At 46.9% G+C, this 144,179-nt stretch overlaps 1 protein-coding gene across 5 annotated transcripts; it reads right to left on the bottom strand.

The window, feature by feature from the left end:
• Positions 1–34,575: 34,575 nt before the first annotated feature.
• On the bottom strand, positions 34,576–70,897 carry LOC138664115 (oocyte zinc finger protein XlCOF22-like). Of its 5 annotated transcripts, none has more exons than XM_069750547.1 (7): positions 70,789–70,897; positions 48,057–48,206; positions 44,323–44,502; positions 44,117–44,240; positions 43,940–44,037; positions 43,444–43,534; positions 34,576–38,407 (listed from the first exon to the last, which is right to left on the bottom strand). In XM_069750547.1, exons 2-7 carry the CDS (start codon positions 48,132–48,134, stop codon positions 37,134–37,136), a joined length of 1,845 nt encoding a protein of 614 aa, XP_069606648.1. In that variant the 5' UTR covers positions 48,135–48,206; positions 70,789–70,897; the 3' UTR covers positions 34,576–37,133. The 5 variants fall into 5 exon arrangements, with proteins under 5 accessions (XP_069606648.1, XP_069606646.1, XP_069606645.1 ...); XM_069750545.1 differs by having other exon boundaries at positions 34,576–38,410; XM_069750544.1 differs by lacking the exon at positions 70,789–70,897 and adding an exon at positions 59,206–59,251.
• Between the last annotated feature and the right edge of the window lie 73,282 nt (positions 70,898–144,179).

Here is a 144,179-nt window from a genome sequence, read left to right on the forward strand (position 1 = left end):
CAGGAGCTCCAGTGAACACCTGGAAGCCCGCTACACCCCTCCTATGTAAGCCTGGCACAGTGGGCCCACAAATCACGTGTGCCACCTTCGTGCGTAACACAGATACCAAGTATCTTTCAAGTTTCAGTTGGAATTACAAAAAAAGTTAAAAATGAATATAGATTAAGGGGTTATTGAATAGTACAATTCAATACACTGCCTATTGGTTTCCAATGGAAATCCAAAAAGAAAGAGGGACAAACTATGTATAGCTGCCACGGCAAAATTCTTGACATGCCCTTAACTGCACCCATAGCCAGACCCATGTACTATTTTTCCTACCCTCACTAGAGCAGATAATAATAATCTTTATTTATATAGCGCCAACATATTCCGCAGCGCTTTACAGTTTAAAGGGGGCATGATGGCAGTCAGGGACATTCAGCAGACTGCCTGGGATGACAGGATATAGACCCAAATCTGAGACTGTTCTGCTGTATTCGGGATGGTTGAAACCAGTAGCGTAGCTAGCAGGGGGGCAGAGGGTGCGGTCGCCCCGGGCCCACCGCTCACAGGGGCCCACCCGGAGCAATGCTACACTTAATTATATCAGCGTGCACAGCCCGCGGTAGAGAAGAGGGAGACATGATCTCTCCCTGCACTACTGAGGGCAGTGGCTGAAGAGAGAGGAGCATTTAGCATATTCCCCAAAGCCCCCTCCCCCCCCCTCATGCTGATACACGCCGAGTACCAGCACTGTACCTGACAGCTGCCTGCCTCAGTATACTGAAGACACGCTGAGGGGGCATGCAATGTCTGCTGCAGAGCAGACAGGATGAAGCATCTTTTCCCAGTGAGACTGGAGAGGAGCAGGACACAGTGGTGTGAGTACAGCTCACACTTCTACTCTATCTGCTGCTCTCCTGACAACACCCAGCAGGATTCCTGTGCTGTATCTGCAGTTACTAAAGCACTGAAGATTTATGGCGGCTGGTCAGTAATGTGCACTCAGAGTGAGTGACCCTGGCTGCAGGACCCCACAGATGAGGATATACAATATGTCTCTTTCCTATATATACCATATATGAGAAAGAGTCAACTATCCTCATGTGTGGGGTCCTGCAGCCAGGGTCACGTCTTTCAATGCACATTACTGACCAGTCTTGTCAGTGTATATATGTATATGTATATATAGAGATATATATATATATATATATCTATATATAGATATATATATAGATATATATATATATAGATATATAGATATATATATAGATATATATAGATATATATATAGAAAAAAACAGGAACAGCATCTAGTACTACCTCAATGGTGTGCAAAGCTCTCCCAACCAGCAGTCCAAACGGCCTCCAGTAATAATATCAAAAAAAGAAAAGCAGCACAAAAAATAATACAAAAAGTGGACTTTATTGCCTGAGCAGGCGTGGCAACGTTTCGGATATAAGAATCCTTTTTCAAGCAGTGAACATGTGAGTGAGACCTCTCTTTATACAGATACTAAACATATCCAATTAAAGCATTCATTATATTCAATATCATAAATGCTGAATCTAAGATTGGGGTGTTACTGGATAGAATCCTTAATCCAATTGCGAGTTGTGCGGAGTCTTTTATTCGGGACACTACAGACTTCCTTGAGAAAATTAATGATATTGAAGTGACAGGTGAGGTGATGTTGGCGTCTTTTGACGTTACATCACTTTACACGTCCATAGATCATGATCGAGGGTTGAAGGCAATCAATAAAAAACTTTTGACTACACAATACTCTGTGGAAGCGAGACGGTTCATAATTCAGCTATTAGAATTGGTTTTGACCAAGAATTATTTTTTATTTGGTGACACTTTTTATTTGCAATTACGCGGGACCGCCATGGGCGCAAACATGGCGCCCGCGTATGCAAATATAGTTATGAGTGTCCTTGAGGAGGACCTCGTCTATGTGTCCCACCACTTTTGCTATGTGGCTGCGTGGTGGAGATACATAGACGATGTCTTCCTCATTTGGACTGGGACCGAAGACATGTTACGAGAATTTCATGATTATTTGAATGGGATTGATGAAACGATTAAATTTACCCTTGTATACTCGGATACAAATATACAGTTTTTGGACGTCAATGTCCGAATTGAGAATGACAGATTAGTCACTCAGTTATATACAAAGACAACTGATAAGAATGACTTATTGATGTACAATAGTCAACATCCTCGGAAAACAAAGGAATCTATTCCGTATAGTCAATTATTGCGAATAAAAAGGATTGAAAGCGATACAGGCTCTTTGGAAAAATCTACTGAAGCAATTTTAAAAAAATTCTCTGATAGAGGGTATCCAAAAAAGCTTCTACAGAAGCAGAAGGAAAAAGTTGATATACTACCTAGAAAGGATCTATTTACGAAAAAGACCAAAGTAAAGGAGCTTGATCGCATTCCTTTTGTGACCTCCTTTTGTGAGGAAAGCAATAAAATTGCTGATATTGTATGTAAACACTGGAGGATGCTACATAGCTGTTTACCTCAAGTGAATGAATTCTCAAAACCTCCAATGTTTTCATATAAGAGAAATCGTACTGTTGCCTCCACATTGATCAAATCAGATATAGGTTCCTTCAAGAAACAAGGCCAAAAACACACTCACTGGTCGGAGTAGAAGGGGGTGTTATCCGTGTTTATCGTGTGTCAATTGTAGTTTGATTCTTAAAGGTTCAAATTTTTTTCATCCCATTACCAATGAGGAGTTTAAAATTCAACATTTTTTAACATGCGATTCTGTTTTTGTTATCTATCTATTACAATGTCCATGTTCCCTATGGTATGTCGGTGAGACTACGTGTGATTTTAAAACTAGAATTAATCAACACCGACATACCATAAGGAAAAAACGGATGGACTTACCTGTGTCAAAACATTTTGTAGAAAAATCTCACACTGAAAGAGAATTGCGCTTTCGAATTATAGATACAATACCTATGCAGAGGAGAGGGGGAGATCGGGTGCAGTTACTTAAGAGGAGAGAACTTGAGTGGATTAAGAGGTTAAATACCTTAAAGCCACATGGTCTTAATGTAGACTACAAACTTAGTCAGGTCATGTAGAATATATGTTGGTGTCTGTCCTTTATCAATATATGGTTGTATGTAATTTATGGGGAATTTAATCTATTCCTTTGTTCTTGTTTATTTTTCAGATGTTCCATTCCTTGAATCATATGGTATCAAGAATAAATGTTTTTCTATAAAAAGAATTTTTTCTTTTGTGCCTATGGGGTGACTGATTCTCTATGTTTATTTGTATGTTTTTTGTATAACTTTATTTTAGGTCATTTAATACTTATGTCCTTTACATCCCCTGGTTCTCGCTTTATTATTTGTTGTTTTCTTTTGAAAATTAAATGATAAGAAAAAATAATATGATAGCATAATAAACTTTGAATATCATTTATGAGGTCTGGTGTGTTTTTGTCATGAGTCTGATATGTTGTGACCATGGATATGGGTCGTATTGAGTCATTAGTGGGTTGGAGCTATGCGGGGGGGCACCACCCCCAAATGTCTCTATTCCCACATGGAGGTACGGGGTGCCCCACTTGATTGGGGAGGGTATCCCGGCCCTTATGACTTTTAGGGGCTTGTGCCCTGACCCTTTAAATCCTGCTGAAGGCACAACTTGATTCATTTCTAGCACAATATGGAGTTTCCTATCAATGCTCTTAGGTGTTAAAAAATTTTTATTTATTATTTTTTTTTTTTTTTTTTTTTAGTTAATTAGAATAACGAGAGCGGGGTGATGTAAATCGGACATAGTTTGACCTCTTTGCTATTATTATTTATTGTAGTGATTCAGCACTCCATACAGCGGTCTTTCCCTTGTATAAGATGGCGCCGCAGTCCTTTTGGTAGTACTGCGCAGCTGCGTGCCTGTGTATTATGGGTTCGTTGGCTGTGTAGTCACAGACATGCGCAGTAGGTGTGTTAGGACGATTTCTCCCTTAAACAAGATGGCGCTGCAGTCTTCTTGGCGGTACTGCGCAGCTGCGTGCCTGTGTACTATGGGTACGCTGGCAGTGATGTCATAGACATGCGCAGTGAGTGCGCTAGGACGCCGAAGACATGGGGGCATGTATGAAAACAACGCTGTAAGTTTGATAGAACCATGATTCTGGGGAATGGAGCACCTGGATTTTATGAGTATTAATTGCTCATTGAGCAGAATTTTAAGATTAATCACAGGATGTGTAATGCATTGTATTTATGAATAATGAATGTTTTAGGTGAAGCACTGATTACACTACTGCACTGATTTTTGTAATATTGGTTTTTACACTGATTCAGCATTTATGATATTGAATATAATGAATGCTTTAATTGGATATGTTTAGTATCTGTATAAAGAGAGGTCTCACTCACATGTTCACTGCTTGAAAAAGGATTCTTATATCCGAAACGTTGCCACGCCTGCTCAGGCAATAAAGTCCACTTTTTGTATTATTTTTTGTGCTGCTTTTCTTTTTTTGATATTATAGATATATATATATATATATATATATATATATATAGATATAGATATATAGATATAGATATAGATATATCTATATACATAATTGTCTAAGGGTCACTTCCGTCTGTCTCCTGCCACGGTTATTCGTTCGCTGATTGGTGTCGGCAGCTGCCTGTCATGGCTGCCGCGACCAATCAGCGACGGCCACAGTCCGATTAGTCCCTCCCCTACTCACCTGCACTCACTGCCCGGCGCCCGCTCCATAATCCCCCTCCGCTCACTGCTCACACAGGGTTAATGGCAGCGGTAACGGCCCGCGGTGTAACACGCTCCGTTACCGCTGCTATTAACCCTGTGTGTCCCCAACTATTTACTATTGATGCTGCCTATGCAGCATCAATAGTAAAAATAGGTCATGTTAAAAATAATTAAAAAAAACCTGCTATACTCACCCTCCGCCGCCTTTCCCGCTACTCTGGACGCTCCCGGGACCGCTCCATTGCAAGCGGCAGCTTCCGCTCCCAGGGCTGGTGTACGACAAGGACCTGCCGTGACGTCACGGTCATGTGACCGCGACGTCATCATAGGTCCTGCTCACACCAGCCCTGGGAGCGGAAGCATTCGCTTGCAATGGCGCGGTACCGGGAGAGTCCAGAGAAGCGGGAAAGGCGGCGGAGGGTGAGTATAGCAGGACTTCAACGGGCTATAGGTGAGTATATGTTTATTTGTTTTTTAAGTCCCTATACTACGTGGCTCTGTGCTGGGCAATATACTACATGGCTGGGCAATATACTACGTGGCTGGGCAATATACTACGTGGCTCTGCTATATACTACGTGGCTCTGCTATATACTACGTGGCTGGGCAATATACTACGTGGCTGGGCAATATACTACGTGGCTGGGCAATATACTACGTGGCTGGGCAATATACTACGTGGCTGGGCAATATACTACGTGGCTCTGCTATATACTACGTGGCTCTGCTGTATACTACGTGGCTCTGCTGTATACTACGTGGCTCTGCTATATACTACGTGGCTCTGCTATATACTACGTGGCTGGGCAATATACTACGTGGCTGGGCAATATACTACGTGGCTGGGCAATATACTACGTGGCTGGGCAATATACTACGTGGCTGGGCAATATACTACGTGGCTGGGCAATATACTACGTGGCTGGGCAATATACTACGTGGCTGGGCAATATACTACGTGGCTGGACAATATACTATGTGGCTCTGCTATATACTACGTGGCTCTGCTATATACTACGTGGCTCTGTTGTATACTACATGGCTCTGCTATATACTACGTGGCTCTGCTATATACTACGTGGCTGGGCAATATACTACGTGGCTGGGCAATATATTACGTGGCTGGGCAATATATTACGTGGCTGGGCAATATACTACGTGGCTGGGCAAAATGCTACGTGGCTGGGCAATATGCTACGTGGCTGGACAATATACTACGTGGCTGGGCAATATGCTACGTGGCTGGGCAATATGCTACGTGGCTGGGCAATATGCTACGTGGCTGGACAATTGTTATGTTTGCTAATGACAGGTGTTATGAAGGCAATCCAGAAACACAGTGTGCTTAGCGATCAGAGCGCACACAGTGATCTGACAAATACCCAAAAATACAAGAACGAGCTCTGAGACGTGGAAACTCTGTAGACTGCACACCTGATCCTATCTTAAACACAACTAAAAGCGGCTGTGGATTGCGCCTAACAACTACCTAGGCAACTCGGCACAGCCTAAGAAACTAGCTAGCCTGAAGATAGAAAAATAGGCCTGACTTGCCCCAGAGAAATTCCCCAAAGGAAAAGGCAGCCCCCCACATATAATGACTGTGAGTAAGATGAAAAGACAAAACGTAGGGATGAAATAGATTCAGCAAAGTGGGGCCCGATATTCTAGGACAGAGCGAGGACAGTAAAGCGAACTTTGCAGTCTACAAAAAACCCCAAAGCAAAACCACGCAAAGGGGGCAAAAAAAAACCCACCGTGCCGAACTAACGGCACGGCGGTACACCCTTTGCGTCTCAGAGCTTCCAGCAAAACAAAAGACAAGCTGGACAGAAAAAAAGAAACAAAAAAGCAAAAGCACTTAGCTATACAGAGCAGCAGGTCACAGGAACAATCAGGAGAAGCTCAGATCCAACACTGAAACATTGACAAGGAGCAAGGATAGCAGCATCAGGCGGAGTTAAGTAATGAAGCAGTTAACGAGCTCACCAGAACACCTGAGGTAGGAAGCTCAGAAGCTGCAGTACCACTTGTGACCACAGGAGTGAATTCAGCCACAGAATTCACAACAGTACCCCCCCCCTTGAGGAGGGGTCACCGAACCCTCACCAGAGCCCCCAGGCCGACCAGGATGAGCCGCATGAAAGGCACGAACAAGATCGGAAGCATGAACATCAGAGGCAAAAACCCAGGAATTATCTTCCTGAGCATAACCCTTCCATTTAACCAGATACTGGAGTTTCCGTCTAGAAACACGAGAATCCAAAATCTTCTCCACAATATACTCCAATTCCCCCTCCACCAAAACCGGGGCAGGAGGCTCAACAGATGGAACCATAGGTGCCACGTATCTCCGCAACAACGACCTATGGAATACATTATGTATGGAAAAGGAGTCTGGGAGGGTCAAACGAAAAGACACAGGATTGAGAACCTCAGAAATCCTATACGGACCAATAAAACGAGGTTTAAATTTAGGAGAGGAAACCTTCATAGGAATATGACAAGAAGATAACCAAACCAGATCCCCAACACGAAGTCGGGGACCCACACGGCGTCTGCGATTAGCGAAAAGTTGAGCTTTCTCCTGGGACAAGATCAAATTGTCCACTACCTGAGTCCAGATCTGCTGCAACCTATCCACCACAGAATCCACACCAGGACAGTCCGAAGACTCAACCTGTCCTGAAGAGAAACGAGGATGGAACCCAGAATTGCAAAAAAATGGAGAAACCAAGGTAGCCGAGCTGGCCCGATTATTAAGGGCGAACTCAGCCAACGGCAAAAAGGACACCCAATCATCCTGGTCTGCAGAAACAAAACATCTCAGATATGTTTCCAAGGTCTGATTGGTTCGTTCGGTCTGGCCATTAGTCTGAGGATGGAAAGCCGAGGAAAAGGATAGGTCAATGCCCATCCTACCACAAAAGGCTCGCCAAAACCTTGAAACAAACTGGGAACCTCTGTCAGAAACAATATTCTCAGGAATGCCATGCAACCGAACCACATGCTGAAAGAACAAAGGTACCAAATCAGAGGAGGAAGGCAATTTAGCCAAGGGCACCAGATGGACCATTTTAGAAAAGCGATCACAGACCACCCAAATGACTGACATCTTTTGAGAAACGGGAAGGTCAGAAATGAAATCCATCGAAATATGTGTCCAAGGCCTCTTTGGGACCGGCAAGGGCAAAAGCAACCCACTGGCACGAGAACAGCAGGGCTTAGCCCTAGCACAAATCCCACAGGACTGCACAAAAGTACGTACATCCCGTGACAGAGATGGCCACCAGAAGGATCTAGCCACTAACTCTCTGGTACCAAAGATTCCAGGATGACCAGCCAACACCGAACAATGAAGTTCAGAGATAAGTTTATTAGTCGACCTATCAGGGACGAACAGTTTCTCTGCTGGACAACGATCAGGTTTATTCGCCTGAAATTTTTGCAGCACCCGCCGCAAATCAGGGGAGATGGCAGACACAATGACTCCTTCCTTGAGGATACCCGCTGGCTCAGATAAACCCGGAGAGTCGGCCACAAAACTCCTAGATAGAGCATCCGCCTTCACATTTTTAGAGCCCGGAAGGTACGAAATCACAAAGTCGAAGCGGGCAAAAAATAACGACCAACGGGCCTGTCTAGGATTCAAGCGCTTGGCAGACTCGAGATAAGTCAAATTCTTATGATCAGTCAATACCACCACGCGATGCTTAGCTCCTTCAAGCCAATGATGCCACTCCTCGAATGCCCACTTCATGGCCAGCAACTCTCGATTGCCCACATCATAATTACGCTCAGCGGGCGAAAACTTCCTGGAAAAGAAAGCACATGGTTTCATCACTGAGCAATCAGAACCTCTCTGTGACAAAACCGCCCCTGCTCCAATCTCAGAAGCATCAACCTCGACCTGGAACGGAAGAGAAACATCTGGCTGACACAACACAGGGGCAGAACAAAAACGACGCTTCAACTCCTGAAAAGCTTCCACAGCAGCAGAAGACCAATTAACCAAATCAGCACCCTTCTTGGTCAAATCGGTCAATGGTTTGGCAATGCTAGAAAAATTACAGATGAAGCGACGATAAAAATTAGCAAAGCCCAGGAACTTTTGCAGACTTTTCAGAGATGTCGGCTGAATCCAATCCTGGATGGCTTGGACCTTAACTGGATCCATCTCGATAGTAGAAGGGGTAAAGATGAACCCCAAAAATGAAACTTTCTGCACACCGAAGAGACACTTTGATCCCTTCACAAACAAAGAGTTAGCACGCAGGACCTGAAAAACCATTCTGACCTGCTTCACATGAGACTCCCAATCATCCGAGAAGATCAAAATGTCATCCAAGTAAACAATCAGGAATTTATCCAGATACTCACGGAAGATGTCATGCATAAAAGACTGAAACACAGATGGAGCATTGGCAAGTCCGAACGGCATCACTAGATACTCAAAATGACCCTCGGGCGTATTGAATGCAGTTTTCCATTCATCTCCTTGCCTGATTCTCACCAGATTATACGCACCACGAAGATCTATTTTAGTGAACCAACTAGCCCCCTTAATCCGAGCAAACAAGTCAGATAACAATGGCAAGGGATACTGAAATTTAACAGTGATCTTATTAAGAAGGCGGTAATCAATACACGGTCTCAGCGAACCATCCTTCTTGGCTACAAAGAAGAACCCTGCTCCCAGTGGTGATGACGATGGGCGAATATGTCCCTTCTCCAGGGATTCCTTCACATAACTGCGCATAGCGGCGTGTTCGGGCACGGATAAATTAAATAATCGACCTTTAGGGAATTTACTACCAGGAATCAAATTGATAGCACAATCACAATCCCTATGCGGAGGTAGAGCATCGGACTTGGGCTCTTCAAATACATCCTGATAATCAGACAAGAACTCTGGGACCTCAGAAGGGGTGGATGACGAAATCGACAAAAATGGAACATCACCATGTACCCCCTGACAACCCCAGCTGGATACCGACATGGAATTCCAATCCAATACTGGATTATGGGTTTGTAGCCATGGCAACCCCAACACGACCACATCATGCAGATTATGCAACACCAGAAAGCGAATAACTTCCTGATGTGCAGGAGCCATGCACATGGTCAGCTGGGCCCAGTATTGAGGTTTATTCTTGGCCAAAGGTGTAGCATCAATTCCTCTCAATGGAATAGGACACCGCAAAGGCTCCAAGAAAAACCCACAACGTTTAGCATAATCCAAATCCATCAGATTCAGGGCAGCGCCCGAATCCACAAACGCCATGACAGAAAACGACGACAAAGAGCATATCAAGGTAATGGACAGAAGGAATTTGGACTGTACAGTACCAATGACGGCAGACCTAGCGGACCGCTTAGTGCGCTTAGGACAATCAGAAATAGCATGAGTGGAATCACCACAGTAGAAACACAGACCATTCAGACGTCTGTATTCCTGCCGTTCAACTCTAGTCATAGTCCTATCGCACTGCATAGGCTCAGGTTTAACCTCAGGCAGTACCGCCAAATGGTGCACAGATTTACGCTCGCGCAAGCGTCGACCGATCTGAATGGCCAAAGACAAAGACTCATTCAAACCAGTAGGCATAGGAAATCCCACCATGACATCTTTAAGAGCCTCAGAGAGACCCTTTCTGAACAAAGCTGCCAGCGCAGATTCATTCCACTGAGTGAGTACTGACCATTTCCTAAATTTCTGACAATATACTTCCATATCATCCTGACCCTGGCACAAAGCCAGCAAATTTTTCTCAGCCTGATCCACTGAATTAGGCTCATCGTACAGCAATCCGAGCGCCAGGAAAAACGCATCGACACTACTCAATGCAGGGTCTCCTGGCGCAAGAGAAAATGCCCAGTCTTGAGGGTCGCCGCGCAAAAAAGAAATAATAATCAAAACCTGTTGAATAGGATTACCAGAAGAATGAGGTTTCAAGGCCAGAAATAGCTTACAATTATTTTTGAAACTTAGAAACTTAGTTCTATCTCCAAAAAACAAATCAGGAATAGGAATTCTTGGTTCTAACATAGATTTCTGATCAATAGTATCTTGAATTTTTTGTACATTTATAACGAGATTATCCATTGAAGAGCACAGACCCTGAATATCCATGTCCACACCTGTGTCCAGAATCACCCAAATGTCTAGGGGAAAAAAAAAAAATGAACACAGAGCAGAAAAAAAAAATGATGTCAGAACTTTTTCTTTCCCTCTATTGAGAATCATTAGTTTTGGCTCCTTGTACTGTTATGTTTGCTAATGACAGGTGTTATGAAGGCAATCCAGAAACACAGTGTGCTTAGCGATCAGAGTGCACACAGTGATCTGACAAATACCCAAAAATACAAGAACGAGCTCTGAGACGTGGAAACTCTGTAGACTGCACACCTGATCCTATCCTAAACACAACTAAAAGCGGCTGTGGATTGCGCCTAACAACTACCTAGGCAACTCGGCACAGCCTAAGAAACTAGCTAGCCTGAAGATAGAAAAATAGGCCTGACTTGCCCCAGAGAAATTCCCCAAAGGAAAAGGCAGCCCCCCACATATAATGACTGTGAGTAAGATGAAAAGACAAAACGTAGGGATGAAATAGATTCAGCAAAGTGGGGCCCGATATTCTAGGACAGAGCGAGGACAGTAAAGCGAACTTTGCAGTCTACAAAAAACCCTAAAGCAAAACCACGCAAAGGGGGCAAAAAAAACCCACCGTGCCGAACTAACGGCACGGCGGTACACCCTTTGCGTCTCAGAGCTTCCAGCAAAACAAAAGACAAGCTGGACAGAAAAAAAGAAACAAAAAAGCAAAAGCACTTAGCTATACAGAGCAGCAGGTCACAGGAACAATCAGGAGAAGCTCAGATCCAACACTGAAACATTGACAAGGAGCAAGGATAGCAGCATCAGGCGGAGTTAAGTAATGAAGCAGTTAACGAGCTCACCAGAACACCTGAGGGAGGAAGCTCAGAAGCTGCAGTATCACTTGTGACCACAGGAGTGAATTCAGCCACAGAATTCACAACAGACAATATACTATGTGGCTGGACAATATACTATGTGGCTGGACAATATACTATGTGGCTGGACAATATACTACGTGGCTGGACAATATACTACGTGGCTGGGCAATATACTACGTGGCTGGGCAATATACTACGTGGCTGGGCAATATACTACGTGGCTGGGCAATATACTACGTGGCTGGGCAATATACTACGTGGCTGGACAATATACTACGTGGCTCTGCTATATACTACGTGGCTCTGCTATATACTACGTGGCTGGGCAATATACTACGTGGCTGGGCAATATACTACGTGGCTGGGCAATATACTACGTGGCTGGGCAATATACTACGTGGACATGCATATTCTAGAATACCCGATGCGTTAGAATCGGACCACCATCTAGTATATATATATATATATATATATATATATAAACACTGGTCTGATAAGACCCCAACCCATATATATGTTCTATCCTGTAGCCTGGGTCAGGATCCTATCAGACCAGTGTCTGCATGATTTCATATCAGTAAATCTAAGGTGGTAAACATGAAAAATAAAAAAACACGAAATATGAAAAATAAAAGGTAAAACCTTTTATTAAAAAAGTTGAGGATGAATATATATTTACTATATGGAGACCCGATGCTATCGCATTGGGAGGGCGGTAATGTCACGATGGGGTCAGGCTTTGTAGCATTGAGAATCTCTCCCCCCCCCCATGTGCTCACCCACCTATCCACTCTCTCTTTCCCCCGTCTGTGCTCTCTTCTTTGACCTGTCTACCCCATGTGCTCTGCGCTCCTTTTGTACAAAGATGGCGGCGGTCAGTGAGTCATTCGGCTGATCCCGGCAGTGGCATGATTGCAACGGTGTTCTGCTGGTGGTACCGCTCAAGAGGATGAGTATAAAGTGTGTGTGTGTACTGCCTACGGCGTTTACAGTGGGTGTGTGGTGCGTACGGCATATACAGTGTGTGTGGTGGACGGTGTTCAGCTGGTGGTACCGCGCAAGAGGCTGGTATCGTAAACAGTTTCCAAATTGAGACACCCATCACTTGGGTGTCCCAATATGGTGGTCGGTGAACTTCCGCCTCTTAGAATTCTGGGATCTGGACACATCTGGACGGAACAGGATGTGAAGACATTACAAGGTAAGTATATATTAAGATGAAAAATAGCCAGACAGAAGAAAATAGAAACAGCAAGTAGGTGCATATAGAAAATCACATATGGGTGCGGGTCCATTTACATATACTCAGTCTAGACCACAAGATCCCCAAGGGGGAGAAGAGGAAAAAGGAACAGAAGAGCCAGGGGGTGTACTTTTTTCTTTAGATGGGTAATATTCTACCTCCCCCTCTTTTTTCTGATTCCCTCATTTCCATTTCCCTCTTTGGGGTCTTGTCCAGACAAGAGTATTCCTTTAGGGTTACCTGGACACATTCAGGGAGCTATACCCATATGATGGCCTCTATACACACCCACTGGCAGTTTCTTCTATTTATGTCTTTGTCATATATTTCAGGGCTGTGCAAGTATCAGCCCCCAGAGAGGGACAGACAGTGACCAGAATCCAAGAAGTGGGAGCTACAGCGGGTTCCATTATACAGCGTGCAAGCTAATGCGGGGGTCATTATACAGCGTGGACACTAATGGAGGAGTCATTATACAGTGTGGACACTAATGGAGGGGTCATTATACAGCATGGACACTAATGCAGGGGTCATAATACAGTGTGGAAGCTGATGGAGGGGTCATTATAAAGTGTGGTAGATAATGTGGGAGCCGTTACACAGTGTGGGACCTAAGGCAGGAGTCATTATTATACAGTGTGGGAGCTAACGCAGGGGTCACTATACAGTTTGAAGGTTGCTGTCGGGCCATCATACATTGTAGGGGCCTATATACAGTGTGGGGACTACTGTGGGGGCCTGTAAAGAGTTTGGGGCTACTGTGAGAGCACAAAGGAGACATTGTACTATGTAAGGGCACAGTGGTGGCATTACTATGTGATGCAGTATGAGGAGCATTGCATTTGTACCACACAGCAGGAGCAGTAATAGTGACACATACGGCAGCCGGGGCTCAGTATTGGGGTATCAGGTGCAGTAATAGGGACACATACGGCAGCAGCAGCTCAGTATTGGGGTATCAGGTGCAGTAATAGGGACGCATGGCAGCAGCGGCTCAGTATTGGGGTATCAGCAGGATGAGGGGTTTGTGCAGGTTGGGAATAGATGGTGACGGCTGGAATATGAGAAGTGAAATGTGTCTTTGTTGTAATTTCTGCAGACGAGTCCTGGGTGGACAAGTCGCCATGTCGGTCTGGACCAGATGGAAAAGGCGGGAAAAGTGAACGATTCCATCAGAAAGAACGTCAGTGGTAAGTCATCATCTGTAACTGTGGTGTTATCACTTGTATGCTTTGTAGGACTGGTATCTACCCCTATATGGTCACAATATGGCGGTAATATCAGTATTGGTCTTGTGGAGATGTTTTTTGCTTTTTTTTAGTTGCAGCAGGATCATCTGCTGACGTTCTCCTATGTCCACTATTAGGGTGCATCACCATAGTTGTAATCAGAGGTTAGGGGCCCACTTAGATGTCTCGCCCCCCCTAGGCTGAACCCCTAGCTACGCCTCTGGTTGGGACCTATGGATTTATTGTTTGTTCATTCCTTCATAGTTGTAGCTTTCAGAACTTTTTCATTTTTATATAAGGTTCACTATATGAGGTCTTGCTTTTTGAGTGAGACGAGCTGTAAGTTTTTTTTTTTTTTTTTAAGGTCATTATGCAAAACACGTCTGTTTGGCTGTGTTCACACATAACCTGCAACGTTTAGGCTTTCACGCACTTTTATATGGACGTGGGAAGAATACCCAAGGTAATTTTTTTTTTACTATTTTGTATTGTATGACTACCTCAATTAAAAGGTATAAATATTCAAAGTTTGAAAATTGTAAAAAAAAAATAATGTTATAAATAAAAGCAAAACATATAAATCTAAATTTACCACTAACAAAATACAATGTTTCATGAGACAAACAATCCTAAAATCACTGAAATATGTGGAAACATTTCAGTGTTTTTACCACATACTGTAAATTTACATGTTAGCTTTGAAAATCTTCGCTTGGTCACAAAGTGGAAAAAAAACTGCAATAAATCATTATTCTAATTGTTCTGTGTTATTTTATAGGAAGAACAAAAATCTCTGACTTTTATTTCAGCTCTAGAATGCAGGTACATAGAAATACACTGGTATATAGAAACTAGCTATTGAACCCGTTCTACGCCCGGGTGGCGAGCATTTATATTGGTATATGGTCTCCATCCTGGTATGTGCTGCTCCATCCTGCGTCCCCATCCTGTCATGTGCTGCTCCATCCTGCGCCCCCATCCTGTCATGTGCTGCTCCCATCCTGCGCCTCCATTCTGACATGTGCTGCACCCATCCTGCGCCCCCATCCTGTCATGTGCTGCTCCCATCCTGTGCCCCCATCCTGTCATGTGCTGCTCCCATCCTGCGCCCCCATTCTGACATGTGCTGCTCCCATCCTGCGCCTCCATTCTGACATGTGCTGCACCCATCCTGCGTCCCCATCCTGTCATGTGCTGCTCCCATCCTGCGCCCCCGTTCTGTCATGTGCTGCTCCCATCCTGCGCCCCCGTTCTGTCATGTGCTGCCCTATTCTGTCATGTGCTGCTCCCATCCTACGCCCCCGTTCTGTCATGTGCTGCTCCCATCCTGCGCCACCATTCTTTAATTTGCTACTCCCATCCATATGCCCCATACGCTGCTCCATAAAGGTTTATGGCCCCCATAAAATGTTCCATAGTATATGCCCCGTACACTGCTCCATAAAGGTTGATGGCCCCCATAAGATGCTTCATAGTATATGCCCCCGTACACTGTTCCATAAAGGTTTATGGCCCCCATAAGATGCTCCATAGTGTATGCCCCGTACGCTGTTCCATAAATGTTTATGGCCCCCATAAGATGCTCCATGGTATATGCCCCGGTACACTGCTCCATTATGGTTTATGACCCCATAAGATGCTCCATTGTATATGCCCCCGTACACTGCTCCATTATGGTTTATGGGCCCCGTACGCTGTTCCATAAAGGTTTATGGCCCCCATAAGATGCTCCATACTATATGCCCCCTTACACTGCTCCATTATGGTTTATGGCCCCATAAGATGCTCCATTATGGTTTATGGCCCGTATGCTGCTGCAATATATAAAAAAAAAAATACCATACTCACCTATCGTCGCTGGGCGCCGAGTGCTGGGGGGCCTGAGCAGACGGGGACACCGGCGCACTGAGGGGGTCAGGTGCCGGTATCGCTGCCAGCTCAGTCCCCCCAGCACTTACTATATTCACCTGGCCCCGTTCCACCGCTGTGCGCCGCCATCTTCCGGCTCCTCTGGCTGCGACTGGTCAGTCAGAGGGCGGCGCCGGCGCGCATTAAGCGTCATCGCGCCCTCTGAACTGAACATCACAGGCCGAGGACCGGGAAGATGGCGGCGCGCAGCGGTGGAACGGGGGACAGGTGAATATAGATCATACTTACCCTCCTGGCGGTCCCTGCTTCTCTGTTGGAGTGCGTTCAGTGTTTACGCATACCGCCATCTCCTGGGAGCGTCACTCTGTGAGGCCCAGACTGCGCCGGCACTTGCGCAGTCTATAAAGGCTTCGGACAGAGTGACGCTCCCAGCGTTATATTATAGATTATCCTCTATTATTTTACCTCCTTCACACAGATGTAGCAGTGCTGAGCCTGCGCTTCTGCGTATTGCTGTGCGAGTTCTGAGAGCTTAGTGGCCTTGGCTGGAGTCCCATGTAAAACTGCACACGAACAGTACGGCAGAAAATCTTGACATCGATTCAGCTCTGCTACTTCTGACATATCATTTCTCCTGCTATACTTGTACCGTAACTCCATTCACATGTCTGGAAATTATTTTCAGTAGCAGAGTAATCTGCTGCATGTGAATGTAACCGGAATTGTATCTGCTGCATCAAAAATTGATGCTCTGCTACACCTGCCACACTCTGCTCTGCTACATCTGCCACATTTAGCTCTGCTACGTCTGCCACACTCTGCTCTGCTGCGTTTGCCACACTCAGCTCTGCTACATCTGCCACACTCTGCTCTGCTACATCTGCCACACTCAGCTCTGCTACATCTGCCACACTCAGCTCTGCTACATCTGCCACACTCTGCTCTGACCCGCTCTGCCCCGCTGCCTCTGACCCGCTCGGCCCCGCTGCCTCTGACCCGCTCAGCGCCGAATGCTGGGGGGCTAGAGCAGGCGGGGACACCGGCGCGCTGTGGGGGTCAGGTGCCGGTATCGCCGCCAGCTCAGGCCCCCCAGTACTTTCTATATTCACCTGTCCCCCGTTCCACCGCTGCGCGCTGCCATCTTCCCGGTCCTGGCTGTGACTGGTCAGTCAGAGGGCAGCGCAGGACAGGTGAATATAGCTGATACGTACCCTCCTGGCGGTCCCTGCATCTCTGTTGGAGATCGCGGTGTGCATTCAGTGTTTACGCATACCGCGATCTCCTGGGAGCGTCACTCTGTGAGGCCCAGACTGCGCCGGCGCTTGCGCAGTCTATAAAGAGTGACGCTCCTAGCGTTATATTATAGATGTATCTCCATGTACCAGTACAAGAAGTGTGTTTGAATTACCAGGGCCCAGACTAGTAGAAAAGTGAAGAATGAGTACTTGTGTGCGCCTTGTTTTACTCATGTTTATTGTACTTGTCTATATTTGCTCCGTTCACATGTAAAGTGCCATGGAATAAATGGCGCTATAAAAATGTATAATAATAATAAGAGCACAGAGATGCCGGCCTTCCCCAGAGTCAGAGAAGGAACTAGTGAGCACTAAACACAGTGAGCGGGCAGGAGAGGAGGCGACTTACAGGCGCAGCGTGAAAGTCGGGTCGTTGCCCCGAACGCCATGGACTGCTCCATCAAATTGGGACTGTCCTGCTAGACGGTTGGAAGCAATGAATAATGGGGAATCTCCAGCACCTACCTCCACCCACAGAGCCGCACTCCACATATATGGCTGTTCTGTGCGCACAGGACCTGTGATGAGGTCACAGGAGGGGAGGAGTCAGGGGTCACATGATCAGGGGCCTCAGTGTATGCAGGACTCTGCTGTGCTGGTTGTCATGGTGCTGGATGAGGGGAAGTTTCTGTGTGGGGTCAGGAGGGGTTTACAGGGTGAATGTAGCAGAACTGTGTGTGCACGAGGTGTACGGAGCGGAGCCGTGTGTGTACGAGGTGTACAGAGCTGATACGTGTGTGTACGAGGTGTACGGAGCGGAGCAGTGTGTGTACGAGGTGTACAGAGCAGATATGTGTGTGTACGAGGTGCACTGAGCATAGCTGCCTGTGTACGAGGTGTACGGAGCGGATTCCTGTGTGTACGAGGTGCACTGAGCATAGCTGCCTGTGTACGAGGCGTACGGAGTCGCCGGTGTATGAGGTGTATGGAGCGGAGCCGTGTGTGTTCAGATATGTTGCCCACATAAATTATATACAATAGAGGAATATACCCGTTGAAGGGTATGTTTCCACGTGCAGGAAACGCTGCGTGTTTGACGCTGCATAGAGCCGCAGCGTCCAGATGTTACAGCATAGTGGAGGGGACTGAATGAAATCCCGTCTCCACTATGCGTGGTAACACGCACGCGGCGGCCCTCCGACTCCGGACATGCAGCGCATCTTTTAAGATCGCAGCATGTCCGTATACCTTGGGCCCGTATAGCACAGGGCCCTATGGTGGGGAGCGATGATCCTGGATGTGTGCTATGAACACATCTGGCATCATCGCGTCCCAGAAAGGGGGTGGAGCTTACCGCAGAGCGGGTTTGCTGCTCCGACGAAACCGCCGGCCATCCTGATTGTGGAAACATACCCTAACTCCACAGTGCAGGAGGACGATAGATAATAAATAATAATCTTTATATAGCGCCAACATATTCCGCAGCGCTTTACAGTTTAACAGTTTCAAACACAAGTCATAAGTAACAACGTTAACAATAGATGGAGATAGTGAATTGGGCTACACACATGCCCTTACACATAAAAATGATTTTTATTAGGGAATGTGATAGGCCGCTCTGAAGAAATATGTTTTGAGGGAGCATCTAAAACTATGCAAATTGTGAATGGTCCTAATTTCTTGGGGTAGAACATTCCAGAGGATTGGTGCAGCGCGGGAGAAGTCTTGGAGACGGGAGTGGGAGGTACGGATTAGTGCAGAGGTTAGTCGGAAGTCATTTGCAGAGCGCAGCGGTCGGCTAGGCCAGGGGTGGGATTCGGCTGGTTCTCCCCGGTTTGATGGAACCGCTTGTTAAAAAAGCAGCCGATTCCCCAAACCTGGGAGATTCAGAGCCGCGATCCGGTACTTTCATAATCCGGCACAGAGCACTGAGAGTAGAGCATCGCGCCGCAGCCTAGCTTGCAGCAGAGTGATGAGGTGATCATGCTGCGACCTTGTCACACTGCTGCTGCTAGGAACGCAGAGCGGGGCAGAAGAGGCGGGGACGCGGCGGGCGGCATGAAGAATGGTGAGCAGCGCTCGGAGCAGTAGCTGAGTTGCTGAAGATTAATGATCTGACTTTTGCTGTGTATAGGGAATGGGCCATGGTGTTAGTCCACGAGGGCACAGCAGTGTGTGTGTGTGTGTGTGTGTGTGTGTGTGTGTGTGTGTGTGTGTGTGTGTGTGTGTGTGTGTGTGTGTGTGTGTGTGTGTGTGTGTGTGTGTGTGCAGGGCCATATTTAGAGTTTCTGCTGCCCTAGGCACTTTTAGTGCTGCCTCCCCCATTGGCGAGTATGACACTATCGGTATAGACTTTGGCAAGAATCGCTGATGTGAAAGTAGCCTTTTGCAGCAGATCGGGCAGTTTTTCTGCATCTGCCGTGTAACGGATCACTTATGGCAACACTGCGTTTGGCCTCATTCATTCCCCATGGGATTTGTGGCACTTGCCGTGATCTGGCAAATGTGGTACCATACCTCCCAACTTTTGAAGAAGGGAAAGAGGTATAAAGTTTGCGGCACACTTAATGGCAAATTTTAGGCCACACCTCTGACCACACCCATTTCACAACTAGTCACACCTATATCCACATCCCAACCACACCCATTTAGCACTGCTGATCACACTGTTTCATATACAATAATTATAAACAAAAATAAATATGGCCACACGGTGCTCCATACTGTATAATGGCCACACATGATGCTCCATACTGTATAATGGCCACACATCATGCTCTATACTGTATAATGGCCACACATGATGCTCCATACTGTATAATGGCCCCACATGATGCTCAATACTGTATAATGGCCACACATGATGCTCCATACTGTATAATGGCCCCACATGATGCTCAATACTGTATAATGGCCCCACATGATGCTCAATACTGTATAATGGCCCCACATGATGCTCCATACTGTATAATGGCCACACATGATGCTCCATACTGTATAATGGCCACACATGATGCTCCATACTGTATAATGGCCACACATGATGCTCCATACTGTATAATGGCCACTCATGATGCTCCATATGCTACCGCTGATGCTACCGCTCAGATTGCCCACCGCCATCAGGGCATTACTGCCCTGACTGGCGTATTGGCACGGTGGGCAGAGGGGGCCCCTACTGGCGCTGCGGCAGTTTTACCTATTGACGAATAGTTAACAACAGCTGCCAGCCAATTGGTGGCTGGCAGCTGAAGTCGGCCGCAGGCGTAGCGCACACGTCACACGAATCGCGATCCGCCCGCGCCCATTAACTAATCAAATGCCGCCGTCAAGCGCTGACAGCGGCATTTAACTAGCGCTCCCGGCCGCGCAGCTGGAGGTGCTCGCACTGTTGACCCCCGTCACATGATCGGGGGTCAGCAGTGCATTGCCATAACAACCAGAGGTCTCCTTGAGACCTCTATGGTTGTTGATGGCCGATTGCTTTGAGCGCCACCCTGTGGTCTGCGTTCAAAGCAACCCTGCATTTCTGCTACATAGAGGTGATCTGTACTGCACCTATATGTAGCAGAGGCGATCGAGTTGTGCATGCTTCTAGCCTCCTATGGAGGCTATTGAAGCATGTCAAAATAAAAAAAAAAGTGACTAAAAATATAAAAAAAATAAAAAATATATAAAAGTTCAAATCACCCCCCTTTCGCCCCAATCAAAATAAAACAATTAAAAAAAAAATCAAACATACACATATTTGGTATTGCCGCGTTCAGAATCGCCTGATCTATCAATAAAAACAAAGGATTAACCTGATCGCTAAATGGCGTAGCGAGAAAAAAAATCAAAACGCCAAAATTACGTTTTTTTGGTCGCCGCAACATTGCATTAAAATGCAATAATTGGCGATCAAAAGAACATATCTACACCAAAATGGTATTAAAAACACCAGCTCGGCATGCAAAAATAAGCCCTCACTTGACCCCAGATCACGAAAATTGGAGACGCTACGGGTATCGGAAAATCACGCAATTTATTTTTTTTTTTTAGCAAACTTTGGAATTTTTTTCACCACTTAGATAAAAAATAACCTAGACATGTTAGGTGTCTATGAACTCGTAATGACCTGGAGAATCATAATGGTAGGTTAGTTTTAGCATTTGGTGAACCTAGCAAAAAAGCCAAACAAAAAACAAGTGTGAGATTGCACTTTTTTTTGCAATTTCATCACACTTGGAATTTTTTTCCCGTTTTCTGTTACATGGCATGGTAAAACCAATGGTATCGTTCAAAAGTACATCTCGTCCCGCAAAAAATAAGCCCTCACATGGCCATATTGACAGAAAAATAAAAAAGTTATGGCTCTGGGAAGGAGGGGAGCAAAAAATGAAAATGAAAAAGCGGAAAAAGCTCCGGGGGTGAAGGGGTTAATACTGTATAATGGCCACACATAATGCTCAATACTGTATAATGACCGCACATGATGCTCAATACTGTATAATGCCCCCCTACCATCTTGTATGCGTGGCTCATCTCCCTCCCATCCCATATGCATGGCTCATAATCCCCCTCCTGTATGCATGTCTCATAATTCCCCCCCACCTCTTGTATGCATGGCTCATAATCCCTCCGTATGCATGGCTCATCTCTCCACCCCCCAGCTCCTTCTCCCATGGCTCTGCTCCCCATCCTCTTTCTTCCCCCCATCCCTCATACTCACCTGTCCCACACCGCGCGGCCGTGCCGACATCCCACTGGCTCTGTCCCGGCGCAGCACCTTCTTCCTGAGTGAGCGGTCATGTGGTACCGCTCAGTAAGGTCATTAAGGCAGGCAGGTAGGGGGTGACCCAGGACTTTAAAAAAAAAAAAAAAGAACCTTGCTCAGGTGCCGCCCCCCCACATTGTCCCCGCCCTAGGCATGTGCCCTCAAGTGCCTAGTGGCAAATATGGCCGTGTGTGTGTGTGTGTGTGTGTGTGTGTGTGTGTGTGTGTGAGTGTGTAAAGGCTCATGCTCACATACGAGAAACTCGGACGTGTCTCGCACATCAATACCCGGCACTGCCCCCGGCACTCGGATCGGAGCGTTCATCTGCATAGAAATAGATGCAGCAAAATGCTCTGATCAGAGTGTCGGCAGTGCCGGGTATTGACGCGCGAGACACGTCCGAGTTTCTCGCATGTGAGTATGAGCCCTAAGACTGTGTGTGTATCAGTGTGTGAATGAGAGTGTGTGGGTATGTTCCCACGGTTAGTAAATGCTGCGTACACCGACAGGATCCAGATGTTACAGCATAGTGGATGGGCAGGGCCGGTGTTTCGCACAGGCAGATGCCTTGGGTCCCCACCTACAAGGGGGCCCCCTGCATCTGCAACCCTGTATGAAGTGCCTAGAGGGTTTTCAGCAGTGAATAATTCTGTGCATTGTTTTGTAGTCCCAGAGCGTGTCTCCAAAACCCCCCTTGAGACCCCCTCAGTGCAGTGATTAAAGGCCCCTTCACATTTAGCGACGCTGCAGCGATACCGACAACGATCCGGATCGCTGCAGCGTCGCTGTTTGGTCGCTGGAGAGCTGTCACACAGACCGCTCTCCAGCGACCAACGATGCCAGTAACCAGGGTAAACATCGGGTAACTAAGCGCAGGGCCGCGCTTAGTAACCCGATGTTTACCCTGGTTACCATGCTAAAAGTAAAAAAAAACAAACACTACATACTTACCTACCGCTGTCTGTCCTCCAGCGCTGCGCTCTGCTTCTCTGCTCTCCTCCTGTACTGGCTGTGAGCCGGAAAGCAGAGCGGTGACGTCACCGCTCTGCTTTCCGGCTCACAGACAGTACAGGAGGAGTGCAGAGCACAGCGCTGGAGGACAGACAGCGGTAGGTAAGTATGTAGTGTTTGTTTTTTTACTTTTAGCATGGTAACCAGGGTAAACATCGGGTTACTAAGCGTGGCCCTGCGCTTAGTTACCCGATGTTTACCCTGGTTACCAGTGAAGACATCGCTGGATCAGTGTCACACACGCCGATCCAGCGATGTCTCCAGGGAGTCCAGCGACGAAATAAAGTTCTGGACTTTATTCAGCGACCAACGATCTCCCAGCAGGGGCCTGATTGTTGGTCGCTGTCACACATAACGATTTCATTAACGATATCGTTGCTACGTCACAAATAGCAACGATATCGTTAACAATATCGTTATGTGTGAAGGTACCTTTACTCATGTGGTCCTGGAGCTCTGTGCGGATTGCTGTAGGATCAGGTTTCACAGTCACATACAGCAGGGAATAGCATAGGCTCTGACCAGTCACTAAATCATTGCTTGTAATCTGAAAGGGAGACCTCCTGTGTCACTACTGCCTGGATGACACAAGGCAGGAATATTGTCTGCTGAATCAGGGTATTTATTATATAGAAATAAATTCCCATGTGAAATTATAAGGATAAACCATACACATATATAGTACAGGTGTGCATAGGAATCAGCGTTTTTGGTGCATTTTTTTGCAGCCAAAACCTGCTCTCTTGACAGTAAATAACACTGCTTTCAAACCACCCTTTATTTAAGGCCCCTTCACATTAAGCGACGCTGCAGCGATACCGACAACGATCCGGATCGCTGCAGCGTCGCTGTTTGGTCGCTGGAGAGCTGTCACACAGACAGCTCTCCAGCGACCAACTATCCCGAGGTCCCCGGTAACCAGGGTAAACATCGGGTAACTAAGCGCAGGGCCGCGCTTAGTAACCCGATGTTTACCCTGGTTACCATGCTAAAAGTAAAAAAAAACAAACACTAGATACTTACCTACCGCTGTCTGTCCTCCAGCGCTGCGCTCTGCTTCTCTGCTCTCCTCCTGTACTGGCTGTGAGCCAGAAAGCAGAGCGGTGACGTCACCGCTCTGCTTTCCGGCTCACAGTCAGTACAGGAGGAGAGCAGAGCACAGCGCTGGAGGACAGACGGCTGTAGGTAAGTATCTAGTGTTTGTTTTTTTTTACTTTTAGGATGGTATCCAGGGTAAACATCGGGTTACTAAGCGTGGCCCTGCGCTTAGTTACCCGATGTTTACCCTGGTTACCAGTGAAGACATCGCTGGATCGGTGTCACACACGCCGATCCAGCGATGTCAGCAGGAGTCCAGCGACGAAATAAAGTTCTGGACTTTATTCAGCGACCAACGATCTCCCAGCAGGGGCCTGATCGTTGGTCGCTGTCACGCATAACGATTTCATTAACGATATCGTTGCTACGTCACAAATAGCAACGATATCGTTAACAATATCGTTATGTGTGAAGGTACCTTTAGGGTATGTGCAGAGTATCCGAAAATGGCAACCTCTGTACACAGTGGACATCATGCTGCGTCCAAAGTGCTGCCATGTATTGAACACAGGTGATTCCGCGTGTGTTCATTGAACCGTACAGAATCACCGCGTCCTATATATTGCAGGGGTGAGATTTCTCTGGTGGAGACTCGCGTCTACGCCATATAAATTGGCATGCTGCAGTCTGCAGAGACACGCCACATGTCCGTATCCGCAGGTGAGGTGCGGGTGTCAGTGCACGCATAGTAGAGATGGAATTTCTTGAAATCCCCTCCACTATACTGTAACATCTGGCCGCTGCGGGTTGGACGCTGCACAAGTACACAGCAGCCGACCCACAGCGTTTACTGATTGCGGGAACACACCCTTAGAGCTTTTGCGGTTTGTTTTTTACAGTATGCATTTTGTCTACAGTACATGTTCAATAAAGTTAGTGTTATTCACAAAAAACGCAGCAAAAAACAACATTGCAACGTTTGCAGCATTTTTTAAACTTTTTATTGCTTTCTACGGGTGAAACAAATTGCTGAAAGCGACATGCTGCAGATTTAAAAAAACGCTGCAGTTGTGAAATTCAGTCAGGGGAAAATAAAAGGGTGTGCAGGAGATTTCTGAAAATCTCAGTTTTTGCTTGTGCTGTAAAATGCTGTAAACTTCTTATTTGCAGAAGAAAAAGCTGCAAAAATTCTGCATATGAACATGGCGAAAAGCTGCTTTATAAAGTGCCAGCAAAACATAGGAGATTTCCGAAATCTCCTACAGGCGCTTGTTTGTTTCCTGACTGGATTTTAGAACTGTAGCGCTTTTTAAATCTGTAGCGTGTCACTTCTTTCAGTGTTTTCACCCGTCGACAGCAATGAAAGAATAAAAAAGCTGCAGATATTGCAACAGCATTTTTCACTAGAATTTAAGTGGTTTTGATTAATTAAACTATTAGGTCTCTTTCACATGTTCAGTATTTCACATCAGTATTTGTAATGCAGAAACAGCAGTGGAACAATGAGGCTATGTGCACACGTTGCGGAATCTGCCACGGATTTTATTTTTTCACAGTTTCCTAATAATCTGCAGGTAAAACGCCCTGCGTTTTACCTGCAGATTTACGGTGGAATTACCGCGTTTTTTTGTGCGGTTTTCAACAGCGTTTTTACACCTGCGGATTCCTATTATGGAGCAGGTGTAAAACGTTGCGGAATCTGCACAAAGAATTGACATGCTGCAGAAAATACAGTGCAGCGTTTCTGCGTGGTATTTTCCGCAGCATGTGTATGGCGGATTTTGTTTTCCATATGTTTACATGGTGCTGTACAACGCGTGGAAAACTGCTGCAGATCCACAGCAAAATCCGCAGCGTGTGCACATACCCTGAGAAACACGTCACTACTTCTGTATTTATCACCCTCCTGGTTTTCCAGATGTGCCTTTTCTGGGGTGGCCGGGGGCAGATGTTTTTAGCCAGGGGGGGGCCAATAACCGTGGACCCTCTCCAGGCTATTAATATCTGCCCTCAGTCACTGGCTTTACTACTCTGGCGGAGAAAATTGCGCGGGAGCCCACGCCAATTTTTTCCGCCATTTAACCCTTTAATTTAGTAGATAGAATGGCCAAATTTTGCACATACACACTACTGACAGTATTGTGGAATATGCAAAAAAAGGGGGAGAAGACATGGTTTACTTTATGTAAACCAGGTCTCATATCATGTCTGGTTTAGGAAGGAGAGAGCAAAAGCCGGTAATTGAATTACCGGCTTTAAAGATGTCTAGCGCTGGAAGAAATATTAATATATATACCGTATATATATATGTGTCTCACCGACATATATATATATACCTATTCTATGTGTACACATTTATTCTACCTATTCTACTGGAAGCTGTCAGTGTGATTTTACTGTACACCGCACTGAATTGCCGGCTTTTCTCTCTAACACCGCTGCGTATTTGTCGCAAGTCACACTGCTGGTCTGTGTGTGATCCGTATTTTTGGGGCTTCCATAGACTTTCATTGACGTTTTATTTGCGCAATACGGTGACAAACGCAGCATGCTGCGATTTTCTATGGCCGTAGAAAGCCGTATAATACTGATCAGTTTAATACGGCAGATAGGAGCAGGGGCATAGAAAATAATTGTGCCGTATGTTTTACGGACGTAGTTTCTGCGCTCTTACGTCCGTAAAACTCGCAAGTGTGACGCCGGCCTAATAGAAAAGGTTTTGGCTACTGAAAAAAATGCTGCATGTGAACATAGACATAGCGTTTCAGAGTAAGACTATCTGTGGTGTTACATAGGACTGCATGTGATATATACTAAATTATCTGTACTCAGAGTTATCACTGTATTATCTGTGGTGTTAAAAAAAATTAAGAGGGGGTTGGGGGTAACTCTTTGTCTTCGGGCTTGGGCCCCCAATCTTTTCTGACCCTAGCAACGCCCCTGCATACAGCTAATAATGGCAGACCTTTTGGCCGATATAAGGCACCTGAATATGGGGGCCACAGTGTGAGCTCTGGCTCAAGGCCCCACCACCAACTGTATCCGCATCCTGCTCATGTACTGTAACTTAAATGTTTGTGTGATTTTACACTGTTAGCATTTGGGGCCCCACTTAAAATTTTTGCCTAGGGCCCCACTTTGTCTAAAACCGGCCCTGTGGATGGGATTTCATGAAATCCTATTTCCTTCCACTATGCGTGCAGGGACTCCTGCGGCTCCCCCGCGAAGACACAAGATCCGCGTCTTTACGGACCGCAGCATGTCTATTCATATTGTGGAGACGCTCCATCTCCGCAATGTCACCTGAACAATGTATTGAACGCGGTGATTCTGCACGGTACAATGAACACATGCGGAGTCACCTGCATTAAAAATCCGGCAGCACTTTGGACGGAGTGGACATGTGCTGCATCCAAAGCGCTGCCAATACTGACCGTCAGAAAAGGAGATAATATACCATCATGCATTCAGGCAGGGATCATCATAAAAAATATATAAAATTTTATTAGACTACTAGATTGTGGCCCGATTCTAACGCATCGGGTATTCTAGAATATGCATGTCCCCGTAGTATATGGACAATGATGATTACAGAATTCGCGGCAGACTGTGCCCATCGCTGATTGGTCGAGGCAACCTTTATGGCATCATCGTCGCCATGACAACCATTATGACATCTACGTCGATACTGTGCCCGTCGCTGAATCAGAAACGTGGGATTTCTACATCCTTTATGACATCATCGTCGCTGCACCCGTCGCTGATTGGTCGAGGCCTGGCGGCCTCGACCAATCAGAGACGCGGGATTTCCAGGACAGACAGACAGACGGAAAAACCCTTAGACAATTATATATATAAATAAGTAAAAAACACACAAAAATACAAAAACATGCACTATGAGGACAGGGGCTGCGGAACCCCGGCCAACACTCAAAGTTTAGCCCCAATGGGCTTAGTACCAAATATTTAGGCTGTTATTGTTTAGTGGCAATTAAACAGTATAGCTTCATTGCAATGTCATTTAAATAGCAAAAAACATGATTATACAGTATTATATACTTTATCTTTACATGATTTCTAAGTAGAAAAGAAAGCAGCAATGAATAATGTCCGACCAATAAAATCCCATCCACTATGCTGTAACATCTGGACGCTGCGGATTGGATGCTGCGGCTATACGCAGCATCCAATCTGCAGCGTTTACTGACCGTGGGAACATACCCTTATAGGTTTGGGAATATTGTGGACTAATGAAGTCTTGTACCCAATAAGTTTTGGATGTTTGGTACCTGACTATGCAGGCTATTGCTAGCATCATTTTGGTTTGCTCTCAATGTTAGGTAACATATTTATATTGGGTATCAATCATTACCTTCTTATTGGTCGGACTTTCTTTTCTACTTAGAAATCATGTAAAGATAATGTATATAAGGCCGGGGTCACACTTGTGAGAAACTCGCACGAGTCTTGCACCTCAATACACGACAATACCGCTGGCACTTGGGACCATAGTGTGCGGCTGTATGTATTTCTATGCAGCTGAACGCTCCGATCTCAAGTGCCGGCGGCAGTGCTGGATATTGAGGTGCGAGACTCGTGCGAGTTTCTCACAAGTGTGACCCCGGCCTAAGGCTGCCGTCACACTAGCAGTATTTAGTCAGTATTTTACATCAGTATTTGTAAGCCAAAACCAGGAGTGGAACAATTAGAGGAAAAGTATAGCAGAAACATATGCACCACTTCTGTATTATCACCCACTCCTGGTTTTGGCTTACAAATACTGATGTAAAATGTTGACCAAATACTGCTAGTGTGACGACAGCCTAATACTGTGTAATCATGGTTTTTGCTATTTAAATAGCATTGTTTGGTACTAAGCCCATTAGGGCTAAACTTTTCGGGTGTTGGCCGGTGTTCCGCAGCCCCTGTCCGCACAGGGCATGTTTTTAATATATTTGTGTGGTTTACATATAGTCTAATAAAATTTTATATATTTCTTTCATGGTGATCCCTGCCTGAATGCATGACAGCCTATTCTCTCCTTTTCTCATTGATCTTCAGTGACATGCAGCGGGTTGGATCCACTTCCTAATTTGTTTATGGTGCCCTCCTATCTTGGGTTCTCTACTAATACTGACCGTGGGAACATATCCTAAGTGTTCAGATGGGCAGTGTGGCGGGAGGACATTATAGCGACTAGGGACAGTATGTGGGGGAGATTATGGAGACGAACATTATGGAGAGAGACGGTGTAGGCGGGATATTATGGCGAGCGGTGGTGTAGGGGGTGTATTATGGAGAGAGGCAGTGTGGGAGTATATTATTGATAGGTGTGGTGTAGGAGGTATATTATGGGGAGGGGCAGTGTATGGGGTATACTATGTGGAGGTGTGGTGTAGGGGGAATATTATGGAGAAGGGTGGTGTGGGAGGGATATTATGGAGAGAGACAGGTGGGATTTTTTTGTGCAGGAAGCACATTGGCAATTATTTAGTCAGAGGCCCGGATGGTAGATATTTATATTTTGTTGGCAGTATAATGATACCTTTTATTTTTAAGGGCACCGTGTCAGCAAATGCTGCTGAAGTTGGAAAAGAGGGAAATTTGCAGACAATAGCTATGGGCATGAAATCTCATCATGGCACCTGTACTACATGAAGAGAAAAGGGACAGAATGACTCAAATCAAGTATGATGTCATCTCTAAGGTACCAGGATGTAAATGTTTGTAATACTGACTACATCTCATAAGTAGCGAGGTCACTGTTTGGTCCACAGTCTGATGATGAAGGTAGCAACAACTCCCAGTATCTCCTTACCATAGTTAAGGACATACTGGGAGGTACATGTTCATGTCATAGAAGTGTATCATGGGGCTGATCTAACACCGAAATTGATCGCTGTAATAAGCATGGTGCTGCATTCATCTACTGATGGCGATTCTGACCCTGCGTTCATCTATTGACTGTGGTTCTGACCCTGCATTCATCTACTGACAGTGGTTCTGACCCTGCGTTCATCTATTGATGGTGGTTCTATCGCTGAATTTATCTACTGATGGGGGTTCTGTCCCTGCATTTATCTACTTGTCAGTGGTTCTGTCCCTGCATTCATATACTGATGGTGGTTCTGGCGCTGCATTCACCTACTGATGGTGGTTCTAATGTTGTATTGATTTGCTAACTGTGGTTCTAATGGTTTATTATTTTACTTATGGTGGTTCTCACCCTGCATTCATCTACTGACGGTGGTTCTCACCCTGCGATCATCTACTGACAGTGGTTCTATCGCTAAATTTATCTACTGATGGGGGTTCTGTCCCTGCATTTATCTACTTGTTGGTGGTTCTATCGCTGCATTCATCTACTGATGGTGGTTATCACCCTGTGATCATCTACTGACGGCGGTTATATCGCTGAATTTATCTACTTGTCGGTGGGTCTGTCCCTGCATTCATCTACTGATGGTGGTTCTATCGCTGCATTCATCTACTGATGGGGGTTCCGTGGTTCTGGCGCTGCATTTATCTACTGACGATTCTGTCACTTCATTCTTCTACTGGTTCTGGACATGTACACATGTAGCAAACCATAATGTGCTTCATGGCTATATAAAAACTGAAAATTATATGGTTCCATATGTGATATCTAAAGGTTCTGTAGGCAGGTCAAGGTGTGACCAGTACAGAGCATTGTAAAAAAAAAATCCTAGGTAATGATGAGCAACATAATATATACTTTGCTTTATTACATATCTGAAATTGTGTATCCAGTTTAAAAATAATATGTGATTTGTCTGATCAGAAACGCTCATCTGAGCTAATCCGAGTACTTTCAGGTTTTTCACTGAGCAGCTGTCAGACAGGCAATACAGTAGTAGGAATATAGGCTATGAAGCAGCCGGAGGTAAACATGTTAAAGGGGTTGTCCAGTTTTAAGTTACAAGTCACTCTGTGACTGCAGACTCGTGAATCCTCACATTGCTCACAGTGTTGTGGTGATTCGGAGAGCGTGTGACTGCAGGTAAGTGATTTGCATACATGACAACTAGCCTTGCTTAGCTTCACTTATTACACCTGTATTGAACAAGGCCAGAAACAGTCTAGTTGTAATGTGGCAGGGAATATACATATCACATACTTGATCACATAACTGCCCGCTTCCACTGCCAGCACCAGAGAATCCTCACAACGCACATGATGTGAAGATTCACATATAGTGACTTTAGACTTGTAGCTTAAAATCGGAAAACCTTTTAAACGATGGGCCGCTACTCATGGGCCACTGCTGTGTGAAGGAGAGAATGTTGTGCTCAGAGGGGAAGTGGTGAGTTATATAGATAGGAGATCGAACAGAGCCAGACAAAGACCAGGTCAAGGGTGTTACCATCTTTGTGTGTTTCAGAGGTTGAGAGCTGTTAGAGGCTGAGAGAAGTGGTTAGTGATAGAAGCTGGGATGCAGATGTGGAAGTGGAGCTGTTTATGGGGATGTTGAAGTCTCCCAAGATAAGGGTTGGGAGATCTGAGGACATGAAGTGCGGCAGCCAGGCTGAGAAGTGGTCAAGGAACTGGGTGGGCGAGCCTGGGACCAATATATGACAGCTACTCTGAGGGAGAGGGGACGAAAGAGCCTGATTGTGTGGACCTCAAAGGAAGGGAATAAGAGTGATTGAATTGGGGGATGACCTGGAAAGTGCATTGTGGGGACAGGAGTATACCGACTCCACCACCATGTATGTTTGTGGGTCTTAGGGAATGGGAGAATTGTAGGCCACCATGGGAAATGGCAGCAGGGGAGACAGTGTCAGAATCCTGAATCCGGGTTTCAGTGAGGGCCAATAGATTCAGAGAGTTGTTCAGAAAATAATTGCATAGAAACGAAAGTTTGTTACATACAGACCTACAGACCGTGGATTCCAAAGGGCACAATCAAAAGAAGGATATGAATGAGTGCAAGTAATAATAAGATTAGTGTGGTTGTGATACGAGGTAGGATAGGGGTTGAGGTTGGGGGATGGTGGACCAGGGTTGGGGTAGATATCCCCCAAGATCAGAAGGAGTACGAAGATAAAGAACAAGTAGTTTTTGGAATTGTACAAAGTTTTTTTGTTCATTGTGTTTGGGCAAGATGGGCTGAGAATTTTCAGGAAGGTGAGAAGTGGATGGAAGCTGTACATGGGAGAGTGAAGGAGATAGGAGCTGATTTATGAGTCGTGATGGAGGGGGGATGGGGCAGTGCATGTGGATGGCAAGGGAAGATAAGAGGATAGGAACAAAGCACATGGATAAAAGGTAGATCAGAGTGTGGGTTACCTGACCCCTGCCCTGACTAACTGCCATGGAATAGCTGCTTTATCTCGATGTTTATCTTTGGGATGCTTGGTTTCTGGGAATCTCACGATAGATCCCTGTACTTACACATTATAATGGTCCCTGAACTGTCCATAGATCCTAGTTTTCTCTTCGCTCGCTCAACTGTCCGTAGATCCTAGTTTGCTCTTCGCTCCCTGAACTGTCTATAGATCCTAGTTTGCTGTTTATTCCCTGAACTGTCCGTAGATCTTAGTTTGCTCTTGGACGGGCCATGGACAGTAGAGGAGTTGGAGGAGGCAGTGAGTAAACTCCAAAATGAAGAAGCCCCGGAGTCCTATGGTTTCCCAAGAAAATCCTATAAAGAATATGGGGGGGGATCTGGTTACCAGAATTATTGGGCTTTTTGAGGAGCCGCATCAGTAGGAAGATTGTCCACATCTATAAATGAAGCAACTATTGTCCGGGAGAAAACCCTGAATCCCCAGACTTATTGTCCAATATCCCGACTCACTGCAGATAATGAAATATTATCCAAAGTACTCGCGAATAGGGAAATAGAAGGATAGCGAAAGGGATCCATGAAGACAAACAGGATTTATGCTGAACAGATCTATGGCACCAACATCAAGCCAGTGATATCTTACTGTACAGATGAGTAATAATTAGGCTGGAAATAGAGCAACAATGTCCCCGATGCTATGAAAGCTTCCAACAGCGTCCAGTGGAATTATGCATGGAAAGTACTGGGCAAAATGGGATTTGGTCATAAGTTTATAAATTGGGTCAATGTTCTCTATGGGCCACCATCCACTAGATTGAGAGTAAATGGTCGATTATCAGGGCCATGTGAGTTGCGCAGGGGTACACGACAGGGGCGCCGCTCTCACCTCTCCTAGTTCCATTAACAATAAGCCACTGACATGTAAACAGAGATTGCAAGGACTTCATTGGTTTTGCGTGTAATAACTTCACAGAGAAGGTGAGTCAGTGTGCCAACGACGCTACTGTTTGTGGGCGATATAGTCATCTGTGGGCCAATAATGACAGATATATAATGGAGTTTGGTGCGAGATCAGGCCTAAGCATCAATTGGGATAAGTCCTCTATATTCCCACTGACTCTCTCCCACACATGGAAACAATTGCACCAGCTCGGACACAAGTGGTGGAACAGATTAAATATCTATGTGTGGTGGTCAGGTCTAATATTACAGACTATATAGTGTTAAACATTAACCCCTTACTAGACAGATTTACATCCAAAAATAACTGTGTGGTGTAATTTCCTCCATCTGTAATAGGTCGGGGGAATCTCATTAAAGTGACTTTGATGCCACAATTATTGTATTTGCTTCACAATTCCCCATATTGGATCCCTCCTTCCATATGCCAAAAGGTGCAGTCTTTGTTCAGAGAACTGATATGGTGCAAGAGAAATGCAAGGATAAAACTGGCGCCACTTCAAAGGGACAAAACTGAAGGAGGCTTGGAGATTCCAGATCCATGGATCTATTTTATAGCTTCGCAGATGCAACATTTTCATGGGTGGGGAAAAAGAGAAAGTCTGGGCAAGAATGGTAGTCATGTCCTTCAGGACAATAAATGTGTGTCGTCCATATAGGTGGTGGAGGGGGGCACTTAGTACAGATAGAGACCAACCTTAGTAATGACATACAAGGTGTGGGACAGGGGAAGAGACTGTAGGGGATTAGGGAATACTCTGTTACCCCATTATGGCAAAATCAGTGACTGTTGGAGTTTGACAAGTTGGCTGGTTTCAGAGGTGAGGCTGATTATGAAAGAACAGTGAAAAGAGGTATTGGAGTTCACACCTAGACTGTCCCCATGGGAATCTCAGAGGCTCTCCCAGATATACCTTGTACATAGGAGTATATAGAACAAGGCTTTCTTTTTAGAATTGGGGTACGTCCAAATGCAGATTGTCCAAGATGTGGAACAGGAGATGCACATTTCTTAGATATGTTAGGGGAGTGCAGGAGATTGGGCTCCTACTGGAGAAATCACAATATCTTTAATAAAAATGGTATTTGGTGATTTCTCTGGAGTATTATTTTTGTATTTGTTTGAATGAAAAAAAAATCAAATCCTTGGCAGATAAAATACAATAAAGTTATGTATAACAATAACATATAACGATATCCTGTAACATTGAAAATATCTTTGTTCTACTGATGTTTCTTTGTAAAAACTTTACTGTGTAATTTTCTTAATAAAGATGATCTAATTAAAAAAAGTGTGTCTCAGTCCAAGAAATACGGTAAGTTCTAAGGTAATTTCCCCTTCTCATTTAATTATGTTATGTTTTTGTACAATTTGTCAAAAACATACAGTGGCCAAAATTCGATGCACTGTTGATTTTGTATGTTTTCCCATCTACAAAGAATGGCAATTATCATAGAAATACTTCAACTGTAAGAAACAGAATAATAAAAATATCCAGAAAATCACATTGTATGATTTTTACATAATTAATTTGCATTTTATTACATGAAATAATTTGATACAATATAAAAACAGAACCTAATATTTGGTACAGAAACCATTGTTTGCAATTACAGAGGTCAGACATTTCCTGTAGTTCTTCACCAAGATTGCACACATTGCAGCAAGGATTTTGGCCTACTCCTCCATATAGACCAGTGTTTCTCCAGTCCTCAAGACCACACAACAGGTCATGTTTTCAAGATTTCCTTAGTATAGCATAGGCAATGGAATTAATGCTTGAGCAGGTGATGAAATTATCATTTGTGCAATACTATGAAATCCTGAAAACATGACATGTTGTGGGGTCTTGAGGACTGGAGTTGAGAAACACTGATATAGACCTTCTCCAGGTCTTTCAAGTTTCGGGGCTGTAGCTGGGCAACGGAGTTTCAGCTTTCTCCTAAGATTTTCTATCAGGTTCAGGTCTGGAGACTGGCTAGACCACTCCAGGACCTTGAAATGCTCCTTACGGAGCCACTCCTTAGTTGCCCTGAATGTTTTGGATCATTTTCATGCTGGAATCAATGCTCTTATTGAGGGTAGGAGGTTGTTGGCTAAAATCTCACAATATATGACTCCATCCATACTTTCCTTCAATATGGTGCAGTCTTCCTGTCCCCTTTGCAGAAAAGCAACCCTAACGTATTATGTTTCCCCCACCATGCTTCACAGGTGGGACAGTGTTCTTGGGGTTGTATTCACTCTCCTTCTTAGTCCAAACACGGTGAGAGAAATTGATACTAAAAAGTACTATTTTGGTCTCATCTGACCACATCTCTCATGCCTCATATGGATCATCCAGTTGTTCACTGACAAACTTCAAACAGGCCTGGACATGTGCTGGTGTGAGCAGGGGACCTTGCATCCCCTGCAGGAGTTTAATCCATGACGGCGTAGTATGTTTAAGACTGTGGTCCCAGCTCGCTTTAGATCATTGACGAGGTCCTCCCAATCTTGACCGATTCCTGACCTTTATCAGAATCATCCTTACCCCACAAGGTGAGATCTTGCATGGAGCCCCAGACCGAGAAAGATTGACAGTCATCTTGTCTCTTCCATTTTCTAATAATTGAGCAACCAGTTGTTCCCTTCTCATCAAGTTGCTTGCCTATTGTCCTGTAGCTCATGCCAACATTGTGCAGGTTTACAATTTAATCCCTGGTGATATTAGACAACTCTTTGGTCTTGGCCATAGTGGAGAGTTTGGAGTGTGTGTGTGCCGTGTGCACGTGTGTGTCTTTTATACAGGTAACGAGTTCAAACAGGTGCAAATAATGCAGGTAATGAGTGCAGAGTAGGCGGCTTCTTAAAGAAAAACTAACAGGTCTGTGAGAGCCAGAATTCTTGCTGGCTGGTAGGTGATCAAATACTTTTCATGCAACAAAATGCATTTTAGTTATTTAAAAATCATAAAATGTGATTTTCTGGTTTTTACTTTTAGATTCTGTCTCTCGCAGTTGAAGTATACCTACTTAAGTGGAAAAACTTGCAAAATCAGCAGTATGTCAAATACTTAATTTCCCCACTGCATCGTTTCTTCCCATATAAGGCTACGTTCACATTTGCGTTGCGTCGGGCGCAGGTTCGGCGACGCATGCGTCATGCGCCCCTATATTTAACATGGGGGCACATGGACATGCGTTGTCTTGCGTTTTGTGACACATGCATCATTTTTGGCGCAAGCGTCAGGGCGCAGAGGATGCAGCAAGTTGCATTTTTTTTGCGTCCAAAATCAAGCCAAAAATGGACGCATGCGTCACAAAACAATGCGTTTTCGCATGCGTTGTGTCACCGACGCAACGCCCAACAATGCAAATGTGAACGTAGCCTAAGTTGTTTTTGATGGTCAACAAAATATGATTTTCCAGTAATTCACTTTAGGTATGTTAATGACTTCTCATTCCTCATGTTTGGTCCTGTTAAAATAAAAACACTTCTATAAATCTATGCCAGTGCAAGCCCTGGCTTCCTGTTAATGTTACATACGTCTGAGGGTGGGAACAGTGAAGCTGCGGCTCATTGGGCACAGGGCTTGTGTAATGTAACAACCTCATATGAGCCCCAACAATGCAAGTGCCGATACTGCCAGAACAGCACAGGCACGAAAGGTGAATATGATTTTTTTTTATTTTAACGAGGCCGAATATGACGACAACCCCTTTAAGAAAATACAATTTGCATTTTCAACATTTCCCATATTAAGAACATGAAAAAGGCTTATCCCCTATGTGGGTTCTCTGGTGATTACCCAAATCGGATTTCCGGGTAAAACATTTCCCACATTCTGAACAAGAAAAAGGCTTCTCCCCTGTGTGGGTTCTCTGGTGCTGATCAAGATGCACTCTCTGTTTAAAACATTTCCCACATTCTGAACATGAAAAAGGCTTCTCCCCTGTGTGGGTTCTCTGGTGCTGATCAAAATGCACCCTCTGTTTAAAACATTTCCCACATTCTGAACATGAAAAAGGCTTCTCCCCTGTGTGGGTTCTCTGGTGCTGATCAAGATTCACTTTCCGGATAAAACATTTCCCACATTCTGAACATGAAAAAGGCTTCTCTCCTGTGTGAATTCGCTGGTGCCTAACCAAATCTGCTTTCCACTTAAAACATTTCTCACATTCTGAACAAGAAAAAGGCTTCTCCCCTGTGTGGGTTCTCTGGTGGTGATCAAGATACGGTTTCTGGGTAAAACATTTCCCACATTGTGAACATGAAAAAGGCTTCTTCCCTGTGTGAATTCTCTGGTGATTACCCAAAGCGGATTTCTGGTAAAAACATTTCCCACATTCTGAACATGAAAAAGGCTTCTCCCCTGTGTGGGTTCTCTGGTGCTGATCAAGATGCACTCTCTGTTTAAAACATTTCCCACATTCTGAACATGAAAAAGGCTTCTCCCCTGTGTGGGTTCTCTGGTGCTGATCAAGATTCACTTTCCGGATAAAACATTTTCCACATTCGGAACATGAAAAAGGCTTCTCCCCTGTGTGGGTTCTCTGGTGGTGATCAAGATGCGCTTTCTGGTTAAAATATTTCCCACATTCTGAACATGAAAAAGGCTCCTCCCCTGTGTGAGTTCTCTGGTGTATAACAAGATCTGACTTCTGGTTAAAACATTTCCCATATTTGAAACAAGAAAATCTATTTTCTGCTGTGTGAATTTTTTGATGCTTAAGAAAAGACTTTTGAAGGGGAAAGCTATTTCCATATTCTGAACATAAAAATGGCTTCTTTGCTTTAGGAGCAGTTAGTTTTTTAATGCTTATTTTGTGACTTTGATTTTCCTTAGTAGTCGGTAATGAATCAGACGACAGGATCTGTTTGAAAGGATCAGATGACAGATATTTGCTGTGAATGGATGATGGTATATCTGGAGTAATGGCATTTGCTTCAATTGTATCCTGTAGGATCTCGAGATCATCGGATTTAAAAATTGAAGATGTCAGCTGTCCCTCTGATCTCCTGGTACAGTCATCTGCTGAGGAAAAACAACTTATTTTTCAATAAAATATCCTCACATTTTATATTTCTGAACATTTCTACTTAAAATATTTTACATAACTTGAAATTTTCACTGGTAGTTTATCATTAACCAAGAAACTGATAGTTCACAGTAGAATAGAAAACTTTATAGCATGAACCAGTAGAACGTGGTGTCCAACTGTTTTTTCATTCTGCCTCCCACATATGGAATAAAAAGCCACCATTGTTATGTAGGGAAAATAATGCCAATAAAAAGTTACTGTATACTCATCTTATAAAAAACAAGTCCCCACTCAAGTCCATAATCTGTCAATGGAAAAACAGTTTTTCACATTATTAGTGGCTCAGTCTCTTTAAAAGAGACATGGCTTCCATAAACAAATCCAGCAAAATCTGGTCTCCCAAAGTCAAATCTCCCCCTCGCTTCTGAGCCTTGTAATGTGCCTAAACCACATTGGTTTATGTGGGGATTTCTACTGCTCAGTTTTGCCATTTTGTCATATTATTGCATCTGCAAATGATGTGGTTACATCTCCTCTGGGACCTGCTCCTATGACGTCTGCTTCTGTCACCAGGCGCTGCCTCATTCATTCTGCAGGTGCTGGAAATGGAGGAGACATTGAAAACAATCTATGGGCAGTGCAGACTCTGTCCAGTCACTAACAGTAAGGACGGTGTCACACTCAGCGTATGAAAATACAGTCCGTTTTTTTACAGCTGTAATACGCAGAAATGTTCCCAAAAGTGATCCATATGTCATCCGTAGGCAGAGTGTATCAGCGTATTTTGCACATGCCATTCTCCGTATGTAATCCGTACTACAAGATTTTCTCGCAGGTTTGCAAAACGGACATACAATGGATCCATGGTCTCAAATATTCTTTAAAACATATATAGTGTGTGCGTGTGTATATATATATTTCATACAGCGCTAGATGGCAGAAAAGCCAGTAATTCAATTGCCGGCTTTTCCTATCTCCTCCTCAATCTCGACAGGATATGAGACATGGTTTACATACAGTCCTCATATGAACTCGAGCCTGGGAACTTTTCAGAATATTTTCCCACGCTCGAGTTCATATGAAGACATCCAGCAGAGGGCACATCACCGCGACTCGAGGTAACTACAGGTCATTCCCCTGCATTCGATTCATTTCCCTTGTTTTCACAGCCATGAGCACAGCTGCATTAGCAGAGTTCCTGGGTGTAAAATGATTTAACCCCTTCAGATGCATTTACAGCATGGGACAAGACTGAACACTGGAAGGTATGGAATATTGTGTTTTTTTTTACTTTGTTCCAGGTGACAAGGGTCTTCAGGTGGATTAAGAGTATAATAAAATATTAAAACACCCTGTGTCTTTATTTCATTAAAATACTTTGTAATATTGTGTGTGTGTTTTATTAACCATTTCGTACTATTGGATTAATAATGGATAGGTGTCATAATTGACCCCTCTCCATTATTAATCTGGCTTACTGTCACCCTACAATAGCAAGGTGACATTAACCCTTCATTACCCCATATCCCACCACTACACAGGAGTGGGAAGAGAAAGGCTAAGTGCCAGAATAGGCGCATCTTCCAGATTTGCCTTTTCTGGGGTGGCTGGGGGCAGATGTTTTTAGCTAGGGGGGGGGGCCAATAACCATGGTCCCTCTCCAGGCTATTAATATCTGCCCTCAGTCACTGGCTTTCCCACTCTGGCAGAGAAAATCGCACAGAAACCCACGCCAATTTTGTCCGCGATTTAACCCTTTAATTTAATAGCTAGAGCCCCCAAATTTTACACCAAGACACTTCTTACATTACTAAAGAGGAATATGTAATAAAAGAAGGGATATGAGATGGTTTACTGTATGTAAACCATGTCTCATATCCTGTCGGGTTTGAGAAGCAGATAGGAAAAGCCGGCAATTGAATATTGAATAACCGGCTTTTCTGCTATCTAGCGCTGTATGAAATATTGATATATATATGTATCTCACTGAGATATATATATATATATATATAATAGATAGATAGATATATATACATACACACACACACATACATACATATCCCTATACTATGTGTAAACATTTATTTTATCTATTCCATTATATTCTGTCAGTGTGATTTTACTATACAACTCGCTGAATTGCCGGCTTTTCTATAGAACTCTGCTGCATATTTCTCGCAAGTCACACTGTTGGTCCGTGTGTTATCCGTTTTTTTACTCGCCCCCATAGACTTTCATTGGCGATTTTTGTTTGCCCAATACGCTGACAAACGCAGCATGCTGCGATTTTCTACGGCCATAGAAGACCGTATAATACGGATCAGTAAAATGCGCCAGATAGGAGCTGGGCCATAGAGAATCATTGTACCATGTGCAATCCGTATTTTCTGCACCTCTCATACATCCGTAAAACTCGCTAGTGTGACGCCGACCTAAGGTGCCTGCAACCTGTGAGAACCATCCAGTCTGGCAGCATAGGTGTGTTTAAAAGCACAGAACACCTAGAACTTATCCAAAGATATAAAAATATCGAATATATATTTTAATAATACCCAGGTAGTCGTGGTGTGCTGAGAAGATTATTTAGTGGAAACCACTACAGAGAAAGCACCAAAGCCAGAGTAACACCGAACATGAGGCTACCAGAAATTATACAGGCTGAGTTCAGATTAAAATATGCCATTATTCATAACAAAGTGGCAAATAGTTACAGTAAAAATATATAAAATATTAAAACCAAATGTGCGCAAGACTAGGACTAATAGGTTATGATTATTCACAGCAACCCCAGAAGGAACACAATATAAAGATGGTAATATATTACTTCAACTGTGTATACACATTTTTCTATAGAAAATAATTGATTACCATAATAAAGTGAAAAAAGTGCATAGATCAAATAAATCATCAATTAAAATTTATATAGATACACACAAAGTGCATACGTGCAAAAAATTTATATATATATATATATATATATATATATATATATATATAGACAAAGTGCATACGTGCAAAAAAGATCACATATTCAAGGGCAAAAACATGTGCAAAAAATATGCAGTGCTAATAAGTACATATAAAGGCTGGCACAGTGAAATGCATGCCCTATACCTGGGATAAACACTATAGTGCAAAGAAAGAACAAAGGAGCCACACATATAGGGCCAGAAACGATGTGCACAATCACCAAGGAAGTCACAGTATAACCAAATGCGTCCAAAAGAAATAATGGCACAGTGAAGTATATGTCCTATACCTGGGGAATGAGCTGGGTCCTGTCTCTGCGCACCCCTCTGGGTCTCTGCGCAGAGACAGGACCCAGCTCATTCCATGAATATGTGATCTTTTTTGCACGTATGCACTTTGTCTATATATATATATATATATATATATATATATATATATATATATAAATTTTAATTGATGATTTATTTGATCTATGCACTTTTTTCACTTTATTATGGTAAAATCAATTATTTTTTATAGAAAAATGTGTATACACAGTTGAAGTAATATATTACCATCTTTATATTGTGTTCCTTCTGGGGTTGCTGTGAATAATCATAACCTATTAGTCCTAGTCTTGCGCACATTTGGTTTTAATATTATATATTCTTACTGTAACTATTTGCCACTTTGTTATGAATAAAGGCATATTTTAATCTGAACTCAGCCTGTATAATTTCTGGTAGCCTCATGTTCGGTGTTACTCTGGCTTCAGTATAGGTGTGTGCACTGTCCAACTGAAGGAATATGCTCCCTGCTTCAGCCATTTGTAAAGCACCACACCCTACTAAAGCTGAAAGCATGTTGCTGAAAGCGGCCAGATACAACCTTGTTCTCCTCTGGTTCAGTCCTCTGTGCTCAGCTCCCGGCTTATGTATTGGTTTCCTGTTGTGACCCCGGCCCGTTTACTGACTACTCTTGTGTCTTCTGATTTTGTATTTTCTCTGCCTCCCGGCTGTGATCAGACTACGTGACTATTGTTGTTGCTATCTCATACTACAGAAAAACGTGGCCCAACCTAGGGGTCTGTGTGCAAGTCCAGATGCATATAGAGGGGTTAAAGGGTGATGGGCAAAACTGTGACTATACACAGTAACAAGTCTACTGAAATTATCAAGCTAAACAGTCTTTTTAAGTATAAAAAAATTAGTAACTAATGGTGAAACATCTCTGGGGTAAGAGTATGAGGCTCTGTGGCTCTTGGCAATAAAAACTATTGTAAAAGGCCAATATGTTCTATCACGAGTTTCAAGAAGAAATATTAGACTTTTAAAGAACTATTTCTATTAGTTCAGAGCTGAGGTGTCATAAATATAGATATACAGCCATGAACCAAGCACAGCTTAGAGATACAGTATATCATGGCATAGGTGTAATGTTTTTTATGGAGTTTATCACAATCCTTCTTGAAGTTAGTCGGTTTTAAAAGAAAATGAAAAGTCAGGATAAAGGGAAACTCTGTTGTTATTGTACAGAAATTCACACTTGGCCTTCACTGCACATTTTATGTTATCAATCATAAAAGTGAAATTTGGCCAGAAAGACTGAACCTGGTCTTGTAGGGACCAAATGGGCAAATTCAGCAGCACAGAAGGGAGAGAAGGTAGATTCATCCAATAAGATATCAGGGATCTATGAAGCCAACAGCATCATTACCCTCCGTTTTCTCTTACAGGCCCATCATAATATTTTTCTTCAAGTGATTTTCTAACTTGTCAGCACATTCTACGTAGACTGTCATTTGGCTTTGTAGTTTACCGATCTGGGCAGGTAAGGGTCAGTGTCTTCTAATTCCAGTGTGCAGGTGGATCCTCCAGGTTCTAAGTGCTATAGAAAAGGACTTTCATTACCCAAAAGTCATTTTAACAGTTTTGTGTGGAGGAGAATGTAGTGGTGTAAAAGCAAAATGGTGATCACACGATTGTAATACGGCTGGACTACACCACTGATAAAAGCAGCCACAGCTGGTGACTGAGAAGAATCTGTGACTTCTCAGTATTTAGCGGTCACTACTCACCTCGGTGGTCATATGTAGGAATCTCCTCTTTACACCACTCATCATCCCTCACATATGTCTCTGTAGTATTAATAAGGGTCAGATCTTCACCCTGAAACAATCATCGTAATAGTCACCGACAGATGGAGAAGTCACATCTATGATCAGCTCTAATCCTGCCATCTCCACCGTTCTCATTACACAAGTAGAAAACATAATACTGGTGGATAAAACAAGACCGAACACAAGACCTTCACAGCCATCTACACATCATGAGGGGGGGGGAATCTCAACACCTACCCTACCTACTGTATTCTCACCCATCCCTTGTAGATTGTGAGCCCTCGCGGGCAGGGTCCTCTCTCCTCCTGTACCAGTTATGACTTGTATTGTTTAAGATTATTGTACTTGTTTTTATTATGTATACCCCTCCTCACATGTAAAGCGCCATGGAATAAATGGCGCTATAATAATAAATAATAATAATAATAATAATAATAATAATCTCTCAATCTACCTGATGATCTTGAGGAACATCGGGATCTTCTTGTTTACAGTCCTGTGGAAGAAGAGGACGGGGACATCTCTCTGGTGTTGTCCTCTTACTGGATAGATCTGGAGGAAACCCATACAGGGACTGAATTAATTCTTTACATACGGATAATTAAAGGCCGTGTGTATTTAGTCCTATTACCTGTTGATGTGAGGGGCTGGGGAACCTCCGTCATGACGTCCTTGTACAGATCTTTGTGTCCTTCTAAATATTCCCACTCCTCCATGGAGAAATAGACGGCGACATCCTGACACCTTATAGGAACCTGACACATACAATGATACCGTCATCCCCCGATCCCTCCATAGCGTTACTGTATAATGTCCCAGCATTCCCAGCAGTGTCACCTCTCCAGTCAGCAGCTCCATCATCTTGTAGGTGAGTTCTAAGATCTTCTGGTCATTGAGGTCTTCGTGTATCAGAGGATGAGGTGGAGGCCCCGTGATTGGGCTCAGGGGTCTTCCCCATCCCTCAGACACAGGGGCCTGACAGCGCTCACTAGAGGTCTTCTTCACTACTGTGTAATCCTGGTGATGGAGAGACACATTAATAAACCTCACTACAGACATTTCCAGAGTCCTCACCTCTCCAGTTCTGTCCATCTGTTATTCCCATAGATAAGAATGATGTAATGCAGACATGGGTTAAAGTGCAGAGCGCGGGCCACATCCAGCCTTGTGGCTGTCTCAGTCTGGCCTGGGAACAAAGGCAGCCATGGGGATGGAAACTAGAGGTCCAGGGGCCGCACCGTGCCCGCCTGCTCGCTGTCTCCATCTACGCTGACTTCTTTGGTGGAGGAGTGGCCTCATGCAGTATATAGGGAGGCTGTGTGGGGCTCATGCAGAATATAGGGAGGCTGTGTGGGGCTCATGCAGTATATAGGGAGGCTGTGTGGGGCTCATGCAGTATATAGGGAGGCTGTGTGGGGCTCATGCAGTATATAGGGAGGCTGTGTGGGGCTCATGCAGTATATAGGTAGGCTGTGTGGGGCTCATGCAGTATATAGGGAGGCTGTGTGGGGCTCATGCAGTATATAGGTAGGCTGTGTGGGGCTCATGCAGTATATAGGGAGGCTGTGTGGGGCTCATGCAGTATATAGGGAGGCTGTGTGGGGCTCATGCAGTATATGGAGAGGCTGTGTGAAGCTCATGCAGTAAATATATAGGGAGGCTGTGTGGGGCTTATGCAGTGTATATAGGGAGGCTGTGTGAGGCTCATGCAGTACATGGAGAGGCTGTGTGAAGCTCATGCAGTATATATAGGGAGGCTGTGTGGGGCTCATGCAGTGTATATAGGGAGGCTGTGTGGGGCTCATGCAGTATATGGGGAGGCTGTGTGAGCCTCATGCAGTATTTGGGGAGGCTGTGTGAGCCTCATGCAGTATATGGGGAGGCTGTGTGAGCCTCATGCAGTATATGGGGAGGCTGTGTGAGCCTCATGCAGTATATGGGGAGGCTGTGTGAGCCTCATGCAGTATATGGGGAGGCTGTGTGAGCCTCATGCAGTATATAGGGAGGCTGTGTGGGGCTCATGCTGTATATGGGGAGGCTGTGTGGGGCTCATGCTGTGTATATAGGGAGGCTGTGTGGTGCTCATGCAGTATATATAGGGAGACTGTGTGGGGCTCATGCAGTATATAGGGGGGCTGTGTGGGGCTCATGCAGCACATATAGGGAGCAGAGCCGGACTGTCCTGGTGCGACAAAAACCGAAACAATTATAAAGTGAGGTGTTACATCAAGTAGAAAAGCAGAAAGAGAATAAAAGAACCCCTAAAATGTAACCTTTAATAGAAAGTTGTCTAAAAATATTGCCTTATCGGTCAGGATATAGTATATATAAAATTCTCAAATCAACCAGTGTCTCAATTAGGAAAAATATGAACAGAAGGGAAAAACAATTCCACCCGCAGCTATTGTGATCATCATATTGTTTCAGGGTTATGGGGCACCATCATTCCGTATGGGGGACCATCAAACTATATGAGGGACTGTGGAGGGACCACCACACCATATGGGAGGCTGTGGGGGCACATAATACTGTGTGGGGGTTCCATCACACTGTATTGGGGATGTGGGCGGACTATCATATACAGGCTGTCACGATATTGTATGAAATATCATATAAGTTTATTTTCTCTTGTCAGCCCAGGATGTGGGCTAACCCCCCCCCCCCTTCCCTTTCACTCAGCCAAGAGCTGCCTTGCCAATGTACGTGGGGGGAGTTTTATTGAAGAACGAAATTTACGACAAGCATAGCTGCATAGACAGTTGTACCAGCTTAAACTGGTAGAGAAGCTCCCAGAATCCATGAAAGTCCTTTGTTCTGTTTTTGTAAGATATTAGGCAAACCAATTAAGATAGGAACAGGAAAATGCATATTCTTCTCCCTCGGTGGATCTATCCATCACTCTAAACATGAGCTTCTAACGCCATCAGGTAAAAACAGGGATTTCTCTGTAATGATGCATCACACATATGACATATTTGATCTCATTAGAATGCCAATGTTAAGACGAGATCAATGCTGGGTTTGTTATGTCTATGACATGTTCTGTAGCGGAGTTACAGACATTAGATAAAAGTTAGGGTAAAGTTAGTTAACTGAAGAGGTAGGAGGGACGAGGTGATCCAACCCCTTTCTGGGATGTCACAGGCTGCAGATATAACTGTCTGGCCAGATCCCAGCAGCCAGTCTGCTGCTGGAGTCTATGTGAGCCTGACGTGAAGAGCTGTTCCTACCCAGTCCGCATGCACTGGGACAGATGGAAACCCCCCACTAGCCTGGTTGCCTGAACTGATATGAACTGAGAACATGTGAGTTGTACATTTTCTTATGTAATCCCTGTTTATTTTATAATTATCTTGTACATATTTTCAATTGTCTCATATTGTAACATCTTTATATAACCGTTTATAAACACTGCCTGAAACTTTTGATGGGGTATATTATTTAATACTAGTTCGTTCATCCTGTTCTAAAACGTACCCCAGGTCTCCTGAAGGGAATTACGCTAATGTTACTATACTCAGTCGAGGGGTTCAAGAGAGGCCTGGATGTCTTCCTGGAGCAGAACAATATTGTATCATACAATTAGGTTCTGTAGAAGGACGTAGATCTGGGGATTTATTATGATGGAATATAGGCTGAACTGGATGGACAAATGTCTTTTTTCGGCCTTACTAACTATGTTACTATGTTACTGTTTTTGTTTTGGGTTAGCTTCGGACCCATTTAATCGAAGCTGGTGGCAGCTTACCGTGTGCAGGCTTTTGGGTGTTGTTGTAGCGACTGCGGCGTTGATAATTAGTGTTCCTGCCTGAGCGGGAGTAGTTTATCGCGTCGCTGCAGCGTGCCCAATAGCCAGTACATAGCAGGCAGCCTTTCTGGCGACTAATTACCCCAGGTGCAGTACCTAATCTGACATGAGAGTAAGGGGGGCGCCAGAGAGCTGCAAGTTTTAAGTGGAACTGTAAGCGGGATATACATAAATCCCTGCAGTTCGTGGTATATTGAAGAGCAGTGGGATACCTAGAATAAGCCCCTGCTGTAAACTAAGAGGTCAATAGCCTTGTGTGTGTTTTCATCACATTGTGGAGTGGAGGGATAACTAAGATAAGCCCCCCTGCACATGTGATAGCCGTCTGTTGGCCTAAAGTCACCCCGATCCGTGACGTAGGGGTGACGGTCACGGTGTGAATCGTGACACAGGCCTATGGGGAATCATATTATATAGTGGTGTGGGGGGGACCATCATAATATATTGGGGAACCATCATACTGTATTGGATCTTTGGAGAACCATTGTACTATGTGAAGGGCCGTGCTGGGACCATAACATCCCCGTGTGTGAATCATACTATATGGAAGGCTGTGGATGGGACCATTATTACGTGTATGATGACCATCATACTGTGTGTAGTGACTATTAAACTGTGTGGGGGCAGTGGGTTAACCATTATAATGTGTGGGGAAACCATCATAATGTGTTGGGGGCTGTTGAGACCATCATGCTATGCAGGGACCCTTGGGAAAATTAATTGTCCACCCCTGATGTAATGTGACGTCATCAGAATCTCTCACCTCTCCAGTAAGCCGGAAGAGGATCTCTAGGGTGAGGTGTAATATCCTCTCCGCCATCTTGTCTCTGTCCATATCCATCTTTGATGGGTAATTCAGAAAAATTATTTTATATGGAAGATCTTCACAGAGAGGATCCAATATTGTAGAAACCTGAATGAGAAGAAGATGAGCCGATGTAACATCATAAAAATCCTGTGTAATAATACAATTACTGGAGATAATAAGGGAAATATACACTGCTAAAAAAAGGGAACAATTAAACAACAGAATAACTTCAAGTAAATCAAACTCCTGTGAAATCAAACTGTTCACTTAAGAAGCAACACTGTTTGACAATCAATTTCACATGCTGTTGAGCAAATGGAATAGACAACAGATGGAAATTATTGGCAGTTATCAAGACACACTCAAAGGAGTGGTTCTGCAGGTGGGGACCCACAGACCACATCTCAGTACCAATGCTTTCTAGCTGATGTTTTGGTCACTTCTGAATGTTGGTTGTGCTTTCACACTCGTGGTAGCATGAGACGGACTCCACAACCCACACAAGTAGCTCAGGTAGTGCAGCTCATCCAGGATGGCACATCAATGCGAGCTGTGGCAAGAAGGTTTGCTGTGTGTCAGCATAATGTCCAGAGGCTGGAGGCGCTACCAGGAGACAGACCAGTACACCAGGAGATGTGGAGGGGGCCATAGGAGAGCAACAACCCAGCAGCAGGACCGCTACCTCAGCCTTTGTGCAAAGAGGAACAGGAGGAGCACTGCCAGAGCCCTGCAAAATGACCTCCAGCAGGCTACAAACGTGCATGTGTCTGCACAAACGGTTAGAAGCGGACGCAATGAGGATGGTCTGAGTGCCCGACATCCACAGTTGGGGGTTGTGCTCACAGCCCAACACCGTGAAGGACGCTTGGCTTTTGCCACAGACCACCAGGATTGGCAAATTCGCCATTAGCGCCCTGTGCTCTTCACAGATGAAAGCAGGTTCACACTGAGCACATGTGACAGACATGACAGAGTCTGGAGACGCCGTGGAGAGCGATCTGCTGCCAGCAGCATCCTTCAGCATGACTGGTTTGGCAGTGGGTCAGTAATGGTGTGGGGTGGCATTTCTTTGGAGGACCGTACAGTGCTCCATGTGCTCGCCAGAGGTAGCCTGACTGTCATTAGGTACCGAGATGAGATCCTTAAACTCCTTGTGAGACCATATGCTGGTGCGGTTGGCTCTGGGTTCCTCCTAATGCCGGACAATGCCAGACCTCATGTGGCTGGCTGGAGTGTGTCAGCACTTTCTGCAAGATGAAGGCATTGAAGCTATGGACTGGCCCGCCCGTTGCCCAGACCTGAATCCGATTGAACACATGTTGCACCACAGACTGTCCAGGAGTTGTCGGATGCTTTAGTCCAGGTCTGGGAGGAGATCCCTCAGGAGACCATCTGCTGCCTCATCAGGAGCATGCCCAGGCTTTGTAGGGAGATCATACAGGCATGTGGAAGCCACACACACACTACTGAGTATCATTTCCTTGTCTTGAGGCATTTCCATTGAAGTTGAAGCAGCCTGTAACTTCATTTTCTTTTGAGCATCATTCCAACTCCAGAACTCTGTGGGATATTAGTTGTGATTTACCTTGATCATTTTAGGTTTTATGATTCTCAACACATTCCACTATGTAATGAATAAAGATTTACAACTGGAATATTTCATTCAGTGATATCTAGGATGTGGGATTTTAAGGTTCCCTTTATTTTTTTGAGCAGTGTATGAGATTTATTATTTTACAGTATTTAGTTTTCTTCTTTACATCTACTAATAAAACCTATATATTTTAGGCCACAGACAACAAGCAGTTTGCTCCTCGGAGTCGGCAGCTGAATACATGTCTCATGGACTCATCTTCTATAACGCAAATTCTCGTCTCATTTACCGACACTGGAATCAGCATTAGCAATACTGCAGGAGATATTCATTACACGTGACATGAAAAATAACTACTTCATGATGAGGACGACATCTGAGGCATCTGTCTGAAGAATAAACTCTTTCTTGAAGTTTGGGGCCATCAGAACGGGTTGCTTACACAAAGCGTTTTTCATTTCTTGGAAGGCTGACTCTGTTTCTTCGGACCACTTAACCATTACTGATTTTGTCCCTTTTAGCAGGTCATTCAGAGGCGCAGCCATCGTGGCGAAGTTTGGGATGAACCTCCTGTAATATCCCACGATTCCCAGGAAGGCTTTAACTTGCTTCTTGGAAACTGGTTTTGGCCATGTTTGAATTGCCTCCACTTTACTGATTTGGGGTTTTATTTCTCCATGACCCACTATGTATCCAAGGTACTTAGCTTCTTCTTTACCCAAGGCACACTTCTTCGGGTTTATTGTAAATCCGGCCTCTCTAATAGCATCAAACACCGCTTGGACTTTCTCCAGATGACTCTCCCAGTCCGGGCTAAAGATGACGATATCATCTAGGTACACAGCAGCGTATGCCTTGTGGGGTGCAAGGATTCTATCCATAGCTTTTTGGAAGGTGGCCGGAGCTCCCTGTAGGCCAAATGGCATCCGGACATACTGGAAGCATCCATCTGGTGTAGAAAACGCCATCTTTTCCTTGGCTTCCTGTGCCATGGGGATCTGCCAATACCCCTTCGTCAAATCCAAGGTGGTTATGTACCTGGCGGGCCCAAGCCTTTCGATGAGCTCATCAACGCGGGGCATGGGATATGCGTCGAACTTGGAGACCTCATTCAACTTCCTATAGTCGTTGCAAAATCTCCACTCCCCATCAGGTTTTGGGACCAGGACAATTGGGCTCGACCAACCGCTCTTGGATTCCTCAATGACTCCAAGCTTCAACATACGCTCCACTTCCTTGGAGACTACTTCTCGACGGGCCTCAGGAATTCTATAGGGCTTCACGTTCACGCGCACATGTGGCTCTGTCAGGACCTCATGCTCTATGACCTTCGTGTACCCAGGCAACTCAGAAAACAGGTCCCTGTTTTTCTGGAGTAACTCCCGGCATTGCTGTTTCTGGGTCTTCGATACCGTCTCCGCTATATTAACCGCTCCAACCTCACCTTCTGGGTTGCTTAACAACGATGGAGTTACTGTCGGCTCTCTATCTTGCCATGGCTTGATGAGGTTGACATGGTATACTTGGAATGGTTTCCGTCTTCCTGGTTGGTGAATTATATAATTTACTTCACCAAGTTTCTCGACAACCTCATACGGCCCTTGCCATTTGGCCAAGAACTTGCTTTCCACCGTCGGAACTAACACAAGAACTCTGTCTCCCAGATTGAACTGCCTCACTCTTGCAGACCGGTTGTAGACTCTGGCCTGAGCTTCTTGTGCCTGGAGGAGGTGTTTTTTCACGATAGGCATCACCTTTGCAATCCTCTGCTGCATCAGGGCCACATGCTCAATGACGCTTCTGTGGGGCGTGACTTCGGCTTCCCAGGTTTCCTTGGCTATATCCAGGAGTCCTCGCGGATGTCGGCCATACAGAAGCTCAAACGGTGAGAACCCTGTGGAGGCCTGTGGAACTTCACGAATGGAAAGCATCAGATAGGGTAAGAGACAATCCCAGTCTCTACCGTCTTTCTCTATAGCTTTTCTCAGCATGCTCTTCAGTGTCTTGTTAAACCTCTCAACAAGGCCATCTGACTGGGGATGGTACACAGAGGTCCTCAACTGGGAGATTTTCAGGGCTTTGCATAATTCCCTCATCACCTTGCTCATGAAAGGTGCCCCCTGGTCAGTCAGGATCTCCTTCGGCAGACCTGTCCGGGAAAAGACATGGACCAACTCACGAGCTATACTCTTTGAAGAAGAATTTCTCAAGGGAATTGCCTCAGGATAGCGTGTGGCATAGTCCAGGATGACTAATATATACTGATGGCCCCGGGCTGATTTAACTAAGGGACCGACCAAGTCCATGGCAATTCTCTCGAATGGCACCTCAATAATGGGCAGTTGCACAAGGGGGTTCCGGAAATGAGGAGTGGGATCAGTTAGCTGACATGTAGGGCAGGACCTGCAATAGTTCACTATTTCCCGGTGACACCCAGGCCAAAAGAACCTCTGCACAACCCGTTCCTGCGTTTTTTCCACCCCTAGGTGTCCACCCAAGATGTGTGAATGGGCCATATCCAACACCTTCTGTGGCTCAGAACCTTTTCCCCACAAATCCCAAAACAAACAGAAATCCCGGCCAATAATTATAGGGTGCAACAAGTCCTGCACGACGCCGACTATGTGGGACTCAGTGCCACATGCCGTTTCAATGTCCACCCTGGCCATAGGGTAGTCCTTTGCATCACCATGTATGCACCGCACTCCGACCTTCTTTCCCGGGAGCAGGTGGAGAGGAAAAGTGGCCCTCACCAGGGTCACTAGGCTCCCCGAGTCTAACAGTGCCGTTACTGCACGACCGTTCACCTTTACGGGACACGCTTGAGGTCCCTCGTTGGGCAGAGAATTCACACCGCAGGCTGGATATGCATAGTATGAACAATGGCGTCCCATGCTGCAGTCCATCTGCTCAGTGGTCTGGGAACAATGGGCAGCTATATGTCCTGGCCTGTGGCACCTCCAACAAATAACATCACCCGTAGGGACCTTGGGCACCACCTCCCCCGCCCTTTGTGACCTTGGATGTCCCACCCCTTTTTGGGACTCAGCTCCCTTCTATGACCCCCAGTACGGCATGGGATGCCTCCCGGAGGAGCCTTCCAACCCTTGGTATCTCTCAACCAGTCCGATCAGCTCATCGGCATTCTGGGGATCACCCTGGGAAACCCAAGTCTGTATGGACCTCGGGAGGGAATGCACAAACCGATCCATCATCACTCGTTCCACCATCTGTGCAGGTGTACACAACTCTGGCTGCAGCCATTTCTGGACCAAGTGCAACAGGTCAAACATTTGAAAGCGAGGCGGTTTGTCCCGGTGATAGGCCCAGGAGTGAACTCGCTGTGCCCTGACAGTCAGCGTCACCCCCAAACGTGCGAGAATCTCAACTTTCAATTTGTAATACTCTTTGGCATCCTGCAAGGTCAAATCATAGTACGCCTTCTGGGGTTCTCCCGTCAGGTATGGCACCAGTACCTCTGCCCACTGCTCTGGCGGAAGTTTTTCCCTCTCAGCGACCCTCTCAAACACCATCAGGAAGGCCTCAACATCATCCCCGGGAGTCATTTTCTGCAATGCGCGTCTTACCGTCTTCCGGACGTGGGTGTCATAAGCCAGACCTGGGGTTGGGGCGCTCGCCTTGCCCTGGATGGCGGTTGCCAGAAGCTGCATCTGCTGCTGATGCTCCTGCTGGCTCTGCCATTGCTCTTGCTGGCTCTGTTGTATCTGCTGCACCAACAGCCTGTTGGTCTCTTGCTGCCTTTGCTCCTGCTGTGACTGCATCTGGACCAAGTGTTTAAGCAGGTCCTCCATTTTCTCCGGCAATGCTTGCAACAGACTTGACCCAGGACATTCAAAAATAGACTTACTTCTCCGCTGGGAACGCTGCCCGCACGTCTACCACCAATTGTAGGGATTTCACTCACTCGGGTGCGACGGCTGACACTCAGGAGGCATGTTCCTTTAAAAGTTCACAAAGGTTTATTGCATCATAAACCATTTGGTAAAAATAACAGAAAACAAATAGCCTCTGGCTCAGGCAAGAAAACAAGTGTCCAGTCCTTCAGGCTCAGTCCTGGAGCCTTAACACACTCAGGAGGGTTCCACCTCCATACATATTTGCTGTGTAAAGCATTAGCCAGTCTTATATAGAGCTAACCACACCCAGAACCCATCACATGATTAGCCATGTGGTCTGACATCACCACAGGTCCTGAAACACACATACATATATATATATATATATATATATATATATATATATATACATACATACATACATACATACATACATACATACATACATATATATATATATATATATACATACATATACACAAGGTTATGTGCAAGAAAGAAATACTCCGGGCTACATTACAGCAACAAGGCACTTATGTGGCACATACCTCCCGTCGACTACAGACCCTTTAGCCATGCTACACAGCATAAACGTAAAAAACAAACACTACATACTTACATTCCATGTCTGTCCCCCGGCGCGGTGCTTCTCTGCACTGTGTAAGCGCCGGCCGGAAAGCAGGGCACAGCGGTGACGTCACCGCTGTGCTTTCCGGCTGACGCTCACTGTCAGTGCAGAGAAGCACAGCGTCGGGGGACAGACACGGAATGTAAGTATGTAGTGTTTTTTTTTTTTTTTTTTAACCAGGGTAAACATCAGGTTACTGAGCGCGGCCCTGCGCTTAGTAACCCAATGTTTACCCTGGTTACCAGGGGACTTCGGGATCGTTGGCCGCTGGAGAGCTGTCTGTGTGACAGCTCTCCAGCGACCAAACAGCGACGCTGCAGTGATCGACATCGTTGTCGGTATCGCTGCAGCGTTGCTTAGTGTGACGGTACCTTTACTTTGCTTGGCTATTCTCTGTCTGCCCTCCAGGAGGCTGAATATTCTGCTCCCTGTGTCTTTGTTCTTGTAACTTGTCTTGTACCATTTCCTTGTCTGAACTCTGTCTCCCTGCCACCTTATCTCTGGCTTCTTTCCCTGCTGTGTCTTTCTTTGTGTCCTCTCTGTTTGCTTATGCTCCGCACTCTTGTGGCTCTGACTGCTCTGTACCCTTGTGACTTTATCCCTGCACCTTGGCTCTGCTCGCGGCTCTGCGCCTCCGTTGTACCCTGCTCGCGGCTCTACGCCTCCGTTGTACCCTGCTCGCAGCTCTGCGCCTCCGTTGTACCCTGCTCGCAGCTCTGCGCCGCCATTGTACCCTGCTCGCAGCTCTGCACTCTGCCTATGCTGAAAAAAACCCACAAAAAAGAACCAGTGCAGAAGTCCATAATGCAAACAAATATAACAAATTTATTGAAAAATACAAAAGTCTCTAACAGCTAAAGGGGTAAAATCGGCAATCACAAACATACTATATGGCAAAGGAGACAGGCTGACACATCTGCTAAAGTAAGCTAAAGGCTATGTGCACACGTTGTGGATTAGGCTTAGGAATTTCCGGTGCGGATTCTGCCTCTCCTGGAAGAAAACGCACCTGTGGATTTGTTGCGGTTTTTGTGCGGTTCCGCAGCGTTTATGCGTTTTTGCTGCGGTTTTCTTGCGGATTTGCTGCGTTTTTTACCCCTGCGGTTTTCTATAATGGAATGGGTACAAAAACGCTGCAGATTCACAAAGAAGTGACATGCTACTTTTACACCGCAGCGTTTCCACAACGGATTTTCCGCAAAGTGTGCACAGCATTTTCTTTCTCATTGATTTACATTGTACTGTAAACAAATTGCAGATCTGCAGCGTTTCTGCACCTCAAAAAACGCTGCGGATCCGAAGCAAATCCGCAACGTGTGCACATAGCCAAAGCACATCGCAATGCTTGTAACAATCAGAATGTTGTACATAAAACATCATATAGTACCAAATAGCATTACTGCAATAATCAGGGAAGTTCCTATGCACAAATGTGTACTAAACAATATAGTACAAATACATGCTATAAGAGTGGGACAGAATACCTGATACAAGTACACAGTGTGCCGCACCGACTCCCGCCCTCCCCAACGCGCATTTCGGATATTACCTTCCTGCCTATGCTCTGTACTCCTGCAGTTCTGCTGCTGCAGAATCTCTTGCTGCTCTACAGCTCTTATCTGCAGCCTTTCGGTTCTCCTCCTGTGTGAACAGGTCCCTACCTGTTCCTTCATACACCACACCAGCCTGCCCTGTGTCTCAGCCGTGCCCACCTGGCAGGGTACCAGCTATGCTCACAGCTCTCTGCTACTCGTACATGTCCCAGTGTGCCGTCTCCCCAAGTGGGATCAGCAGCCACAGCCAGACACCACCCTGGAGTAGCACCTGGCAGCTGCCTGCCGCACAAGCCCGACCTCACCATCAGAAGACCAAGGCAGCTGTCCTAGTCACGCCCCTTCACAAACCCCCTGGCGTGAGCGTGACAATTTCTATGTACAGGGTTGTTTTTTTAGCATCTTCCTGAAGGCTTCCGTATATTACATGAAAAACACCCCCCCAAACAAACAAACAAACAAAACAGTACGATGGGAACATTATACTGTGTGCGGGGGGCCAAGAAAGAGGCCCTGTACTAAGAGTAATACTTGTTTCTTTGGTTCCCGTCTTTCATAGTTGGGTCATTTGTATCTATCAACGGAAAAGGAATAAAACCATTGTGATTCTTATAAGGTGAGAACACAAAAAACCCTAAGGCCATGTTCACACTTTGCGATTTTGGCGCTGCAGTTTCCATTGCAATTACAGTAACATGTAAACCCTATGGAAACCGCAAACCGCTGTGCACATGCTGCGGGAAAAACCGCGCGGGAACGCAGCGGTTTACAACCCGCAGCATGTCACTTCTTTGTGCAGAATCGCAGCGATTCTGCACACATAGAAATTCATTGATCCGCTTACTTCCCGCATGGGGCTGTGCCCACCATGCGGGAAGTAAGCAGATGATGTGCGGTTGCTACCTGGGGTGGAGGAGAGGAGACTCTCCTCCAGGTCCTGGGAACCATATTTGTGTAAAAAAAAAAAAAAAGAATTAAAATAAAAAATAATGATATACTCACCTCTCAGCGCTGCACGTGGCCGTCCGGTCTCAGGTTGCTATGCGAGCAGGACCTGCAGTGACGTCACAAAGGTCCTTCTCGCACAGCATCTTTGGAACCGGACCGCCGCGTGCAGCGCCGAGGAGATCGGGACGTCAGAGGGTGAGTATATCATCATGATTTTATTATTTTTAACATTACTATTGATGCTGCATCAATAGTAAAACAAGTGCAGGAGTAAACCCACAGCGGAAACCGCAAGACAAACCGTGATAAATCTGCAGGGATAACCGCAGCGGGTTTGCCCTGCAGATTTATCAAATCCGCTGCGGGAAAACCCGCAGCCCCCTTCCTACGTGTCCACATAGCCTAAATATAACACCCCACAATTTGTGGGTAAATCGCTATCTCACCATGGGATTAGAGCTGATACTATGAAGCTAAAGTGACTAAGCAGACTGTCACATCCATAAAGGGGCACTTTTCCATGTTTGTCAGAACCGTCCGAGGATTATTAGAGGTGATAGTTTCCCCTAATTAGAAGGGACACCTGTGGATATTGGGGTCTTTACCTGCTACAGTTCTGGTGTGTGGAGCCTCCACCCACATAGAGAATAATGGAGCCTCCAGCACCTACCTCCACCCACAGAGCCACACTCTACATAGAGAATAATGGAGCCTCCAGCACTGACCTCCACCCGCAGAGCCTCCACCCACATAGAGAATAATGGAGCCTCCAGCACCGACCTCCACCCACAGAGCCGCACTCTACATAGAGAATAATGGAGTCTCCAGCACCGACCTCCACCCACAGAGCCGCACTCTACATAGAGAATAATGGAGCCTCCAGCACTGACCTCCACCCACAGAGCCGCACTCTACATAGAGAATAATGGAGCCTCCAGCACCGACCTCCACCCACAGAGCCGCACTCTACATAGAGAATAATGGAGCCTCCAGCACTGACCTCCACCCACAGAGCCGCACTCTACATAGAGAATAATGGAGCCTCCAGCACTGACCTCCACCCACAGAGCCACACTCTACATAGAGAATAATGGAGCCTCCAGCACCGACCTCCACCCACACTCCACATACAGAATAATGGAGCCTCCAGCACCGACCTCCACCCACAGAGCCGCACTCTACATAGAGAATAATGGAGCCTCCAGCACCGACCTCCACCCGCAGAGCCGCACTCCACATAGAGAATAATGGAGTCTCCAGCACCGACCTCCACCCGCAGAGCCTCCACCCACATAGAGAATAATGGAGCCTCCAGCACCGACCTCCACCCACAGAGCCGCACTCTACATAGAGAATAATGGAGCCTCCAGCACCGACCTCCACCCACAGAGCCGCACTCTACATAGAGAATAATGGAGCCTCCAGCACTGACCTCCACCCACAGAGCCGCACTCTACATAGAGAATAATGGAGCCTCCAGCACTGACCTCCACCCACAGAGCCGCACTCTACATAGAGAATAATGGAGCCTCCAGCACTGACCTCCACCCACAGAGCCGCACTCTACATAGAGAATAATGGAGCCTCCAGCACTGACCTCCACCCACAGAGCCACACTCTACATAGAGAATAATGGAGCCTCCAGCACTGACCTCCACCCACAGAGCCACACTCTACATAGAGAATAATGGAGCCTCCAGCACTGACCTCCACCCACAGAGCCACACTCTACATAGAGAATAATGGAGCCTCCAGCACTGACCTCCACCCACAGAGCCACACTCTACATAGAGAATAATGGAGCCTCCAGCACCGACCTCCACCCGCAGAGCATCACTCTACATAGAGAATAATGGAGCCTACAGCACTGACCTCCACCTGCAGAGCCGCACTCTACATAGAGAATAATGGAGCCTCCAGCACTGACCTCCACCTGCAGAGCCGCACTCTACATAGAGAATAATGGAGCCTCCAGCACCGACCTCCACCTGCAGAGCCGCACTCTACATAGAGAATAATGGAGCCTCCAGCACCGACTTCCACCCGCAGAGCCGCACTCCACATAGAGAATAATGGAGCCTCCAGCACCGACCTCCACCCGCAGAGCCGCACTCTACATAGAGAATAATGGAGCCTCCAGCACCGACCTCCACCCGCAGAGCTGCACTCTACATAGAGAATAATGGAGCCTCCAGCACCGACCTCCACCCGCAGAGCCGCACTCTACATAGAGAATAATGGAGCCTCCAGCACCGACCTCCACCCGCACTCCACATAGAGAATAATGGAACCTCCAGCACTGATCTCCACCCGCAGAGCCGCACTCTACATAGAGAATAATGGAGCCTCCAGCACCGACTTCCACCCGCAGAGCAGCACTCTACATAGAGAATAATGGAGCCTCCAGCACCGACCTCCACCCGCAGAGCTGCACTCTACATAGAGAATAATGGAGCCTCCAGCACCGACCTCCACTCGCAGAGCCGCACTCCACATAGAGAATAATGGAGCATCCAGCACCGACCTCCACCCGCAGAGCCACACTCCACATAGAGAATAATGGAGCCTCCAGCACCGACCTCCTCCCGCAGAGCAGCACTCCACATAGAGAATAATGGAGCCTCCAGCACCGACCTCCACCCGCAGAGCTGCACTCTACATAGAGAATAATGGAGCCTTCAGCACCGACCTCCACCCGCAGAGCCACACTCCACATAGAGAATAATGGAGCCTCCAGCACCAACCTCCACCTGCAGAGTTGCACTCCACATAGAGCATACTCGAGGCTCCAGCACCGACCTCAACCCACAGAGCCGCACTCTACATAGACAATAATGGAGCCTCCAGCACCGACCTCCACCCGCAGAGCCGCACTCCACATAGAGAATAATGGAGCCTCCAGCACCGACCTCCACCCACAGAGCCGCACTCTACATAGAGAATAATGGAGCCTCCAGCACTGACCTCCACCTGCAGAGCCGCACTCTACATAGAGAATAATGGAGCCTCCAGCACTGACCTCCACCCGCAGAGCTGCACTCTACATAGAGAATAATGGAGCCTCCAGCACCGACCTCCACCCGCACTCCACATAGAGAATAATGGAGCCTCCAGCACCGACCTCCACCCACAGAGCAGCACTCTACATAGAGAATAATGGAGCCTCCAGCACTGACCTCCACCTGCAGAGCCGCACTCTACATAGAGAATAATGGAGCCTCCAGCACTGACCTCCACCCGCAGAGCCGCACTCCACATAGAGAATAATGGAGCCTCCAGCACCGACCTCCACCCGCAGAGCTGCACTCTACATAGAGAATAATGGAGCCTCCAGCACTGACCTCCACCTGCAGAGCCGCACTCTACATAGAGAATAATGGAGCCTCCAGCACTGACCTCCACCCGCAGAGCAGCACTCTACATAGAGAATAATGGAGCCTCCAGCACTGACCTCCACCCGCAGAGCCGCACTCCACATAGAGAATAATGGAGCCTCCAGCACCGACCTCCACCCACAGAGCCGCACTCCACATAGAGAATAATGGAGCCTCCAGCACCGACCTCCACCTGCAGAGCCGCACTATACAGAGAATAATGGAGCCTCCAGCACCGACCTCCACCCGCAGAGCCACACTCCACATAGAGAATAATGGAGCCTCCAGCACCAACCTCCACCCGCAGAGCCGCACTCCACATAGAGAATAATGGAGCCTCCAGCACCAACCTTCACCCGCAGAGCTGCACTCCACATAGAGAATAATGGAGCCTCCAGCACCGACCTCCACCCGCACTCCACATAGAGAATAATGGAACCTCCAGCACCGACCTCCACCCGCAGAGCCACACTCCACATAGAGAATAATGGAGCCTCCAGCACCGACCTCCACCCGCAGAGCCGCACTCTACATAGAGAATAATGGAGCCTCCAGCACCGACCTCCACCCGCAGAGCAGCACTCCACATAGAGAATAATGGAGCCTCCAGCACCGACCTCCACCCGCAGAGCCGCACTCCACATAGAGAATAATGGAGCCTCCAGCACCGACCTCCACCCGCAGAGCCGCACTCCACATAGAGAATAATGGAGCCTCCAGCACCGACCTCCACCCGCAGAGCCGCACTCTACATAGAGAATAATGGACCTCCAGCACCGACCTCCACCCGCAGAGCCGCACTCCACATAGAGAATAATGGAGCCTCCAGCACCGACCTCCACCCACAGAGCAGCACTCCACATAGAGAATAATGGAGCCTCCAGCACCGACCTCCACCCGCAGAGCCGCACTCTACATAGAGAATAATAGAGCCTCCAGCACCGACCTCCACCCGCAGAGCAGCACTCCACATAGAGAATAATGGAGCCTCCAGCACCGACCTCCACCCGCAGAGCCGCACTCTACATAGAGAATAATGGACCTCCAGCACCGACCTCCACCCGCAGAGCCGCACTCTACATAGAGAATAATGGAGCCTCCAGCACCGACCTCCACCCGCAGAGCTGCACTCTACATAGAGAATAATGGAGCCTCCAGCACCGACCTCCACATAGAGAATAATGGAACCTCCAGCACTGACCTCCACCCGCAGAGCCGCACTCTACATAGAGAATAATGGAGCCTCCAGCACCGACCTCCACCCGCAGAGCCGCACTCCACACAGAGAATAATGGAGCCTCCAGCACCGACCTCCACCCGCAGAGCTGCACTCTACATAGAGAATAATGGAGCCTCCAGCACCGACCTCCACCCGCAGAGCCGCACTCTACATAGAGAATAATGGAGCCTCCAGCACCGACCTCCACCCGCAGAGCAGCACTCTACATAGAGAATAATGGAGCCTTCAGCACCGACCTCCACCCGCAGAGCCACACTCCACATAGAGAATAATGGAGCCTCCAGCACCAACCTCCACCTGCAGAGTCGCACTCCACATAGAGCATACTCGAGGCTCCAGCACCGACCTCCACCCGCAGAGCCGCACTCCACATAGAGAATAATGGAGCCTCCAGCACCGACCTCCACCCGCAGAGCCGCACTCTACATAGAGAATAATGGAGCCTCCAGCACTGACCTCCACCCGCAGAGCCGCACTCTACATAGAGAATAATGGAGCCTCCAGCACTGACCTCCACCCGCAGAGCCGCACTCCACATAGAGAATAATGGAGCCTCCAGCACCGACCTCCACCCGCAGAGCATCACTCTACATAGAGAATAATGGAGCCTCCAGCACCGACCTCCACCCGCAGAGCCGCACTCCACATAGAGAATAATGGAGCCTCCAGCACCGACCTCCACCCGCAGAGCCGCACTCCACACAGAGAATAATGGAGCCTCCAGCACCGACCTCCACCCGCAGAGCTGCACTTTACATAGAGAATAATGGAGCCTCCAGCACCGACCTCCACATAGAGAATAATGGAACCTCCAGCACTGATCTCCACCCGCAGAGCAGCACTCTACATAGAGAATAATGGAGCCTCCAGCACCGACCTCCACCCGCAGAGCTGCACTCTACATAGAGAATAATGGAGCCTCCAGCACTGACCTCCACCCGCAGAGCCGCACTCTACATAGAGAATAATGGAGCCTCCAGCACCGACCTCCACCCGCAGAGCAGCACTCTACATAGAGAATAATGGAGCCTTCAGCACCGACCTCCACCCGCAGAGCCGCACTCCACATAGAGAATAATGGAGCCTCCAGCACCGACCTCCACCCGCACTCCACATGGAGAATAATGGAGCCTCCAGCACCGACCTCCACCCGCAGAGCCGCACTCTACATAGAGAATAATGGAGCCTCCAGCACTGACCTCCACCTGCAGAGCCGCACTCTACATAGAGAATAATGGAGCCTCCAGCACTGACCTCCACCCGCAGAGCCGCACTCCACATAGAGAATAATGGAGCCTCCAGCACCGACCTCCACCCGCAGAGCCGCACTCTACATAGAGAATAATGGAGCCTCCAGCACCGACCTCCACCCACAGAGCCGCACTCCACATAGAGAATAATGGAGCCTCCAGCACTGACCTCCACCTGCAGAGCCGCACTCTACATAGAGAATAATGGAGCCTCCAGCACTGACCTCCACCTGCAGAGCCGCACTCTACATAAAGAATAATGGAGCCTCCAGCACTGACCTCCACCCGCAGAGCCGCACTCTACATAGAGAATAATGGAGCCTCCAGCACTGACCTCCACCCGCAGAGCCGCACTCCACATAGAGAATAATGGAGCCTCCAGCACCGACCTCCACCCGCAGAGCTGCACTCTACATAGAGAATAATGGAGCCTCCAGCACCGACCTCCACCCGCACTCCACATAGAGAATAATGGAGCCTCCAGCACCGACCTCCACCCACAGAGCCGCACTCCACATAGAGAATAATGGAGCCTCCAGCACCGACCTCCACCCACAGAGCCGCACTCCACATAGAGAATAATGGAGCCTTCAGCACCGACCTCCACCTGCAGAGCCGCACTATACAGAGAATAATGGAGCCTCCAGCACCGACCTCCACCCGCAGAGCCACACTCCACATAGAGAATAATGGAGCCTCCAGCACCAACCTCCACCCGCAGAGCCGCACTCCACATAGAGAATAATGGAGCCTCCAGCACCAACCTCCACCCGCAGAGCTGCACTCCACATAGAGAATAATGGAGCCTCCAGCACCGACCTCCACCCGCACTCCACATAGAGAATAATGGAACCTCCAGCACCTACCTCCACCCGCAGAGCCGCACTCCACATAGAGAATAATGGAGCCTCCAGCACCGACCTCCACCTGCAGAGCCACACTCCACATAGAGAATAATGGAGCCTCCAGCACCGACCTCCACCCGCAGAGCAGCACTCCACATAGAGAATAATGGAGCCTCCAGCACCGACCTCCACCCGCAGAGCAGCACTCCACATAGAGAATAATGGAGCCTCCAGCACCGACCTCCACCCGCAGAGCCGCACTCTACATAGAGAATAATGGAGCCTCCAGCACCGACCTCCACCCGCAGAGCCGCACTCTACATAGAGAATAATGGAGCCTCCAGCACCGACCTCCACCCGCAGAGCCGCACTCCACATAGAGAATAATGGAGCCTCCAGCACCGACCTCCACCCGCAGAGCCACACTCCACATAGAGAATAATGGAGCCTCCAGCACCGACCTCCACCCGCAGAGCCACACTCCACATAGAGAATAATGGAGCCTCCAGCACCGACCTCCACCCGCAGAGCCGCACTCCACATAGAGAATAATGGAGCCTCCAGCACCGACCTCCACCCGCAGAGCAGCACTCCACATAGAGAATAATGGAGCCTCCAGCACCGACCTCCACCCGCAGAGCCGCACTCTACATAGAGAATAATGGACCTCCAGCACCGACCTCCACCCGCAGAGCCGCACTCTACATAGAGAATAATGGAGCCTCCAGCACTGACCTCCACCCACAGAGCCGCACTCTACATAGAGAATAATGGAGCCTCCAGCACCGACCTCCACCCGCAGAGCCACACTCCACATAGAGAATAATGGAGCCTCCAGCACATCCCGCCACCCGCAGAGCTGCACTCTACATAGAGAATAATGGAGCCTCCAGCACCGACCTCCACCCGCAGAGCCGCACTCCACATAGAGAATAATGGAGCCTCCAGCACCGACCTCCACCCGCAGAGCTGCACTCTACATAGAGAATAATGGACCTCCAGCACCGACCTCCACCCGCAGAGCCACACTCCACATAGAGAATAATGGAGCCTCCAGCACTGACCTCCACCCGCAGAGCCGCACTCTACATAGAGAATAATGGAGCCTCCAGCACTGACCTCCACCCACAGAGCCACACTCTACATAGAGAATAATGGAGCCTCCAGCACTGACCTCCACCCACAGAGCCACACTCTACATAGAGAATAATGGAGCCTCCAGCACCGACCTCCACCCGCAGAGCATCACTCTACATAGAGAATAATGGAGCCTACAGCACTGACCTCCACCTGCAGAGCCGCACTCTACATAGAGAATAATGGAGCCTCCAGCACTGACCTCCACCTGCAGAGCCGCACTCTACATAGAGAATAATGGAGCCTCCAGCACCGACCTCCACCTGCAGAGCCGCACTCTACATAGAGAATAATGGAGCCTCCAGCACCGACTTCCACCCGCAGAGCCGCACTCCACATAGAGAATAATGGAGCCTCCAGCACCGACCTCCACCCGCAGAGCCGCACTCTACATAGAGAATAATGGAGCCTCCAGCACCGACCTCCACCCGCAGAGCTGCACTCTACATAGAGAATAATGGAGCCTCCAGCACCGACCTCCACCCGCAGAGCCGCACTCTACATAGAGAATAATGGAGCCTCCAGCACCGACCTCCACCCGCACTCCACATAGAGAATAATGGAACCTCCAGCACTGATCTCCACCCGCAGAGCCGCACTCTACATAGAGAATAATGGAGCCTCCAGCACCGACTTCCACCCGCAGAGCAGCACTCTACATAGAGAATAATGGAGCCTCCAGCACCGACCTCCACCCGCAGAGCTGCACTCTACATAGAGAATAATGGAGCCTCCAGCACCGACCTCCACTCGCAGAGCCGCACTCCACATAGAGAATAATGGAGCATCCAGCACCGACCTCCACCCGCAGAGCCACACTCCACATAGAGAATAATGGAGCCTCCAGCACCGACCTCCACCCGCAGAGCAGCACTCCACATAGAGAATAATGGAGCCTCCAGCACCGACCTCCACCCGCAGAGCTGCACTCTACATAGAGAATAATGGAGCCTTCAGCACCGACCTCCACCCGCAGAGCCACACTCCACATAGAGAATAATGGAGCCTCCAGCACCAACCTCCACCTGCAGAGTTGCACTCCACATAGAGCATACTCGAGGCTCCAGCACCGACCTCAACCCACAGAGCCGCACTCTACATAGACAATAATGGAGCCTCCAGCACCGACCTCCACCCGCAGAGCCGCACTCCACATAGAGAATAATGGAGCCTCCAGCACCGACCTCCACCCACAGAGCCGCACTCTACATAGAGAATAATGGAGCCTCCAGCACTGACCTCCACCTGCAGAGCCGCACTCTACATAGAGAATAATGGAGCCTCCAGCACTGACCTCCACCCGCAGAGCTGCACTCTACATAGAGAATAATGGAGCCTCCAGCACCGACCTCCACCCGCACTCCACATAGAGAATAATGGAGCCTCCAGCACCGACCTCCACCCACAGAGCAGCACTCTACATAGAGAATAATGGAGCCTCCAGCACTGACCTCCACCTGCAGAGCCGCACTCTACATAGAGAATAATGGAGCCTCCAGCACTGACCTCCACCCGCAGAGCCGCACTCCACATAGAGAATAATGGAGCCTCCAGCACCGACCTCCACCCGCAGAGCTGCACTCTACATAGAGAATAATGGAGCCTCCAGCACTGACCTCCACCTGCAGAGCCGCACTCTACATAGAGAATAATGGAGCCTCCAGCACTGACCTCCACCCGCAGAGCAGCACTCTACATAGAGAATAATGGAGCCTCCAGCACTGACCTCCACCCGCAGAGCCGCACTCCACATAGAGAATAATGGAGCCTCCAGCACCGACCTCCACCCACAGAGCCGCACTCCACATAGAGAATAATGGAGCCTCCAGCACCGACCTCCACCTGCAGAGCCGCACTATACAGAGAATAATGGAGCCTCCAGCACCGACCTCCACCCGCAGAGCCACACTCCACATAGAGAATAATGGAGCCTCCAGCACCAACCTCCACCCGCAGAGCCGCACTCCACATAGAGAATAATGGAGCCTCCAGCACCAACCTTCACCCGCAGAGCTGCACTCCACATAGAGAATAATGGAGCCTCCAGCACCGACCTCCACCCGCACTCCACATAGAGAATAATGGAACCTCCAGCACCGACCTCCACCCGCAGAGCCACACTCCACATAGAGAATAATGGAGCCTCCAGCACCGACCTCCACCCGCAGAGCCGCACTCTACATAGAGAATAATGGAGCCTCCAGCACCGACCTCCACCCGCAGAGCAGCACTCCACATAGAGAATAATGGAGCCTCCAGCACCGACCTCCACCCGCAGAGCCGCACTCCACATAGAGAATAATGGAGCCTCCAGCACCGACCTCCACCCGCAGAGCCGCACTCCACATAGAGAATAATGGAGCCTCCAGCACCGACCTCCACCCGCAGAGCCGCACTCTACATAGAGAATAATGGACCTCCAGCACCGACCTCCACCCGCAGAGCCGCACTCCACATAGAGAATAATGGAGCCTCCAGCACCGACCTCCACCCACAGAGCAGCACTCCACATAGAGAATAATGGAGCCTCCAGCACCGACCTCCACCCGCAGAGCCGCACTCTACATAGAGAATAATAGAGCCTCCAGCACCGACCTCCACCCGCAGAGCAGCACTCCACATAGAGAATAATGGAGCCTCCAGCACCGACCTCCACCCGCAGAGCCGCACTCTACATAGAGAATAATGGACCTCCAGCACCGACCTCCACCCGCAGAGCCGCACTCTACATAGAGAATAATGGAGCCTCCAGCACCGACCTCCACCCGCAGAGCTGCACTCTACATAGAGAATAATGGAGCCTCCAGCACCGACCTCCACATAGAGAATAATGGAACCTCCAGCACTGACCTCCACCCGCAGAGCCGCACTCTACATAGAGAATAATGGAGCCTCCAGCACCGACCTCCACCCGCAGAGCCGCACTCCACACAGAGAATAATGGAGCCTCCAGCACCGACCTCCACCCGCAGAGCTGCACTCTACATAGAGAATAATGGAGCCTCCAGCACCGACCTCCACCCGCAGAGCCGCACTCTACATAGAGAATAATGGAGCCTCCAGCACCGACCTCCACCCGCAGAGCAGCACTCTACATAGAGAATAATGGAGCCTTCAGCACCGACCTCCACCAGCAGAGCCGCACTTCACATAGAGAATAATGGAGCCTCCAGCACTGACCTCCACCCGCAGAGCCACACTCCACATAGAGAATAATGGAGCCTCCAGCACCAACCTCCACCTGCAGAGTCGCACTCCACATAGAGCATACTCGAGGCTCCAGCACCGACCTCCACCCGCAGAGCCGCACTCCACATAGAGAATAATGGAGCCTCCAGCACCGACCTCCACCCGCAGAGCCGCACTCTACATAGAGAATAATGGAGCCTCCAGCACTGACCTCCACCCGCAGAGCCGCACTCTACATAGAGAATAATGGAGCCTCCAGCACTGACCTCCACCCGCAGAGCCGCACTCCACATAGAGAATAATGGAGCCTCCAGCACCGACCTCCACCCGCAGAGCATCACTCTACATAGAGAATAATGGAGCCTCCAGCACCGACCTCCACCCGCAGAGCCGCACTCCACATAGAGAATAATGGAGCCTCCAGCACCGACCTCCACCCGCAGAGCCGCACTCCACACAGAGAATAATGGAGCCTCCAGCACCGACCTCCACCCGCAGAGCTGCACTTTACATAGAGAATAATGGAGCCTCCAGCACCGACCTCCACATAGAGAATAATGGAACCTCCAGCACTGATCTCCACCCGCAGAGCCGCACTCTACATAGAGAATAATGGAGCCTCCAGCACCGACCTCCACCCGCAGAGCAGCACTCTACATAGAGAATAATGGAGCCTCCAGCACCGACCTCCACCCGCAGAGCTGCACTCTACATAGAGAATAATGGAGCCTCCAGCACTGACCTCCACCCGCAGAGCCGCACTCTACATAGAGAATAATGGAGCCTCCAGCACCGACCTCCACCCGCAGAGCAGCACTCTACATAGAGAATAATGGAGCCTTCAGCACCGACCTCCACCCGCAGAGCCGCACTCCACATAGAGAATAATGGAGCCTCCAGCACCGACCTCCACCCGCACTCCACATGGAGAATAATGGAGCCTCCAGCACCGACCTCCACCCGCAGAGCCGCACTCTACATAGAGAATAATGGAGCCTCCAGCACTGACCTCCACCTGCAGAGCCGCACTCTACATAGAGAATAATGGAGCCTCCAGCACTGACCTCCACCCGCAGAGCCGCACTCCACATAGAGAATAATGGAGCCTCCAGCACCGACCTCCACCCGCAGAGCCGCACTCTACATAGAGAATAATGGAGCCTCCAGCACCGACCTCCACCCACAGAGCCGCACTCCACATAGAGAATAATGGAGCCTCCAGCACTGACCTCCACCTGCAGAGCCGCACTCTACATAGAGAATAATGGAGCCTCCAGCACTGACCTCCACCTGCAGAGCCGCACTCTACATAAAGAATAATGGAGCCTCCAGCACTGACCTCCACCCGCAGAGCCGCACTCTACATAGAGAATAATGGAGCCTCCAGCACTGACCTCCACCCGCAGAGCCGCACTCCACATAGAGAATAATGGAGCCTCCAGCACCGACCTCCACCCGCAGAGCTGCACTCTACATAGAGAATAATGGAGCCTCCAGCACCGACCTCCACCCGCACTCCACATAGAGAATAATGGAGCCTCCAGCACCGACCTCCACCCACAGAGCCGCACTCCACATAGAGAATAATGGAGCCTCCAGCACCGACCTCCACCCACAGAGCCGCACTCCACATAGAGAATAATGGAGCCTTCAGCACCGACCTCCACCTGCAGAGCCGCACTATACAGAGAATAATGGAGCCTCCAGCACCGACCTCCACCCGCAGAGCCACACTCCACATAGAGAATAATGGAGCCTCCAGCACCAACCTCCACCCGCAGAGCCGCACTCCACATAGAGAATAATGGAGCCTCCAGCACCAACCTCCACCCGCAGAGCTGCACTCCACATAGAGAATAATGGAGCCTCCAGCACCGACCTCCACCCGCACTCCACATAGAGAATAATGGAACCTCCAGCACCTACCTCCACCCGCAGAGCCGCACTCCACATAGAGAATAATGGAGCCTCCAGCACCGACCTCCACCTGCAGAGCCACACTCCACATAGAGAATAATGGAGCCTCCAGCACCGACCTCCACCCGCAGAGCAGCACTCCACATAGAGAATAATGGAGCCTCCAGCACCGACCTCCACCCGCAGAGCAGCACTCCACATAGAGAATAATGGAGCCTCCAGCACCGACCTCCACCCGCAGAGCCGCACTCTACATAGAGAATAATGGAGCCTCCAGCACCGACCTCCACCCGCAGAGCCGCACTCTACATAGAGAATAATGGAGCCTCCAGCACCGACCTCCACCCGCAGAGCCGCACTCCACATAGAGAATAATGGAGCCTCCAGCACCGACCTCCACCCGCAGAGCCACACTCCACATAGAGAATAATGGAGCCTCCAGCACCGACCTCCACCCGCAGAGCCACACTCCACATAGAGAATAATGGAGCCTCCAGCACCGACCTCCACCCGCAGAGCCGCACTCCACATAGAGAATAATGGAGCCTCCAGCACCGACCTCCACCCGCAGAGCAGCACTCCACATAGAGAATAATGGAGCCTCCAGCACCGACCTCCACCCGCAGAGCCGCACTCTACATAGAGAATAATGGACCTCCAGCACCGACCTCCACCCGCAGAGCCGCACTCTACATAGAGAATAATGGAGCCTCCAGCACTGACCTCCACCCACAGAGCCGCACTCTACATAGAGAATAATGGAGCCTCCAGCACCGACCTCCACCCGCAGAGCCACACTCCACATAGAGAATAATGGAGCCTCCAGCACATCCCGCCACCCGCAGAGCTGCACTCTACATAGAGAATAATGGAGCCTCCAGCACCGACCTCCACCCGCAGAGCCGCACTCCACATAGAGAATAATGGAGCCTCCAGCACCGACCTCCACCCACAGAGCCGCACTCCACATAGAGAATAATGGAGCCTCCAGCACCTACCTCCACCCGCAGAGCCACACTCCACATAGAGAATAATGGAGCCTCCAGCACTGACCTCCACCCGCAGAGCCGCACTCCACATAGAGAATAATGGAGCCTCCAGCACCGACCTCCACCCGCACTCCACATAGAGAATAATGGAGCCTCCAGCACTGACCTCCACCCGCAGAGCCACATTTCACATAGAGAATAATGGGGCCTCCAGCACCGACCTCCACCTGCAGAGCCGCATACCACATATATGGCTGTTCTGTGCGCACAGGACCTGTGATGAGGTCACAGGAGGGGAGGAGTCAGGGGTCACATGATCAGGGGCCTCAGTGTATGCAGGACTCTGCTGTGCTGGTTGTCATGGTGCTGGATGGGGGGAAGTTTGTGTGTGGTTAGGAGGGGTTTACAGGGTGGACATAGCAGAGCCGTGTGGGCGCCCTCTGCTGGTTGTCCTCATATGAACTCGAGCCTGGGAGCTTTCTAGGAAAGTTCCCACGATCTAGGGACATCCAGCAGAGGGCGCCTCACCGCAAATGCAGGTAAATATAGGTCATTGACCTACTTTACCTTCATTCCCCAGGGTTTTGCAGCAAGGAGCATCACTGCATTAGCAGAACTCCTGGCTGCAAAATAATTTAACCCCTTCAGTTGGATTTACATCGTGGGACTTTATAGATCTTCGGAAGGTATGTATATTGTTGGTTTATTATTTTAACTTTGTTACAGATCGAGGGTCTTCAGTGATTGGATTGAGCGTAGAATAAAATATTACAACAACCTTTGTGATTTTTTCATTAAAATAATTTTTGATAATGTGTGTGTATTTTTTTAACCCTTTACTAGTATTGGATTAATAATGGATAGGTGTCATAATTGACGCCTCTCCATTATTAATTTGGCTTAATGTCACCTTACAATAGCAAGGTGGCATTAACCCTTCATTACCCCATATCCCATCGCTACACGGGAATGGGAAGAGAGTGGCCAAGTGCCTGAATAGGTGCATCTTCCAGATATGCCTTTTCTGGGGTGGCTGGGGGCAGATGTTTTTAGCCAGGGGGAGGCCAATAACCGTGGACCCTCTCTAGGCTATTAATGTCTGCCCTCAGTCACTGGCTTTACTACTCTGGCGGAGAAAATTGCGCAGGAGCCCACGCCACTTTTTTCCACCATTTAACCCTTTATTTTAATAGCTAGAGTGCCCAAATTTTGCATATACACACTACTAACAGTAGTGTGGAATATGCAAAAAAATGGTGATATGAGATGGTTTACTGTATGTAAACCAGGTCTCATATCATGTCGGGTTTAGGAAGGAGATAGCAAAAGCCGGCAATTGAAGTACCGGCTTTAAAGCTATCTCGCGCTGTATGAAGTAATAATATATATACATATATGTGTCTACTGACATATATATTTATAGACAGTATATATGTTTTTTTTTTTGTTTTTAACACATGGATCCCTTGTATAGGCGTATGTCGGTTTTGCAAGCCTGCGAGAAAAACACGCAGTACGGATGCCATACGGATTACATACGGAGGATGCCATGCGCAAAAAACGCTGAAACACCCTGCCTACGGAGGAGCTACGGACCACTATTTTGGGGACTTTTCAGCGTATTACGGCCGTAATATACGGACCGTATTATCTTACGCTGAGTGTGACGCCGGCCTAAGGCATAGTGTCTCCCTCATCTGGGGTTACATCCAGGGGCAGATTATAATAGGGTCAATCTGGGCGGTAGCCCATGGCCCAGTGGTGTGGGGGGGCCCTGGGCTACCGCTCAGATTGCCTGCCGCCATCAGGGCATTACTGCCCTGACTGGCGTATTGGCCCGGTGGACAGAGGGGGCCCGTATCGGGCCCAGTCTCATCTGCTCACCGGGCTCCTACTGGCGCTGTGGCAGTTTCACCTATTGACGTGTGGGCGCGTGCCCGCACGTCAATAGTTAACAACAGCCGCCAGCCAATTGGTGGCTGGCAGCTGAAGTCGGCTGCAGGCGCAGCGCACACGTCGCCGGCGTCTGACGTCATTGTCAGTTGCCGGCGAGCCTGCGCTGCTGGAGGAAGCTCGCCGCTGGAGCGCCGGTCATGTGAAGAGAACTCGTTTTTTTTGCGAACGGCAATCCGGGGGGCCCGGGGCAATATGTTGGACACACTGGGGGCAATGCTGGAGACACTGGGGCAGATTGCTGGACACACTGGGGGCAATGCTGGAGACAGTGGGGCAGATTGCTGAACACACTGGGGGCAATGCTGGACACAGTGGGGCAGATTGCTGGGCACACTGGGGCAATATTGGAGACACTGGGGCAGATTGCTGGACACACTGGGGTTAATGCTGGAGACACTGGGGCAGATTGCTGGACACACTGGGGGCAATATGCTGGACAAACTGGGGGCAGATTGCTGGACACACTGGGGCAATATGTTGGACACACTGGGGCAGATTGCTGGACACACTGGGGGCAATATGCTGGACACACTGGGGCAGAATGCTGGACACACTGGGGGCCTTAAGCTGGAGACACTGGGGCAATATGCTGGAGACACTTGAGGCAACATGCTGGACATTTTGGGGGCAAAATGCTGGACACACTGGGGGTAATATGCTGGACACACTGGGGCAAATTGCTGGACACACTGGGGCAGATTGCTGGACACACTGGGGCAATATGCTGGACACACTGGGGCAGATTGCTGGACACACTGGGGGCAATATGCTGGACACACTGGGGCAGAATGCTGGACACACTGGGGGCAATAAGCTGGAGACACTGGGGCAATATGCTGGAGACACGGGGCAACATGCTGGACATTTGGGGGGCAAAATGCTGGACACACTGGGGGCAGGATGGTGGACACACTGGGGCAGGATGGTGGACATACTGGGGGCAGGATGCTGGACACATTGGGGGCAGGATGCTGGACACATTGGGGGCAGAGATGCTGGACACATTGGGGGCAGAGATGCTGGAGACACTGGGGGCAGAGATGCTGGAGACACTGGGGGCAGAGATGCTGGAGACACTGGGGGCAGAGATGCTGGAGACACTGGGGGCCGAGATGCTGGACATACTGGGGGCAGGACTGGAGACATGGGCAGAATGTAGATACGGGGCATGATTGGAGACACGGGGCAGGATTGGAGACAGATCGTGCAGGATCATGGGGCAGGATGGATACGATGGAGACTGATGGGGCAGGATGGGGAGATCATATGGGGCAGGATGGATACTCATGAGGGCAAGATGGGAGAACATATGGCTGGAGCCAGGAATGAGATACATGGGGCCAGGATGGGGGATATTATTATTACCATAGGGGCTTATTAAGGGATATTATTGCTGCAGTGATGTATTTATTTTATTTTTTGAGGACACTGTTTTAAATAGGGGGTAGTCCTGTTACTGTGTAGAGTGACACTATGTCCCCTCTTTTTCTGTAGAAGTTGGGAAAAATTAAGTAATGTGTTCTACAAGCGGAGCTCGAGATAACTGTGTTATTTCCTGCAGAGACGAGTCCTGGCTGGATGAAGTGATGGCGGTCTGTGCTGGATGATAGATGAAGGACTTCACCTAGAGACGTCACTGGTGAGTCAGTGTTACCTATACACTGACACTATACACTGTATACTATATACTGAACTGAAGGGTAAATTGACTAGATCAATGGATGTTTGACAGGTTATAGTTTCACACAGCAACTATTTTTCTGGAATTATCTGGTTCAGGTATATGATGACCCCGTTGCATGACCCCGTCATGACCCCATCACATGACCCCATCACATGACCGGGGGGCCCACAGTGTCTGAACAGCCCGGGGCCCTGGCTACCCTTAATCCACCCCTGGTTACATCTATTTTCATAATCAATATTGAAGGACACTGTTATACAAGTTACATACATTTGAAACATTTCCTCACAAGTTAATTAGATTTTCAATGAGTACATTGTTTTAATAAACCATCCACATATCTTGGAGTAAGAACATTTCCCAGCCTTGAACATCCTACACAGACATTCTGGAAAAATACATCACCGCACAAGAAAATCTCACGTCTGCAAAATAATGAATATAGACTTTATAGAAGATTCTCTAATATTAAGCTATCAAAGATTAATATAAGATTAGGAATTCTTTAACATTCACTCCTGTTATTCATTATCCAATCTCTTTTCTTTGCGTATCTCCTTCCTTTTGGTTTTACAAGCTCCGTCATTGTCAGAGAGGTGGATTTTTCTTAGCTCAAGGTAGGGAGCTCATCTACTTCTTGGCATTAGGCTGAATGCCCATCTTCTTCTACACCAAGGTGAGTGTCCTTTAGGTCGATGTCATCATTAAAGGGAATCTGTCGCCTCATTTTTTGCATATAAGCTGCGGCCACGGCCATTAGGGCTTATCTACAGCATTCTGTAATGCTGTAGATAAGCCCCCCGATGTATCCTGAAAGATAAGAAAAACAAGTTTTATTATACTCACCCAGGGGCGGTCCGGCACCTACCATCATCATACGATGTCGTCATCCTCCTAGCTTCGTGTCACGGCTCGTAAGCAGGCGTACTGATTTGCCCTGTTGAGGGCAGAGCAAAGTACTGCAGTGCGCAGGCGTCGGGCCTCTCAGCTTTCCCGGCGCCTGGGCACTGCAGTACTTCGATCTGCCCTCAACAGAGCAGAGAATTATGCCTGCACATGAGCTGCGACAGAAGGAAGAGAACTTCATCGCATGAAGATGGGAGGCGCCGGATCTGGAGCACACCAGACCACCCCTGGGTGAGTATAATCTAACTAGCTTTTCTTATCTTTCAGGTTACGTCGGGGGGGCTTATCTACAGCATTGCAAAATGCAGCTTATATACGAAAAATGAGGTGACAGATTCCCTTTAAGGTCTCCGGTGAGGTCTAGTCTACTTCTTGATACATTGTTCTGGTTATGGCTGTGTAAAGGTACCGTCACACTGAGCAACTTTTGAACGATAACGATCCGTGACGTTGCAGCATCCTGGATAGCGATCTCGTTGTGTTTGACACGCAGCAGCGATCAGGATCCTGCTGTGACATCGCTGGTCGGAGCTAGAAGGCCAGAACTTTATTTCGTCGCTGGATCACCCGCTGTCATCGCTGGATCGGCTGTGTGACAGCTCTCCAGCGACCACACAAGGACTTTCCAATGATCACGGCCAGGTCGTATCGCTGGTCGTGATCGTTGGAAAGTTGATCAGTGTGAAGGTCCCTTTAGTTAGTCTTTGAGCTAATCCTCTGATACAAGGTATACAACATCAACCACAGGTGATTAAAATAGCGACGATTACACCCAGACTCGGACTGGCCCACAGGGTCAGGGCAATCCCCGGTGAGCCTCCAATCCCTCCATATGGGCAGTACTTGGCATAATTCACTTGATTCACTCTGTACAGAAAAAAGCAGCATCTCATCATTCATTAACTAAACTACCCAGTTTATTATTATATAAAGATATAGGTACATTTGTGAATGGGGGTAGTGTAATATTGGTATACAGATGAAAAGTGGGCCCCCCTTAAAGTCAATGTTACTGGTGGGCCCTTGGCACTCCAGTCCGGCACTAATTACACCTATAGACATACACCATGTTCCAAGTTATTACGCAAATTATATTTTTCTCGGATTTTCCTAAATGATCATTCAGTCTAATAAAAGTCATCACCCGTTAGAGTATACATCAAATTTTATTGAAGAAACTTCCCAATGATAACAGTATAATCTCCAAAATGAATAAAAACTCAAAATGCACTGTTCCAAATTATTAGGCACAGTAGAATTTCTAAATATCTGATATGTTTTAAAGAACTGAAAATGCTCATTTGTGGAATTTGCAGCATTTGGAGGTCACATTCACTGAACAAAACAGCTATTTAACTCCAAAACATCCTAACAGGCCAAGTTACATGTTAACATAGGAACTCTTCTTTGATATCAACTTCACAATTCTTGCATCCATTGAACTTGTGAGTTTTTGGAGAGTTTCTGCTTGTATTTCTTTGCATGAAGTCAGAATAGCCTCCCAGAGCTGCTGTTTTGATGTGAACTGCCTCCCGCCCTCATAGATCGTTTGCTTGATGATACTCCAAAGGTTCTCTATAGGGTTGAGGTCAGGGGAAGATGGTGGCCACACCATGAGTTTATCTCCTTTTATGCCCATAGCTGCCAATGACTCAGGTATTCTTTGTAGCATGAGATGGTGCATTGTCATGCATGAAGATGATTTTGCTCCTGAAGGCACGTTTCTTCTTTTTATACCATGGAAGAAAGTTGTCACTCAGAAACTCTATATACTTTGCAGAGGTCATTTTCACACCTACAGGAACCTTAAAATGCCCTACCAGCTGTTTCCCCATGATTCCAGCCCAAAACATGACTTCTCCAGCTCCTTGCTGACATTGCAGCCTTGTTGGGACTTAGTGGCCATCCACCAAACATCCACTACTCCATCCATCTGGACCATTCAGGGTTGCTCGACACTCATCAGTAAACAAGACTGTTTGAAAATTAGTCTTCATGTATCTCTGGGCCCACTGCAGCCATTTCTGCTTGTGAACACTGTTTAGGAGTGGCTGAATAGTAGGTTTATACAACACCGCAAGCCTTTGAAGGATCCTACACCTTGAAGTTCGAGGGACTCCAAAGCCACCAGCAGCTTCAAATAACTGTTTGCTGCTTTGTAATGGTATTTTAGCAGCTGCTCTCTTAATCCAATTAATTTGTCTGGCAGAAACCTTCCTCATTATGTCTTTATCTGCATGAACTCTGTCTGTGCTCGGTTTCAGTCACAAATCTCTTCACAGTATGATGAAGTTTTCGTGAAATATCTAATGTTTTCATACCTCGTCCAAGGCATTGCACTATTTAACGCTTTTCAGCAGGAGAGAGATCCTTTTTATTTCCCATATTGCTTGAAACCTGTGGCCTGGTTAATAATGTGGAACATCATTTTTAAGTAGTTTTCCTTTATTAGAATCACCTGGAAAACTAATTATCACATGTGTTTAAGATTGATTTCAGTGATACATTGAGCCCTGAGACACAATACCATCCACGAGTTTATTTGAAAAACAAAACAATTAAATCATTATGACACTTAAATCCAATTTGCAAATTATTTGGAACACAGTGTAAGGAGTGAGGTAATTAAACCAGTCAATTTTCCAAATCAGTTTTCTCACCAATCAGAAAAAGAATCATTTATTCCCGCATTCTTTGCCAGTTCTTCAGAGAAGGATGTCAAACCTTCCAGAGCTTTAGTTTTGCTACCGTCAGGGGCAGTGTTGTTAGGGATGAAGGTACAGCAAAATGTTCCAAACATCTTACATACGCAACCTCTCTCTGCCAGCAACATACCTAATGCCATTCTATTTTGCCAAGCCATTAGGGATGTCGAACCCAGCTGTTCTGCAATGCCTTTTATCGCATCTTGAGTATAATTAACAAATCTTTGTTGATTGTAATAGATTTAAGTTATCCAATCTCCGTTTTTATTTATCGTAACCCATCATATCAGAGAGGATTCAAACCCTGCAGCAACTTGATTTCCTGCTTGAAATTCACTATGGACTCCCCTTGGAACACTTATGTCATCAATATATCCGTGGGTCAAAGGACCCACCAGGTACCTGCTCCCTCTTAATTCTGTGCCACTCCCTCCATGGTGTTTTTCTGTTCCCTTTTAGGTTGCCCACTGAGAACAGGTGGAACGGCATTAGAAGGTATACCAAGGCACAGCTCCCCTTCCATTTGGCCAGAAGGCTGGGCCTCAACCTCCCATCCCCCCATAACCACCGTATATCCACCCTCGGGTGTCCTGGTTCTTAAACCAGTCCTTAGGATAGTTAGACCCAGGGTCAGTTATATTTATGGACTAGGCACAGCAGTTTTTACCCAAGGTCTTTAAGTTCTTACCAGCGCCTTTTTTCTGGAAGCAAGTGTAATTCCCGTGGTAGGCAGTTACCAATGGGGGTATGTCCCTACTCAACACGGGTGGGATGCAACATGTTAAGTGTCTTACATTTGTCAGTCATTGTATTGTAAGAGTTGTATAGCTGTAAAATGCCCTGCAGTCCCTCTGGGTAGTAGCATAGCTACCGCGGGGGATAGAGGGGGCCATCGCCCCAGGCCCCGCACTCTGAGGGGGCCCACCTGGAGCTACGCTACTGTAACTGCATCAGCGTGCACATTGCGCCAAAACAGTTACGTTCTGCGGCAGAGAAGGGAGAATCGATCTCCCTGCTCTGCTGCCCGGCCACTATGAGGCCCCTGAGGAGGCGGTGGGGGGCCCAGTTCCAGCAGTGGGCCCCCCGCTCGTCATCGCAGTGTCAGCAGTATCGGCCGATACAGCTGGCCACATTACTGAGAGAAGGAGCGCTACGCTCCTCCCATAATCCCCTTGTCAATGTCTGACGTCACTGACACTGACCGCTGGAGCGATGACATCACTGCTCAGCACCCGCAGTCTGGAGATGTGCGGGCACTCAGCAGTGCAGGAACCAAGAGGAACAGAGGTGAGTATTTATTTTTTTAGAGGCTGCCTATGGGGGGGCTGCAATATGTTATAGAGGCTGTCTATGAAGGGCTGCATTATGTTATAGAGGCTGTCTATGGGGGGCTGCATTATGTTATAGAAGTTGTCTATGGGGGGGCTGCAATATGTTATAGAGGTTGCCTGTGGGGGGCTGCATTATGTTATAGAGGTTGCTGCCTATGGGGAGTGTATTATACTGTAGAGTTTGCCGATGGGGGTGCGTTATGTTATACAGGCTACCTATGGGGGTGCATTATGTTATTCCAAAGACATACTGATAGGGAATTTAGATTGTGAGCCCCATCAGGGACAGTGATGATAATGTGTGCAAAATGTAAAGCGCTGCGGAATATGTTAGCGCTATATAAAAATAAAGATTATTATTATTTATTATTATTATACGGGCTGCCTATGGGGGTGCATTATATTATAGAGGCTGCCTATGGAGGTGCATTATATTAGGGGCTGCATTACACTATATAGTCTGCCTATTGGGGTGCATTATTCAATATAGTCTGCCTATGGGAAGTACATTATACTAGAGAGTCTGCCTATGGTGTGTGCATTATATGAGGGGCCGTTGCCAGGGGTGAACCTAGCCACACTGCTGCCTGAGGCGAACTTCAAAACGGTGACCCCCCAAACACATATACAGTACAGCCCACTTATAGGGCTCCCATCTTATATACAGTCCCCCCCATACATTACATGAGTGATAACTATTGTACATTCTACAATAGGTCATAAATCAGACAGTTTAGTCCTCCATACAGTATTCTGGGCACCACATAGTCCTCCATACAGAATAATAAGCCCCATATATTGCTCCATACAGAATAATGAGCCTCGTGTATTGCTCCATACAGTATAATGAGCCCCATATATTGCTCCATACAGTATTATCGGCACCACATAGTCCTCCATACAGTATTGTGGGCACCGCACAACACTCCATACAGAATAACATGCCCCATATATTGCTCCATACAGTATAATGAGCCCCATATATTGCTCCATACAGTATTATGGGCACCACGTAGCGCTCCATACAGAATAACATGCCCCATATATTGCTCCATATAGTATAATGAGCCCCATATATTGCGCCATACAGTATAATGGGTACCACATAGTCCTCCATACTGTATTGTGGGTACCGCATAGCGCCCCATACAGAATAACATGCTCCATATATTGCTCCATACAGTATAATGAGCCCCATATATTGCTCCATACAGTATTATAGGCACCACATAGTCCTCCATACAGTATTGTGGGCACCGCATAGCGCTCCATGCAGAATAACATGCCCCATATATTGCTCCACACAGTATTTTGGGTACCATATAGTGCTCCATACAGTATAATGAGCCCCATATATTACTCCATATAGAATAATGAGCCCCATATATTTATCCATACAGAATAATAAGCCACATATATTGCTCCATACAGTATTATGGGCACCACATAGCGCTCTAGATAGAATAACATGCCCCATATATTGCTCCATACAGAATAATGATTCCCATATATTGCTCCATGAAGTATAATGTGCCCCATATAATACTCCATACAGTATAATGAGCCCTATACCTGTATATACTTCATCATCAGTCCACTGAACCAGCACCACCTGTATATATCATCCCCAGCCCCCTGAGCCCAGCACAACCTGTATATATCACCAGCCCCAGCCTAGCACCACTTGTATATACATCAGCCCAGCCACAGCCAGCCCCTGTATATACACATCAGCCCAAGCCCCCAGCACCTGTATATACATCAGACCAGCCAGCCCCTGTATATACATCAGCCCAGCCACAGCCAGCCACAGCCCCTGTGTATACATACATCAGCCACTGCCAGCCCCCAGAACGTGACCTGTATATACATCAGCCAAGCCAGCCCCCAACCCCTGTATATACATCAGCCCAGCCACAGCTCAGCACCTGTAGCGATTGCCTCAGGAGTGCGTGGGTACTAGGAGCTCCTCCGGATGCCTGAGACCTGATCCTGATACGTTCAGCGGCATGTTACAACCAGGGGCAGGAGAGGGGGAGAGCAGAGCACTCTCTCTCTGCCCATGAAGAACGTCCTGATGTTCAACATCAAATGTTCTTAACCCCTCTGTGCAGGGCACACGGAGCACTGACTCACTGATGCGCGCACCTGTAAAGCCGCCGTGCCCGAAGATTTAAAGGGCCGGCGGCAGGAAAAACAGGTGGCCAGGCCTCATCATGATAGGTGCGCAGCGCGCCCCTGCTTCTAGGGGGAGCAGCTTCCCCCTTCGCCCCACCCAGCCCATGTTCCAAGCAGCTTTAGATGTGAATGGAGGAGAAAACCTGAAATGCCCAAGTTCTGCCTCCACCCAGACTGCTGCTCTCTGTGCAAATTGGCGCAATGTTGCACCAACGTATAAACTGCACCATTCTTTCTTGATGACTGGTCCCAGGGGCTCCGCCACCCACCTTGTGCCCTTCACAGAAGACATTTTCTCTGCTGGTGTGACCTAGATGCTGTGTGTGAAGAGGGCTGGTGGACTGCGGACAGTGGCCCTTTCTCCACCACCGTCGATTACAGGGAAGGGGGCTGGCTGCCACTGAAGTGAGTGGGGATCTGTTTCCCATCACCATCACGGCCCGCGCATGCACAAAGAAGGGGCCTGGCTTGGGTACTGAAATGCGCGGTCAGCCAGCCCCACATTGCTCTGGTCTCCTGATAGTAGGACGCTGCCTCCTGTGTCGGCACAAGCCGTTGGTTGAGCTGCTGGGTGGAGATTGGTGAAGAATATCAGTAAGCGTCTTGTATTTCTAACACGGTGTCGCCCCATTTCTAAAGCGCAAAGACCCCACAGTCCTCGGTCCTGGATGTGAGCGTACAGGCTGTAATTTACATAGTAACATAGTAACATAGTTATTAAGGTTGAAGGAAGACTTTAAGTCCATCTAGTTCAACCCATAGCCTAACCTAACATGCCCTAACATGTTGATCCAGAGGAAGGCAAAAACAAACCATGTGGCAAATAGTAAGCTCCACTTTGGGGAAAAAAATTCCTTCCCGATCAACGCCCTATCAAGGAATCTAATATATATACCCTGTAACATTATACTTTTCAAGAAAGTCATCCAGTCCCTTCTTAAATTTACCGTATATTCTCGAGTATAAGCCGAGATTTTCAGCCCACTTTTTTGGGCTGAAAGTCCATTATACTGTATGGAGCTGAAAGTCAGCTTATACTCGAGTCATACCCAGGGGTCGGCAGGGGAGGGGGAGCGGGGGCTGTCTAATTATACTCACCTACTCCTGGCGCGGTCCCTGCGGGTCCCTGGCTTCCCGGCGCCGACAGCTTCCTCCTGTACTGAGCGGTCACATGGTACCTCTATCCCATAGAGGTGGAGCCGCATATTCATTACTGTAATGAGTGGTAACGGTGACCGCTCACTACAGAAAGAAGCTGCAGAGCCGGGGAAGCAGGGACTGCACAGCGCCAGGAGCAAGTAAGTATAACAGGGAGGGGGAGCGCTGCGCGATACCTGCTCCTTGTTTCGGCGCCGCTCCATCTTCAGCAGTGGCGCTCAGGTCAGAGGGCGCGGTGACGTGGTTAGTGTGCGCCCTCAGCCTGAACGCCAGTGCTGAAGATGGAGCGGCGCCGGAACGATCAGCACGTGAATATTGAAAGTGCTGGGGGCCTGAGCGATGGAGAGGTGAGTATGTGATTTTTTTTTTTTATCACAGCAAATGGGGCAAGTGTCTGTATGGAGCATCTATGGGGCCATAACGTTTGTGCAGCACTATAAGGGGCCATAAAGTTTGTGCAGCACTATATGGGGCCATAACGTTTGTGCAGCACTATATGGGGCCATAACGTTTGTGCAGCACTGTATGGGGCCATAACGTTTGTGCAGCACTGTATGGGGCCATAACGTTTGTGCAGCACTATAACAGGCCATAACGTTTGTGCAGCACTGTATGGGGCCATAACGTTTGTTCAGCACTGTATGGGGCCATAACGTTTGTTCTGTACTATATGGGGCCATAACGTTTGTGTAGCACTATATGGGGCCATAAAGTTTGTGCAGTACTGTATGGGGCCATAACGTTTGTTCAGCACTGTATGGGGCCATAATGTTTGTGCAGCACTATATGGGGCCATAACGTTTGTGCAGCACTATATGGGGCTATAACGTTTGTGCAGCACTATATGGGGCCATAACGTTTGTGCTGTACTATATGGGGCCATAACGTTTGTGCAGCACTGTATGGGGCCATAACGTTTGTTCAGCACTGTATGGGGCCATAACGTTTGTTCAGCACTGTATGGGGCCATAACGTTTGTGCTGTACTATATGGGGCCATAACGTTTGTGCAGCACTATATGGGGCCATAACGTTTGTGCAGTACTGTATGGGGCCATAACGTTTGTGCAGCACTATATGGGGCAAATATCTTTATGGAGCATCTTATGGGGCCATAATCAGCAAATGTGCAGCATCATGTTGGGCAAATATGTCTATGGAGCATCTTATGGGGCCATCATTAACCTTTATGCAGGATTATATGGGGCATATTTTAATATGGAGCATCTTATGGGGCCATCATAAACTTTATGGAGCATTATATGGGGCTCCTGATTCAATATGGATATTCAAAAACACTTAACCTACTGATGTCTCAATTAATTTTACTTTTATTGGTATCTATTTTTACTTTTGACATTTACCGGTAGCTGCTGCATTTCCCACCCTAGGCTTATACTCGAGTCATTAAGTTTTCCCAGTTTTTTGTGGCAAAATTAGGGGGGGTCGGCTTATACTCGAGTATATACGGTAAGTAATGAATCACTCATTACAACATCATACGGCAGAGAGTTCCATAGTCTCACTGCTCTTACAGTAAAGAATCCGCGTCTGTTATTATGCCTAAACCTTCTTTCCTCCAGAGGTAGAGGATGCCCCCTTGTCCCTGTCTCAGGTCTATGATTAAAAAGGTCATAGACACATAGTCTCATAGTTATTAAGGTTGAAGGAAGACTATAAGTCCATCTAGTTCAACCCATAGCCTAACCTAACATGCCCTAACATGTTGATCCAGAGGAAGGCAAAAAAAAACCCATGTGGCAAAGAGTAAGCTCCACATTGGGGAAAAAAATTCCTTCCCGACTCCACATACGGCAATCAGACTAGTTCCCTGGATCAACAACCTAACAAGGAATCTAGTGTATATACCCTGTAACATTATACTTTTCCAGAAAGGCATCCAGTCCCCTATTAAATTTAACCCCTTAGTGACAGAGCCAATTTGGTACTTAATGACCAGGCCAATTTTTGCAATTCTGACCACAGTCACTTTATGAGGTTATAACTCTGGAACGCTTCAACGGATCCCGCTGATTCTGAGAATGTTTTTTCGTGTCATATTGTACTTCATGTTAGTGGTAACATTTATTCGATATTACTTGCGATTATTTATGAAAAAAAGGAAATATGGCGAAAATTTTTAAAATTTTGCAATTTTCAAACTTTGTATTTTTATGCCCTTAAATCAGAGAGATATGTCACAAAAAATAGTTAATAAATAACATTTCCCACATGTCTACTTTACATCAGCACAAATTTGGAAACAACATTTTTTTTTGTTAGGGAGTTATAAGGGTTAAAAGTTGACCAGCAATTTCTCATTTTTACAACACCATTTTTTTTTAGGGATCACATCACATTTGAAGTCATTTTGAGGGGTCTATATGATAGAAAATAATGAAGTGTAACACCATTCTAAAAACTACACCCCTCAAGGTTCTCAAAACCACATTCAAGAAGTTTATTAACCCTTTACGTGCTTCACAGGAACTGAAACAATGTGGAAGGAAAAAATGAACATTTAACTTTTTTTTGCAAACATCTTAATTCAGAACCATTTTTTTTATTTTCACAAGTGTAAAAACAGAAATGTAACCATAAATTTTGTTATGCAATTTCTCCTGAATACGCCAATACCCCATATGTGGGGGTAAACCACTTTTTGGGCGCACCGCAGAACTTAGAAGTGAAGGAGCGCCGTTTGACATTTTCAATGCAGAATTGGCTGGAATTGAGATCGGACGCCATGTCACGTTTAGAGAGCCCCTGATGTGCCTAAACAGTGGAAACTCCCCACAAGTGACACCATTTTGGAAACTAGACCCCTTAAGGAACTTATCTAGATGTGTGGTGAGCACTTTGAACCCCCAAGTGCTTCACAGAAGTTTATAACGTAGAGCCGTGAAAATAAAAAATCACTTTAGTTTACACAAAAATGATCTTTTCGCCCACAAATTCTTATTTTCACAAGGGTAACAGGAGAAATTAGACCACAAAAGTTGTTGTGCGATTTCTCCTGAATACGTCGATACCCCATATGTGAGGGTAAACCACTGTTTGGGCGCACCGCAGAGCTTGGAAGAGAAGGAGTGCCGTTTTACTTTTTCAATGCAGAATTGGCTGGAATTGAGATCGGACGCCATGTCACGTTTGGAGAGCCCCTGATGTGCCTAAACAGTGGAAACTCCCCACAAGTGACACCATTTTGGAAACTAGACCCCTTAAGGAACTTATCTAGATGTGTGGTGAGCACTTTGAACCCCCAAGTGCTTCACAGAAGTTTATAACGTAGAGCTGTGAAAATAAAAAATCACTTTTGTTTACACAAAAATGATCTTTTCACCCACAAATTCTTATTTTCACAAGGGTAACAGGAGAAATTAGACCACAAAAGTTGTTGTGCGATTTCTCCTGAATACGTCGATACCCCATATGTGGGGGTAAACCACTTTTTGGGCGCACCGCAGAGCTTGGAAGTGAAGGAGCGCCGTTTTACTTTTTCAATGTAGAATTGGCTGGAATTGAGATTGGACGCCATGTCGCGTTTGGAGAGCCCCTGATGTGCCTAAACAGTGGAAACCCCCCACAAGTGACCCCATTTTGGAAACTAGACCCCTTAAGGAACTTATCTAGATGTGTGGTGAGCACTTTGAACCCCCATGTGCTTCACAGAAGTTTATAACGTAGAGCCGTGAAAAAAAAAAATCGCATTTTTTCTACAAAAATGATCTTTTTGCCCACAAATTTTTATTTTCACAAGGGTAACAGGAGAAATTAGACCACTAAAGTTGTTGTGCAATTTCTCCTGAGTACGTCGATATCCAATATGTGGGGGTAAACCACTGTTTGGGTGCACCGCAGAGCTTGGAAGAGAAAGAGTGCCGTTTTACTTTTTCAATGTAGAATTGGCTGGAATTGAGATTGGACGCCATGTCGCGTTTGGAGAGCCCCTGATGTGCCTAAACAGTAGAAATCCCCCACAAGTGACCCCATTTTGGAAGCTAGACCCCCCATGGAACTTATCTAGATGTGTGGTGAGAACTTTGAATGCCCAAGTGCTTCACAGAAGTTTAGAATGCAGAGTCGTGAAAATAAAAAAAAAATTTTTTTCCACAAAAAAGATATTGTAGCCCCCAAGTTTTTATTTTCACAAGGGTAACAGGAGAAATTGGACTGCAATAGTTGTTGTCCAATTTATCCCGAGTACGCTGATGCGCCATATGTGGGGGTAAACCACTGTTTGGGCGCATGGCAGAGCTCGGAAGGGAAGGAGCGCCGTTTTGGAATGCAGACTTTGATAGAATGGTCTGTGGGCATTATGTTGCGATTGCAGAGCCCCTGATGTACCTAAACTGTAGTAACCCCCCACAAGTGACCCCATTTTGGAAACTAGACCCCCCAAGGAACTTATCTAGATGTGTGGTGAGAACTTTGAATGCCCAAGTGCTTCACAGAAGTTTAGAATGCAGAGTCGTGAAAATAAAAAATATTTTTTTTTTCACAAAAAAGATATTGTAGCCCCCAAGTTTTTATTTTCACAAGGGCAACAGGAAAAATTGGACCACTAAAGTTGTTGTCCAATTTATCCTGAGTATGCTGATGCACCATATGTGGGGGTAAACCACGGTTTGGGCGTACAGCAGAGCTCGGAAGGGAAGGAGCGCCGTTTTGGAATGCAGACTTAGGCCGCCGTCACACTTGCGAGTTTTACGGACGTAAGAGCGCAGAAACTACGTCCGTAAAACTCGCAAAAAATACGGCACAATTATTCTCTATGCCCCTGCTCCTATCTGCCGTATTAAACTGATCCGTATTATACGGCTTTCTACGGCCGTAGAAAATCGCAGCATGCTGCGTTTGTCACCATACTGCGCAAGAAATACTCCAATGAAAGTCTATGGAAGCGTGAAAAATACGGATTACACACGGACAAGCAGTGTGACTTGCGAGAAATACGCAGCGGTGTTAGAGAGAAAAGCCGGCAATTCAGTGCGGTGTACAGTAAAATCACACTGACAGCTTCCAGTAGAATAGGTAGAATAAATGTGTACACATAGAATAGGTATATATATATATATATATATATATGTCAGTGAGACACATATATGTATATATATTAATATTTATTCCAGCGCTATACAGCTTGAAAGCCGGTAATTCAATTACCGGCTTTTTCTTTCTCCTTCCTAAACCCGACATGATTTGAGACATGGTTTACATACAGTAAACCATGTCTTCTCTCCATTTTTTTTGCAGATTCCACACTACTAATGTCAGTAGTGTGTATCTGCAAAATTTGGCCGTTCTATCTACTAAATTAAAGGTTTAAATGGCGGAAAAAATTGGCGTGGGCTCCCGCGCAATTTTCTCCGCCAGAGTAGTAAAGCCAGTGACTGAGGGCAGATATTAATAGCCTGGAGAGGGTCCATGGTTATTGCCCCCCCCCCCCCCCTGGCTAAAAACACCTGCCCCCAGCCACCCCAGAAAAGGCACATCTGGAAGATGCGCCTATTCTGGCACTTGGCCACTCTCTTCCCATTCCCGTGTAGCGGTGGGATATGGGGTAATGAAGGGTTAATGCCACCTTGCTATTGTAAGGTGACATTAAGCCAAATTAATAATGGAGAGGCGTCAATTATGACACCTATCCATTATTAATCCAATTGAAGTAAAGGGTTAAATAAAACACAAACACATTATTTAAAATTATTTTAATGAAATAAAAACAATGGTTGTTGGAGTATTTCATTCTACGCCCAATCCAGTCACTGAAGACCCTCGTTCTGTAACAAAAAAAACATAATAAACCAACAATATCCTTACCCTCCGCAGATCTGTAACGTCCAACGATGTAAATCCATCTGAAGGGGTTAAAATAATTTGCATCCACGAGCTTTGCTAATGCAATTGATGCTCATGGCTGCAAAAACCCCGGAAAATGAAGGTAAAGTAGGTCAATGACCTATATTTACTTTCATTTGCGGTGAGGCGCCCTCTGCTGGTTGTTCCTAGATCGTGGGAACTTTCCTAGAAAGCTCCCAGGCTCGAGTTCATAAGAGGACAACCAGCAGAGGGCGCCTCTTATGAACTCGAGCCTGGGAGCTATCTAGGAAAGTTCCCACGATCTAGAAACATCCAGCAGAGGGCGCCTCACCGCAAATGAAGGTAAATATAGGTCATTGACCTACTTTACCTTCATTTTCCGGGGTTTTTGCAGCCATGAGCATCATTGCATTAGCAAAGCTCGTGGATGCAAATTATTTTAACCCCTTCAGATGGATTTACATAGTTGGACGTTACAGATCTGCGGAGGGTAAGGATATTGTTGGTTTATTATGTTTTTTTTGTTACAGAACGAGGGTCTTCAGTGACTGGATTGGGCGTAGAATAAAATACTCCAACAACCATTGTTTTTATTTCATTAAAATAATTTTAAATAATGTGTTTGTGTTTTATTTAACCCTTTACTACAATTGGATTAATAATGCATAGGCGTCATAATTGACGCCTCTCCATTATTAATTTGGCTTAATGTCACCTTACAATAGCAAGGTGGCATTAACCCTTCATTACCCCATATCCCACCGCTACACGGGAATGGGAAGAGAGTGGCCAAGTGCCAGAATAGGCGCATCTTCCAGATGTGCCTTTTCTGGGGTGGCTGGGGGCAGGTGTTTTTAGCCAGGGGGGGGCCAATAACCATGGACCCTCTCCAGGCTATTAATATCTGCCCTCAGTTACTGGCTTTACTACTCTGGCGGAGAAAATTGCGCGGGAGCCCACGCCAATTTTTTCCGCCATTTAACCCTTTAATTTAGTAGATAGAACGGCCAAATTTTGCAGATACACACTACTGACATTAGTAGTGTGGAATCTGCAAAAAAAATGGAGAGAAGACATGGTTTAATGTATGTAAACCAGGTCTCATATCATGTCGGGTTTAGGAAGGAGAAAGAAAAAGCCGGTAATTGAATTACCGGCTTTCAAGCTGTATAGCGCTGGAAAAAATATTAATATATATACATATATGTGTCTACTGACATATATATATATATATATATATATATATATATATATATATATATAGACAGTATATATATATATATATTTTTTTTTGGGACACATGGATCACTTCTATAGCGGTATGTTGATTTTGCAAGCCTGGGAGAAAACCACGCAGTACGGATGCCATACGGATTACATACGGAGGATGCCATGCGCAAAATACGCTGACACACCCTGCCTACGGAGGAGCTACGGACCACTATTTTCGGGACTTTTCAGCGTATTACGGCCATAATATACGGACCGTATTGTTTTACGCTGTGTGTGACGCCGGCCTTAGATAGAATGGTCTGTGGGCGTTATGTTGCGTTTGCAGAGCCCCTGATGTACCTAAACAGTAGTAACCCCCCACAAGTGACCCCGTTTTGGAAACTAGACCCCCCAAGGAACTTATATAGATGTGTGGTGAGAACTTTGAATGCCCAAGTGCTTCACAGAAGTTTATAATGCAGAGTCATAAAAAAATATATATATATATTTTTCCCCAAAAAAGATTTTGTAGCCCCCAAGTTTTTATTTTCACAAGGGTAACAAGAGAAATTGGACCCCAGAAGTTGTTGTCCAATTTATCCCGAGTACGCTGATGCCCCATATGTGGGGGTAACCCACTGTTTGGGCGCACGGCAGAGCTCAGAAGGGAGGGAGCACCATTTGACTTTTTGAGCGCAAAATTGGCTGTCGTGTTTGGAGACCCCCTGATGTACCTAAACAGTGGAAACCCCCCAATTCTAGCTCCAACCCTAACCCCAACACACCCCTAACCCTAATCCCAACCTGATCCATAATCCTAATCACTAACCCTAACCATAATCACAACCCTTACCCCAAAACAACCCTAATGTCAACCCTAACCATAACCCTAATCAAAACCCTAAATCCAACACACCCCTAATCCTAATCTCAACCCTAACCTCAAACCTAACCCTAATCCCAATACACCCCTAATCACAACCTTAACCTTAACCCTAATCCCAAACCTAACCCTAATCCCAAGCGTAACCCTAATGCCAACCCTAACCCTAATACCAACCCTAATCCAAACCCTAACCCTAATCCCAACTCTAACCCTAACTTTAGCCCCAACCCTAGCCCTAACTTTAGCCCCAACCCTAACCCTAAGGCTACTTTCACACTTGCATCGTTTGGCACCCGTCGCAATCCGTCGTTTTGGACAAGAAACGGATCCTGCAAATGTGCCCGCAGGATGCGTTTTTTGCCCATAGACTTGTATTGCCGACGGATCGTGACGGATGGCCACACGTCGCGTCCGTCGTGCACTGGATCAGTTGTGTTTTGGCGGACCGTCGGCACAAAAAAACGTTCAATTAAACATTTTTTTGTACGTCGCATCCGCCATTTCTGACCGCGCATGCGTGTCCGTAACTCCGCCCCCTCCTCCCCAGGACATAGATTGGGCAGCGGATGCGTTGAAAAACTACAGCCGCTGCCCACGTTGTGCACAATTTTCACAACGTGCGTCGGTATGTCGGGCCGACGCATTGCGACGGCCCCGTACCGACATAAGTGTGAAAGAAGCCTAACCCTAAATTTAGCCCCAACCTTAACCCTAAATTTAGCCCCAACCCTAACCCTAAATTTAGCCCCAACCCTAGCCCTAACCCTAGCCCTAACCCTAGCCCTAACCCTAGCCCTAACCCTAGCCCTAACCCTAACCCTAGCCCTAACCCTAACCCTAGCCCTAACCCTAACCCTAGCCCTAACCCTAGCCCTAACCCTAACCCTAGCCCTAACCCTAGCCCTAGCCCTAACCCTAACCCTAGCCCTAACCCTAGCCCTAACCCTAGCCCTAACCCTAATTTTAGCCCCAACTGCTGTTCTCCTGCCGGCCAGCAGATGGAGACAGATGGCGGGCGCACTGCGCATGCGCCCGCCATTTTCTTTTGCCGGCGGCCAGGAGGAGCAGCAGGATGATCCAGGGACACAGGTGAGTATGATAGGGTCCCCGAATCCCCCTATTTCTCTGTCCTCTGATGTGCGATCACATCAGAGGACAGAGAATTACACTTTACTTTTTTTTTTTTTGCGATCGCCGGTAAACAGTTAATTACCGGCGATCGCAAAACAGGGGTCGGTAAAACCGACCCCGATCATGCTCTTTGGGGTCTCGGCTACCCCCGGCAGCCGAGACCCCAAAGATTCTCGTGGGGCCGGCCGGCGGGCGCACTGCGCATGCGCCCGCCATTTTCAAGATGGCGACGCCCACCGGGAGCCACGAGGAGCACCGGGGGAGATAGGTAAGTATTGGGGGGCTACCTGGGACCCCTTTTCTCTGTCCTCCGATGTGCGATCACATCGGAGGATAGAGAAATTAGAAAAAGATCGCGTTTTTTTTTTTTTTGCGATCGCCAGTAAACGGTTAATTACCGGCGATCGCAAATGCGGGGTCGGTAAAAAAAACCCCGAATCATGTTCTCTGGGGTCTCGGCTACCCCGGCAGCCGAGACCCCAGAGAAAATCCGACTCTGGGGGGCGCTATTTACTTTTTCCACAGCGCCGTTGCTGTGCTTTAAGTACCCTTAGCGGCCGCCGTTAAAAGGCGTATTGGCGGTCGCTAAGGGGTTAAGTAATGAATCACTCATTACAACATCATACGGCAGAGAGTTCCATAGTCTCACTGCTCTTACAGTAAAGAATCTGCGTCTGTTATTATGCTTAAACCTTTTTTCCTCCAAACGCAGAGGATGCCCCCTAGTCCCTGTTTCAGGTCTATGATTAAAAAGATCATCAGAAAGGTCCTTGTACTGTCCCCTCATATATTTATACATTAAAATAAGATCACCCCTTAGTCTTCGTTTTTCCAAACTAAATAGTCCCAAGTGTAATAATCTATCTTGGTATTGCAGACCCCCTAGTCCTCTGATAACCTTGGTCGCTCTTGTCTGCACCCGCTCCAGTTCAGCTATGTCTTTCTTATACACCGGAGACCAGAACTGTGCACAGTATTCTAAGTGTGGTCAAACTAGTGACTTGTATAGAGGTAAAATTATGTTCTCCTCATGAGCATCTGTACCTCTTTTAATGCATCCCATTATTTTATTTGCCTTTGTAGCAGCTGCCTGACACTGGCCACTGAATATGAGTTTGTCATCCACCCATACACCCAGGTCTTTTTCATTGACGGTTTTGCCCAGAGTTTTAGAATTAAGCATCTAATTATACATCTTATTACTTCTACCCAAGTGCATGACCTTACATTTATCCCCATTAAAGCTCATTTGCCATTTATCAGCCCAAGCTACTAGTTTACATAAATCATCCTGTAATATAAAATTGTCCTCCTCTGTCATTTTGCAGTGATGTGTCTATGCTCTGGATTGCAGCTCTCTGTATACATCGTGTATCTCAGCTCTGTGCTGTATCTGTCGTGTATCTCAGCTCTATGCTGTGTTCGGTGCATACATCGTAAATCTCAGCTCTGCGCTCACTGTTTACGGTGTATACATTGGGTATCTCAGCTCTGCGCTGTATCTATCATGTATCTCAGCTCTGCGCTGTGTTCGGTATATACATCGTGTATCTCAGCGCTGCGTTGTATACGGTGTATACATAGTGTATCTCAGTGCTGCGCTGCGTACGGTGTATACATTGGGTATCTCAGTTCTGCGCTGTGTACATCGTGTATCTCAGCTCTGCATTGTGTACGGTGTATACATCGTGTATCTCAGCACAGCACTGTGTGCAGTGTATACATCATGTATCTCAGCTCTGCGCTATATCCGTCGTGTATCTCAGCTCTGCACTGTATCCGTCGTGTAACTCAGCACTGTGCACGGTGTACACGTCGTGTATCTCCGCTCTCTACCGTATAGTCCTGTATCTCAGCTCTGCACTGTATCCGTCGTTTACCTCAGCGCTGCCCTGTGTACGGTGTATACATCGTGTATCTCAGTGCTGTGTTGTGTACTGTGTATACATCGTGTATCTCCGCTCTGTACTGTATAGTCCTGTATCTCAGCTGTGCGCTGTATCCGTCATGTATCTCAGCGCAGTGCTGTGTACAGTATATACATCGTATATCTAAGCTCTGCACTGTATCCATTGTGTAACTCAGCGCTGCATTGTGTACAGTGTATACATCGTGTATCTCAGCACAGCACTGTGTACAGTATATAGATTGTGAATCTCAGCTCTGTGCAGTATCCGTTGTGAATCTCAGCTCTGTGCTGTGTTCAGTGTATACATCGTGAATCTCAGCTCTGCGTTGTGTACGGTGTATATATTGGGTATCTCAGCTCTGCGCTGTATCCATCGTGTATCTCAGCTCTGCATTGTGTACGGTGTATACATCATGTATCTCAGCTCTGTGCTATATCCGTCGTGTATCTCAGCTTTGTGCTGTGTTCAGTGTATACATTGTGTATCTCAGCTCTGCACTGTATCCGTCGTGTAACTCAGCGCTGCGCTGTGTACGGTGTATACATCGTGTAGCTCAGCGCTGTGCTGTGTACGGTGTATACATCGTGTAGCTCAGCGCTGTGCTGTGTACGGTGTATACATCGTGTAGCTTAGCTCTGTGCTGTGTACGGTGTATACATCGTGTATATCAGTGCTGTGCTGTGTACGGTGTATACATCGTGTAGCTCAGCGCTGCGCTGTGTACGGTGTATACATCGTGTAGCTCAGCGCTGTGCTGTGTACGGTGTATACATCGTGTAGCTCAGCGCTGTGCTGTGTACGGTATATACATCATGTAGCTTAGCTCTGTGCTGTGTACGGTGTATACATCGTGTAGCTCAGCGCTGCGCTGTGTACGGTGTATACATCGTGTAGCTTAGCTCTGTGCTGTGTACGGTGTATACATCGTGTAGCTCAGCGCTGTGCTGTGTACGGTGTATACATCGTGTAGCTTAGCTCTGTGCTGTGTACGGTGTATACATCGTGTAGCTCAGCGCTGCGCTGTGTACGGTGTATACATCGTGTAGCTCAGCGCTGCGCTGTGTACGGTGTATACATCGTGTAGCTTAGCTCTGTGCTGTGTACGGTGTATAGATCGTGTAGCTCAGCGCTGCGCTGTGTACAGTGTATACATCGTGTAGCTCAGCGCTGTGCTGTGTACGGTGTATACATCGTGTAGCTTAGCTCTGTGCTGTGTACGGTGTATACATCGTGTAGCTCAGCGCTGCGCTGTGTACGGTGTATACATCGTGTAGCTCAGCGCTGTGCTGTGTACGGTGTATACATCGTGTATATCAGTGCTGTGCTGTGTACAGTGTACACGTCGTGTATCTCCGCTCTCTACTGTATAGTCCTGTATCTCAGCTCTGTACTGTATCCGTCGTTTACCTCAGCGCTGCGCTGTGTACGGTGTATACATCATGTATCTCAGCGCTGCGCTGTGTACGGTGTATGCATCATGTATCTCAGCGCTGTGTTGTGTACGGTGTATACATCGTGTATCTCAGTGCTGTGTTGTGTACGCTGTATACGTTGTGTATCTCCGCTCTGAACTGTATAGTCCTGTATCTCAACTGTGCGCTGTATCGGTCGTGTATCTCAGCGCAGTGGTGTGTACAGTATATACATCATGTATCTAAGCTCTGCACTGTATCCATTGTGTAACTCAGTGCTGCATTGTGTACAGTGTATACATCGTGTATCTCAGCACAGCACTGTGTACAGTATATAGATTGTGAATCTCAGCTCTGTGCAGTATCCGTCGTGTATCTCAGCTCTGTGCTGTGTTCAGTGTATACATCGTGTATCTCAGCTCTGCACCGTATCCATAGTGTAACTCAGCACTGCGCTGTGTACGGTGTATACATCGTGTATCTCGGCGCTGTGTTGTGTATGGTGTATACGTCGTGTATCTCCACTCTGTACTCTATAGTCCTGTTTCTTAGCTCTGCGCCGTATCTGTCGTATATCTCAGCGCTGCACTGTATCCATCATGTATCTTAGTTCTGCGCAGTATCCGTTGTGTATCTCAGCTCTGTGCTGTGTTCAGTGTATACATCATGTATCTCAGCTCTGTGCAGTATCAGTCGTGTATCTCAGCTCTGTGCTGTGTTCGGTGTATACATCATGTATCTCAGCTCTGCACCGTATGCATCGTGTAACTCAGCACTGCGCTGTGTACGGTGTATACATATTGTATCTCGGCGCTGTGTTGTGTACGGTGTATACGTCGTGTATCTCCGCTCTATACTCTATAGTCCTGTTTCTTAGCTCTGCGCCGTATCTGTCGTATATCTCAGCGCTGCACTGTATCCATCATGTATCTTAGTTCTGTGCAGTATCCGTTGTGTATCTCAGCTCTGTGCTGTGTTCAGTGTATACATCGTGTATCTCAGCTCTGCACCGTATGCATCGTGTAACTCAGAGCTGCGCTGTGTACGGTGTATACATATTGTATCTCGGCGCTGTGTTGTGTACGGTGTATACGTAGTGTATCTCCGCTCTATACTCTATAGTCAGGTATCTCAGCTCTGCGCTGTATCCGCCGTGTATCTCAGCTCTGCGGTGTGTATATGTCTCATGTGGTGGGACCTGCGGGCAGGGCCGTATTTAGAGTTTCTGCTGCCCTAGGCACTTTTAGTGCTGCCTCCCCCTTTGGTGGGTATGACACTATCGGCAGTGACTTTGGCAAAAATCGCTGATGTGAAAGTCGCCTTTTGCAGCAAATCCGACAGTTTTTCCGCATCTGCCGCGTAATGGATCACTTACGGCAACACTGCGTTCGGCCTCATTCATTCCCTATGGGACTTACAGACATGTGCGGCACTTGCGGTTTTGCCGCCGTCCGGCAAATGCGGTACTTGCAGCAATGAGAAAAAACACTGCTAGCACTGTTTTATGTATCATCGTAAGTGCAAAACCGCAATTGCCGCACATGTTCGCAAGTAGCCATCACTACCTGTCCCTGCACCTTGCTAGCTCATCCCTATCCAACCCTCCCTGACCTATAACTACACTATAAAGCTTCAGAAAAGCAATTTATTAACTGACATATTCCTATGATAATGAGGGCTCTAGGCTATGGCGTAGACTGGGACGGGCAGTCTCCGGGTCTCCATCCTCTCTGTGCACACCCTCAGTCCCTGCCTCACTGCCTGTGCACAGACCTCCCTCCACCGGACCGGTAATCGCCGCTCGCAGTAGCATACCAGCAGAGGTGTATCTAGGGTTTCTGGCACCAGGGGCAAGAATTCATTTTGGTGCCCCCCCTCCGCCAAGGACATATGTGATTTGCACACTCAGTCATGTGCCCACGAGCTCCTCTCCCTAATGCTCTCAATGTTCAGTGAAAAACTAAGGGTACCGTCACACAGTGCAATTTTGATCGCTACGACGGCACGATTCGTGACGTTCGAGCGATATAGTTACGATATCGCAGTGTCTGACACGCTCCTGCGATCAGGGACCCCGCTGAGAATCGTACGTCGTAGCAGATCGTTTGAAACTTTCTTTCGTCGTCTAGTGTCCCGCTGTGGCGGCATGATCGCATGGTGTAACATATATCGTATACGATGTGCGCATAGTAACCAACGGCTTCTACATCGCACATACGTCATGAAATTATCGCTCCAGCGTCGTAGATTGCAAAGTGTGACCGCAGTCTACGACGCTGGAGCGATATTGTTACGATGCTGGAGCGTCACGGATCGTACCGTTGTAGCGATGAAAATTGCACTGTGTGACGGTACCCTAAGAGAAGCAGAAGAGAAGCTCGTTGTCACAGGACCATAAGAGTATGTGTCCACGTTCAGGATTGCATCAGGATTTGGTCAGGATTTTTCATCAGTATTTGTAAGCCAAAACCAGGAGTGGAACAATTAGAGGAAAACTATAATAGAAACATATGCACCACTTCTGTATTTATCACCCACTCCTGGTTTTGGCTTACAAATACTGATGAAAAATCCTGACCAAATCCTGATGCAATCCTGAACGTGGACACATACCCTAAGTCTGAAAATCGCATATGAGTGACGTGTCCATGTGACGACTACTGGAACCTGCAGAGCTGAATCCTGACATCGCAGCTTCTGAATTCTCACAACGCATGCACTGCACACTTTTAGGATTCTCCCTTGCCGGTGGACGGTCATGTCAGCACAAGTATGTGATTTGTATACTTCTGACCACATTCCAACTAGATGTGCCCGGCCTCGCTCAGTTCATTTTCATTGACGGAGGTCACGCATGTCTAGTCAGCACGTGATCGCATTAATGTAAATCCCCAGCATGAGAGAATCCTGACAGCGTGCAGTGTGCACTGTGAGAATTCAGAAGTCTGCAGTCACAAAGAATGACTGCAGACTCATCACAAGCCTGGACATCCCCTTTAAAGGGACTCTGTCACCTGAATTTGGAGGGAACAATTTTCAGCCATAGGGGCGGGGTTTTCGGGTGTTTGATTCACCCTTTCCTTACCCGCTGGCTGCATGCTGGCTTCAATATTGGATTGAAGCTCATTCTCTGTCCTCCATAATACACGCCTGCGCAAGGCAAGATTGCCTTGTGCAGGTACAGTATGTACTACGGAGGACAGAGAATGAGCTTCAATCCAATATTGCAGCCAGCATGCAGCCAGCGGGTAAGGAAAGGGTGAATCAAACACCCGAAAACCCCGCCCCTATGGCTGAAAATTGTTCCCTCCAAATTCAGGTGACAGTGTCCCTTTAAATCTCCTAACATATATAAAAACATGAGAGTTAGCATCACAAATAACATTTACATCCAGGTACCTGATAGATGACGTCGTCTCTGGAGTCGTTCTCCTTCTTTTCTTCAGCTTGTCCAGATCCCATGATGCGTTTATCATCCACAGCTCGTCGCTGCAGACTTCCATCTTCTCCGCTCTTTTGCAGAAAGTCTCCACATGACGCCCTTAAAGATACAAGTGTCATTATAATGCTCCCAAATAAAAAATTGCCCCTCACTATATTGTCTGCACAAAATATGACCCCCACACTGTCCCTCTTATGGTACATACTCTTCACACTGACCTCTCCTGTCTATACCGGTCCCCTCTTCACACTGTCCTCTCACACTGTGTCCCCCTTATAGGGCCCAGTATTTATACTCCATATTTAAACTCCATCCTCCCACACTGCGTTCATGCCTCCCCTGTTGTGATAGGCAATTCAGTATCACAATGGACATAGCGGTCAGAGCACATACAGTGATCTGACAATAACCCAAAATAATAGAACGAGCTCTGAGACGTGGGAACTCTGCAGACCGCAATCCCTAATCCTCTCCAAACAACACTAGAGGCAGCCGTGGATTGCGCCTAACTCTGCCTATGCAACTCGGCACAGCCTGAGAAACTAACTACCCTGAAGATAGAAAATAAGCCTACCTTGCCTCAGAGAAATACCCCAAAGGAAAAGGCAGCCCCCCACATATAATGACTGTGAGTTAAGATGAAAAGACAAACGTAGGGATGAAACAGATTCAGCAAAGTGAGGCCCGACTTTCTTAACAGAGCGAGGATAGGAAAGATAACTTTGCGGTCTACACAAAACCCTAAAGAAAACCACGCAAAGGGGGCAAAAAGACCCTCCGTACCGAACTAACGGCACGGAGGTACACCCTTTGCGTCCCAGAGCTTCCAGCAAAACAATTAGACAAGCTGGACAGAAAAAATAGCAAACAAATAGCAAAGAAGAACTTAGCTATGCAGAGCAGCAGGCCACAGGAATGATCCAGGGAAAAACAAGTCCAACACTGGAACATTGACAGGAAGCATGGATCAAAGCATTAGGTGGAGTTAAGTAGAGAAGCACCTAACGACCTCACCAGATCACCTGAGGGAGGAAACTCAGAAGCCGCAGTACCACTTTCCTCCACAAACGGAAGCTCCCAGAGAGAATCAGCCGAAGTACCCCTTGTGACCACAGGAGGGAGCTCTGCCACAGAATTCACAACACTCCCCCATCCTCCCACCCTGTGTTCATGGCTCCCCCATCCTTCTCCTCTGCGTGCATGGCTCCCCCATCCTCCCACCCTGCGTTCATGGCTCCCCCATCCTTCTCCCCTGCGTTCATGGCTCCCCCATCCTTCTCCCCTGCGTTCATGGCTCCCCCATTCTTCTCCCCTGCGTTCATTGCTCCCCCATCCTTCTCCCCTGCGTTCATGGCTCCCCCATCCTTCTCCCCTGAGTTCATGGCTCCCCCATCCTTCTCCCCTGCGTGCATGGCTCCTCATCCTTCTCCCCTGCGTGTATGGCTCCCCCATCCTTCTCCCCTGCGTGTATGGCTCCCCCATCCTTCTCCTCTGCGTGCATGGCTCCCCCATCCTTCTCCCCTGCGTGCATGGCTCCCCATCCTTCTCCCCTGCGTGCATGGCTCCCCATCCTTCTCCCCTGTGTGCATGGCACCCCATCCTTCTCCTTTTGTGTGCACGGCTCCCCATCCTTCTCCCTTGTGTGCACGGCTCCCCATCCTTCTACTTTTGTGTGCACGGCTCCCCATCCTTCTCCTTTTGTGTGCACGGCTCCCCATCCTTCTCCTTTTGTGTGCACGGGTCCCCATCCTTCTCCTTTTGTGTGCACGGCTCCCCATCCTTCTCCTTTTGTGTGCACGGCTCCCCATCCTTCTCCTTTTGTGTGCACGGCTCCCCATCCTTCTCCTTTTGTGTGCACGGCTCCCCATCCTTCTCCTTTTGTGTGCACGGCTCCCCATCCTTCTCTTTTTGTGTGCACGGCTCCCCATCCTTCTCCTTTTGTGTGCACGGCTCCCCATCCTTCTCTTTTTGTGTGCACGGCTCCCCATCCTTCTCCCCTGTGTGCACGGCTCCCCATCCTTCTCCTTTTGTGTGCACGGCTCCCCATCCTTCTCCTTTTGTGTGCACGGCTCCCCATCCTTCTCCTTTTGTGTGCACGGCTCCCCATCCTTCTCCTTTTGTGTGCACGGCTCCCCATCCTTCTCCTTTTGTGTGCACGGCCCCCCATCCTTCTCCCCTGTGTGCACGGCTCCCCACTTTTTTTCCCTGTCATACTTACCTCTCACCGCGCAGCACAGAACTTCCTGGCATCTCTGCAGCGTCTTCCTTCCTGTCTTCAGCGGTCACATGGTAGCGCTAATTAAGGTGAGATGAATATGCGCATATTCATCACCCTTAATTATCGGTACCATGTGACCGCTGAAGACAGGACGGCGCTGAGACGCAGTTGCAGCCACCGCTGGAGGAAGGTGAGTATTACGTCTTCAGAGAGGGAGGGAGGGGGGGCGGGAAGGAGGGAGGGAGGAGGGGAGGCGGGAAGGAGGGAGGGAGGAGGGGGGGGGGCGGAAACTTGACCCCGGAGTTTTATAAAAAAAAAAAAATAAGAAAAAACCTAGCTCAAGGGCGCCCCCCCCGCATCCCGCCGCCCTAGGCACGTGCCCTCAAGTGCCTAGTGGCAAATACGGCCCTGCCTGCGGGGGGGGAAGGGGTCTGTATCTCCATGTGAGGACTGCAGAGGAATGAGAAGAATATCACCTAAGATGAGTCCATGAGGGAGGCAGTTTGGAGGAGTGGGGGTGGGGAGGGAGGGAAGTGGCCATATACAGACCCATACCTCCCAACTTTTGAAGATGGGAAAGAGGGACAAAGCTTGCAGCGCGCAAGGCGCGCCGCGGCAAATTTTAGGCCATGCCCCTGACCACACCCATTCATAATTAGTCACACCCATATCCACGTCCCAACCACACCCATTTAGCACTGCTGATCACACTGTTTCAGATACAATAATTATAAACAAAAAAATATGGCCACACAGTGCTCCATACTGTATGATGACCGCACATGATGCTCCATACTGTATGATGACCGCACATGATGCTTCATTCTGTATAATGACCACACATGATGCTCCATACTGTATAATGACTGCACATGATGCTCCATACTGTGTAATGGCCGCACATGATGCTCCATACTGTAATGAACGCATATGATGCTCCATACTGTATAATGGCTCCACATGATGCTCCATACTGTATAATGACCCCACATGATGCTCAATACTGTATAATGACCGCACATGATGCTCCATAGTGTATAATGGCTCCACATGATGCTCCATACTGTATAATGACCACACATGATGCTCCATACTGTATAATGGCTCCACATGATGCTCCATACTGTATAATGACCGCACATGATGCTCCATACTGTATAATGGCTCCACATGATGCTCCATACTGTATAATGACCACACATGATGCTCCATACTGTATAATGGCTCCACATGATGCTCCATACTGTATAATGACCGCACATGATGCTCCATACTGTATAATGACCGCACATGATACTTCGTACCATATAATGGCAACACATAGCTACTCCTAAACACGTGGCTGCGCTCCGAACACTTTGCACACACGGCTCCGCTCCGTACACCTCGTACACACACGACTCCGCTCCGTACACCTCGCACACACACGCGGCTCCGCTCCGTACACCTTGTACACACATGACTCCGCTCCATACACCTCGTACACACACGGCTCCACTCCGTACACCTCGCACACACACGGCTCCTCTCCGTACACCTCGCACACACACGGCTCCGCTCCGTACACCTCGCACACACACGGCTCCTATCCGTACACCTCACACACACACGGCTCCGCTCCGTACACCTCGCACACACACGGCTCCGCTCCGTACACCTCGCACACACACGGCTCCGCTTTGTACACCTCGCACACACATGGCTCCGCTCCGTACACCTCGTACACACACGGCTCTGCTACATCCACACTGTACACCTCCTGACCCCACACAGGCAGCATACTTAGCTCATCCTGCGGCTGCAGCACCATGTGACAAGTTGGCAATCAGCACAGGCAGCCGAGTCCTGCAATCCACGGAGGTCCCGATCATGTGACCCCTGACTCCTTCCCTCCTGTGACTTCATCACAGGTCCTGTACACAGAAAGCAGGCAGCAATACGGAAGGGTAAGGGCCCAGGGCATGGCTTAACACAAGGGGGCGTGTTGGTCCTGCTGTCTGCGGGATCAGAGCGTCCCGTGCTGGACAGCAGGGCAAAGGCTCAAAACCGGGACAATCCCGCACAATGAGGGACGGTTGGGAGCTATGTGCAGACCCCCGGTGAGTGACAGAGCCGTGCAGCAGGCAGTGCGTGCAGGAGATTATGTTTACTAAGGCTAGGTTCTCATTGCGTTAGGGCAATCCGTTTAGCGCTAAGCGCTAGCGGATTGCACTAACGCAATGTCTTTTTAGGGGTCGCGTTAAACGTCCCCACTAGTGCAGATCCCCGATCTGCAAGAGTGGGGAACGGACCTCGGGCTTGCAGCGTCCGAGGCGCGCTACAAAAGAACGGCACATCGCTAGCGCGTGCCGAAAATGGCACGCGCTAGCAATGTGCTTTAACATTGCTGGCAATGGGAGCGCTAACGGACGCGTTGCACGGCGTTAATTTCGCCGTACAACGCTGTCCGTTAGCGCTCACCCTAAAACGAAATGAGAACCTAGCCTTACTCTTTTGCTTTGTGAGTGTCGGCCAGCACCGTTACAGTCACCTCCGGTCAAACTCTGTTCAGGGATGACATTACCTAGGTTGTGGGTTGTGAGCAGGGGCGCGCACCGCACTAGTGACACTGAGGGATGTCAGGGATTATGGAGAGTAGGCACCACGTGTTCTGACTGCCGCTCTGCCGCCCCCTGGCTTTCAGTGATGACTGCCGCCTGAAGCAAATGGCTCAACTTGCCTCATGATAGCGGATCCATCCTGCTTCCTGCCTGCACTTGCTGTCTCACACAGCAGCGGCTGAACAACATCATCATTCAGCACCGCAGCGGTGCGAGGCAGGAAGCTGCCGGCGATGGTGTGGCTTCAGGATACCATGCGCAGAAGTGAGGTGTGTGTATGCAGAGAGATGAATTGTGCTGTGTGTGTATGCAGAGAGGTGAAGGGTGCTGTGTGTGTGTGTGTATGTAGAGAAGTGAATGGAATGGTGCGGTGTGTGACTGTGTGTATGCAAAGAGGTGAATGGTGCGGTGTGTGTATGCAGAGGGGTGAATTGTGCTGTGTGTGTATGTAGAGAGGTGAATGGAATGGTGCTGTGTGTAACTGTATGTACAGAGGTGAATGGTGCTGTGTGTGTATGCAGAGAAGTGAATGGTGCTGAGTGTGACTGTGTGTATGTAGAGAGGTGAATGGTGCTGTGTATGTGTGTATGCAGAGAGGTGAATTGTGCTGTGTGTGTATGTAGAGAGGTGAATGGAATGGTGCTGTGTGTGACTGTATGTAGATAGGTGAATGGTGCTGTGTGTGTATGCAGAGAAGTGAATGGTGCAGAGTGTGACTGTGTGTGTATGTAGAGAGGTGAATGCCGAATGGTGCTGTGTGTGTGTGTATGTAGAGAGGTGAATGGTGCTGTGTATGTGTGTATGCAGAGAGGTGAATGGTGCTTTGTGTGTGTCTGTAGGTGGAGGAGATGGGAATGATGGGGCAGAAGGCAATGATAGGGGTGGTGGGGGAGGAGGAAATGATGGAGGTTGTGAATGGGCAATAATGAGAGTGGTGGGGAGGAGGAAATGATGGGGCAATGTAATGGGCAATGATGGGGTGGTGGAAAGGGCAATGATGGGGATGGTGGGGGAGGAGGAAATGATGGAGGTCCTGAAATGGGTAATTATGGGGAAGAAGACAATAATGATGGCAGTGCAAAGGACAATGATGGGGTGGTGGGGAGAAGACAATGATGGAGGTGGTGGAATGGGTAATAATGTGGGTGGTGGGGGAGAAGACTGATGATGACGGTAGAAAGAACAATGGTGGGGGTGATGGGGGAGGAGTTAATGATGGAGGTGGTGGATTGGGTAATGATGGGGTGATGGGGAGAAGGCAATGATGGTGGCAGTGGAAAGGACAATGATGGGGGAGGAGGCAATGATATAGGTGGTGGAATGAGCAATAATGGGGTGGTGGGGAGAAAGCAATGAGGGAGGAGGTGAAGAGGGCAATCATGGGGCTGGGTGAGAGGGCAATAATGGGATGCGGGGGGAGGAGGCCAATGAGGGAAATGGGGGATTGGGATGGGAGGATGGGGGATTTATAATGGATTTAGGAACAAGGGGAGGTGGAGGAAGATGTTATTATCGATTATTATGTCTAACACAGTCCCTTAGTATAAAGTGTACTCACTTATTATGTATAGCACAGTCCCGTAGTATATAGTGTAATCACTTAGGTATAGCACAATTCCTTAGTGTATAGTGTACTCACTTATTATGTATAACACCATTCTTAGGTACATAGTTTCCTCTTTTGTTATATATAACACCGTCCCTTATTACATACCATCCTCTCTAGTTATACAGTTATATGAAAAAGTTTGGGCACCCCTATTAATCTTAAGCTTAATGTTTTATAAAAATTGTTTTTTTTGCAACAGCTATTTCAGATTCATATATATAATAACTGTTGGACACAGTAATGTTTCTGCCTTGAAATGAGGTTTATTGTACTAACAGAAAATGTGCAATCTGCATTCAAACAAAATTTGACAGGTGCATAAGTATGGGCACCCTTATCATTTTCTTGTCTTAAATACTCCTACCTACTTTTTACTGACTTACTAAAGCACTTTTTTTGGTTTTCTAACCTCATTGAGCTTTGAACTTCATAGCCAGGTGTATGAAATCATGAGAAAAGCTACTTAAAGTGGCCACTTGCAAGTTGTTCTCCTGTTTTGAATCTCCTCTGAAGAGTGGCATCATGGGCTCCTCAAAACAACTGTCTAATGATCTGAAAACATAGATTATTCAACATAGTTGTTCAGGGGAAGGATACAAAAAGCTGTCTCAGAGATTTAACCTGTCAATTTCCACTGGGAGGAACATAGTAAGGAAATGGAAGAACACAAGTACAGTTCTTTGTAAATCAAGTTTATTGAGTTGCACGTAAATAACACAGTTGTAATCAGATGTTTAAATACAGTTATAAGCACTTACAGGACTGTGAGATTGATACAAAAATGGACAGCTGTATACTAAAGGTTTCAACACTCAAACATTGATCAACAAATCACTAAAGTTGGAACTTCGTCAACAAATTACCTCTATCAGAGGTCTAATAGTTTGAAAAGATTGCTTATGATGTATATATCACAGGCTCTCACTATTCAGCTAACGACCAGCTCCAGGTGGGGCCAAGCCGCCGGATGAAAGCAAGAGGGGGGAGGGGAGGGGGAGGAGGGGGGGAGGAGGAGGGGGGAGGAGGGAGGGGTGGAGGAGGAAGGGAGGGGGCAAAGGGGGGAGGAGGAAGGGAGAGGGAAAGGGGGAGTAGGAGGAAGGAGGGGGAGAGGAGGGGGGAGAGGAAGGGGGGTAATGGGGGAGAGGGGGAGGAAGGGGGAGGGGGGAAATGGGGGAGGGGGAGAGGGAGGGAGGAGGGAGGGCTGGGAGAGGAGGGGGAAGATTAATAGATAAACCAACAATTCGCTAGCACTATCTCAGAGTCTAGTAGTCAGGGCTATAAACTATTAAGAAGTTATGCACGACAAGACGCGTACAGTTCAAAACCAAATCGGTATGTGAATCAGTGGAACTTATAACAAACTATGAAAGTGTAAAAGAGAACATCACAGGAGAAGACAGCGTTTGGTGAAGGCTCCTCTCAAGTTGGGTCCGGGGGGAACCAGTCTTTTTACGCTGCTTAGAATGCTGTGCTTTTAGCCATCTTGGAGGAATGTCTGGAAGTTGGGGTGAGCGCGGCCAGTCCGGGAGGTCAGTCATTGGGAGCTCAAAGGTTCCTAGTAAGTTGGCCAGGTCACCCAGATTGCAGAAGATGGCCGTCTTCCCGCCTTTAAAGGCAATCAGCTGGAATGGGAATCCCCATCTATAAGTAATGTCTCTGTCCTTGAGAAGAGACAATAAGGGGCGTAATGCTCTCCTGAGCTGTAGCGTGCGCCTAGATAGATCGGACAATAGTAAAATTTGAGTTCCACAGTAGTCGATGGTGCCCCTCCGCCTGGCAGCCAACATGATGGCCTCCTTGGTTCTATAATAATGAACTCTGCAGATGACGTCCCTAGGTCTCGATTCTGATGTCGGTTTGGGTCCCAGGGATCTGTGTATACGGTCAAATTCAATTGAGCCGCCTTCCTCACCATCGAGAAGGAAAATTTTCTGTACAGTAGTCTGGGGGATTTACGGATTCAGGGAGGCCACGAATTCTAATGTTATTACGTCTGTTGCGATTTTCTAAGTCCTCCATTCCTGTCGCAAACTCCTCCAGTCTCTGAGCGTGGCTAGCTATAACCTCCCTGTGGGTTTGTAATTCTTGTAGAATAATGTCCTGGGACTTTTCTTCCTCTTCCACCCGAGTTGTGAATTCTAATTTGAGAGCTTGTAGCTCTTTTTTGTAGGAGTTTTCAATACGGCAGGCGAAAGCCTCCAAGTCTGTTTAGGGAGAGATCTGATGAATTTGCTAAGCTCGTTAACAGACACATCATCTGGGAGTTCGCCGCTATCATCCCCTTCATTGGTCATTCTGTCGGGGGAGCCCTGGTGAGTTGGTGGGTCATGTGTGTTAGAGCTATCTCCTGAGGACTTGGTGGAGGATTTGGATCTTGTGTTCCTGTGTTGGCCATTTGTATTAAGAAAACGATCCATGTTGCCAGGGAGAGGGTCAGAATCTGGAGGCAGTCCAGAACGCTTTTTGGTCTTGCCCATACACACCTGTGAGACGTAAGTTGCTAATAGGTGGTTGCAGGGGGGATTAGGAGGGCATGTGTGTCTACATTAGACAGGCAGACCTCTCAGCAGCAGGTTCCTTTCCCCTATAGGAATCCTGGGTTCAGTGGGGGGTTAGGCCCGAGGTTTTATGGCCTGTGAACGGGTCAATATAGACAGTCTTAGTTCTTCTATTTGGAGGCCTGTGAGAAGCGGGAGATTGCGCGCCGCCTGCGGGCCTCAGGCCTGTGTGTAGGCCTCCGGGGTTCCCCGCGTCTGCAACTCACAGAAACAGCCAGATGAATGTCCAGGGTTTATAGGCAGCTGGATTGAGCCTTCTAATCTGGAAAATTGCGTCCCTGGATGTGCAGATTAAGCAGATTATATCTGTTGTCAGAGGAGCTCAAGGAATATGAGATCAATTATTCTTATTATTCAATTATTCTTATTAGTTGTATAGTATGTTTTTGCAGAATAAATAGGTGGTCCGGAAACTAATCTCAAAGTGGCTACAGAGTTATGTCTCTATTCAATTTCAACAGTATTTTCTTATGTGCATTTAGCACAATACATGAACAGGACACAGGGTGGCAGCAGAGAGCCGTAATCTGCGAGCTCACTAGATCTGTATGCCCCGGCCAGAAGTATCAGATCACATCCCATAAACAAACAATAGCAGGGGGAAGGAGAGGATTTACCCTCTGCAGTTCACAGAAGCTGACCCCTGCTCCTGCCAGGCACCGGTGCAACAGTTTTTCCAACTCTGAAGGCACAAGGTCTTTTGAGATTCGCCAGCGTATTACCTGTACCACAAGGTACGTAATATATTACGCCACGTGCCCGTGCGGCCTTATTTATGTTGGACTAACAACGCGCCAACTCAAGGTCCGCACGAGGGAGCACGTGTTGGGGATTCAGGCGGCGGCCCGCCAGGCGGACGCTTCCACCCTCAAGACGATACCACGGCATTTAAAAAATCTGCATAATTGCGATAGTACCCTGTTAAGGGTACGTGGTATCGATGCCCTGAAAATTAACATTAGGGGTGGTGGTCTATCTGGGCGTTTGGCGAGGCTGGAGACGAGGTGGATTTGGACCTTAAACACGGTCCACCCATTTGGTCTTAACGAGTGCCTTTCGTTTGCCCCATTCCTGGAGTCCCCCGGGTGATGTGTACCGATGGGTGCGGATTTTTCCGCATTAATTGTTTTTTTTATGTGGTTTTAACTTTATTTCTTTTCCCTTTTAGTGACATTATCGTATCCACCGTTTTTGCGTTACGTACCATGCGAAAGTGAGCAACCTAAGTTCCTCCGCCTACGTCCATCTGCGCGCTGAATTTGATCGTGATGTGGATTTGACATATAATTTTTGTTGTGTATGTCATATGATGTATCTACATGGCACTTGTTTACTGCAATATACCTTCATTGAGCTATATTATTGATCTGTATTATTTATATGAAGTAATTATATTGTATACGGTGTATCTGTAAGATATGCAACATGTTATTGTCATATTTCTGTGGTGTCATGTTATGCCTATTTGTGTATAGTGTTCGATATTTTTGCACACATTGTATTCGTTTGATTTTATCTTGTATGCATTGTGTATCTTTTGCCATTTATACTTTGTATATGTTTATTATTAATATGGCTTGCTATGGGTGCTGCCCGTGGGGGGTCGCTCCCTGTGTGCGCTGGCTCCGCCGGCCGTCTGACGCGGTGGGCACATGGGGCCCCATGTGTCCCGGCGTCTGCGGTCTGTGGCGGTGCCTGTGTATGCGGGGTGCATGCCCTTCGGTCACCGCTCACTAATGGCCTGTATTCCTTTATTCTGTTTATGTGTGCACTTTGTCTGCATTATTTATCTATTCAGCGCCTTGTATAATGGGCTATTGCCCCTTACCAATATGGCCGCTGCTGTGCTTCTGTGCGGCTGGGTCCCGCCTTGCTCCGCCCGGTGGCTCCGCCCACTGCCTGACGTCTGGGTCACGTGGGGCTCCTGGTGGCGTGACGTCGGCGGTGTGCGGCGTTTTTGGGTGGGCGGCGTCTCCTGTGCAGGCCGGCGCACATTTCCGGCCCAGGACTCTACTTAATGGCTGCTCGGTCTTTGCATCTATACCCCCTGAGGAAGGAAGTTCCCACTTCCGAAACGCGCGTCGGGGAGGGCAGGAGCGTTAGTGTGTGACCCTGCTGTATCTACAGGTATGCTAACTGAGACACGGCCACTGTGTATTATGGCTGGTATCTACCTATATATATGATTATGTGTTGTCTCCCAGGTTGCTTCACACACTGCCTTACCGCCTGTCTTTTTTGTGGGATGATTTGTCACCCTTTTACCATTTGTCCTGTCTGTAGGTCTTTTTTTTGATATTTAATAAACTTTTGTATTTGATCCTGATACGAGTTTTTGGACATTTGTACACTGATTTTTGCTTGTGGTGTTTGTCCTGCCAGGCACACCTGATTATACGGCTGCTGCAGGAAATCAAATCCAGGGCTCCAGCACGCTGCTAGCTTCCCTACCTCCTCCACCTGTCGAGGGCACCCAAGATGGCCGCCGTCCCTCTGCTCTCAGTGCTCTGTTCCCGCCACAGACCTTCACAGCCTCAGGGAATCCGGACCCAGCGTTCAGTCTCCAGATGCTCCCCTCAGCCCCTCCGCTGTCTTCAACTCACCGAGAAGCTGAACTGCAGGTGAGTTATTAGTCGTGCAGATCTGATGTTTGCCTGCACCCAGTACGCTGAGCCCGCTGCTGCCACAACTCTGCAGGCGCTCTGTATTCCGGGTCAGACGCGGTCGCCACTTCCCCCGAGGGTGTTCCTCTCACCACTCCGGCCTCCAAAACTCCGTTCGGTGGGGAAAAAGTCTGTATTTGTGCTATTTTACCGGCAGGAGCACAGCAGCATGCAACCTCTCTCCTCAGTGTCCTGGCCACGCCCCCCCACAGGTACAGTTCTTGTTAAGGCCAGAAGTGGCAGGCCAAGAAAAACATCAGAAAGGCAGAGAAGAAGAATGGTGAGATCAGTCAAGGACAATCCTCAGACCACCTCCAGAGAGCTGCAGCATCAACTTGCTGCAGATGGTGTCACTGTGCATCGGTCAACTATACAACGCACTTTGCACAAGGAGAAGCTGTATGGGAGAGTGATGCGAAAAAAGGCGTTTCTGCAAGCATGCCACAAACAGAGTCGGCTGAGGTATGCAAAAGCACATTTGGAGAAGCCAATTTCTTTTTGGAAGAAGTGCCCATACTTATGCACCTGTCAAATTTTGTTTGAATACAGATTGCACATTTTCTGTTGGTACAATAAACCTCATTTCAAGGCAGAACCATTACTGTGTCCAACAGTTATTAGATATATGAAACTGAAATAGCTGTTGCAAAGAAACCAATTTTTATAAAACTTTAAGCTTAAGATTAATAGGGGTGCCCAAACTTTTTCATATAACTGTATATGGTGATGACTCTGATTTTATAGCTTCCTCTGCTGTTATGCACAGTGCTTTCTCTTACATAGTGTATTCTTGTTATTTTTGTTATTCACAGCGCCCTCTTATAGACTAGACCCCCCAAGGAACTTATCTAGTTGTGTTGTGAGAACTTTGAACCCCCAAGTGTTTCACTTCAGTTTATAATGCAGAGCCGTGAAAATAAAAAATCTTTTTTTCCCTCAAAAATGATTTTTTAGCCCCCAGTTTTGTATTTTTCCAAGGGTAACTAAAGGAATTGGATACCAAAAGTTGTTTTGCAATTAGTTCTGAGTACACCGATACCCCATATGTGGGGGTAAACCACTGTTTGGGCACATGTCAGAGCCCGGAAGGGAAGGAGCGCTGTTTGACTTTTGAATGCAAAATTGACTGGAATTGAGATAGGGCGCCATTTCGTATTTGGAGAGCCCCTGATGTGCCTAAACAGTGAAACCCCCCACAAGTGACACCATTTTGGAATGTAGATTCCCTAAGGAACTTATCTAGATGTGTGGTGAGCACTTTGAACCCCCAAATGCTTCACAGAAGTTTAGCTGTAAAAATACGTCAATTCTAACTCCAACCCTAACCCGAACACACCCGTAACCCTAATCCAGCGTCGGACTGGAGCACCTTGGGCCCACAAGAGAAAATCATTCTTGGGGCCCACTATGTAGCTACATAGAAATAGATACAAGACCACCAATTGTGCGGTAAAAAGAGCTAATATCAGGGTATAATATAAGGTAGTTCACGTCTTAATAATGTAGCAAGGGTTGGGGTAGCCCCCTTACAGAATATAATGTAGCCCCCTCATAAAATATAATGCAGTCCCCTCTCAAAGAATATAATGCAGCACCCCACAAAATATAATGCAACTCTCTCAGGTATGACGCAGTCCCCACCATAGAATATAATGCAGTATCCCATAGGGTATAATGCAGCCCCCCTCATATAGTATAATGCAACCCACCACAGAATATAATGTAGCCCCCTGAGAGAATGCAGTTCCACCACAGAATATAATGCAGCCCCCCATAGAGTATACTGTAGCCCCCTCATATAGTATGATGTAGCCCCCATAATATTATGTAGTCCCCTGAGAGCAGGGCCGGCGTTTGGCACAGGCAGACCAGGCAGATGCCTGGAGCCCCCACCTACAAAGGGGACCCCCTGCATCTGCAACCCCTGTATGAAGTGCCCAGAGGGTGTACAGCAGTGAAGCAGCAGTCCCAGAGCGTCTCTCCCAAACCCCCCTTGAGACCCCCTCAGTGCAGTGATTTACTCATGTGGTCCTGGAGCTCTGTGCTGTTTGCTGTAGGATCAGGTTTCACAGTCACAACAGCAGCCATCAGCATAGGCTCTGACCACAGTCACTGCTTGTAATCTGACAGGGCGACCTGCTGTCACTACTGTTTGGATGACACAAGGCAGGAATATTGTCTGCTGAATCAGGGTATTTATTATATAGAAATAAATGAATTCCCACGTGAAACAATAAGGGTAAACTATACACATATATAGTACAGGTGTGCATAGGAATCAGCATTTTTGGTGCATTTTTTTGCAGCCAAAGCCTGCTCTCTTGGCAGTAAAAACATTGCTTTCAAAACAGCCATTTTTTAGGGTATGTGCAGAGGATCCGGAAATGGCAGCACCTTGGACGCAGTGGACATGTGCTGCATCCAAAGTGCTGCCATGTTTTGAACACAGGTGATTCCACATGTGTTCATTGAACTGTGTGGAATCACCACGTCCTATACATTGCAGGGGTGAGATTTCTCTTGCGGAGACTCGCGTCTACACCAGATAAATTGGCATGCATTGCTGAGGTCTGGAGAGACACGCCGCATGTCCGTCTCTGCAGGTGAGGTGCACACATAGTAGAGATGGGGTTTCTTGAAATCCCATCCACTATACTGTAACATCTGGCCGCTGCGGGTTGGATGCTGCCCCGCAGCGTTTACTGATTGTGGACACACACCCTTAGAGCTTTTGCTGTTTGTTTCTTACAGTTTGCATTTTGTCTACAGTACATGTTTAATAAAGTTAGTGTTATTCACAAAAAACGCAGCGAAAAACAACGTTGCAACATTTGCAGCATTTTTAAAACTTTTTCATTGCTTTCTATGGGTGAAAAAAATTGCTGAAAGTGACACACTCCAGATTTAAAAAAGGCTGCAGTTTTGAAATTCAGTCCACCCCTGTATGCATGGCTTATATTCCCCCTGTATGCATGGCTTATTTTCCCCCCTGTATGCATGGCTCATAGTCCACCCCTGTATGCATGGCTTATATTCCCCCCTGTATGCATGGCTCATATTCCGCCCCTGTATGCATGGCTTATATTCCCCCCTGTATGCATGGCTCATAGTCCACCCCTGTATGCATGGCTTATATTCCCCCCTGTATGCATGGCTCATATTCCGCCCCTGTATGCATGGCTCATATTCCGCCCCTGTATGCATGACTTATATTCCCCCCTGTATGCATGGCTCATAGTCCGCCCCTGTATGCATGGCTTATATTCCCCCCTGTATGCATGGCTCATAGTCCGCCCCTGTATGCATGGCTCATAGTCCGCCCCTGTATGCATGGCTTATCTCTCCGCACCCGCTCCTGCTCCTGCACGGCACGCCGGATTATGTCTTCCTTCATCCCCCCCGTCCCTCATACTCACCTGTCCCACTGCACGGCCATGCCGACATCCCTCGCGCTCTGTTCCGATTCCAGGCGGCGGCACAGCACCTTCTTCCTGCTTGAGCGGTCATGTGACACCGCTCATTAATGTCATGAATATGCACATATTCATGACCTTAATGAGCGGTACCACGTGACCGCTCATTCAGGACGAGCTGCAGTGCAGACGCCGAGACCATCACTGGAGCAGGGTGAGTATCGTCTTCAAGGAGAGTAGGTGGGGGGGCAGGTGGGCACCCGGGGGGGGGGGCCCTGGAGCAGTGGGGGCCCTGCCAGTAGGTGTCAGTGCCAGGGCCCACCGGAGGATCCACCGGTTCTCCGGTGGGCCAGTGTTGTGAATTCTGTGGCAGAGCTCCCTCCTGTGGTCACAAGTGGTACTTCGGCTGATTCTCTCTGGGAGCTTCCGTTTGTGGAGGAAACTGGTACTGCTGCTTCTGAGTTTCCTTCCTCAGGTGATCTGGTGAGGTCGTTAGGTGCTTCTCTACTTAACCCCACCTAATGCTTTGATTCATGCTTCCTGTCAATGTTCCAGTGTTGGACTTGTGTTTCTCTGGATCATTCCTGTGGCCTGCTGCTCTGCATAGCTAAGTGCTTCTTTGCTATTTGTTGCTATTTTTTCTGTCCAGCTTGTCTATTTGTTTTGCTGGAAGCTCTGGGACGCAAAGGGGGTACCTCCGTGCCGTTAGTTCGGTACGGAGGGTCTTTTTGCCCCCTTTGCGTGGTTTTCTTTAGGGTTTTGTGTAGACCGCAAAGTTATCTTTCCTATCCTCGTTCTGTCTAGAATATCGGGCCTCACTTTGCTGAATCTATTTCATCCCTACGTTTGTCTTTTCATCTTACTCACAGTCATTATATGTGGGGGGCTGCCTTTTCCTTTGGGGTATTTCTCTGAGGCAAGGTAGGCTTATTTTTCTATCTTCAGGCTAGTTTGTTTCTCAGGCTGTGCCGAGTTGCATAGGGAGCGTTAGGCGCAATCCACGGCTGCCTCTAGTTGTGTTTGGAGAGGATCAGGGATTGCGGTCTGCAGAGTTCCCACATCTCAGAGTTCGTTCTGTTATTTTGGGTTATTGTCAGATCACTGTGTGTGCTCTGACCTCCATGTCCATTGTGATACTGAATTGCCTTTCATAACAGTACAGGAAGCCAAAAGTACTAATGATTCTCAATAGAGGGAAAAAAGAAGTTCTGAGACCATTTTTTTTTCTTGGCATTGTGTTTTGTCTTTTTTTTCCCCTAGACATTTGGGTGGTTCAGTACACAGGTGTAGCGATGGACATTAGAAGTCTGTCTTCATTTGTGGATCAGCTCTCGGCAAGAGTACAAAGGATTCAAGACACTATTGATCAGAAATCTATGTTAGAACCAAGAATTCCTATTCCTGATTTGTTTTTTGGAGATAGAACTAAGTTTCTGAGTTTCAAAAATAATTGTAAGTTATTTCTGGCCTTGAAACCTCGTTCCTCTGGTGATCCAGTTCAACAGGTTTTGATTATTATTTCTTTTTTGCGCGGCGACCCTCAGGACTGGGCATTTTCACTTGCGCCAGGAGATCCTGCATTAAGTAATATCAATGCGTTTTTCCTGGCGCTCGGATTGCTGTACGATGAGCCTAATTCAGTGGATCAGGCAGAAAAGAATTTGCTGGCTCTTTGTCAGGGTCAGGATGAGATAGAGGTATATTGCCAGAAATTTAGAAAATGGTCAGTGCTCACTCAATGGAATGAATCTGGGCTGGCAGCTATGTTCAGAAAGGGTCTCTCTGAAGCCCTTAAGGATGTCATGGTGGGATTTCCTATGCCTGCTGGTTTGAATGAGTCTATGTCTTTGGCTATTCAGATCGGTCGACGCTTGCGTGAGCGTAAATCTGTGCACCATTTGGCGGTATTACCTGAGCTTAAACCTGAGCCTATGCAGTGCGATAGGACTTTGACCAGAGCTGAACGGCAAGAACACAGACGTCTGAATGGGCTGTGTTTCTACTGTGGTGATTCCACTCATGCTATCTCTGATTGTCCTAAGCGCACTAAGCGGTTTGCTAGGTCTGCCACCATTGGTACGGTACAGTCAAAATTTCTTCTGTCCGTTACCTTGATCTGCTCTTTGTCATCATATTCTGTCATGGCGTTTGTGGATTCAGGCGCTGCTCTGAATTTGATGGACTTGGAATATGCTAAGCGTTGTGGGTTTTTCTTGGAGCCCTTGCAGTGTCCTATTCCATTGAGAGGAATTGATGCTACGCCTTTGGCCAAGAATAAGCCTCAATGCTGGACCCAGCTGACCATGTGCATGGCTCCTGCACATCAGGAGGTTATTCGCTTTCTGGTGTTGCATAATCTGCATGATGTGGTCGTGTTGGGGTTGCCATGGCTACAAGCCCATAATCCAGTATTGGATTGGAAATCCATGTCGGTGTCCAGCTGGGGTTGTCAGGGGGTACATGGTGATGTTCCATTTTTGTCAATTTCGTCATCCACCCCTTCTGAGGTTCCAGAGTTCTTGTCTGATTACCGGGATGTATTTGATGAGCCCAAGTCCGATGCCCTACCTCCGCATAGGGATTGTGATTGTGCTATCAATTTGATTCCTGGTGGTAAATTCCCAAAAGGTCGACTGTTTAATTTATCCGTGCCTGAGCACACCGCTATGCGCAGTTATGTGAAGGAATCCCTGGAGAAGGGGCATATTCGCCCGTCATCGTCGCCATTAGGAGCAGGGTTCTTTTTTGTAGCCAAAAAGGATGGTTCGCTGAGACCTTGTATAGATTATCGCCTTCTTAATAAGATCACTGTTAAATTTCAGTACCCCTTGCCTTTGTTATCTGATTTGTTTGCTCGGATTAAGGGGGCTAGTTGGTTCACCAAGATTGATCTTCGTGGTGCGTATAATCTGGTGCGAATCAGGCGAGGCGATGAATGGAAAACTGCATTTAATACGCCCGAGGGTCATTTTGAGTATCTAGTGATGCCATTCGGACTTGCCAATGCTCCATCAGTGTTTCAGTCCTTTATGCATGACATCTTCCGAGAGTACCTGGATAAATTCCTGATTGTGTACTTGGATGACATTTTGATCTTCTCGGATGATTGGGAGTCTCATGTGAAACAGGTCAGAACGGTTTTTCAGGTCCTGCGTGCTAATTCTTTGTTTGTGAAGGGATCAAAGTGTCTCTTTGGTGTGCAGAAGGTTTCATTTTTGGGGTTCATCTTTTCCCCTTCTACTATCGAGATGGATCCTGTTAAGGTCCAAGCCATCCATGATTGGACTCAGCCGACATCTCTGAAAAGTCTGCAAAAGTTCCTGGGCTTTGCTAATTTTTATCGTCGCTTCATCTGCAATTTTTCTAGTATTGCCAAACCATTGACCGATTTGACCAAGAAGGGTGCTGATTTGGTCAATTGGTCTTCTGCTGCTGTGGAATCTTTTCAAGAGTTGAAGCGTCGTTTTTCTTCTGCCCCTGTGTTGTGTCAACCAGATGTTTCTCTTCCGTTCCAGGTCAAGGTTGATGCTTCTGAGATTGGAGCAGGGGCTGTTTTGTCGCAGAGAGGTTCTGATTGTTCAGTGATGAAACCATGCGCTTTTTTTTCCAGGAAGTTTTCGCCTGGTGAGCGGAATTATGATGTGGGCAACCGAGAGTTGCTGGCCATGAAGTGGGCATTCGAGGAGTGGCGTCATTGGCTTGAAGGAGCTAAGCATCGCGTGGTGGTATTGACTGATCATAAGAACTTGACTTATCTCGAGTATGCTAAGCGTTTGAATCCTAGACAGGCTCGTTGGTCGCTGTTTTTCACCCGTTTTGACTTTGTGATTTCGTACCTTCCGGGCTCTAAAAATTTGAAGGCGGATGCTCTGTCTACGAGTTTTGTGCCCGACTCTCCGGGTTTATCTGAGCCGGCGGGTATCCTCAAGGAAGGAGTAATTATGTCTGCCATCTCCCCTGATTTGCGGCGGGTGCTGCAAAAATTTCAGGCTAATAAACCTGATCGTTGTCCAGCGGAGAAACTGTTTGTCCCGGATAGGTGGACAAATAAAGTGATCTCTGAGGGGGCGTGGCCTGAGAGTCCATGTGAGCGGACGTGCGGCTGTGAGCTCCCGCCGCTGTATATTGTAAAATCCTGCAGAGCCGCTGCTGTTTGGTCCCTGCGGGGGCTTACTGGCTGCGGGGAGACTTGGAGAGGCCGGCGGTGCTGTTCGGTAGCGCTGGAACCGACGAACATGACCAGGAGACGGCAGAAGGACGCGGGAGCCGGGGATGCAGGCGCAATCCAAGATGGCGCCAACTTGAGGGAAAAGGCAGACAAGGAGAACGCCGCATGCAGAAAGCGCATGGAGGTAGCGGCAAAGCTCCAGCAGTTTGCGAGAGCGGAGGCCGCAGAGGAGGGAGCCGGAGCTGATACCGAAGAGGAGGAGGAGGAGGAGAGCCCAGCAGGAGAACATGAGGTACAACAGGGGAGAAAGGAGAGTAAAATGGCGGTGGCAGAAGGGGGACCCGAGGAAATGGCGCCAGAAGCTGAGCCTACCCTAAGAGACGTTTTTGCGCTAGTCTCTTCATGTAAACAATCTCTGACCATACAGATACAGGAGGTTAAGGGGGACACAGCCCAGATAAACGCAGCCATGCAGAAGATTGACAAACGTGTGGGGGAGGTAGAGGAGAGAGTGAGCACTGCAGAAGATCATATAGTGCAGCTGCAAAAAGCAGAGAAAAAGTTCACTCAAGCAATAGCTGAATTGGCTGCGAAAAATGAGGACCTTGAGAACAGGTCCAGAAGAAATAATATTCGCATAGTGGGCATCCCTGAAAAAGCTGAAGGGAGGAATCCAACGGAATATATTGAAAAATGGCTGTTAGAGACATTTGGAGATCTGGCGCTAACAAAAGTGTTCGCGGTAGAAAGAGCGCATAGGGTCCCGCCGAAACCACCTGTCCCTGGAGCGAATCCCCGTACCATGCTCGCCAAAATTCTAAACTATAGAGACAGAGACATTATCCTGAGGAAGGCCAGAGACATGACGGATCTGACAGTTGAAGGTCAAAAGATTGCTATATACCCAGACTATTCTACTCTGGTGCAGAAACAACGGATGATGTTCACGGGTATCAAGAGACGGCTGAGGGAATTGGGTGTGCAGTATTCCATGATGTTCCCAGCAAGACTGAGGGTGGTGGCGTTTGATAAAATTCATTTTTTCCAGAAGCCGGAGGACGCTACCCAGTGGATCGATATTAATGCTAAAAAGCTTAAAGGAAAAGGAGACTGAAACTGTGGGAAGAGTCTGAAGTTGTTTACTTATCTGTCAGTTGGAAAAGAGTCATGTGATTGACAAGCCAAGGGGTATGGGGGGGGAAGAAGGGAGCTGGATTATATCCAGTTAAAGTTAAAGGGATGATGTAATGGTTGCTGGGAAAGGGGGAGGAAGGGTTTGCGACATATTTTAAGTGTATGCAGGCTTCTTGTGTGTGCAAATAATTCTAAGTTAAAATGTTTTGAGAACGTTATTTTTCAAAATGTCTGAAATCCTGTTATGTACAGTGGTGGGAGGAGGGTTGGGAAGGTAATGCCAAACGGAGTGTTCGCTATGGGCGATGATGCCCCACTCTTGGAAAGAGGTGGAATGGTTAGATGTGAGGGGGGAAGGGTGGGAGGGGGAGTTGGGAGGGGGGGGGGGGAGGGTAGTTAGACAGCCTGAGCTCAAAATTGATGATACTTATAGTGAAGATGAGCCAAGTGATGGGGACCCGTTTTAAGATTTTGTGCTGGAATGTGAGAGGCCTAGGGGAGAAATCTAGACGTGCTGCGTGTTTGCAATATGCAAGAGACCAAAGGGCCTCAATGATATGCTTGCTGGAGACGCATTTGGTAAGGGAAAAAGTGGATGTTTTGAATAGACGATGGATCCAGAGGGGATATCATTCTACCTTCTCCACGTATGCAAGAGGAGTCTCAATCTTGGTTCCAGCGGGAGTTCAGTATGAGGAGGTGAAGGTATATGTGGACGTGGAGGGACAGTATGTACTATTACGGTGTATACTGTATGGAGTGATGCTGTGTGTTGCCGCGATGTATATTCCGCCTCCCTACTCTAGCAGGAAGATTAGAGAAGTAATGGAGCGAGTGGAAGAATGGGGACCGACACCGTTAATAATTATCGGAGATCTAAATAACATCTGTGATGAATATTGGGATAAAAATAAAAATACTCAGAATAGGTCGGAGGGACACATAACAACATTTGGCACCTATATACAGGAGATAGGTTTGATTGATCTGTGGAGGGTTAGACATGTGGGGGAGAGAGGGTACTCATGTTATTCACCGGCACATGCCACACTCTCTAGAATCGATATGGCTCTGGGTAACAGGATCTTGGACACACTGGTTGGGGAGGTGAGATATCTGCCAAGGGCCTTGTCGGACCATAGTCCAATTGAAGTAGAGGTTAGATTGGAGGGGGCTCGCTCGCTAAGTGGGAGAGAATGGAAGATTCATCCTAATTGGTTACAGAGTATTGAGTTGGAAAGTATAGGACGGGAGGTGGCGGAATTCTTTCTCTTAAATGATGGAAGCGCCGACGCTCTTACAATTTGGGATGCAATGAAGGCGTACCTGAGGGGACTACTGTTTAGGGACATTAGTAGGTGTAAGCGGAGGACGAGAGAGGTAGAAAAAGCGGCAGTTGAGGAGTTGAAGGAAGCAGAGGATGGGATGGCCACACTGGGAACCCCTGAGGCAGAGAGAAGAATGAAAAACGCACAAAATCATTTGGAAAAAATTCTGCTAGGCAAAGCTGAGAGGAAACGAGATTTCCAAAGGGTATTGTTCTATCAGGAGGGAGAAACAGTGGGACATATGCTGTCGGTAGTGGCTGCTGCTCAGAGAGGTTCTTCATATATACACTCTTTGGATTCTGCTAGTGGAAGTAAAATAACGGAAACACCTGAAATTTTGAGAGCCTTTGCGGACTTCTATGCAGATTTGTATTCCTCTCGGGTTGGTGAATCGGTCGAGGATGCACTGACTTTCTTGGAAGGTCTGGATTTGCCGAGACTGAGTGAGGCAGATAGGGAGAGCCTTGAGGCCCCTATCACTGAGGAGGAATTGAGTCGGGCATTGATGTCTATGGCCAATGGGAAGGCGCCTGGGGTCGATGGGTTACCCGCTGAGATCTATAAAGGGTTGGCAGAAGTGTTGATTCCTAGATTAAAAATGGTATTGGAGGAAGCTAGGTCTTGTGGGCGCTTGCCAGCCTCTATGAGAGAGGCCATAATAGTGGTCATTCCAAAGGAGGATAAGGACTTGGGGAAACCGGAGTCGTACCGCCCAATTTCTTTACTAACAATTGATGTCAAGCTTCTGGCCAAGGTGTTGGCTCTCCGCCTCTCTAGTGTTATTGCGAGTCTGGTGCATTCGGACCAATCTGGCTTTATGCCGGATAGATCAACGGCGATCAATTTGCGGAGGTTATATGTAAATTTGCAGGTAGAGTCTGATAACTGTGGTCGAAGAGTGATTGTATCGCTAGATGCACACAAGGCGTTTGACAGCGTCGAATGGGGGTACCTCTGGCAGGTGCTGGAATGTATGGGGTTTGGCCCGCAGTTTGTGGCCTGGATACAGCTGTTGTACTCATTACCATCCGCCAGAATTAGAGTAAATGGGGAGCTATCTCGTCCTATAGGGCTGGCTAGGGGTACTAGGCAGGGATGCCCGCTGTCACCCCTCCTGTTCGCGTTGGCTGTAGAACCTCTTGCTGCTAAGATTCGGCAGTCGGATGGGGTCCCTGGGTTTAGGTATGGCAAAGTAGAGGAAAAAATAGCGTTATATGTGGATGATGTTTTGCTGTTCCTGGAGGATCCAGACAATTCACTAAGAGGGGCCGTTGAAATTGTTGAGAGATTTGGTACTGTGTCAGGACTAACAATTAATTGGGATAAGACGGTTCTTTTTAGAGTGGATGACGTAGGAGAGAATGTGAGTGAGGATGTTGGGGATGAGAGGCTGAAGGTGGTTTCCCAATTTAAATATCTTGGAATATGGATTTCGGTGCCGGTGGCGGAGTTTCTGCAAAGAAATTTGACTCCTGTTATGGGGGTACTCAAGGCAAAGGTAGACGCCTGGAATAAGCTACATCTATCGGTCGTCGGTAGGGTAAACCTTATTAAAATGGTCCTTATGCCCAAAATTCTTTATGTTCTGCATAACGCACCAATTTGGATCCCTCGGGGGAAGTTCAGGCAGATTAATGCCCTCTTTAGAAGTTTGATATGGGGTAGACAATATCCACGTATTAGCTTGGAGACGCTTCAACGACCCAAGGAAGATGGTGGTTTGGCTTTGCCCAACCCGGAAATATACTTCCTTGCGGCCCAGAGCCAGCATTTGAAGGGCTGGGCGCGAGGGGCGTCATCCAGTGCAGTACAACAGCTATTGGAAGAGGTGACGGACCGACGACCGATGGCCAGGTGTTTGGAGGATGGCTCATTGGGCGCGCTGGGGAAAATATACCCAACCCTGTTCCTGATTCGTAAATTATGGAATAGACTAAGGCAGATTCGTGGGGTTACAGGGTTGACTAAATTCACACCGATATGGTCTAACCACAACTTAAAGGATTTTGAGGCTCTGGGAGGATTGATGGAATGGCAGAATAAGGGAATTTGCTTTGTTCACCAGATAATCCAGCAGCAGGAGCTGAAGTCCTTTTCCCAATTGCAGGAAGAATTTGGTTTGCGATCCACAGGGGAATATCAGTATGCGCAGATGAGACATGCCTTTAGAGCTCAGAATAAGAAGGCTGATATCAGGGTTCAAGATGATATAGTGTTGGAGTATGTGTGTGGTGAGGGTACTACAAGGGGAGTTATTTCCACTCTGTATAAGGACCTTATGCACACATTTCTGCTAGATTTCCCTATAAAGGCGAGAGCTAAGTGGGAGAGAGAAGTGGGGCCGATGGAAAATGAAACCTGGGAATCGGTGATGGAGTGGGTTCCGCGACTATCCTTGAGTGAACCATATAGGCTCTCGCAGCTATACATTTTGCATAGGGTATATAAATCTCCGGAAGTGTTATACAAAGCGGGATTGCGTGCCAATTCTGGGTGTCCGAGGTGTGCGAGTGAGAAGGCAGGAATATATCACATGATGTGGACGTGTCCGAGACTGGCTGCCTTTTGGGTGGTGGTTTTGAGCCGGGTTGAAGCAGCATATAAGTGCAGAGTTGTTAGAGACCCGATAGTATGTGTGCTGGGATATGTGGAAGAAATTGGAGTTGACAATACTTGGAAGATTGCAATCGCTAGGCTACTCTACATGGCCAGGAAAGTAATAGCACGAAACTGGATAAACGCGGAACCACCTGTGAGAAGGGAATTTCTCCAATATGTTCAACATGGTCTAAAATTGGAAAAGGGGGTGTACAGTAAAAGGGGGAAAATAGAACTCTTTAATAAAATGTGGTCTCCTTGGCTTGATTTGGATTGAGGAGTATAGGCGTCGTGTTTCCTAAGACCTGGAAGAGGATAAATTACAAGAGGCAGATAATGCCTCGGTGGGGTGGAGATTGAGACTGAGCTGTCTTATGGGGGAGGGGGGTAGTTGGGGTAATGTTGGGGTTTATTAAAGTAAGAAAATGTGTATCTGATATAATGCAATGTAAATGGCATTCTGTTGTTCTCTTTTTTTTATATTGTTAATAAAAATCTATTTAAATTAAAAAAAAAAAAAAGTGATCTCTGAGATTCATTGTTCGGTGTTGGCTGGTCATCCTGGAATCTTTGGTACCAGAGAGTTAGTGGCTAGATCCTTTTGGTGGCCATCTCTGTCGCGGGATGTGCATACTTTTGTGCAGTCCTGTGGGATTTGTGCTCGGGCTAAGCCCTGCTGTTCTCGTGCCAGTGGGTTGCTTTTGCCCTTGCCGGTCCCGAAGAGAACTTGGACACATATCTCTATGGATTTTATTTCAGATCTTCCCGTCTCTCAAAAGATGTCAGTCATTTGGGTGGTCTGTGATCGCTTTTCTAAGATGGTCCATCTGGTACCCTTGTCCAAGTTGCCTTCCTCCTCTGATTTGGTGCCATTGTTCTTCCAGCATGTGGTTCGTTTGCATGAAATTCCAGAGAATATCGTTTCTGACAGAGGTTCCCAGTTTGTTTCGAGGTTTTGGCGAGCCTTTTGTGGTAGGATGGGCATTGACTTGTCTTTTTCCTCGGCTTTTCATCCTCAGACTAATGGCCAGACCGAACGAACCAATCAGACCTTGGAAACCTATCTGAGATGCTTTGTTTCTGCCGATCAGGATGACTGGGTGTCCTTTTTGCCTTTGGCTGAGTTCGCCCTTAATAATCGGGCCAGCTCGGCTACCTTGGTTTCGCCATTTTTCTGCAATTCTGGGTTCCATCCTCGTTTCTCTTCAGGACAGGTTGAGTCTTCGGACTGTCCTGGTGTGGATACTGTGGTGGACAGGTTGCAGCAGATTTGGACTCATGTAGTGGACAATTTGACCTTGTCCCAGGAGAAGGCTCAACGTTTCGCTAATCGCAGACGCCGTGTGGGTCCCAGACTTCGTGTTGGGGATCTGGTTTGGTTATCTTCTCGTCATATTCCTATGAAGGTTTCCTCTCCGAAGTTTAAACCTCGTTTCATTGGTCCTTATAGGATTTCTGAGGTTATTAATCCTGTGTCTTTTCGTCTGACCCTCCCAGATTCTTTTTTCATACATAACGTCTTCCATAGGTCATTGTTGCGGAGATACGTGGCACCTATGGTTCCATCTGTTGACCCTCCTGCCCCGGTTTTGGTGGAGGGGGAATTGGAGTATATTGTGGAGAAGATTTTGGATTCTCATGTTTCAAGACGGAAACTCCAGTATCTGGTTAAATGGAAGGGTTATGCTCAGGAGGATAATTCCTAGGTTTTTGCCTCTGATGTCCATGCTCCCGATCTTGTTCGTGCCTTTCATGTGGCTCATCCTGGTCAGCCTGGGGTCTCTATTGAGGGTTCGGTGACCCCTCCTCAAGGGGGGGGTACTGTTGTGAATTCTGTGGCAGAGCTCCCTCCTGTGGTCACAAGTGGTACTTCGGCTGATTCTCTCTGGGAGCTTCCGTTTGTGGAGGAAACTGGTACTGCTGCTTCTGAGTTTCCTTCCTCAGGTGATCTGGTGAGGTCGTTAGGTGCTTCTCTACTTAACCCCACCTAATGCTTTGATTCATGCTTCCTGTCAATGTTCCAGTGTTGGACTTGTGTTTCTCTGGATCATTCCTGTGGCCTGCTGCTCTGCATAGCTAAGTGCTTCTTTGCTATTTGTTGCTATTTTTTCTGTCCAGCTTGTCTATTTGTTTTGCTGGAAGCTCTGGGACGCAAAGGGGGTACCTCCGTGCCGTTAGTTCGGTACGGAGGGTCTTTTTGCCCCCTTTGCGTGGTTTTCTTTAGGGTTTTGTGTAGACCGCAAAGTTATCTTTCCTATCCTCGTTCTGTCTAGAATATCGGGCCTCACTTTGCTGAATCTATTTCATCCCTACGTTTGTCTTTTCATCTTACTCACAGTCATTATATGTGGGGGGCTGCCTTTTCCTTTGGGGTATTTCTCTGAGGCAAGGTAGGCTTATTTTTCTATCTTCAGGCTAGTTAGTTTCTCAGGCTGTGCCGAGTTGCATAGGGAGCGTTAGGCGCAATCCACGGCTGCCTCTAGTTGTGTTTGGAGAGGATCAGGGATTGCGGTCTGCAGAGTTCCCACGTCTCAGAGTTCGTTCTGTTATTTTGGGTTATTGTCAGATCACTGTGTGTGCTGTGACCTCCATGTCCATTGTGATACTGAATTGCCTTTCATAACAGGCCAGTCCATGTCTGCCCTAATCCCAACCCTAACCATAACCCTAACCACACCCCTAGCCTGAATACAACCTTAATCCTAACCCTAACCACACCCCTAACTGCAACACACCCCTAACCGCAACACACCCCTAACCCTAATCCCAACCATAACCCTAACCACACCCCTAACCCTGACACACCCCTAACCCTAATCCCAACCGTAAATGTAATCCTAACCCTAACTTTAGCCCCAACCCTAACTTTAGCCCTAACCCTAACTGTAGCCCCAACCCTAACTTTACCTTAACCCTAACCCTAATGGGAAAATAGAAATAGATATATTTTTTTAATTGTATAATTTTTTGTTTGGCAGCTGTCACACACTAACAGATGCTTTTTATTGCAAACAATAGTTTTTGCATCAGCACATTTTTAGAGCTATAATTTTTCCATATTTTGGCCCACAGAGTCATGTGAAGTCTTGTTTTTTGTGGGACAAGTTGACGTCTTTATTGGTACCATTTTCGGGCACATCACATTTTTTGATCACTTTTTATTATGATTTTTGGGAGGCAGAATGAACAAAAACCAGCAATTCATGAATTTCTTTTGGGGGGCGTTTATACCGTTCCGCGTGTGGTAAAATTGATAAAGCAGTTTTATTTTTCGGGTCAGTACGATTACAGCGATACCTCATTTACATCATTGTTTTATGTTTTGGCACTTTTACACAATAAAAACTATTTTATATAAAAAATAATTAATTTTGCATCGCTTTAGGGCTATAATGGTTTTATTTTTTTGCTGATGACATTGTATGGTGGCTTGTTTTTTGCAAGACAAGATGAAGTTTTCAGCGGTACCATGTTTATTTATATCCGTCTTTTTGATCACGTGTTATTCCACTATTTGTTCGGAGGTATGATGATAAAGCATTGTTTTTTGCCTCTTTTTTTTTTACGGTGTTCACTGAAGGGGTTAACTAGTGGGACAGTTTTATAGGTCGGGTTGTTACGGACGTGGCGATACTAAATATGTGTACTTTTATTGTTTTTTTATTTACATAAAGAAATGTATTTTAAAAAAAATATATAAAAATATTTATTTTTATTTTTTTCTTTATTTAGGAATTGAAAATTTTTTTTTTTTTACACATGCTAATTTTATTTGTTTTTTTTTTAACTTTTTTACAGTGTCCTAGGGTGGGACATCACTATATAGTGTCAGATCGCTGATCTGACAGTTTGCACAGCACTGTGTCAGATCAGCGATCTGACAGGCAGTGCAGGAGGCTTGCCGGCGCCTGCTCTCAGCAGGCACTGACATGCCACCTCCCTGCAGGACCCGGAAAGACCCCGTGGCCATCTTGGATCCAGGGGCCTGCAGAGAGGAGAGCCTTGGAACAACGCGATCACATCGCGTCGTTCTGAGGGTCTCAGGGAAGCATGCAGGGAGCCACCGGAGCGCTATTCTCTATGCCACCGGAACGCTGTGATCTTGTTTGATCACAGTGTTTCGGGGCTTAAAGTGCGCTCCCGACACATAGTGCTGGATGTCAGCTGTGATAATCAGCTGACACCCGGCCGCGGGAAAGTACATCCAATGGCAGAAAGGGGTTTAAGGATGCTTTGATGAAAACAAGTTATCACCAATCCACAAGTTAGGTAGGTGATAAATGCAAAAAGAAGCCAGCTCACCATTTCCAGCAGAGCGCGGAACCAAGTCCTGACGAGATGCAAGTCGATAGAAAAAACAAAAAACAAAAAATGTTCCAGCTCCAGGTAAGTAAAATGAAAGAACTTTAATGAAAACATTAAAAACATAATAATCCAATGCTCCATACAGACAACACCATGACCTGAGTGAGTACGGCAATGCGTTTCGACCGGAAAGGTCTTTGTCAAAGCTCAACTACCAGGATTCCAATGGGAATAAATGGAATCTCTCTGCCAATCTAGCAGCTCCCAGAAGGTCACATGTTCTAAGGTCCTATTGCACATAGCGTATCTGAATAAGATTCATTAATAACCAAAGAAATACAGAATAAATACAAGAAAACATAAAATAAAAATAATAACATAAATATAATACATATATATCATGAAAAAAATGGCTCAAAAGTGAAACATAATTTCATTACGTTTGTTCAACCCGTCAGGAAATCTAGTCCTCAGGTTAAAAATCCAATATGCTTCACGTGTGAGTAAAGCTCTGCCAAGATCGCCGCCACGGGGAGGTTGTTTTACCCTTTCGATACCAGTAACTGTTAAGGAACTAATATTTCGATCATGTATTTCTATAAAATGTTTTGCTGCAGAGGAAACATTGCGATTAGTATTCCTAGTGTTTGAAATGTCATACAAGTGTTCAGTAATACGTATCTTTAATTTCCTGGTAGTGCAACCTATGTAAGATTTGTGACAAAGGTTACAATCAATTTTGTAGACAACGTATCTGGTATTACAATTAATGAATTAATGAATGTTGAAAGAATTAACATTATTGAAATCATGAAACCCTTTGGTAATAACCATTTGTTTGCATGTAGTGCAATTAACGGTAACGCATTTGTAACTGCCTTTGCAGTCTAACCAAGTCCCTGATCTGCTATTGTTTTGAGAAACGAATAAACTAGGAGATAGTATATTGCCCAGTGTTGGTGCACGTCTTGCCACAATATTACAACTTCCATCTAATATTTTGGCTAAAGTGGATTCTTCATATAATATAGGTAGTGATTTATTAATAATGGCTTTGATAGCATTAAATTGAGGACTATACTGCAAGCATACAAATGGCTTGCTGGAATATTCTTTTGTTTGCCTATGCCATCTGCAATTCCCATGTGATGAAATAAGATCACTTTGATTTTTATTTGAGACAATATTGTAAGCCCGATTCAGCATCCAATTTGGATACCCCCTGTCATGAAATTTCTTACAAGACCCAATTAAGTCATTGTTGAGCTGATCGTTATTATTACAATTGCGTTTAAGCCTAGTAAATTCACCCACTGGGATTGATTTTATTGTGTGCCTGGGATGGCTACTATTGGCACGCAAAATTGTATTACCAGAGATGGGTTTGGTATACGTTCTCATAGAGATAAATTGCTCAGGAATACCGGTCAACTCCAAATCAAGAAAGGAAATAATAGATTTGTCATGAACAAAAGTTAATTTTATATTATAGTCATTATGATTAAGGCAATCGATGAACATCGGTATGGCAGATACATCGCCCGACCACACAATCAACGTATCGTCGATGTATCTGCCATACCAATTAATGTATGAAGAAAAAGGATTATTGGATGTAAACAGAAAAAAATATTCCCATAGGGCCATAACTAAATTAGCTAACGATGGTGAAAATTTGGCACCCATGGCCACACCAGTGTGCTGTAAATAATATTTCCGATCAAAGGAAAAAAAATTGTGTGTCAGAAGAAATAAAGTTACTTGCAAAATATAATTAGTTAAATCATGTGAATAAGAACTATAACGATTCAAATGGAATTGTAAAGCTTGTATGGCTATATCATGTGGTATACATGTGTAGAGTGATGTAACATCACAAGTAAGCCAACTAAATTCTGAAGACCATTTTTTACATGATAAAGAACCCAATACATTCTTAGTGTCCTTGATAAGACCCGGAATCCTGAGAACCAGGGGCTGTAATACAGAATCAAGCCACTTGCCCAAATGTTCATTGGTGGATCCAATGCTGGAAATTATAGGTCGTATAGGGGGGAAACCGCTTTTCTTGTGAGTCTTAGGAAGACCATGTAATATGGGCATGACAGGATGCGGCACCTGTAAAAATTCAGCTTGTTTGTCCGAAAAAATGCCCAAAGAGACACCTTCCATAATTATACCATCTGCTTCTTTTTTAACCCCTTCCCGACCTTTGACACCACGTAGTCGTCATGAAAGTCTGTGCCAATCCGACCCATGAAGCCTATGTGGCGTCATGGAAAGATTGCATCCCTGCAGATCGGTTGAAAGGGTTAACTCCCATTTCACCCGATCTGCAGGGACAGGGGGAGTGGTAGTTTAGCCCAGGGGGGGTGGCTTCACCCCCCCGTGGCTACGATCGCTCTGATTGGCTGTTGAAAGTGAAACTGCCAATCAGAGCGATTTGTAATATTTCACCTATTATAACGGGTGAAATATTACAATCCAGCCATGGCCGATGCTGCAATATCATCGGCCATGGCTGGAAACACTAATGTGCCCCCACCCCACCGATCGCCCCCCCAGCCCTCCGATCTGTCCGGTACACTGCCCCGCTCCCCTCCGTCCTGTGCTCCGCTCCCCCCGTGCTCTTGTCCGCTCACCCCCGTGCTCCAATCACCCCCCCCCGCACTCCGATCCACCCCCCGTGCTCCGTTCCACCCCCTCGGTGCTCTGTTCCACCCCTCCCGCGTTCCGATCCACCCCCCCATGCTCCGATCCCCCCCCCCCGTGCTCCCCCCCACCCCATCATACTTACCGATCCTGCTGGGGTCCGTCCGTCTTCTCCCTGGGCGCCGCCATCTTCCAAAATGGCGGGCACATGCGCAGTGCGCCCGCCGAATCTGCCGGCCGGCAGATTCGTTCAAAGTGCATTTTGATCACTGAGATATAATCTATCACAGTGATCAAAATAAAAAAAATAATAAATGACCCCCCCCCTTTGTCACCCCCATAGGTAGGGACAATAAAAAAATAAAGAATTTTTTTTTCCACTAATGTTAGAATAGGGTTAGGGGTAGGGTTAGGGGTAGGGTTAGGGTTAGGGTTAGGGGTAGGGTTAGGGGTAGGGTTAGGGGTAGGGTTAGGGTTAGGGGTAGGGTTAGGGCTAGGGTTAGGGATTCGGTATGTGCACACGTATTCTGGTCCTCTGCGGATTTTTCCGCTGCGGATTTGATAAATCCGCAGTGCTAAACCGCTGCGGATTTATGGCGGATTTACCGTGTTTTTTATGCGCATTTCACTGCGGTTTTACAACTGCGATTTTCTATTGGAGCAGTTGTAAAACCGCTGCGGAATCCGCACAAAGAAGTGACATGCTGCGGAATGTAAACCGCTGCGCTTCCGTGCAGATTTTCTGCAGCATGTGTACAACGATTTTTGTTTCCCATAGGTTTACATTGAACTGTAAACTCATGGGAAACTGCTGCGGATCCGCAGCGTTTTCCGCAGCGTGTGCACATACCTTTAGAATTAGGCTATGTGCACACGGTGCGGATTTGGTCGCGGATCCGCAGCGGATTGGCCGCTGCGGATTCGCAGCAGTGTTCCATCAGGTTTACAGTACCATGTAAACCTATGGAAAACTAAATCCGCTGTGCCCATGGTGCGGAAAATACAGCGCGGAAACGCTGCGTTGTATTTTCCGCAGCATGTCAATTCTTTGTGCGGATTCCGCAGCGTTTTACACCTGTTCCTCAAGAGGAATCCGCAGGTGAAATCCACACAAAAAACACTGGAAATCCACGGTAAATCCACAGGTAAAACGCAGTGCCTTTTACCCGCTGATTTTTCAAAAATGATGCTGAAAAATCTCACAAGGATCCGCAACGTGGGCACATAGCCTTAGGGTTAGGGTTGGAATTAGGGTTGTGGTTAGGGGTGTGATTAGGGTTATGGCTACAGTTGGGATTAGGGTTAGGGGTGTGTTGGGGTTAGTGTTGGAGGTAGAATTGAGGGGTTTCCACTGTTTAGGCACATCAGGGGTCTCCAAACGCAACATGGCGCCACCATTGATTCCAGCCAATCTTGTATTCAAAAAGTCAAATGGTGCTCCCTCACTTCCGAGCCCCGACGTGTGCCCAAACAGTGGTTTACCCCCACATATGGGGTACCAGCATACTCAGGACAAACTGCACAACAATTACTTGGGTCCAATTTCTCCTGTTACCCTTGTGAAAATAAAAAAATGCTTGCTAAAACATCATTTTTGAGGAAAGAAAAATTATATTTTATTTTCACGGCTCTTTGTTGTAAACGTCTGTGAAGCACTTGGGGGTTCAAAATGCTCACCACATATCTAGATAAGTTCCTTGGGGGGTCTAGTTTCTAAAATGGGGTCACTTGTGGGGGGTTTCTACTGTTTAGGCACACCAGGGGCTCTGCAAACGCAACGTGACGCCCACAGACCATTCCATCAAAGTCTGCATTTCAAAAGTCACTACTTCCCTTCTGAGCCCCGACGTGTGCCCAAACAGTGGTTTACCCCCACACATGGGGTATCAGCGTACTCAGGAGAAACTGGACAACAACTTTTGGGGTCCAATTTCTTCTATTACCCTTGGCAAAATAGGAAATTCCAGGCTAAAAATCATTTTTGATGAAAGAAAAATTATTTTTTATTTTCATGGCTCTGCGTTATAAACTTCTGTGAAGCACTTGGGGGTTCAAAGTCCTCACCACACATCTAGATAAGTCCCTTTCGGGGTCTAGTTTCCAAAATGGGGTCACTTGTGGGGGGTTTCTACTGTTTAGCCACATCAGGGGCTCTGCAAACGCAACGTGACGCCCACAGAGCATTCCATCAAAGTCTGCATTTCAAAACGTCACTACTTCACTTCCGAACCCCGGCATGTGCCCAAACAGTGGTTTACCCCCACATATGGGGTATCAGCGTACTCAGGAGAAACTGGACAACAACTTTTGGGGTCAAATTTCTCCTGTTACCCTTGGGAAAATAAAAAATTGCAGGCTAAAAGATCATTTTTGAGAAAATAATTTTTATTTTTTATTTTCATGACTGCGTTATAAACTTCTGTGAAGCACTTGGGGGTTCAAAGTCCTCACCACACATCTAGATTAGTTCCTTTGGGGGTCTAGTTTCCAAAATGGGGTCATTTGTGGGGGATCTCCAATGTTTAGGCATACAGGGGCTCTCCAAACGTGACATGGTGTCCGCTAATGATTGGAGCTAATTTTCCATTTAAAAAGCCAAATGGTGTGCCTTCCCTTCCGAGCCCTGCCGTGCGCGCAAACAGTAGTTTACCCCCACATATGGGGTATCAACGTACTCAGGACAAACTGGACAAGAACATTTGGGGTCCAATTTCTCATATTACCCTTGGCAAAATAGGAAATTCCAGGCTAAAAAATCATTTTTGAGGAAAGAAAAATTATTTTTTATTTTCATGGCTCTGCGTTATAAACTTCTGTGAAGCACCTGAGGGTTTAAAGTGCTCAATATGCATCTAGATAAGTTCCTTGGGGGGTCTAGTTTCCAAAATGGGGTCACTTGTGGGGGAGCTCCAATGTTTAGGCACACAGGGGCTCTCCAAACGCGACATGGTGTCCGCTAACAATTGGAGCTAATTTTCCATTCAAAAAGTCAAATGGCGCGCCTTCCCTTCCGAGCCCTGCCGTGTGCCCAAACAGTGGTTTACCCCAACATATGAGGTATCGGCGTACTCGGGAGAAATTGCCCAACAAATTTTATGATCCATTTTATCCTATTGCCCATGTGAAAATGAAAAAATTGAGGCAAAAATTTTTTTTTGTGAAAAAAAAGTACTTTTTCATTTTTACAGATCAATTTTTGAAGCACCTGAGGGTTTAAAGTGCTCACTAGGCATCTAGATAAGTTCCTTGGGGGGTCTAGTTTCCAAAATGGGGTCACTTGTGGGGGAGCTCCAATTTTTAGGGACACGGGGGCTCTCAAAACGTGACATGGTGTCCGCTAAAGAGTGGAGCCAATTTTTCATTCAAAAAGTCAAATGGTGCTCCTTCCCTTCCAAGCCCTGCCGTGCGCCCAAACAGTGGTTTACCCCAACATATGAGGTATCAGTGTACTCAGGACAAATTGGACAACAACTTTCGTGGTTCAGTTTCTCCTTTTACCATTGGGAAAATAAAAAATTGTTGCTAAAAGATAATTTTTGTGACTAAAAAGTTAAATGTTCATTTTTTCCTTCCATGTTGCTTCTGCTGCTGTGAAGTACCTGAAGGGTTAATAAACTTCTTGAATGTGGTTTTGAGCACCTTGAGGGGTACAGTTTTTAGAATGGTGTCACTTTTGGGTATTTTCAGCCATATAGACCCCTCAAACTGACTTCAAATGTGAGGTGGTCCCTAAAAAAAATGGTTTTGTCAATTTCGTTGTAAAAATGAGAAATCGCTGGTCAAATTTTAACCCTTATAACTTCCTAGCAAAAAAAAATTTTGTTTCCAAAATTGTGCTGATGTAAAGTATACATGTGGGAAATGTTATTTATTAACTATTTTGTGTCACATAACTCTCTGGTTTAACAGAATAAAAATTCAAAATGTGAAAATTGCGAAATTTTCAAAATTTTCGTCAAATTTCCATTTTTATCACAAATAAACGCTGAATTTATTGACCTCAATTTACCACTAACATGAAGCCCAATATGTCACGAAAAAACAATCTCAGAACCGCTAGGATCCGTTGAAGCGTTCCTGAGTTATTACCTCATAAAGGGACACTGGTCAGAATTGCAAAAAACGGCAAGGTCTTTAAGGTCAAAATAGGCTGGGTCATGAAGGGGTTAAACAAAATGGTGGGGTCAGATAACAATTCCTTGTATGTATTAACATCAGATATTAACTCCAAAATACTGTTCTTATAATCCTCAGAATCCATAATGACAATGAGTCCACTCTTGTCACTCATATCCTTCATGTCCTTCATATTCTTAATGTGTTCTATAGCTTGCCTGTATTTACTGGGTAAATTACCGGTCTTTTTTTTGGAAGACACATTGTATTTCAAATTTTTGAGTTCACGTTCGATGACATCTTGAAATTTACTCATACAATCAGGTCTTGTTTGAACTGGGTAGAAGAAAGGATTTTTTATTTTGAAATTATTAGAATGGTGGATCAAATAATCGGGCACTTCATTACCATGTTGCAATTCCTGTAATGTTAAAAGGGAAATCTGTTCATGAAAATCCAAAGTTTTGAATTCATTAACTCGAATCTCCTCAGAACTGCTTTCAGTAATATTGTCATCAGACCAAAAATGTTTTTTGATGGTGAGATTTAGAACAAACTTGTTCAAATCCAAAATGGTAAAGAATAGATTGAAATTATTGTCGGGGACAAAATTAAGTCCATGTGATAAAACCTCCAATTGTACTTGTGAAAACACTTTAGATGATAAATTTAGCACATGATCCACATTGATTTTTAAGTAGTTTTCTTGCGGCGTGTTACCATGCCAGAACTGTTTTCTGTGCTTGCGCCCGCCGCGCCTCTTGCGTTTTTTGTCTTGTTGGAATGCTTGGCTGAACCACAACTGATAGATTCATTAGTAGAGGAATCAGACATACTAGGATTGTTATCACCAGAATCGCCCTCATGTGAGCTGAAGCTCACATATCGTCTATTATGTTTTTTACCCTTCGCCATGACAGCACCCACTGGAGAGATAGGGATCCGCCCCAAGGAACAGGAAACCTACAGAGAGATAAAAGGGGGCGGTCCCCCTCTCCTCCTCAGTTTAGGTTTCCTGTTCCCAGGGGACAGGATCTCTGGATTCTCCAGGAAAACTACAGAGGATCATACCTGGGCCACAAGCATCCGCCTGTGCGGTCTCTGCGGGAACGGCAGGGAATGCGGTCCAGAAGCAGCGTCGGGGGAGACTCCGTTAGACGGCTCCCCCCTCGTCTGTCCGGCATGTGGGATGGCTGGGTCCAAATAGGGGGCCGCCGAATCCAGAATATAACGCTGCGGAGGTGCGGCCGAGGGAGGCTCCGGACGTGGACTGGCAAGTAAGCGGTCCACGGTCTAGGGCACTGCAGCAGCGGCAGCCGGCACACCACTCCCGGACGCCAGCCGGAGTAATGGCAGCCGCGCATGCGGGGAGCCGTGAAAGACACTCCTTACTGACCCGGAGGTGTTGGAGCACTTCCGGGTCTCGCGCAGGCGCAGTACACCGCTGTGTGAGAAAGGATTGGAAAAAAAAAGAGAGACACAGGAACCGGATCTTGGCAATAAAGGGGGATGGTTGCAAACGCACAGGCGATGCAACATGTCATCACCAGGCAAGTCGGTGGACCCAGCAGGTGAGCCATCCAGCAGGAGGTCCTCAGATGCCAGCCGCAGAAGCAATGCCACGGATTCAAGATCCAGGAAGACGCTTCAACCACCTGATTTGGTACCGTACAGCTTCACTGGGTGAGTGTTAAACCCCTCTGCCTATAAAGCTGACAATCTTTTCCACAATATCTTCTTCACCCAGGCCAAAAGGAGACAAAAGTCTAAGCACAAACAGTGGGCATTATGTGACGATCCTCTCCCAGATGCCCACCCCAAAAAGCTCTGCAACCAGTGTATCACCGAAACAATGCAGAGTCCATCTATGTCGGTTACAGATATACGGGCCATAATTAGGGAAGAGTTACAGGCCATTACACAAGCCAGTGCACCCCCTAAAAAGTCCAGTAAAGAGAAGGCAGTATCCAGCTCTGAGTCCGATGAGGAAGGCGTCATCCACTCAGACTCCTCACATACATCATCCTCTTCCTCAGCACAATCTGACATTGGAGGTCGGGCTTGTTTCCCCCTTGATGGGGTTGACAACCTAGTAAAGTCCATCAGGAATACAATAGGTTGTGAGGATACAAAAGACGACCAAACTGCGCAAGACATCATGTTTGCAGGGTTGGCAGAGAGGAAGAGAAGAGCCTTTCCAGTAATTCCGGCTGTCAAGGCATTAATAAGGAGGGAGTGGGAAAAGCAGGACCAGAGGGGTTTTCTCCCACCAGCCTCCAAAAGGAAGTACCCCTTTAGTGACGAGGAATTAAATGCATGGACCAAAATTCCTAAAGTGGACGCAGCCGTGGCCTCCACTTCAAAACAGTCAGCCTTATCAGTCGAGGATGCAGGCCTACTTTCTGATCCTCTAGATCGGAAAGTGGAGTCGTCACTGAAAAGATCAAGGGAAGCTTCCACGGGCATATTTAAACCAACAATTGCCAGCACGTGCACAGCTAGATCCATGCTTGTTTGGATTGATCAGTTAGATCAACAGATCGAACAGGGGGTCTCCAGACAAAAATTGCGGGATGCGATACCACTAATTAGAGGAGCAGCAGCATGCATGGCCGATGCGTCAGCTGACTCTCTGCGCCTCGCAGCAAGGTCAGCAGGCCTAGTAAATAATGCCAGACGTGCATTGTGGATGAAGAGCTGGAAGGGGGATACACATTCGAAAGCTAAGATCTGTGCTATCCCGTGTGAGGGTGAGTTTCTATTTGGGAAAGCATTAGATGAGATCCTCAGTAAAGCAAAAGAGAGGAAAAAAGCCTTCCCTGACCCCTCAATTCCTTTCTATAGGAAGACCTTTAGGAGGAGACCGTTCGGGAAAAGAACACAAAATGAAAGACTGTCGCGGTGGGCCACAAGAGAGGGAAAACAGAGCGGCACTATGTTTAAAGGCCCCCCCTTCCGTAGAGACAACAAATATTAAAGCACCAGTTACCCCAGTAGGGGGCAGGTTAAAATTTTTCTTTCCCCAATGGCAAAAAATTACGTCAAATTCCTGGGTTCTGAATATTATTAAAGAAGGAATGAAAATAGAGTTACTCCAAATTCCCCATGATTCTTTTGTTTTAACAGCCCCTTCCTCACCAATTCAACAAAGGGCCCTTCAACTGTAAATCCAAAGTCTCATAGTTAAAAATGTCTTAGTTAGGGTGCCGATGGGACAAGAGGGTAGAGGGTTCTACTCTCCATTATTTTTAATCCCTAAACCCGATGGTTCATTTAGAACAATTATAAATCTTAAAAAACTCAATACGTTTATTAAAAATTATACGTTTAAAATGGAATCTATTAGATCTGCCATTAAGCTCCTTTATCCAAATTGTAAAATGGGCGGCATTGATTTAAAAGATGCCTACTACCATCTCCCTATTCATAGCAGATATCAAAAATACGTAAAAGTGGCGGTAACTCTTGAGGGGGAGATTCATCATTTCCAGTACACGGCCATGCCCTTTGGTCTCTCCACAGCGCCAAGGATCTTCACAAAAGTAATGTTAGAGGTGATGGCCTACCTTCGCCAAAAGGACACTTTAATCATCCCCTATTTAGATGATTTTTTAGTTGTAGGAAATTCATCCCTTCAGTGTGCTGAGCGGTTAGCTGACACTGTATCATCCTTAAAAGACCTGGGCTGGATCATCAACTCCGAAAAGTCCAGACTCATCCCACTTTCTCTCCAGACATTCTTAGGGTTCAATCGAGACTCCACAAAACAAAAATGTCTACTCCCACAAGTAAAGATATCTCTAATAGAGGAGAAGGTAGCGGCGGCCATTCACAAACCCCAAATGTCCTTGAGGGCAGGAATGTCCTTACTAGGATCCCTTTCCTCCTGTACTCCAGCCGTTCAGTGGGCACAACTTCATACCCGAACATTGCAACACCAGATACTTCGGGAACAGAGGAAATTTTTAGGGCACCTCGAATCAAAAATAACATTATCAGAAAAAGTATTATCTTCCTTGTTGTGGTGGTTAGATACACGGTAACCACTGATGCTAGTCCCCACGGGTGTGGCGCACCCATGGGGAATAAATTCTGCCAGGGAATATGGAATAAGAAGGAGATTTTATATTCATCAAATTTGAAAGAGTTGAATGCAGTAAACTATGCACTGCGTCAATTGAAGGATCCGGACGGCGGCGTGAAGCGGCAGGCCCGAGGGGAGCATCCTCCCTATTGGCGCCTAGCCACCACGCGTGCCGGAAAAGTAAACAAGCTGCAGTGTAGCGGCGCCCCTGGCCAGGACGCCGCTTGTTTACTTTTCCGGCGCTCGTGGTGATCCTTCATCTCGGACCTACGGAGGAGCGGCTGCTTTTATCTCCTCAGTGCTCCATCAAGTCCCCACAGACACAGCATCGGCACTTCAGCTATGAAGTAAGTGCTTATTTTATTCTTTCTGTGGGAACCTTCTTCCATCACTTAGGAGAGAGGTAGCGCGGTGACCTAATTTTTACTTTACTATTTCTCTTTATATATATGACAGGCTTGGCACAGTAGCCGTCTAGGCACCAGCAGCTTCCCCCACTTCCACGCTTACTATTGCTTGGAGCGCCGGTGTATTTATTATATTAGTATTTTGGAGTTAATATCTGATGTTAATACATACAAGGAATTGTTATCTGACCCCACCATTTTGTTTAAAAAAGAAGCAGATGGTATAATTATGGAAGGTGTCTCTTTGGGCATTTTTTCGGACAAACAAGCTGAATTTTTGCAAGTGCCGCATCCTGTCATGCCCATATTACATGGTCTTCCTAAGACTCACAAGAAAAGCGGTTTTCCCCCTATGCGACCTATAATTTCCAGCATTGGATCCACCAATGAACATTTGGGCCAGTGGCTTGATTCTGTATTACAGCCCCTGGTTCTCAGGATTCCGGGTCTTATCAAGGACACTAAGAATGTATTGGGTTCTTTATCATGTAAAAAATGGTCTTCGGAATTTAGTTGGCTTAGTTGTGATGTTACATCACTCTACACATGTATACCACATGATATAGCCATACAAGCTTTACAATTCCATTTGAATCGTTATAGTTCTTATTCACATGATTTAATTAATTATATTTTGCAAGTAACTTTATTTCTTCTGACACACAATTTTTTTTCCTTTGATCGGAAATATTATTTACAGCACACTGGTGTGGCCATGGGTGCCAAATTTTCACCATCGTTAGCTAATTTAGTTATGGCCCTATGGGAATATTTTTTTCTGTTTACATCCAATAATCCTTTTTCTTCATACATTAATTGGTATGGCAGATACATCGACGATACGTTGATTGTGTGGTCAGGCGATGTATCTGCCATACCGATGTTCATTGATTGCATTAATCATAATGACTATAATATAAAATTTACTTTTGTTCATGACAAATCTATTATTTCCTTTCTTGATTTGGAGTTGACCGGTATTCCTGAGCAATTTATCTCTACGAGAACGTATATACCAAAACCATCTCTGGTAATACAATTTTGCGTGCCAATAGTAGCCATCCCAGGCACACAATAAAATCAATCCCAGTGGGTGAATTTACTAGGCTTAAATGCAATTGTAATAATAACGATCAGCTCAACAATGACTTACTTGGGTCTTGTAAGAAATTTCATGACAGGGGGTATCTAAATTGGATGCTGAATCGGGCTTACAATATTGTCTCAAATAAAATTCAAAGTGATCTTATTTCATCACATGGGAATTGCAGACCGCATAGGCAAACGAAAGAATATTCCAGCAAGCCATTTGTATGCTTGCAGTATAGTCCTCAATTTAATGCTATCAAAGCCATTATTGATAAATCACTACCTATATTATATGAAGACCCCACTTTAAAATATTAGATGGAGGTTGTAATATTGTCGCAAGACGTGCACCAACACTGGGCAATATACTATCTCCTAGTTTATTCGTTTCTCAAAACAATAGCAGATCAGGGACTTGGTTAGACTGCATAGGCAGTTACAAATGCGTTACCGTTAATTGCACTACATGCAAACAAATGGTTATTATTATTACCAAAGGGTGTCATGATTTCAATAATGTTAATTCCTTCAACATTCATGAATTCATTAATTGTAATACCAGATACGTTGTCTACAAAATTGATTGTAACCTTTGTCACAAATCTTACATAGGTTGCACTACCAGGAAATTAAAGATACGTATTACTGAACACTTGTATGACATTTCAAACACTAGGAATACTAATGGCAATGTTTCCTCTGCAGCAAAACATTTTATAGAAATACATGCACGAAATATTAGTTCCTTAACAGTTACTGGTATCGAAAGGGTAAAAAAACCTCCCTGTGGCGGCGATCTTGGCAGAGCTTTACTCACACGTGAAGCATATTGGATTTTTAACCTGGGGACTAGATTTCCTGACGGGTTGAACAAACGTAATGAAATTATGTTTCACTATTGAGCCATTTTTTTCATGATATATATGTATTATATTTATGTTATTATTTTTATTCTATGTTTTCTTGTATTCTGTATTTCTTTGGTTATTAATGAATCTTATTCAGATACGCTATGTGCAATAGGACCTTAGAACATGTGACCTTCTGGGAGCTGCTAGATTGGCAGAGAGATTCCATTTATTCCCAATGGAATCCTGGTAGTTGAGCTTTGACAAAGACCTTTCTGGTCGAAACGCGTTGCCGTACTCACTCAGGTCATGGTGTTGTCTGTATGGAGCATTGGATTATTATGTTTTTAATGTTTTCATTAAAGTTCTTTCATTTTACTTACCTGGAGCTGGAACATTTTTTTTTTTCTTAGGTAGGTGATAACTTATTGATCGGCAGAATCCGACCATTGAAAAGTGCACCAATCGGAAAAATCGGGAACCTTTATCTAGGACAGGACACTTTTATCCCCATTTTAAAATGGAGCGGCAGATGAGATGTCTGACCACAGCTCCATTCATCCTCTTTGAGGGCTTCCAGAAAAAGCCAAGTGCAGCCCTTTAGGGAATGAATAGATGAGTGGTCGAGTCGTACATGCTGCTCCATATTAATGGGGATAAGAGTTCACATTCTTCAGATTGGTGCAGGTCCCAGCCGTCGGACCCTCACCATTCTATAACTTATCACTTATCCTTTGCCCACGTTCACACGTTCAGTATTTGGTCAGTATTTTACATCAGTATTTCTAAGCCAAAACCAACAGTGGAACAATCAGAGGACTATTATTATGAAACAAGTTACCACTTCTATATTTATTACCCACTCCTGGTTATAGATTACAAATACTTAAAAAAAACTGACTAAATACTGTATGTGTGAACATAGCCTTAGGAAAGGTGATTACTTGTTTTCACCGTAGAACCACTGTAAGTGCATATTTGTTACTGTGTAATAGTCACAGGACAGAGAGGAGTTATTTAATCTCTGTTGGAAATCAAGAATCTTCTCCTTATTGATATCAGAGAGAACAAGTGACCTTCATTCACAACACCTTATACCAAGACTAATAATACCACATACAAGGAACAAATACCTCCAGACCATGACCAGACCTCATATTACCACCACATAGTGACCGAATAATATCACATACAGGCAGGGGCGGATTATCAGAGGGTCAATATGGGCGGTAGCCCAGGGCCCAGTGGTTTGGGGGGCCCTGGGCTACCGCAGATTAACCCTCTGATAATCCTCTGTGACTGCCCGCCGGGTGGCGTTTATGTGCCCCCCGGACCCGGTGGGCAAAGAGAGGGGGTCCGCATTGGGCCCCTTCTCATCTGCTCACCGGGCCCCTTCCGGCGCTGCGGCGGTTTCCTATTGATGTGCGGGCACGCGCCCGCACGTCAATAGTTAACAACAACAGCCGCCAGCCAATTGGAGGCTGGCGGCTGATGTCGGCCGCAGCGCACACGTCGCCGGCGTCTGACGTCATTGTCAGTCGCCGGCGAGTGTGCGCTGCTGCAGGGAGCTCGCCGCCTGGAGCGCGGAGAGGTGAGGAGACTGCTTTTATTTTTTTGTTGTTTTTTTGGATCAGTTATCGGTGCGGTGGACACACTGGGGGGCAATGCTGGAGGACACACTGGGGGGCAATGCTGGAGACACTGGGGCAGATTGGAAGACACACTGGGGGCAATGCTGGAGACACTGGGGCAGATTGGAGGACACACTGGGGGGAAATGCTGGAGGACACACTGGGGGCAATGCTGGAGACACTGGGGCAGATTGGAGGACACACTGGGGGCAATGCTGGAGACACGGGGGCAGATTGGAGGACACACTGGGGGACAATGCTGGAGACACTGGGGCAGATTGGAGGACACACGGGGGGCAATGCTTGAGACACTGGGGCAGATTGGAGGACACACTGGGGGGCAATGCTGGAGACACTGGGGCAGATTGGAGGACACACTGGGGGCAATGCTGGAGACAGTGGGGCAGATTGCTGGAGACAGTGGGGCAGATTGCTGGAGACAGTGGGGCAGATTGCTGGAGACAGTGAGGCAGATTGGAGGACACACTGGGGGGGGCAATGCTGGAGACACTGGGGCAGATTGGAGGACACACTGGGGGCAATGCTGGAGACAGTGGGGCAGATTGGAGGACACACTGGGGGGCAATGCTGGAGACACTGGGGCAGATTGGAGGACACACTGGGGGCAATGCTGGAGACAGTGGGGCAATGCTGGAGACAGTGAGGCAGATTGCTGGAGGACACACTGGGGGGCAATGCTGGAGACAGTGGGGCAGATTGCTGGAGACAGTGGGGCAGATTGCTGGAGACAGTGGGGTAGATTGCTGGAGACAGTGGGGCAGATTGCTGGAGACAGTGGGGCAATGCTGGAGACACTGGGGCAGATTGCTGGAGGACACACTGGGGGCAGATTGCTGGAGACACTGGGGGCAGATTGCTGGAGACACTGGGGCAGATGATTGCTGGAGACACTGGGGCAGATGATTGCTGGAGACTCTGGGGCAGATGATTGCTGGAGACACTGGGCAGATGATTGCTGGACACACTGGGGCAATGCTGGATACACTGGGGCAGATGATTGCTGGACACACTGGGGCAATGCTGGAGACACTAGGCCAGATTGCTGGACACACTGGTGGTAATATGCTGGACACACTGGGGCAGATTGCTGGACACACTGTCTGGGGGCAATATGCTGGACATACTGGGGCAGATTGCTGGACACACTGGGGGTAATATGCTGGACACACTGGGGGCAGGACTGGAAGCATGGGCAGAATGTAGACACGGGGCATGATTGGAGACATCGGGCAGGATTGGATCATGGGGCAGGATGGATACGATGGAGACAGATGGGGCAGGATGTGGAGATCATATGGGGTAGAATGGATACTCATGAGTGCAGGATGGGAGAACATATGGCTGGAGCCAGGAATGAGATAAACGGAGCCAGGGTGGGGAATATTATTAGCATAGGGGCTAATTAAGGGATATTATTACTGCAGGGATGTATTTATTTTATTTTTTGAGTATACTGTTTTAAATGGGGGGGCGGTCCTGTTATTGTGCAGAGTGACACTATATCACCTTTTTTTCTTCATGTGGTGTAATGTAGAAGTGAAAAATTAAGTAATGTGTTCTGCAAGTGGAGCTCGAGATAACTGTGTTATTTCCTGCAGAAACAAGTTCTGGCTGGAAGAAATGATGGCGGTCTGTGCTGGATGAAAGATGAAGGACTTCACCTAGAGACATCACTGGTGAGTCAGTGTTGCCTATACACTGACACTATACACTGTATACTATATGGAGGTCCTGTGTATAATACCACCAGTGATCTCTGTATTACCTCTACACAGACACTGCATACTAAGTACAGATCTCCTGTGAATACTGGCACTTATGGTGATAGTATTGTGTTTTTGTTTTTTTATTACTGATCAGTATTGTGGTACTCAGTCACTATGTGGTGGTAATATGTGGTCTGGAAATGGTGTTGTGGTATTTGTCCCTTGTATGTGCTATTTGGTCACCAAGTGGTAATATGTGGTCTTGACATGGCGCGGTGGTATTTGTTCCTTGTATGTGATATTATTCGATCACTGTGGTTGTAATTTGTGGTCTAGTCATGGTGCGGTGGTATTTGTTCCTTGTATGTGATATTATTCGATCACTGTGGTTGTAATTTGTGGTCTGGTCACGGTGCGGTGGTATTTGTTCCTTGTATGTGATATTATTGGTCAAGATATACCTAAATTGTATTGCAGATTTTAACAAACATTTAATAGGTTACAGTAGAGTAGGGCCCGGCCATTTTTCTGGTATAATCTGGTTCGGGTATATCATGACCCCCGTCACATGACCCCCGTCACATGACCTCCGTCACATGACCCCCGTCACATGATCGGGGGGGCCCACAGTGTGTGAACAGCCCGGGGCCCTGGCTACCCTTAATCCACCCCTGCA

This window comes from Ranitomeya imitator, chromosome 2, assembly GCF_032444005.1.
Source record: "Ranitomeya imitator isolate aRanImi1 chromosome 2, aRanImi1.pri, whole genome shotgun sequence".
Lineage (NCBI taxonomy): Eukaryota > Metazoa > Chordata > Amphibia > Anura > Dendrobatidae > Ranitomeya > Ranitomeya imitator.

Bases quoted from the DNA above. Each gene is read 5' to 3' on its own strand.
- LOC138664115 (XM_069750543.1), bottom strand. From the start codon at position 59,232: ATGTGGAGTGTGGCTCTGCGGGTGGAG. The intron at 44,503-48,056 runs GTGAGAGATTCT...CTCCATCACCAG, and splicing joins TCTTCCGGCTTACTGGAGAG to GATTACACAGTAGTGAAGAA. The intron at 38,411-43,443 runs GTGAGTAGTGAC...GTTTTTCCTCAG, and splicing joins TCCTACATATGACCACCGAG to CAGATGACTGTACCAGGAGA.